Source organism: Lemur catta, chromosome 21 (genome assembly GCF_020740605.2).
Source record: "Lemur catta isolate mLemCat1 chromosome 21, mLemCat1.pri, whole genome shotgun sequence".
Lineage (NCBI taxonomy): Eukaryota > Metazoa > Chordata > Mammalia > Primates > Lemuridae > Lemur > Lemur catta.
Window position 1 is genome coordinate 16,643,175 of NC_059148.1, and position 137,820 is coordinate 16,780,994.

Here is a 137,820-nt window from a genome sequence, read left to right on the forward strand (position 1 = left end):
AAAGAGTAGTAGGACAACTGAGCCTCCATGTATCAATCACCCAACCCCAATAACTATCAACTGAGGTCCAGTCCTGTTGTGTCACCCACCTCACACTGCTCTGCTCTCCCTGCCTGTACTATTCTGAAGCAAATACTAGTCACATGTTAAGTATTAACAATATGCATCTCAGAGATAAGGATTTTTAAAACAAATAAAATACCATTTATATACCTTAAAAAATAATTTCTTAATGTCATCATATATCCAATCGTTCAAATTTCCCTAGTTATCTTAACTTTTTTTTTTGTTTGTTTTTGTTTTTGGTGAGACAGGATCTCACTCTGTTGCCCAGGCTGGAGTACAGTGATGGGATCATAGCTTACCACAGCCTCAAACTCCTGGGCTCAAGCAATCCTCCTGCTTCAGCCTCCTGAGTAGCTGGGACTACAGGCACATGATACCATACCTGGCTAACTGTATTATTTTTTGTAGAGCTGAGGTCTCACTGTACTGCCCAGGCCTCAAGTGCTCCTCCCACTTTGGCCTCCCAAAGTGCTGGGGATACAGGTGTGAGCCACCACACTCAGCCTCAACTTCTCGGTATAGCTTGTTTGAATTGAGATCCATATCGGATCCATGTGTTACTATTGTTTCTTAAGTCTCTTTCACTTTGCAGTTTATCTGTTAAGAAACAAGTTATTTGTCCTGTTGAGTTTCCGACAGCCTCAGTTTTGCTATTTGCATCACTGTAGTGTTATTTAACAAACTCCTCTTACCCCTGTAGTTCCTATAAATCGATTGTTAGATCTAGAGGCTTGACCAGATTCAAGTTTAATTTTTTTTTTTTTTTTTTTTGGTAAGACTATGTTGTTGGTCAGCAGTCCCCAACCTTTTTGGCACCAGGGACTGGTTTCAGGACAATTTTTCCATGGACCAGGAGTGGGGGAATGGTTTGGGGATGATGCAAGTGCATTACATTTACTGTGCAGTGAAACCACTGTGCTAATGATAATCTGTATTTGCAACCGCTCCCCAGTGCTAGCATCACTGCCTCAGCTCCACCTCAGATCATCAAGCATTAGATTCTCATAAGGAGTGTGCAACCTAGATCCCTCACATGCACAGTTTACAATAGGGTTCGAGCTCCTATGAGAACCTAATGGCCCTGCAGATCTGACAGGAGGCGGCGCTATCGATGGGGAGCAGCTGTAAATACAGATGAAGCTTCATTCACTCACCGGCCACTCACCTTCTGCTGTGTGGCTCAGTTCCTAACAGGCCATGGACCATTACTGGTCTGTGGCCCCGGGGGTTGGAGAGTGCAATTGTAGGTGCTAATATATACTTGTTGCATCTTACCAGGAAGCGCATAATGTCTTGTAGTCCTTCTTTGTGATGTTAAAAGCCATTATGGATCATTGTCTAGAACAGCACTACCCAATAGAACTTTCTGCAGTGATGGAAATGTTCCATATCTGCACTGTCCAACACAGTAGCCACTAGCCATATGTGGCTATCAAGCACATGAAATGTGGCTACTGAACTGAGGAACTGAATTTTTAGTTCCTTTTTGTCTTAATTGAAATAGCCACATGTGGCTATTATATTGGACAGTACAGATTTTGATTAATTCATAGGGGTTGCAAAATGATATGATTGAAAATAACAGTGTTTTTAGAGTTGAGAAGACCACTTCTAGGCAGAGTGAGGTACAAAATTACAGAGAACATGGGGAGTTGGTGGTTGTAGGGATGGCAGGGGGTGCAAGGGCAGAATGTGCTCAGGAAAAAGCAAGAGTCATGGAGTAGGAGGGAGTAGGGAGTCAAGGCTGCAGGGTGAGATATAGTCAGCTCATGAGGGCCTGGTTTGGCCTTTATTTTGTAGGCAATGGGGAGCTTTTGAAGGTTTTTGAACAGAGAGTTGATAGGATCAGAAACATACTTTTGGAAGATTAATCAGTCTGTCTTAGGTGGGATGATTCAAGGAGAGGAGAGACTAGAGGCCAGCGACTAGCTCAGTTTGAAGCAAGTGAAAGTGACACTGGGAGGGTCTGGGTAGCAATAGACCAGTACCCTTAGGATGGCAGAACCTTAAGGTGGTTTTCAAGGTCCAGATTTTCAGGGTCCTAGGCTCCGAGAGTTGGTTGTGAGGCAGCCAGCAGGATCTGGCCTCAGATACTGACCAAGTCATGGTCAGCTAAACAACAGTGGATAGGCGAGTTGGGGTACTAGAAACCCAGTAGGTCATCTCCCTGCTGAGGCCTTTTCTACCCTCCAGAAGTCCCCTTTGAGTTCACAAGTGATTTTGGAGTGTTCTTTGGGTCCATATTAGAAAGATATTTCTTGGCCAGGGGCAGTGGCTCACGCCTGTAATCTTAGCAGGGAGGCTAGTTGTAGCAGGGAGGCCAAGGCAGGAGGGTCGATTGAGCTCAGGAGTTCAAGACCAGCCTGAGCAAGAGTGAGACCCTGTCTCTTACAAAAAAGAAAAAGGAAAAGAAAGAAAAGAAAAGAAAAGATATCTCTTGATTATAGCATCTGGCATTTCTCAGAGTCACCTGAACTTCCCTGGGAGGAACTTGGGGGAGCTGGCTATCCCCCCACTCCCTGCTGGTGAAGATCATAACGCTGGAGGTAGGAAAGTGGAATGTGAGAGAGAGTGAGGAGGGAGAAGAGATTGACCTGGGTGCCTTGCTGCGGGGCAGAGGGAGAGGGAAGACACCAGGAGGTCTTGGTTCCAAGGCTGCTAGTGTCTTGGTGCCTGGGCAAATACAGTGTAACCCCTTTCTATATGCAGGATGAATAAAGTCCCCTGTCCCCTTTTTGCTAGCCATGACGTGGCTTGTCAGGAGAGTCCCCTGGATTCTTGTTACTTTAATTCAATACACAATCTTGTATTTACTATAATCAATGATTTCCTCAGAAACTTTAAAACTGACTACTGAAAAGCGTTCCCAGGAATTAACAGAAGTCAGGCACAGCCCTCCTCCCCAGCACTTTGTGCACACTCAGGACATCAGGGGCCACCTGCCACATCCAGAGGAGAAGAATCTGACCGGCATCTGGTTTGAATTAGATGGTCAGGGCAGGAAGAAAGAGAACTGTACTCGCCTTTGCTTACTCCAACTCCTGGGACCAGAGGCAGCTGGATTGAACTTTGTCCTTGGTTGGGGGAGGACAGGATCCATTTCCCTGGGCCCCCTCCCCGCCTCTTCCTGGTCATTTGGACTTTTTTTCCCCAAGATCTAAATATGATCTAGGGAAATGACAGTTGCCAAAGACTCAGCATGAGAGAATCAGATGGGAGGGTCATCGGGGACTAGCTCACATGGCGACCCTTCATCACACAGAGGACCCCAGTCTCCTTTCAAACCCAGTGAGGGGAAGTGGTTCTCAAAGCCACTCAGCGATCTAGCAACTGCCACAACCCAGCCTGCTGTCCTAAATCCTCATCTGGTGATCTCTCCTCATAAAAGATTCTAAACTGGCAACCTGCCAGGCAAATCTAGTTCACAGATGTGTTTCAATTGACCTTCATGGCACTTAAAAATTTTTTTGAATGTTACCAACACTTTAAAAAGTGGGAAATTTCACCTAAATACCTGGATTTGGGGCTTGTTTTGAAAAATTGGAAGACCCGGAAATAGCAAGCAGGTCAGTATTCCAGCAAGGGGCTGCTCCTCTTCCAATGGGGAATACTAGCTCCAGCGGGGGGGATGCCTTCATTTACATACCTACTTGTCCTAGATAAGGATCTGCCCCTGGGATGCCGGTTGCGCCATCTCAGTAACGTGTTTGACCTAAAGGTTATCTACTGTCAGCTTAGTCATACTGAGTACAGAGAAATGGTTTCTCTGTGCTGGAAGCTTCTAAGAAAAATCCATCCTCAATTCCCCAACTCTTTGTGCGGTAGTCCCAGCTTCTCCACATTCACATTCCTGATTCCAAACACTACTGGAAAGAGCTTTCGAGTGGGAGTCAGGAGGCCTGGGTTCCCATCCCAGCTCTGCTCCTAATAAGCTGAGCCATTTCGAGGTAGTCGATCTTGTCCTCTCCGGTCTTCAGCTTTCCCCATGAGTAAAATGAGGACTGGTCTTGCTGAGTTCTAAGAGTGCGCGGTACCGGGACTTCCGGCCTGCGCAGAATCGCCCTTATCAGCTCCAGCGAGAGAGGGAACGCCCCTCGCGCTAGGGGGCGCCAGGGCCGCCGCGGAGCTGGAGCCGGGGGGCGGGGCCGAATCGGGGGCGGGGCCGAGCCCGGGGGCGGAGCCTGGCGTCGCGGGACAGAGCGTCGGCCGGCAGAGGCAGGCCCGGGTGCCAGGTGCGGTTTGATCCTCCCCGGGCGCCGTAGGCTGTGCATCCCGCTCGCGCCTGGGGCTGAAGTCCTCCCCAGCCCGAGGCGGTGGCGGGAGCTGAGGGGAGCTGTCGCGGCACCCGCCTCCTGCTCCCCATTTTCGCGCTCCCGGGGCCATGTCCGCGCTGGCGGGTAAGGAAGGGCTTCGCCGCCGGGTCCCGCCGTTATCTCCGAAGCCCGGGCCCTTGGAGCCTGAGGGGAACCGGTGGCCTCTCGGGGATTTCTTGCTGACTGGATCCTCGAGGGTCCGGGTTCTTCAGAAGGAGGACTTGGCGGGGACATGGGCACAGCGCTCCGGGGTTGGGGCTCTGAGAACTGGGAGGGCGAGGCATCCGGGAGCCGCAGGGCTCCGAGGGGCGGGCAGGTTGGGCGGCTTCCCGCGAGTTGAGCTCCCCGGGAGGAAGGACTTCTGGCTCTGCTAGGAGTCTAGTTTTTTGGGGGGGGGGATCTGGTGGCTGAAGGCTCCTAAATTAAAGCCCTTTTAAAGGTAGTTGAGGGGCTTGTGGTTCCCTGAGGGTGAAGGCTCCATGGAATATGGGAAGTACAGGACCCTCTAGGGTTCAGGGCAATTAGGAGATAGGTGGAGAGGTAGCCTGGGTTCTGGGTTTTCTGTGGAAAACGGAGGAGGATATGACTTACCCACCAGTCCTAAGGTTTCTCGCGGGTATCTTGGTGCCTGAGATCACCTGGGTCTTGGAGCTCTGTGCAGGAAATATGGGAATGTGGACTCCCTTGGGGTTTAGGACAGGACTAGGGGTAAGGAGAGATTGGACCCTTCTTCCTGGGGCTCAAAGATCTGTGCTACAGGTGGGAAAGTAGGCCCCGTGGGTTTCTGAGTCTTCCCGTGGAAGCTGAGACTAGAGGGATGTGGCCAAACCCCTCCTGGAAGGAAGAGCTTGCTAAGGGTGAAGGGTGCTTCAGAGTTGAGTTAGCCATGCCTGCAGTCCCCTCCCTGTCACCTCACACACCACCCTGCAGCTTCCTGCCCTCCCCGCCTGTTCCCCCAGCATCAGGAACTTTCGGTCTCCTATGTTTTCCAGCCACCTTTGTGGGTGGCCTGGCCTCTGCGTCCACCAGGGTCAGTGTCCAGAAGTTTTCTAGAGGTAGCAGGGAGAATGGGGGGGAGGGCGGCAAGGCTGGATATCTGCCCCCGCTTCCTGGCTTTCGGCCTGTGGATAGTCACTTCCTCCATCCTGAATAGAAGGACCAGGCCACCAGTGGGTCACTTCCTCATCATGGGAGCATGGGATTTTCTCCTCATTGGTTATAATAGGTTTCTAGAGAAAGAAAGCTAGGGATGGAAATGCCTTCTGTCCCTTCCTTTTAAACAACTTTTTTTTTTTAGCTTCCAGAGTTCTTCAACTAAAAGGATTTCTAACAGCCGTGTGAACCTTGATTCTTAGAAACTTGTACAAGATTTTAGAGTGCAATAGTTTTTATCAGATTTTCCAAGTGAACAAAAAAGCTATCTAGAGGCATAAAGCCTCTAGATACATTAGTTTATGCAGTCTTCCATTCATTCAAAGAATATTTATTGGGTACTTCTATGCCATGCACTTAGCCAAATGCTGAGCAGTATAGTGGTAAACAAAACAGACATAGTCTTTGCCTTTGTGGTAGTTACAGTTTTAGAGATGGATTGTAAGTAATTGAGATATATGCTGTAAGGGTTGAGACAAACAGTTGAAATAAGTGCTGTAAGAGTGTACCCTAAAAAAGCACGTTCATGCTGACCCCTGAGAATAAGTAAAAGTCTGCCAAAGAAAGGGCAAAGAATACTCCATGCAGAGAGAGGGAACAACATAAAAAGGCCCTGAGGAACAGTATGGTGGCTCACACTTGTAATCCCAGCGAATTTGGGAGGCCAAGGTGGGAGGATTGCTTGAGACCAGGAAATCAAGACCAGCCTGGGCAGCATAGTGAGACCCTATCTCAATCAGTCAAGGAAAAAAGGAAAAAATAAAGATAAAAAAATACATATAAAAAATGCCTTTGGACTCTAGGATGAGGGGAAAATAAAAGGCCCTGCCCTAGGAAGGCATGTGGTACTTTTAAGGAGCTAGGAGAAGATCAGTATGGCTTTTTTATGGGTGAGGAGACTAGGACCCAGAAATGAGTTAAGGTTCCGTAGCCAAATAAGTCATGGTGGTCAAGTTCATATTTTCCAACTTAAAAGTTTAGTGCTTCTCTGTATCATAAACAGTAAGAACAAGGTTGCCTGTGGAGCCAGAGAAGGAAGCAGGACTTCAATTTTTACTTGTTATTCTGTCCAAACTGTGTTCTAAGACACCTCAGATTCCTATTGTGTAACAGGAGAATCAATAACAAAGAAATCAAATATTTACTGAGTGTCTATGATGTTTACAGCACTGGGCCGGGCCAAGTTTTACCTCTTACAAATTTTAACAGGTGCTAGAGCCAGGAGAGACTTGAGATAGTGTACAGTCTTCTCATTTTACATATAAAGAAACTGAGGCTAAGCGAAGAAAATGGAGTTGTCCAGGGTTACTCAACTAGTGGTAGAACCAGGACCAATGTAGGACTCCTCCTCCAGTGCTCTTTATAATATTCCAGGCTATTTGAGACATACAGGGTCTGGTACATAGTAAGCCCATAACAAGTATTTATGGAAATGAATAATATGTGGTTTGTGCCTTTGAGAAATTCACTGTCCAGGGTGATTAAGAAAAACCAGAGCCAAGCTCAGTGGCTCACACCTGTAATTCCAGCACTTTGGGAGGCAGAGGCAGGAGAATCGCTTGAGGCCAGGAGTCTGAGACCAGCCTGGGCAACATAGTGAGACCCCTGTCTCTATAAAAAAAAAATTTAAAGTTAGCTGGGCATGGTGTTATGCGGCTATAGTCCTGCACCACTGTACTTCAGCCTAGGCAATAGAGCGAGACCATATCTCTAAAAAAAAGAAAGAAAAAAAACCAGACAAATCAAGATAAGCTATAATGAAGCCTATAAGTGATAACATTATAAAATTTTAAAGGTGGGGGAGAATTCTGTTCATGCATTCATTCCACAAATATATATTGAGTTCCTACTATGTGTCATCCATGTGCCAAGCACTTTCAGCCATGAAACAAGATAGACCCAATCCCTTACCTCATGGAGTATATGTGCTGGTGGGGAGAGATAGTAAGTATATAAATATCATAATCAGAAATAAATGCTTTGAAGGGAAATAAAGTAGGATGGGGGGTAGGAGCAGTGGGTAGTCAGGGAATGTGCTTGGCATGGTCAAAGAATAGCAGGGTATCCAGAGTGGCTGTCAGTTTTGGTTAGGGAATACTTTTTTTTTTTTTTGAGACAGAATCTTGTTCTGTCTCATGGTGTCATCATAGGTCATTGCAACCTCCAACTCCTGAGCTCAAGTGATCCTCCTACCTCAGCCTCCCGAGTAGTTGGGACTACAGGTGTGCTCCACCATGCCCAGCTGATTTTTTCTATTTTTATTAGAGATGAGGTCTTGCTCTTGCTCAGGGTGGTCTTGAACTCCTGACCTCAAGCGATCCTCCTACCTCAGTCTCCCAGAGTGCTAGGATTATAGGTATGAGCCACCACGTCCAGCCAGGGAATACTTCTAGATGGAGATAAGTTTTGAGAAATCTTAAATAGCTTTAAAAAAGGTAGGAGGTGACCAAGCACAGTGGCTCACACCTGTAATCCCAGCACTTTGAGAGGCCAAGGCAAGAGGATCACTTGAGGCCAGGAGTTTGAGACCAGCCTAGGCAACATAGTAAGACTAGGCTGAGTTGGATGGCCCTGGATATGGGATGGAGGGAGCAGAGTAGGGTCTAAGAGGACCAGAAGGTTTCAAAGCCGAATAAAAACCCATCATGTTCAAGAGGCTATATTAGGCTTTTTCCACATTCACGATGGGTTTTCTGCATCTTCTGGAGGCTGAGCAGATTCCCAACCTAGGGCTGGCTTCTGGTCAGTGTGAATTTGAGGGACCTAGGGTTCGGGGCATACTAGGGAGTGGTGGGGCACACCTGCATGCATCACTTTAACATTTCAGTGAGAGCACTTAAAACTGTACCAGTCTCTTACAAGTCTATCTTTTTTCTCATCCTTGATCTTTCTTTATACAGTAGCAAGAATTAGACTTTTTACCTATTAACTTACATCAAATAGTAGCTAGAACAGGGATTCCTTTAATCGCTTGAGCCCAAGAGTTCGAGGCTACAGTGTGCTATGATGTCACTACTGTACTCTGGCTTGGGCAACAGAGCGAGACTCTGTCTCTTAAAAAAAAAAAAAAAAAATTCCTTGAGCATTCACCATGGGATTCTATTTTGTCAAGTCTTTCTGCCTATAATTTGTCTAGCAAAGAAACCCTAAAATGTAGTTAAAGAAAGGCTTTGGAGACTAGCAGACCTGTGGTTTAATTCTACCTCTAACACTTATTAGGTAAGTAGTTCAGTTTCCTCTTCAGTAAAATAAGAACAATAATAGTCCTTCAATACTAGTCCTTATCTCATGAGATCTTTGTATTTAATTAGTTCATACTTGCATAGTGCCTGGGACACTGCCTGGCACATAGGAAGAACTCAAAGATGCCCCCCGCCCCCATTGACAGTGAGTAGAGAACTACTTTATGAGATCATATGCATTGGCTAACCAGTTCTCTGATAAAGAGATTCTTTGCAGGCTTTCTCCCAGATAAAAAAATGCCTACTCATTCACAGCTAAGTAAACTGGTTGGAAGTGAGAGCCTGGGTGGACTGAAAGCCACAGGAACCATCTGTCTCATTTGTCTCTCTGCAATGTATCTTATTACTGTACTGAGCCTGCCCTGCCCCCAGCACCTGGTTTGTCCCTCTCTGACATGTTATTTCTGTACATGTCCTTGTCCCCCACACCCAATGAGTACTTACCAGGGGCCTCAGTAGTTCCTGGCCTCATCTGTGCCTTGCACATAGGCACCTAGAAAAAGTTTGCTGAATTTGGTTTGGGAACATTCCTTTCTGATTTTAGAGGTTAGTGTATTCAACTCAACCTTTTCGCTGGCCAACATCCTAGATATACATGTAAGAAGGAAGAGAAGTAACTCACAAACTGGTCCAATTAAGTGCCAGGCACTGCGGGAGGTATTTTCACATCTATTACATTATTTCTTTTAATCCACTTGGTAATCCTGTATGGTAAGTGGTATTAACCTCTTTTTAAAGATTAGGAGACAAGCCCAGAGAGGTTAAATAATTTGCCCAAGGACACAGAGGCAAACAGTAACAGAGCCAGCTTTCAAATTAAAGTCTTAACTGCAATTCTTTTGCTTAACCTTCACACATTTTCCCTAATAAACTAAAGAAGGGAAGAATAGAACGGCAGCAAGAACGAGACTTTCTGAGATACCTGTGTCTGTGCCTCAACGTGAAAAATGAGAGGCCCTGGCTTGGTGTCACAGACTTTCAGAGCTGGAATAAATCATTTGATCTCTCCTTCTATGAAAGAAGAATCTAAGTTTCAGGGAAGTTCAGAAGCTCCTTTAAAAATCATCTGATCTGTTTTCCTGAGACACTCACACTCCCTTTGGTAATATTTGGTAAATTAGTGAAGAAGAAAACCCTTTGGGATACAGGAGAGAGTATCTAGAGAAAGGTTCATCATTACTGTTAGTCTTGTTGGTAGTCATTTCCTTAAAATGTGATATTTTTCTCTTGGCTGTTCCCCACCAGTTGCTGCCCTGCCCTGCTTCTTGCTTTGTCCCGGAACAAGTGGGATTTATATACCAGACCTGCCAATTCCCAGGGGGCCCCGTGATTACCATACTTGTTGTTTTATACTGCATTGAATTGGCTGGGTTTTGTTCCTGGTTCTCATTGTCTGGTGGAACATGAGAAGCTTCAAAGATTTTTTTCAAATGAAAGGATAGGATCTGTACATGGCGTTAGGGTCTTGAACTCTCAGTGCTTAGGTATTTCTCACCACTTTGAGGCCCGAAAAAGACTAGTTTGCAGAAACTCACCTCTTAGACCAAGTCTAAGATGAGTGTTGTAGGAAATGCACTGGCTCTGAGCTGGGGTAGCAGATCAAGCCCTTCTACTGTGTAACTGTGGTCTTGAGCAAGTCTCAACTTGTCTGAAGCTGCATAGGGTAATAAAAATGCAACTGGCCTGGTAGTCTCAGAGCATGTGTTTGAGTCCCCGCTGGACTAGCGTTCACTAGCTTTGTGATGGTTAGGCAACTCTATTCTCCTTCTCCAAGCCCGTTTTTTCTTTTAGAAAAATGAAATGGTTAGATTAGATTAGATGACTTTAAAGACTCTTCCAGCCTTATCATCCTGTTATCCTAGTGCCTGCCCGGTGGATTCACAGATTGAGGGGTGCATCATAGTTGTCACAACATTATTAAGTTGGGAGAGAAGCATGTATGAAATGAATATATTTTATAACAAGATTCAAAAGATCCTGAAGGTGAGAACCTTTGTAACAAGCCATTTGTTGGCAGTTCTCACCTTGTTTGCATTGTACTTTTACTACTTCTTAAAAGTAACAAATTCCAATAATAACAGAAGGCACAGTTTTCTGTCTATTAAACACCTAATAGGGGCCCCTTATTGTTTGAGGCTGGTGTGAACATTTACTTAATCAAACTCCCTTTCTGGACTCTTAATAATCACTAGCCACTGTTGATAAGTCTGCAAATGTGAGAGGTAAACACTGTAGAGGGAGAAGGCGAACAGCCTGGTACAGTGAGATACTTTCCTGCAGGAAGAACTTCACAGGCATACTGGACTCTGGATTGGTCTTCCACTGGGCTTTGTAGAAATCCCCGAGACTTTGCACTCCAGTATTATATTTCTCTTTTTTTTTTTTTTTTTTTTGAGACAGAGTCTCACTCTGTTGCCCGGGCTAGAGTGCCGTGGCGTCAGCCTAGCTCACAGCAACCTCAAACTCCTGGGCTTAAGTGATCCTACTGCCTCAGCCTCCCGAGTAGCTGGGATGACAGGCATGCGCCACCATGCCTGGCTAATTTTTTCTATATATATTTTTAGTTGTCCAGCTAATTTCTTTCTATTTTTAGTAGAGAGGGGGGGTCTCACTCTTGCTCAGGCTGGTCTAGAACTCCTGACCTTGTGCGATCTTCCCACCTCGGCCTCCCAGAGTGCTAGGATTACAGGCGTGAGCCACCGAGCCCGGCCTGTATTTCTCTTATATTTCCTAGAAGAGAGGTTGTGAGAGAATCAGGATCATTGGCTTTCAAGATTGTTAAGGGAGCTAAATATCCTTGCTCAAGTACTTTCTAACAGAAAAGCAGCGTGAATGCATAACAGATAAACTAAGGCCAGGTTTATCTACACAAGACTTTACCCATAGCTAGTCTGGGAGCCAGAATACTTATTCTCGTGGAATCATCCCTGCTGACCTTTGGAGCTTATCTTTGGAAATTACCTTTATTGCTGGCAGTTGGATCCAGCTTTTCAGTTGGATTCGCCACACAAAGGAGTGTCTGTTCTGCATCAGGCCCTGTGCTAGGCCCTGGCAGTATGGAGATGACTAAGATGCAATTCTTGCTGGACACAGTGACGTATGCCTGTAGTCCCAGCTACTTGGGAGGCTGAGGCGGGAGCATCACTTGAGTGCAGGAGTTCTGGGCTGTAGTGCACTATGCCAATTGGGTGTCCGCACTAAGTTAGGCATCAGTGTGCCGACCTCCCAGGAGCAGGGGACCACCAGGTTGCCTAAGGAGGGGTGAACCGGCCCAGCTCAGAAACGGAGCAGGTCAAAACTCCCGTGCTGATCAGTAGTGGGATCATGCCCGTGAATAGCCACTGCACTCCAGCCTGGGCAACAAAGTGAGACCCCATCTCTTACAAAAAAAAAAAGATACAATTCTTGCCCTCTAGAGCTGGGATGGGGTGGGGGGAGGAGAATGGAGAGAGAGGGACTGAAGGAGACAGAAACATGCAAATTGAACTTTAATTAAAGAACAAATGTTATAAAACAAGTATAGACACAATCAAACAAATACTACCTGCCTTTAGATGACCATCAAGAGAGGATAGAAGTTTGATTAAGGGAAAAGATGGGGAAAGTATCTTATACTTAAAGGAATAGCTTGAGGTGTGAATGTCAGTCTACAAGAACATGAATGTGTATGGCAGGAATAGAAACAGATCAAATTGTAGCGAGAGGCCAGGAGCAGTGGCTCACGCCTGTAATCCCACCTCTTTGGGAGGCCAAGGCAGGAGCATCACTTGACGCGAGGAGTTTAAAACCAGCCTGGGCAACATAGCAAAACCCCATCTCTACAAAATATTTAAAAAGTTAGCCAGGTGCGGTGGTGAGCACCTGTACTTCTAGCTCCTAGGGAGCCTGAAGTGCGGGGATCACTTGTACCCAGGAGTTTGGGGCTGTAGTGAGCTATGATCACACCACTGTACTCTAGCCTGGGGGATTGAGGGAGACACTATCTCAAAAAAAAAAAAAAAGATGTTAGTAGAGCATCCCTTTGTAAGGAGTGATGAGAGATAAATGTTCTTTGGGGCCATATTGTGAGGGCCATTTACTCTTTCAATAAATGTTTACTGAAGGACTGTAGCAGGCCAGGGGCCAGACTTGCAGACTTGGTTCCCCTAGTCCTTTGAAGGTAACAATAGCCAACTTTAAAGATGTGCAAGTTTTGTTCCTACCTCAGGACTTTTGCACATGTCCCACCTTCAACTCCCATCTCCAATGTTATCCTTCCCTCCCCGTTTTTTGCCTAAATTTATTTAATTTATTTTTTTAGATGGTCTTGCTCTGTCACCTGGGCTAGAGTGCAGTGGCATCATCATAGCCCACTGCAACCTCAAACTCCTGGCCTGAAGCCATCCCCCTGCCTCAGCCTCCTGAGTAGCTGGGACTACAGGCATGCTCTACCATGCCTGGCTAATTTCTCTATTTTTTCTAGAGTCGGGGTCTCACTCTTGCTCAGACTGATCTCAATCTCCTGGCCTCAAGCAGTCCTTCCACCTCAACCTCCCAAAGTGCTAGGATTACAGGCGTGAGCACCACACCTGGCCTGCCTGGTTAATTTGAGTGCAGTGGCATCATCATAGCTCAAACTTCTGGGCTCAAGTGATCCTCCTGCCTCAGCCTCCCAAGTAGGTGGGACTACAGGTGCATGCTACCATGCCTAGCTAATTTTTCTATTTTAAATAGAGATGGGGTCTTGTTCTTGCTCATGCTGATCTTGAACTCCTGACCTTAAGAAATGTTGCCCCTGGGCCTCCCAGAATGCTAGGATTAGGCATGAGCCACCGCACCCATATATTCATCCTTTAGAACTCAGCATGGAAATTACTTCCTCAAGGAATACGCCTTTGCCCTGCCCTGTTTTCCTAGTTGATATCTCCTTCATACCACTTGCCCCAATTATGAATAATTATATTATTGTTTAATATTTGCTCTATAATCTCTCTCTTGCTTACAGCTCTCTCCCCAACACAGTGTTAGATGCATAGTTGGCATGCAATAAATACTTGCTGAAAGACTGATTGAAGTGTGTCCATTGAATTTAGCAATAAATGATCACTGTTGACCTTAGTGAGACAGTTTCAGAGAAATGGTGGGGGTGGAAGCCAGATTGCAGTGTGTTATGCAGTAAGTGGGAAGTGAGGAAATGAGAGCAGTGATGTGTAGGCACCCTTTTTTTTTTTTTTTTTTTGAGACAGAGTCTCGCTCTGTTGCCCTGGCTGGAGTGCAGTGGCGTCATCATAGCTCACTGCAACCTCAAACTCCTGGGCTCAAGCGACCCTCCTACCTTAGCCTCCCAAGTGGCTGGGACTACCGGTGCACACCCCCATGCCCAGCTAATTTTTCTATTTTATGTAGAGACAGGGTCTTGTTCTTACTCAGGCTGGTCTTGAACTCCTGACATCCTCAAGCAATCCTCCCGCCATGGCCTCCCAGAGTGCTAGGATTACGGGCATGAGCCACTGCACCTGGCCTAGGCAACTTCTTCATACATGTAACTCTGAAGTGGAGAAGCAAGGGTGGTAGCTATAGGAGAAAATGGGGTCCAGAGGTTTTTTTGATGGGAATGACTTGCACTTATTTAAATGATAATGAGAAGGAGCCGATGCAGAAGAGGGGCACACAGAGATAACTGAAAGTGCACATCTTCCAGGAGGTTAGGCAGGGTGGAATGCAGAGCAGGAGTGCCATGCTGAATAGTCCAGCCTTTGTTCTGTAGACATTGGGTAGTCTGACCTGGAGCAGAGAGAGCTTGGAGTCTGGGTGAGCCAGCTCAGATTGTGCAGTAGACAGGGAAGAGAAGCCAAAGACCTGAACTAGGGCTGGGGTAGAGGACGGGGAAGGACGAGAGAGACATTTGGAAGGTTGGGCCAGGAAGATATGAGAGGAAGGAGTAGAGGGTCTTGATTTTGGGTCCTTCATGTGTAACACGGAGCAGGTGCTAAAATAAGTGATGATTGCATGGCTGTGAGTTTCTCAAGACTGGAGAAAGCCGCACAGGCTCTGGAGGGTGTGGCAATAACAGATTGTCTCAGATATCTTCATAGTAGAAAGTCCTGATCCTCTTTGCATTTTGGAAACAGCCAGAAGTCATTCAGAGCCAAGATGTTGAATTGTTGAGTAAGTGGGTGGTCAGGTTAGAGACTGTTCCTTTTGGGTTAAAAAGTAAAAACAAGAAACAAGGTGCGGCTCTAAAATAATGAGATTTGCTGGGAATGGGGCCTGGGAGTTCATAAACTGACCCTGAAAGCTCTCCAATGTAAGAGTTTTGAAAACATTTCAAGCAGGTACTCCAGAACTTGGAAGATCCGTTTGGATGTCTGTGTTTATTAAAAACCCTGTCAGTAATTCATTGTCTGGCCCAGTGTCTGTAACCCAACCTGGGCCTGGTTTGAATGAGTCTCTGACTTTCTACTTTGGAGTTCAGAATGAGACAGACCTGAGTTTGAGAGCCTGCTCTGCCCCTTGCCCAGGCACCCCTCCGCCCAGCCCTGAGTTTTAATTCTCTCATCTGTTAAATGAGAATGATGGTGCACTCTCTGCCCCCTGCCACCTCCCCCCCCCCCAAAAAAAGGCTCCTCTTGAGAGTCTGAGAATTTAGATCCAGGGGCAATGGGCAATGGGCGTATTTCTGTCCTGTCACTGAGGAACCAGAGGCGAGCGGGTGGGTTGAGGTGGTGTTTTAAAGCCTTCTGCTAGCTTAATTCTCCCTTGGGGTACCAGAAGGACAGCTGTGTGCACTGGCTGCCCCAGAATGTTGCTGAGCAATCTTGAAGTGCCGGGAGCCATGCTTTGTCTATTCATGGCCCCTGTGCCTGCGAAACAGGGTTCGGTGACAGTCACTGTGCCCATGGCAGTCTGGAGTTACCCAGAGAGAACAAAGCTGCATACACAGGGCACACAAGGGAGTCTTGTAACAACCTTGTCCTGCTTTCTAGGGCTCAGTCAGGTACCACAGCTTGATCTCAGCTGCCCTCTCTAGTTCAAGAATTTGACATCTGAGCCATACCAGGAGTATTGTGTTTTATTCAGGGCACCTCCCTTTTGGAGGAACATGTACTGACTCTGTGCTTCCATCCATGCTGATCTCTCAGCCTGCACAATCCTTCCCCATCTTTTCTCAGCCTTTGGTACATCCTCCCCATCTTTCAAGGCTCAGCTGTAGTGTCAGCTTCCTGTCCAAAGACTTTCCTGGCTCCCTCATTGGAGTGAACAGGTGCTCACATGGTGGAATGGACAGAGCAGAGACTTTAAAATGAGGCAGGCCGGGCACAGTGGCTCACGCCTGTAATCCTAGCACTCTGGGAGGCCGAGGCGGGTGGATCATTTGAGCTCAGGAGTTCGAGACCAGCCTGAGGAAGAGCGAGACCCCGTCTCTACTAAAAATAGAAAGAAATTAGCTGGACAACTAAAAATATATAGAAAAAGTTAGCTGGGCATGGTGGCGCATGCCTGTAGTCCCAGCTACTTGGGAGGCTGAGGCAGAAGAATTGCTTGAGCCCAGGAGTTTGAGGTTGTTCTGAGCTAGGCTGATGCCATGGCACTCTAGTCCAGGCAACAGAGCGAGACTTTGTCTCAAAAAATAAAAAATAAAATAAAATGAGGCAGACCTGAGTTTGAGTGCTAGCTCTATCACGTGGCCAGTCATCCCTGCTCCCAGCCCCGAATTTCCGTTTTCTCATCTGTTAAATGGGTATAATAATACCTGTCTCACAGGATTGTTTTGAGAATTAAATGATAGTGGGTCTGTGAAGGCACCTGGCACAGTTCTTGGCATATTGGAGGCATTCATTAAATGTTTGTTCTTTCCCTTTTATAACCATTAACTTTTGTTTCTCTGAACTAAAGTAGTACTTTACTTCTACCTCTGAAATAACATCTAAGTGACAAATCACAATATGAAATATTGAAGAGTGTTTATTTTCCTGTGGATTTATTTTTAATTTTTCTTATAGACAGGGTCTTGTTCTATCACCCAGAGTGGGGTGCAGTGGCCTGATCATAGCTCACTGTAACCTCAAATTCCTGGGTTTGAGGGATCCTCCCACCTCAGCCTCCCAAGTCACTGGGATTACAAAGCTTGAGCCACTGCTGAATTTCCTCCTTAAGGAGCAGAGATAATATTATCCAACAGCCTCCAGTGTAGAGCTTTTTTTTTTTAATCTTATTTCAGCATATCGTGGGGGTACAATGTAGAGCTTTGTATCAAGAGGACCAAGGATATTGGTTGAATGAATGAGCTCCTCGATAAGGTGATGGAAAATTTGAAAAAAACAGGGCTTGTAAGGAATAGGAAAAGGCAATAACATGTTTAACCCAGAGAAGTTTCTGGGTGCTGGCTGTGAACAGTCATAGGAAGGGCTGACATTGAAAAGAGGAGGACCTGTTCATTTCTTCTACTCAGAGCTATAAGCAACAGCTGAAAGTTCTAGGAAAAGGCAAGTTTTGTTTCAGTAGAAAAAGGAACATCTGGGCACGGTGGCTCACGCCTGTAGTCCCAGCTACTCGGGAGGCTGAGGAAGGAGGATGACTTGAGCCCAGAAGTTTCAGGTTGCTGTGAGCTAAGCCAATGCCACGGTACTCTAGCCTGGCAACAGAGTGAGACTCTGTCTCCAAAAAAAAATCAGAACCATTTTTAAAGGTGGAATGAGACTCCTTTTGGGGCCATGAGTTCCTTGTACTTGGAGAAATGAGCAGAGGTTGTACAAGTGCTTACCAGAGATCTTGTGGGGGGCCGGGGAAACTGCATGTTAACTCAATCTCATTCTACATGGTAGGAGTCCTGTTCCTTTGCCTCCTGCTACTTTAGGTCTCTGAACCTCTCGGTTTTGTGTGCAGGTGAAGATGCTTGGAGGTGTCGGGGCTGTGGGGACCACGTTGCTCCAAGTCAGAGGTTGTACAGGACTGTCAATGAAGCCTGGCACAGCTCCTGCTTCCGGTGAGTCTGTCCTCCTGTCTTTACCATTGTATTTCCAGGCACTATTTCATTTTTTGGAAAATAGAGAAAAAAATTTCAATCTCAGTGTGATGGTGGGAATAGGAGCGTGCCAAAGAAGAGTTCATGACCAAACCTCAAGTGTGGCCCTCTTGAAGCCAGGTTAAATTGGAAGAGCCACAAATGCTGGAGGCAGGGTAGGGGGACGGTTGGAGCCCTTTCCAGAGTTTCTCCCAGCACAATCATTTTATGGGTGAGGACACCGAGGCCTAGAAAGAGTGACTTTCTCGTGGCTGCACTTCTGGTTATGCAGATGCCTCAAGGATCGTTTTTAGTGTGGTTAGCAGAGCTGGCTCTTCTTCAGTGTGGGATGCCTCCCTAGCTTCCTTCTTTTTTTTTTTTTTGAGACAGAGTCTCGCTCTGTTGCCCAGGCTAGAGTGCCGTGGCGTCAGCCTAGCTCACAGCAACCTCAAACTCCTGGGCTCAAGTGATCCTTCTGCCTCAGCCTCCCGAGTAGCTGGGACTACAGGCATGTGCCACCATGCCTGGCTAATTTTTTTTCTATATATATTTTTAGCTGTCCAGATCATTTCTTTCTACTTCTTTTAGTAGAGACAGGGTCTCGCTCTTGTTCAGGCTGGTCTCAAACTCCTGACCTTGAGCGATCCTCCCGCCTCGGCCTTCCAAAGTGCTAGGATTACAGGCGTGAGCCGCCGCGCCCGGTCACGCTTCCTTCTTTTTGATATTAACTGTATTATAGCTCTTAGGTTATTTTTGGAAGCAACTCAGTTTCTTGAAAATTATACAGACTTTAAAGTCAGATTTGTTCCTCTTTGTTCCTGCTGCCTGAGGCTCAGTTTCCTCATTTGGAAAACAGGGATGTTAAATAATCTATCTTATAGATTTGTGGAGATTGAATGAAGTGATAGATGCTAAGCACCCAGTACATGGTCATGGTAGGCACCCACTGAATGGTGGTTCCTTCTCCCATCAGATTGGGATCCTCAGGGGTGAGAGGAGCTTGTCCTTGTATTCTCCAGGACATAAACCAGTGCTTGGCCCATAGTCATTCCACATGGGTGGAATGAGGAACTGTCCACTCCGGAGGAAGGCTGGGTGGGCATTTCTGGCCCTGAAGGTCTGAAGTGGTCAGGCTGTGCTCATGTCTTGAGAATAAGACTGACTGTAGACAGGCACCATGTGCTGTGAATTCCAGCTCCCACACACAGCTCTTGGTGTAAAGCATCCCCTGTGCTGATATCAAGTGATTTAATTGACCTTTAAACACTTGCCTTCCCCTAGGAACTATGTGGGGGGTTGGCACAGAGATATCTGGCCTCTAGAAGAGTTGGAGAGGAACCAACATTTTCCTGCCCTTTCAGTTGTAACTCAGAGCTCTCAAATCCTCTCTGTGGATCTTATGCTTTGGTTCCTCCTCCCTTTACTCCCAGAAAGGGAGTTCCATTTGCCTTTTCTGTTCCATTTAGTATGACAGAAGCAGCGAGTATCAGAGCTATAAGGGACCTTGTAGCCCTTTCATATTACAGCTGAGACTAACAAGCAGCATCAGAACCCAGTGAGTTCACAGACCCGGTCTTGCCTTGGCATCTAACCCGTATGGTCATATTTGTTCTTGCTGTTTTTCTATTTGTATGAATATTTTCTATCCAAAATGAGTGAGACAGAGTATAGCAAGCTAATCTTAAGAATTTCTGTATTCTCTTAGAGCTAAAGAACTTCAGAACTAGCAGGGACCAACTACTGTATGGTATAACCCCTTCACATCACAGATGAGAGGCCTGAAACCAAAAGGACTTGTTCAAGATCACTTAGACCATGAGTGACAAGAGCTGACCTTAAAATTGAGGCCTTGGGTCATTTGTAGAACTGGTCAGATGCTAGCTGGTTAGCTCTGTGTGTGTGAGAGAGAGAGAGAGAGAAAGAACATACACAAATACATATATATATAAGGAAGAAGTAAGGCACATTAGCCTGGTGGATAAGAGTACAAGCCATAGAATAAGACTGTGGTTTTAAACCCTGGCTTTGAAATTTATTAACTGACTTCTCTGAGCTTCAGTCACCTCCTCTGTAAAATGAAGATAAGGGTATTACTCATCCCACTTGGTTGCTAGGGAGGATTAAATGTGATAACCTTTATAAAATGACTAGCATAGGACTTGACACATAGAAAACCCTTAATAATCGGTAGCTATCACTTCATATTATTTTGTGAGTGTGTGTCTACATATACCTGCAATTGTACATTTATTCCTTTATTACACGTTCATTGGTCATGTGGAGCACCTGGGTTCAGCCTCCTGGTTGCAGCTTCACCTCAAGGACAGAGACTCTCTAATCCAGCTCTTTCCCGTGGTAAATTTAAACTGGATGCCATGGCACCCTCAGGTGGAGCCTGGTCATTTGCCCTGGAGAGAGTAGCCATCTTTTGGATCAATTTGATTTTTGCCCAAATTGGAGGAAGATCTTCGGGGCTGGGAAGACTATCTGTCTGACCCCAGAGATAACTTGGGTTATGAGAAGCATGGGGCATCAGCCTGCATGGTCGTTTGAGATCTCTTCCACTCCAGCTTGCCAGTGATTCTCTGATGAATTTCGAGTGCATGGGTGTAGGCCTGCTAGAAGCAGGACCCTCCCTCTGTGCTACTCAGAGAAAGTCATTCTTCATGGCCCCTTTCCACCCTTGCTCTTACCCAGCAGGGCTACAGTTACAATAAAGGAAATGACTTTTCTTCTCCCCTTCCCCTGACACCTTTGTTTTCCTAGTCACAGGGTGGGGCTGGATATTGAATGGAGAAATTGCTGGGGTCCGGTCCAAACTCCTCCCCTCCCCTCGCCTCCCCCTTACACTACCCCATCCCCCTGTCTGTAGTCACATCCGTAATCCTGCCTCTCACAGCCTTCTAACAGATTCTCAGGTGCACAGGACAATAGGAAGCCACTTAAAAGTGGAACCTGGGGTTGTGCAGTGGAGGCCAGCTGACAAACTTCTGGAAGTAGCCCAGTCTCTAAGTGTACTGGTGTAGTTAGGCACCTGGCCAGGATCCTTCTGATCTCCTGGATGCATGGCTGACCAGCCCTGCTGCTGCTTCTCCCCAGCCTTCCCAACAGGCCTTTTTAAACTCTGTGTACCTCTGGCTTTCCCTTGAGCAGTGCCGTTGATTCTAGATCTGGGGATATTCTCTCTGAAGCTCTCTGGAACTGACTCCCTCTCCTTGGGAGAGACCAGGAGAGCGGCCAGGGTACATGTTGTTTGTAGCTTGGTAAGTTAAATTGTGGAGCTATGAATGGTGCCCTGGCCTCTTGGCAAGCCAAAGGACGTTGACAACTTTTCTGACGATTGTCCCTTCACCCTTGTCAGAGGTATTTGGCCTAGAAGGAGGTAAAAGCTGCACCTGTCACTCTTTATGGGCCTGACCTGGATCTCTGTGGCTTGACCTTACAGCATTATCACAGAGAAAATCCACCACTCTTAAGGCTCCTGGGAACTCTCGGGGTCTCCTTTCCCAGGATCACAAACCTAGACTATTTGAGCTTTCGCTTTTGAGAAGTGATTACTAATGACTATACTCTGGAAAAGAGCCAGTGCAGATAGAAGACTGGTCATTTCATCAGGCAACAGACTGTTTCCGCTAAATTTGTGACTCCAGGAAGGCGAGTGAAGAAATGACACACGTAGCAACCAGAGACTATGTTGTAATGTGCTGGGTGACAACAAGGTACTTTCTGCCATGCTGAAAGCTGTATTCGTTTTCTCACGTTCACTCCCCTCTAAACAAGTGTGGTAGAATCACAACTGCAGTAATAGGTACCCTTTATTGAGTGCTCCATGCCAGACACTGTCCTAAGCATTTCACATGCCTTATCCTGTTTAATCCTTACAACAACCCAATAAATGTAGAACTGGTCTTATCTACTTTAAAAATAAGGAAATGGAGGTTATTTGCCTAAAGTCACAGAGCTAGTAAGTAGCATAGCTGGGATTTGAACCCAGGCATTCTGACTCCTCTCCTATAAGAGTCCCTTGGCCTTCCCACATAGAGGCATGTCATTTAACCTCACTGAGGCTCAGTTTCCTCTTCTATAATAGGAAGGTTAAAAACCGTTACCCTGCCTGCCCCACACTTGTGATGTGAGAAAACGTTGAAAGGTATTGGTTCAAAGGCTTCATGAACTCTGTAAAGTGTCAACAAAAGTGCTGTTAACTCTTGGGTCTCGGACTCCTAATGTGGGCATCAGTGGAGCAACCCTGCCATCTGCTGTTGTGCTACTGATGTTGCTGCCACATTTATTGGACCAGGCCTTTGATTCTGGCTGTGGCCTTCTCCGAAAGGTGTTTCCTTGTTTGTCCGGTTTATCTCTAAGGAAACAGCCAGCCAGCAGGTCATTAAGGCTGGCTGGTGGGCAGGGGCTGGGGCCTGCCTGACAGAGGAAGGAAGGACAGACACCTAGGCCCTCTGCCCCACGGGAGACTCCAGCCTGAACACACAGTGGGACTCATAGGATGTAGCAGCAACACGTGACCTTCAATGTGCCTTAATCCTGCTCTTTTCTTTGGGAAGGGAGAACTAAGGCCCCACAGAAGCCCCATAGCTGCTATCCAGGACAGAGGTGCAGAGATGGGGAGGGGTGGGGCCAGGGATGAACGACTGATATTTATTAAGCATTGTACTGAGCGCTTCACTTAGATTATGTGATTTGATCCTTAAAACAACCCTGCAACCCCTGTTTTATACTAAAACAGGAAGGCCCAGAAAGGTGGAGTAACTTGTCCAACATCACACAGCTGACATTTGAACTCTGGTCTCCCTGGCTCCCAAGATGGTTGGTTTTCCACTGGAACTCCCAGGAAAGAACAGTAGACTTGGAGACAAAAACCTGATTTGAGTCTTAGCAGAGCCAGGCTAGCTGTGTAACCACAGCAAATTCCTTAGCCCCCACGCACCTCAGCTTCTTATCTGTCAAATGTAAAAGTAAGCCACCTCATGGAGTAGTTGTGAGGACCAAGGAGGTAATGGACAAGAAAGGACTGTGAAAACATTAGAATGATGTATTGTGAAGAGTTAGCAGCAGCACGTGGCAGCATTATGCATCTTGTGTTAACCATCCTCATATAATTTGGAGCATCATCTGCTATATTAAAGACATTGAATTGGGCGCTGTTGGGGAGACAGAGTTGATATACTGGCCTGTTCTCTTAACTGGCTCCCCGAGACAGCTAGAAACAGGCAATAACATGGAGTGTTCCTAACAGCGGGCTCCTGTCTGGCTTGCATTCTGTCTCTCATCTGAAACAACATTCCCTTAGAAATGTTCCAGAGGACAGTCTCCTCAGTCCATCCACTGGCCACTTTTCAGTCTTCATCTTATTTGACCTCCCAAAGTGCAGTAGAGGTAGCAGTAGAGAAAAATGAATCAGAGTTTGGAGTCAGGTTGCTTGGGCTTACCTCCCGGCTTCATTCCCCAGCCACCTGGCCTTGAGTCAGCTGCTTGACCTCTCTTTGTCACAGTTTCCTCATCTATGAAAGGGCGAAATTGTTCTCACCTCAAAAGATTGTAATGCAAATTCAATTCTGTCATATGTTCAAAGTCCTTAGCACAGTGCCTGGCCATGGTTAGGACTTAATAGATGTTAGCGTTTATTATTAGTGTCTGTCACTCTTGAAATGTTCTATTTCCTTGGCCTCCATGACATTCCACACTCTCCTGGTTTCCGCCCCCTCTCTGGCAATTCCAGTTTGCTTATCCTCCTCTGTCCAGCTCTGAGTTTGTTTGTTTGTTTGTTTGTTTGTTTTTTTAAGACAAGTCTTGCTCTATTGCCCGGGCTAGATGCCGTGGCGTCAGCCTAGCTCACAGCAACCTCAAACTCCTGGCCTCAAGCAATCCTTCTGCCTCAGCCTCCCAAGCAGCTGGGATTACAGGCATGCACCACCATGCCCAGATAATTTTATATATATATATTTTTTTTAGTTGTCCATATAATTTCTTTCTATTTTTAGTAGAGATGGGGTCTTGCTCTTGCTCAGGCTGGTCTCAAACTCCTGAGCTCAAATAATCCTCCCGCCTCGGCCTCCCAGAGTGCTAGGATTCACAGGTGTGAGCCACCGCGCCCGGCCGAGCTCTGAGTTTTTGCCATTCCTCCAGGTGCGCTGTTTTCTTCCTAGGCAGTCTTGTGCACCTGTGGCTTCCATTGTCCTCCACACACTGATGGCCCCTAAACCTTCCCACTGAGCCCTAGACCCATATATTCTCCTATCAACCTGACATGTCCACTTGAATATCTTCCAGGCATCTCAGACTCACCTGAACTTTTCAACCTCCCCCACAAAACTGGGTTCTCTTCATTGTAACTTATCTCATTGAGAGGCACCACTATCCATCCACTACTTAAACCAGAAACCTGGGAGTCCTTGATACCTCTTCTCTCACATCCTCAATACCCAAGCCTATCAGTTTTATCTCTAGATTATGTTTTGAATGGGTTCACTTCTTTCCATTTGTCATACCACCACCCTATTCCAAGCTACCCTCATCTCTCACCTGTGTCTCCCCACAATCTTCCAGTCACTCTGTACCCCCCAATCCATTCTCTACAGAGCAGTTGGAGCAGTGATTTGAAACAAACAAACAAAAAAGCTGGACAACGTCACACTCTGTTGTCTCTCTTATACATTTCCATAACTTTCCGGTGTTCTTGGATAAAGACCAAAATCCTTAACGTGGCCTATAGACACACCCCTGCCCCCCAGTCTGGCCTGTCTCCACAGCCTCCTGCTCACTTTGACAAGGGCTTTGTTCATGCTGCTCTCTCTGACTGGAATGCCCCCCCACCCTCTTTTTGCCTAGCTAACTCATGCTCATCATTCACATCTTTACCTGGATGGCTCAGGGAAGTACAGTAGTTTTTTTATTTAGAAAAATGCTCCAGAATTAGAAGATAGTAGAATGTTCTAGACTATCTCTGCTTTAGAAAATAAGTACTGTGACTTCATTCACCCCAACCATATATTTTTAGGAGCTAATCACGTGCTAGGCGTGAAGAATAGGTCAGGTCCCCCATTTTATGCTTTTATAGACCTTTCCTTTGAAGGTTTTTTTTTTGTCATTTTAATCTCACATTTGTTCATGTGATCATCTCCTTTTAAAAAAATTTCTCACAGAGACGGGATCGCACTATGTTGCCCAGGCTGGTCTTGAACTCCTGGCCCCAAGTGATCCTCTGACTTTGGCCTCCCAAAGTTCTGGGATTACAGGTACAAGTTACTACACTTGGCCCACATTGGTCATCTCCTTAGTGATATCTTAAGACCTAATAGTAAGCATAACGTGGTCACGGCCATGGGGCTTTTTGCCCCTCATTGTGTCACCACTGAGCAGCATATCCTTGGCATAGAGAGATTTAGTGAATGAATTTGCCAGAGGTGGCCAGGAGGTATGATGTAAGTGAGGCCTTTCCCTGCCCTTCCTCTTCCCCACATCCTTCCCTTAGCAGCCACTGTGGCTGCAGTTACTGTAAATGGCAAGGAGGAATCAGTGCCGGACATTGCGTTATTTTGGAAAATTGCCTGCACGTGTCAACGTGAGAAATTAAAGCTTTATCTTCTGTCCTCAGAGGAACCATCCCCTAGTGAGGAGAAGCCAGAGAGGCTGACCCAGGAGTCCTCTCCAGCAGCAGGCCTTGGGCTGCATTCTTTATAGGTTCCAAACAGGAACAAGACCTGGGTCCCTCCAGAGAGCGAGGCCATAGAGGAAGAGTGAGTTCAGCTAGCTCTAGCCCAAACTAATTATGAATTGTCCTGAGATCTGAAAAATTTCAATTCCAATCTTAAATTTCTTTTTTATTTGTTTTTAAAATTTTACCACTGAAGGATGACATTAACTAAAGATACCCATTAAGTATAGAGTGGGGAAAATGGAATACTTGCATAGTATCTTTTAATTTATAGGTGATTTATGTTGGGGAGGGGGATGAATAGGTTGGCAGTTCTCCAAGAACTTGGAAATTTAGTTTGTCCCCTGTGAGTTAAACTAATTATGTCTGTATGTAACAAGAGCAGTATTGTGTGGTAGTTAAGAGCACAGATTCTAGAACCAGATTGCTTGGGTTCAAATCCTAGTTATGCCATTTATTAGCTGTGCACCCTTTGTGTGCTTCATTTCCCCATCTACAAAATGGGGACAGTGACTCACTACCTACCTCCTTAGTGCCTACCCTCTCAGTGTTACTGTGAGTGAAGTCATGCGTGGCACTGGGAACAGGGCCTCACACAGCACTCGTGAGTGTAAGCCGTTTGTTGTTATTATAGCTACTAGAGAAGCAAATGTCTCCCATGGCTGAATTACATGTGAATTGGTGATGATTATTCCACATATCTAAAGATTTTTTTCAATTAATATTTAGTTTAAAAACCATAATAAGTGGCCAGTAGTGAAACAGAAAGTAAAAAGTCAGTGAAGCAAAACTAGTAATGTGGCCAGACAGACACTGAGTCTCCATTTGGTCACAAGAAGAGGGTTCTTTGTGACAGGCAGGGCTAGTTTGGCTGACTTACCTCTGCCAGGATGAAATTTCTCTCCATGGCTGTTCATTTCCCTTTATTTTAATTCCATGCTCACAGAATAATCTTCCGGTGCCTACTTCAGCTGTCGGGGATTCTTGATGACAGGAAGGGTTTGGAAGCAGTCCCTGCATAGGGGATATGGGTATTCTGATTCCAATGATCAATTCATAAATGGACAGTGGGGTTGATAAATGGTTAGGACAGAACCATCACAGAATGTCTGAATCCCTCTGGGCATTATGAAATCCTGTTTCTGGACCTCAAAGGCCGAAAACCAGGCCCAGATTAGGGTCATTCACCAAGAGGACACCAGCCTTGGAGAGTTCTCTGGGTGGTCAGCCAGGCAACCTTCCTCTGACCACACCCCCTTCCTCAATACTTCTTTCAGCATTGACCTACTGGGTATGGAATTTTTTGCTCACCTAACTCCTTCCTTTTCCGGAGGAAGAAATTGAAGCCCAGAGAGCTTTAGTGGCTTGCCTAATATCACACAGCATATTTGTTGTTTTTTGTTAAAGATCTAATAAGTTGGAACTGTGCCATAAAATATGCAACTTATCCACAACTTCAGGACCATCTAGATATCAAATCGACTAATTACTATTTGAATTCTGAATGGATTATTTACCATTATGAAACAGTTCTTATTTTTTTATATTTTATTTTATTATTGTCTTATTTCAATAGATTTAGGGGGTACAAGTAGTTTTTTATAAGATGGATGAATTGTGTAGTGGTAAGCAAGTTCGTTGTTAACCAGGGCAAGTTTTCAGATCTTCTCTGCCAGGCAAGGGCTCTTATCCTGGCATTGCCTAGAGATGTGTTGAGGTATCCAGAGCATTTTTTTCCTGGTGCAGCCAGGAGAAGGATGTCCATGTGAACACAGCATTTAACACTGAATGTTAGACAATCAGTTTTCTAATATTAGTATCACGAAACAACAGGAACCTACAAGGGGTTTCAGTCCCCTTCTTATGTGCTTACAGCCCATACAGACAAATCTCAGCGCTTCAAATGACCGCAGTAGTAGAGACGCAGCCCCAGACAAAGGCATAGTCTGCTGTTAGTAAACACTAGTTGGCCAGCAGACTTCATGTGGATATATACATAGCCAGCCTCAGTAGATGTGAGGCATAAATACCTACTTGAGGAGACAAACTGGCAACTATAGACCAGTATTCTCTTTGGTGTTTCAGGCTTTATATATTATTTATTAGGAACCTCTGCTTGCTTAAATACCTCTGATAATTCTTCATTGCCTATGGGCAACTCTTTAGCCGAGCAGACGTGGCCTTTAGTGATCTGCCCCTGCTCTCTCCCACCATGCCAGCCTTCTCTCTAACCACTGCCCACATGTGCCCTGCACTGGAGCTTATGGACCTGCTCAGTGCTATGTGAACATACCACACTTTCTTATGCTTCAGTGCATTTGCACATGTTGTTCCTTCAGGCCAGAATGCCTCTTGTCTGTCTGGGGATCAGCCTGAGTTAGCTGATACATCCCATCCTCTGTGGAGGAGTCCCCCAAATCCACCCACACCCCTCCCCACTAATCAGAAGAGACTTTTTCTCCCTCTTTGTTATCCTCCTTATAACTCAGTTATATCCCTGTCATTATTTGTTTACACATGTAGCGTCACTCTTAGAGTATGAAATTCTCCAAGTGTGGAGCCATATCTAGTTTGTCTTTGTATCCTAGAGCTTAGCAGAATACCTAGAATGTAGTGGGCGCTCAGAGTGTTTGCTAGGCGAATGATATACTTGTCGAATGACTGACTCTTTGAACACTTGAATAACGCCCTTCCAGTAAGCACCATCGCTGTTTCTTTGCTCTGCAGTATTCTCCCAGGCAAGAGCTTTTCTTGTGAGGTGAGGGATAGACTGAGACTTCAGTCTGTAAATATCATCTCTAAGTCTTAAACCATCAAAGCCAAGGCTTCTGGCCAGGTGTGGCAGCTCGTGCCTGTAATCCCAGTACTTTGGGAGACCTAGGCGGGAGGATTGCTTGAAGCCAGGAGTTTGAGACCAGCCTGGGCAACATAGCAAGACCCTGTCTCTATGAAAAATTTAAAATGTATTTAGGTGTGGTGGTGCATGCCTGTAGTCCCAGCTACTTGAGAGGCTGAGGCAGGAGGATTCCTTGAGCCCAGGAGTTTGAGGTTGCAGTGACCTATGATTGTGCCACTGCACTCCAGCAGCCTGGACAACAGCAAGCTCTTATCTCAAAAAAAAGAAAGGATGAACAACCTATCTGTGCATTGTAACAAGGGAATAATAGTGACCTATCCTGCCTGCTTCTCAGGGTTTGTGTGAGAGTAAAATGAAATCAAGTGGAAGAGCACTTAGGAAAAAGTAAAGCAGTGGTTTTCAATCTTCACTGTGCGTCAGAAACACCGGAGCTGATTTAAAATGCAGATTCTTAGTGATTCTGATTCTGTATGCCTGGGTGGGGCCCAGGAATCTTCATTTTCAACAAGCTAACCAGGGATATCCACTGCTGCTATTTGTTCAGTCACACTTTCAGAAATACCATTGTAAATATATAAGTAAATACCACTGTAAATATATAAGCAAGTATAAAATTGTTATTCGAGGCAGCTTTAATATGTTGGGCCTGGAGTCCAAAGACTTAGGTTAAATTCCACCTCTGCCAATTCCTAGACCTGTGACCTTGAACAACATCCTTTTTTGTGAACCTTAGTTCCGTCATATGTAGAGAGGAGTTGATGTCCTCAACTTCACAGGGTTGTGAGAATTAAATGGGAGCCTATGTGAGCAAGCCCACCTCAGTGCTTGGCTCATGGAACTCAGTGTTTTCTAGAGTGACAGCTAAATGTCTACTACTTCTAGAATGTGATGTCATATTAACAAACACCAGGCAAAAGACAATACTTGTTATCCATCTTAATCAAGTAGCAAGGAAAGAGAAAAGAATAGACTTTGGCATCTGGATAAAACCTTAGAGATTTAGTCTGATCCCTTGTTTTACAGCTCATGAGTTTGAAACTAGGAATGGAGAACAAGAAGCACAAGATATATGAAGGTACCCAATCATATGAAATGTGTTCAGATTTTCAGACCAGCGAAATTATTTCCCAATGTACCGAAAAAAAGAAAAAATATATTGGCATAGTAATGGAACCACTGCTAATAACTCTGGAGACACTTTGACTCCTTCACAAAATTCTGGGCAGATGATAGACTAGGTGGACAATAAGCACTTAGAAAAAGAGCTGATCACTAGGACTCAGCATTAGCGAATCAGTAGTGACTAGTTAGACTTGACTTCATGTTTTCACTGGGTTACTAGTCACGAGAATCTCTCTTGGATTTCTACAAGGCATTTGATAAGCTCTTTCATGATATCCTGGCAGTAAGAGTATGGGCAGGAAATCTAGAAAAATCAAATATAAGAACTCAACATACCCAGCAGTTTGGGGCCATGTTAATATTATAGAAGATGGATTCCTGAACACCTTGCTAGATAGAGCTCATGTTGAGGAAAGGGGATGTTTTTTATTTTTTTCTTTTAGACAGGGTCTCGCTATATTGCCCAGACTGGTCTCAAACTCCTGGGTTCAAGCAGTCCTCCTGCCTCAGCCTCCCAACTATCTGGGATTATGGGTGTGCACCACCATGCCCAGCAGGGCATGGGATATGAAGCCAGCAAACCTTGCTTTTAACCTCAGTCCTTTCCTTCCTAGCAGTGTAACACTTGGATAAATTACCTAACATCTCTGGGTTTCCCTTGCCTTGCCTGTGCTGTAGGTATTCCTCGAGAGGTTGTTGCAAGGACTAGATGATGAGTATAAAACCCTTTGTAAACTGAAAGTGCTTTATAAACATTAGTTATCCTCACTATTCTAGTGCTGCAGTTGCACTTAATGGGAGTCCTGAATCATGTTTATTTCTTAGGCATCTGTGGACACCTGGTGAGAGCCAGGCCTGTGCTGGGCCCTAGGAGTACCCAGTGCCTGCGCTCGCGTAGTTTGATCTGGTGGGAGACAGATACGGGCATAGAGCTCTGCTTGTGTGTGATGTGCCTGGAGACATGTTGAGGGAACCTTCCTTTTCCAGAGGAGAATAAGTGCTGTGTTGGAGTTGGGCCTGAAAAAAGGAGAAGACAGCTGCCAGCGGAAGGATCTGAGAGAGCAGAGGTTTGGGGAGCTCCCAGGGCGAGCCTTAGGTAGCCGGGTCAGGAAATGGAGTGGGGCAGAAGGTGACCAGAGCAGCAGCCCTGGTGGGGAAGCTGAAATGACAGCCCTGGGGTTCTGAGTGCAGTGCGCCCGGCAGGCTTTGCTGTTGGGCAAGAGCACTAAGGAAAAAGTGTAAGGAGAAGTTTGCTCCAAGTCATAGGACTTTTTGTTGTCCATTTCATTACTTCAAGGTAAGAACAAATGTAGATAATATCCAAATGGTAGAAAATGAATGCCGTTTCATCCCTGCTGCTTGTCTCTAAAGGAGAAACTGATAACCATGTGACGGAATCTTCCAGATGGTCTCTAAGGGTTGTAGGCATGGAATTTTTAAACATACTGTATGCTGTCTCTGGAGCTTGGAATTTTCACTTAACATCTTACCCAGGACAATTTCTGTTTCAATACCGAGAATCTACCTCAATATTGTTAACAGCTGCATAATATTCTATGGTATGGATGTGGTGTCATATTCAGCCCACCCCCATTGATGGACACATAGAATGTTCCTAATCTTTTAGTATTAAACAGTACTGTACTGTTTGACCACATACCTGCACATTTGTAGGAATATTTCTCTAGGCAAGATTTCTATCAAGTCCACTGGAAGTAGTTAAAGAAATATAAAAGATAAGAGATTTCTAGCAGTGGAATCACTGGGACCCCTGTTATAGATGGAGGACTGCTGCTGTAGTGATTTGGAAGAGGGAAGGAGCAAAAGCAGGAAAGCTGGTTGGTAAATGGGTGTGGTAATGCTTACCTGTCAGGAAGCAGAGGCTCCGTCCCCTGGAGCTCCGTTCCCTGGTTAGAGTCCTCCCAGCCAATAGAGGGCCTCACACGAACACAGTTCCATGGGTTTTGGATTATTTGACCAGAGCCTTCTTCCGAGGAGAGGTTGGGGTGATTCATTCATCCACCACTCCTTGCCAGAGCATTCACTTGGGGTGGCCAGTGTTGAAGGCTATTGTTCTCTATCCTGTTGCAGATGCCTGAAGCCCCGTGTCTCAGCTGGTTCTGAGGAGTCAGTTTGTTCGGCTCCCTGCCAGGTTTCCAACTTGTGAAATGTGCAGGAGATTAACACCTCTTCTGCCATTTTATCCTGACCGTAACTGCCAGTCCAGGGATCCCTGCAGTCGCCTCTGGCAGCCGTAACTGCTGAATCCTTTGCCAGCTGCCCAGGGGGATGTAGCAGAGCAGCTTTCCATCCAGGACCAGTGTCCAACGGCAGGAGGGGGAAATATCCTCCAGTGTGGATATATTCTGGGAGGTTTGGGCCCTTTGAAGTTGGCCCTGAGGAACCACACACTTGGGTCTGAGCAGCCAGCAGCTTATCACGTCTGGTGATCAATCCTTCAAAGGTTCTTCCTGAAGTCTGGATTTATGGGGGTCAAATGGATTCCACCTGGGAGGGGCTTCCCATCTTCCAGAGGGAGGCAGTTGTAGCATTGAGAAGTCCTCTCACTCGTTCCCCGTCCGCCCACCAAGTGCTTTGTAAAAAGGAGTGGGGGGAGAGGAGACCGCCTGCAGCCTCCTGCTCGCATTCCTAGACACCGACTCACCCGCCGCCGCTGGAACAGCAGAGCTGTGTGAAATGTCAAGAGGAGTTATGCTCATGGGCTCCCTGGCCCCAGTCTCTTTGTGGCTTGCATTTTCTCCATCCATACTGTGTTCATCAGATGGAAATCAGAGGGTGCAATTAGAAGATAATTTGCTAGTTCCAGACTTAATTTAGGGCCCCCTCCTTGCCTGATGGAATTACAGGGAACATAATAGATTTTTGGCGAAAAATAGTTGGCTCTGTGTCTGGGAGAAAGAGAGCTCCCAGCTCTCCAGCTGGGCAGCCCTTTCAGTATCCTGTATGTCATTCTGCTTCCACCCCACCTCCTCTGTGGCTCTTGTGTGGCCCCCAGGCCAGGATCCTGATCCCCTCAGAGCTGGCTCAAGAAGTTTAAAATCACCCTTGGACCCAAGGGAACAGGGAGCCCTCTCCAACCTGATAGGGCTGAAAAATGTTGAAGCTGGAAGCTATTTAAAGACCTAAGCAAGGCCCAGACAGTGACAACGACTTGCTGAAGGCCACATAGCTAGCCCATAGTAGTTGTAACAATAGTCTTAATGATATTAACAGCTAACATTTATCAACTCTTAATGTGTTCCAGACTCTGTGCCAAGGGCTTACGTGCAGTGTATTGTCACATTGAAACCCAGACATTCTGGCTCTGGGCCCAGGCTGAGCTCCAGTATAACATGGTAGAGCGTAGTCTATACTGTCTAGTCTGGGTTCGAATTCTGGCTTTGCTTCTCACTTATACAGCCGGGTAACCTCAAGCAAGTTATTAATATTTAACCTCTTTGTACCTCATTTCCTTCATCTGTAAAGAGAGGAAAATCACAGCACTATGGAATGGTGTGGGTTAAAATTCATTCATATTCGTAATGCTGCGACCAGTGCTTCGTGCAAGATGAATGCCCGTCCAGTGCTCACTCCCCCCGGCTGCCTCTGGGGCCAGCGTGTGGTGTCTGTGTGGCAGTAGATAGATATGGCTGAGTTCTACACAAATGCCAAGAGCCATTCTTCTCTGTTAGAGTCAGTAAACAGAGTGGTTGAGCTCTGTGGCTCCAGAACAAGGGGCAGCAAACTATTGTCCACTGCCTGTTTTTATTGTCACCTGTGATTTTTTACATTTTCTAATTGTTGGGTATAAAAAGGAAAAGAATATTTTGTAACACATGAAAATTACATGAAATTCAAATATCAGTATTCATAAATAAGGTTTTGTTGGAACACAGCCACATCCCTTTGTTTATATTTTATATATGGCTGCATTTGTACTATAATGGCACAGCTGAGTAGCTGTGACAGTCTGTGTGGCCCACAGAGTCTAAGATGTTCGCCTTCCGGCCTTTTACAGAAAAAGTGTCCTGACCCCTGCTATCGAGTCATGCATAGTGGGTTTGAAACCCAGCCTCACTGCTTACCAGCTGTTTGTCTTCAGGCTGGTGACAGAACCCTTCAGAACCGGTTTCCTCGTCTGTTAAATGGGGTTGATAGCATTTACCCCATACCCTGGCAGTTTAAATATGATAGACAATAGGTGCTAAACACTTCTAACTGGGCCTGGAACATGCTGAGTGCTCAATAAATGGTAGCTTATTACAGTATGCAAACCCGTTCTCTCTTAACACATTCATTTTGCCCTTATGCCCAGTTGAAGGAATGGGAAAAGGCTCCCTTATAACCCAGCCACCACCTTTGTCACAAACTTTCCCACCATGGTTCACGATGGGAAGTAGCAGGATGACTTCCGACTCTTTACAGTGGAAGGGTGTGTGCCTGGTGAGGGAGAGCTGGTATCACTGCCCCAAGTCCAATAGTGAGGTCAGTTAATAACTCTGGGCCTTGTTTCCTCATCTGCAGCACAGCCCTCCCCTGGAATGAAAGTGGCAGCCCCATTGGCCAGCTCTTGGGGCTGTCCCCAGGCCAGGCAGAGGCAGTGGATGAATGGGGGCCCTAGCGCCAGGACAGAGCAGATGCCAGCCTGCCCCTGGACTTGATTCTCCTGCCAGAGATTCCCCCCTCCTAGGGGCGTGGCTCTGCCTGGAGCTGGCATCATGTGCTTTTTCTTCATCTCCAAGCAGAGTTACCGTCCTTTAGGCAGCTCCTCCATCTGGGGACATTTAGGGTCAGATGTGCTTGCCCTCTCTTCTGCCCTGCCCTTCCCTTCCCTGAGCTCAGGGATGGACGCTCAGCCAGTCCCAGTTATTGTCTGCAGCGCCTGCCTGCAGCCTCGCTCCAGCCTGGCTCCACCCCTTGCCTGCAAGGTCTGTTTCCTAACAGCCGCTCCAACCACACACCTCGGTTCCGCGGGAGCCCCTCCTCTTCCTCCCTCCCTCCCTCATTCAGGGGTGGAACTGAAGAAGAAGGCTAACTTGACAGCAGCGCTTCTTTCTTAGCTAGTCACCGGCCCCTGCCCAAGAATGCCTGTGTGTGTGTAGCCTCCGCAGAGAGGTCATTCTCCCGGAGTCCAGAGGGGCCGCCTAATCTTCCGAGAACTCGGGAGGAGCCGTCCCAGCCATGAGCCCCTGTGGGAATCTGCTGGGGGGCAAGTGGCCTGGAGTCCTCACTGTCCTCCAGCTGCTCCGGAGGGAGAGGTGAGCCTGCGCAGCCTGCCTGCAGCCAGAGGTGCCGGGAGCCCCGGGCCCCGGGCCTGTCATGGTGGTCGTCTGCAGCCAGCCTGAGGCACTCCCAGACGGGTTTGCAGCTGAGCCTGTTTGTCTGGTGTGGGAAGAAGATGGGGAGTTACTTGTCAGTCCCGGCTTACTTCACGTCCAGAGACCCCTTCCGGTGAGTTGGTCTCCAAGTCCCTCTCTCCATCTCCTCCCCTGGCCCCAGGTCCTGAGGGGAGGGTGGAGGCCTTCACTTATCCTTTAACCATTGGTTCTGCCAGGCAGAAGCCAGTAGAGTTATACTCAAGCAGAACCAGCCTGGTAAGGCACCCCCGCTGTGTCCTAGAAATGGTGAGGTGAGGGATGTACCCAGAAGGAAGTTCTTGGGGAGCCCCAGCTCCCCTTCCTTCCCAGACACACCTGGAAGAGCCTCTGAAAGATGCCACTGACCTGCCCTCTCTTGGTGTTACTGCTTCTGGGAGGAAAGCACAAATAGGGTGCTGTTCTTCTAGCGCTCACATGTCTTACCTGCGGGCCATGCTGCCTGCCCAGGAATTTGTCCCAACAAGCAGGACGGGCAGGTTTTGCCAAACTATGGAAGCTGGCAAGGCCTGGGTGTGGATAGCCTGGTACACAGTAGGTGCCCTATAAATGTTTGTTCTCTTAATGGCAGGCACATTTGCCTCTGGACTTGAAGGGCTTCTGAGCTCCCAGGTGAGTATAGTTGTTGCAGGAAAGGCTTAGGCAGGTGCTTCTGAGAGTTGAGCAACTGGCTTTGGAGTATACCTGAGCTGCTAGGCCGGCCCCCACATCTCCTGAGAACCTCCAGGGCCCTCTGTGTGGGGCTTCTCAGAAGTAGGTGTGGAAACTTTCTACCTCTGACCTGCCTTTCTTTGCTCACTGCCCCACCCCACCTCTGATAGAAACTCCCCAGGGGGTTTCTGGCCCTCTGGGTCCCTTCTGAATGGAGCCATTCCTGGCTGGGGTGGAGCTTGTTTTCTTTTTTGGGAGCAGCCTGTTGTTCCAAGGACTGCCTCCCCCTCACCAGTGGTCCTGGTCGACTTTTCCCTTCTGGCTTCCCCAGCCTAGCTCCATGCCCAGATCTTGCTGCTGGGATACTAGTCAGGTGGCCTGGCCATGGGCAGAAAAGCACAGAACCATGTGGTTTCACTGAATTACTGGACCCTGGTAGAGTGGTGGGAAGCGTCTGGGCTGGGGGGGAGGGGACAGGGAACTGGTCCTCAATGCCGACTCAATCAGGCGATGCTGACTCTACCAGGCATCCTGCGAGGCACTTTATCCTTTAATCTCTCAACAGCCTAAAGAGATTATGTGTCCCCATTTTACAGATGAGGCAACCAGTTTCAACAAAGTTAAAATGTGGGGTTTCCCTGGACAGCTTTTCCTGTCTTCCCGAGTTTCTTTCATCCTTCATGGGGCTGCAGCTCCCCCAGGGACATTGTCAGGTTTGGTTTTCTCTCCCAGCAGAGAGCAGAAAAGGGAATCATTTGCCTGATATGTTGAGGGTGTGGCCAAGGTTCTTTTCTGAAGAGCCAATGGGAATTGGTCTTGAGTTTAGGAGGAAGGTTTTACCATGTGGAATCAAGATGCCAAGGGTTAAAGTAGCCACTAGTTCAGGTCCTCATTAATTCCTCTTAATCCTGGAAAGGCAGGTTGGAGGAAGGCTTGTTCCTTTAGGAGCTGGGAACGCTGCGCCTCTTTTAATCTTTGAGGGGCAGGACACAGCTTCTCAGGAGCTGGAGCTAGAGCAGATAATGAACTCTCAACCTGCATCTTTGAGGGTCAGGCCACCCGTGCCACCCAGGTCTGGCTGTCCTTTGTCTTTTGCCCCAGCCTTTCTGGGGAACCTGACAGCCTTGCTCCCACCCCCCAAGCTCTGTTTGCCCAGCTGGAGTCAGGGGGTGCTGACTGACTGATTTTCTATAGACTCTCTCCCCTCCCCCAAGTAAGAGGCCACATTCCTGAAGCCACTTCTGAAGAAATTGCCGCCACACAGGGCTCTGTGCCCCAGGGGAGGGACCACCCAGATCCTCTGCTCTCCCAGGTATCAGTCTAATCAGTCACCACATCACTACCTGGTCAGAAAGCTACGTCTGCCATTAGCTCCCTCTTTCATTATAGGATGTCCTCAAGGGCTCCTGTCTGACCAGGTGCCTGTCCCCTCCCTGGGCCTCCATTTCCTCAGCAGAACACAGGAGCTGGGCTTCCTGGGCTCTTGAAGAGGGCCCCAGCCAGATTCTGTGGAACAGATCAAGTCCTTGACCCCAGGCCTCTGGGGGAGTATAAAGTCGACAGGCGTTCTGGGGCTGTGGTTGCAAGGAAAGTGATGCAACCAGATTCCACGGGGACATGATCAGGCGGGGACATGATCAGGCGTGACTGTGTGAGGGAGGGAAGAGGGAGCAGGGAAAGAAGAATATAATTTCTGTGCCCTACACCCCGCCTGACAGGCCATACTCAGCAGAGAGTGCACTGTCTTCCCTGCCCAGGCCACTAGCATGAGGGGTGAGATGTAATTACAGGTGTGCTTCCAGGTAGGAAAACACCTCAAATGGAGATTTACAAAAGACGTAAATTAGGGAGTGACTTTTGTCTGACATCTTTAAAGGATTTTTCTTTTTATAAAATTTTGCCTAATGTCCAACTTGGGTTTACATATTATCTCTTGCAGAAAACAAGTGCATCTTTGTATTCTAAAGCAGTCTGTGTTTAAAGGGAAAAATTATCCTTAACCCTGCCCAGCTTAACAGTAACCTTAAACAGCTGCCTTAGGTCCTCTAAGACTCTTACTCTCTTCATCTGAAAAATGAAGGACTTGCATCAGGTGAATGGTTCCCAACTCCTCAGAGACACACAAGCTCTTTTCCATTATTTTCCAAATAATGGAGCCCCTATCTTTAACTGCAGTACAACTGCACAAATCACTTGAAACTATAGGCTTTTGGTTGGAACTGAATCAACACGCTCCGCTAACACTTAATTCTTGCTGATCAGAGGCTCGATAAGTGTTTGGTTAATTTTTTAAAACAGAATAACAACATATTTTGTAATAATTGCAGCTTAATGGGCAGACCGTTTCAATTTTATAGGGTCTGCAGGAAGAAGTAATAAAGGGATCTCTGGTGGTAAAAGACTGGGCTCTGATAGACTAGAGTCTCTAGGCCCCTGTCATATCTGCCCTTCTGAGCCCTGGGGGATAGCTGGCATCCCCATTGCTCTCAGGGTGCCCTCGGGCTATGGTGGAGGGAGCTTCCCTTTCTCCTGGCCCATTCAGAGTTCAGAGGCAAGGGGTTGGAAGAATCTTCTCTGCAACTGGCTGCTCACTCAGGGAGGTTAAGGATGAGCATCCAGCTAGGCCTTTACCAGGATTTGGGAGGGCTTGTTCTTTAACATGTATAACTCCACTGTAATAATGATTGCTTCGTTCCCTTACCCCATAAGGTGGAGAGTTTACCTATAAACATTTGGTCTGAAGAATTTGTGATGTGGGCTCCGCGCGGTGGCTCACGCCTGTAATCCTAGCACCCTGGGAGGCTGAGGTGGGCGAATCGTTTGAGCTCAGTTTGAGACCAGCCTGAGCAAGAGCGAGACCCAGTCTCTACTAAAAATAGAAAGAAATTAGCTGGACAGCTAAAAATATATATATAGAGAGAAAATTAGCTGGGCATGGTGGCGCATGCCTGTAGTCCCAGCTACTTGGGAGGCTGAGGCAGTAGGATCGCTTGAGCCCAGGAGTTTGAGGTTGCTGTGAGCTAGGCTGATGTCACGGCACTCTAGCCCGGGCAACAGAGTGAGACTCTGTCTCAAAAAAAAAAAAAAAAAAAAGAATTTGTGATGTGAGTGAGGGCTGGGCCTGTATCTTATCTCACTTGGCTTCTCTCCAGCACAGCACCTTGCCTGCTTGTTCTTACACATCCTAGATATACAGTAACTATTTCCTAATTGGTAGAAGTTGATAAGAATCAATTGGTTTCTAAGTGATTAGATACATAATTTGTTTTAGGACCTTCTCTACTTAAAGAAATCTATTTGGATCTGGGCTAATAAGCAGGTCCGTATTGCCTGGGCATGGGGAGGGAAAGAGGTCTGTCTACATTTGCCCTTGGTGTTCTCAGAGTGGAGATGGAAAGAAATGAACATTTATTGGGTGCCTGCTGTGAGCCAGGCATCATGCAAGGCATTTGTACACAATTTCATTCTCTCACGAGATTTTATCATCACCAATGTACAAATGAGGAAACTGAGGCTCAGAGTCATGAAGTAACTGGCCTTAGGTGACACAGATGGTAAATAGCAGAGAAGAAATATGGACCCCTGTCTGGATACAATTATTTGTGAAAATCTCTACTGATTTTCTTTTTTTTTTTTTAACCCTTTTGTTCTCTGCTAACTCAAAAGGCCTCTGTTTGGATCTGAGCTGACCCACTGAACTGACCACTGAGGTTCCTTCCACTTTGTATCCATCCAGACCCTCTGTAATGTTTTGGAAGATGAGTTTTGGAGGTTGCCCTCATGTGCAGCTTCAGTGTACCTGGGCTTCTAGTTATCTGCCCTGACTTGCAGATTTCATCTCCGTTCGCTCTGGCTCCTCAGCAGAGTCTGATGACTGGTACCTCAGCCCTGGGTTCAAACCTAGCGTCACCACTTCCCAGCTGGGTGCCCTTGGGCCTACAATCAGGGCAGATTTTGACTTTAAGTTGAAGCTTTCAAAAACTGAAAACTGGAAAACAAAAAAAACAAAAACAAAAACCTGGGCTTTGGGAGGAGCAGGTGGTGACCGTGGCTTCCAAGAGTCTGAGGTGGGACATTGTTGAATAGCACCTTACATTTCCAGAATATGTTTTGGATTCCCTCTTGAAAGGACAGAGACTGCTAGGGAAGAGAAGACTATGGGATAAATGAAGGAGAATTAAATGTGCCATTTAACATTCAGAACTTGGGCTTAAGGAGAGGCATCACGAAGTGTTAGCACTTAAAGGGTCTTGAGCTGTCAGGGCTCCAGCCTCCTTGTTTTCACAGGTGATAATCCCGAGGCTCAGCCGTTGGGATGTGCTGTATCACTCTGGTGATGTAGTCGCTCCCCTGGTGTGGTACAGCGGAGGTGGCTTCGTAGCTAACCACACATGGGTTCGCATGCCAGCTCCGTCACTTACATATTGGGCATCTTTGCAGAATGACTTGACTTAAACTCTGCTTTTCAGTCTTCTAGTCTATAAAGCAGAGGTAATCCTACTACCTTGTAGGGTTGTAGTCAGGATTAGAGATAATATAAGTAAGGTGCCTCGTATAGGGTCTGGAATATGGTTGGCAGTCAAGTAACAATAGCTGTTAATAGCTAAGTTAGAACTCTAAAATCTACCATGGTAACTTCTCTACTACCCTAAGAACCCAGTTGTGTCCTGTGGCAAAACAGACCTTAGGGAACCATAGCCGGCCCTCCTATGAGCTACTGGCCTTCCTGTTCTTCAAAGGCACCTCTGGCAGTGACTTAGGCCATGTGGCTGGCTGTGCCCTTCAACACATTCCTTAACACAGATGTGTTTATTGGTGATGTCCCTCTCAGCCAGGTGTTCTTCCCAGCAGGCTGGTGTGGCTGTCTCCTGCTTGCCTGTACTTGTCTCTCTCTGCTCCCTCTCCTGGGCATGGCCAGGGCTACTTGCAGCAAACAAAAGCAGGATATCGGCAGTGGAAGGGAGGGTGTGTTCTGGTGCTCCCAGGCCCTGCGGCGCACATACCATTGCAAGGGCGTAACAGCGCCCAGGCCTGCAGTTGGGTGCAAATATGTCTGCACCAGCTTTTCTCCATGGCAGACAGGAGACAGAAAGGACCTGGTGACCGTGAGCCATGGAACCCTTGTGCTCCTACCTGAGCTACTGGTTCTTGCCACTCCTACCATTTTCAGTTTGGAAATATTTGCTAAGAGCCTGCTCTGCCAGACCCTATGCTAGGTGCTGAGTCTACCAAGAGTAAACGAGATACTTGTTTCTATCCTCAGGGAGCTCACAGTCTAGTGAGGGAGAAAGATCGTTACTCAGGAGCTTTTAAGTTACAAGACAGGAGGCAGGAAAGAAGCCCCTGCTTCCACTGCTGGCCCTCTGCTAGGCACCTCGTAGTCACCCAGAACCACGTTTAATCCTCACTGCTACCCTGAAAGTAGGTGCTCATGTTGCCATTTCACAAATGAGAAGCGAAGAGGCTGGCCCAAGATCACTTTAGGTGGTAAATGGTGGTGCTGGGATTTGAACCTCAGAACATCTAGGGAAAAATGTAAATATGCACAGAGTTGAGGGCACCTGGGCTATAGTCTGTCCTCTTATTTCACAGGTGGGGAAACTGAACCAGAGGGGAAAGGGGCTTATCCAAGGGTATGTATCGCCTAAGAACTTGAACCCAGGTCTCTCTCCCAATTCAGAGCTCATCCAATAAGCATCTTACATTGAAAGAAGTTTGAGCCCAGAACAGGGTCTTCCCCTCCGCCTCCCTCCTCACTGCTCAGTTCTGGACACGTGACATCCATACTCTTCCTGCCATACCCAGCTCTCAAGGCCCTGAAGTTCAGCTTCCATAGGACAAGTAGGAAAAGCAACAGGTTGGCAATAGCCATCAGTGTTTGTTGAGCACCTAGGGGAAACTGGGCACTCCAAAAGGATAAAGAGATCCTCAGGGGCCTGCTTCTCAGCTCAGCTGCTATCCACAGCTGCCTCAACTCAGCTCATTCCTATCCCTTCTCTCCCTCCCGCAGTGCTCAGAGCTAGTAGAACTCTTTGTGTCCTCTCATCTTGCATTGTGAAATTTTGTTTAGACTTTCTCTTCTCCAACTCTTTATAAGCCTGGAAGGTGGAGTAGGGCGCCTTGTATATCTGTCTTTTATATCTGCAGTCCCTAGCAAGTTGTTATAATAATGCACTTGCCTTGCAAAAGGCTTTCCCATGCATTACCTTATTTAGTCCTCACATTGGCTCTTTGTATTAATAGTAGGATGCTATTAGTTACATTTTGTCAATGAGGGGAAGCTACTAAGAGAAGTTGTCCAAAGCTACGCAGCTAGTGGTACTACGTGGCCAATAATGTGAGCTGCCATTCGTTACATTATCATTATCATCTTTAATAGCAGTTAACATTTATTGAGTTCCTACTGTACTCGGTCTTTTATATAAGCTACCTATACTCTTAATACACATTATTGCATTTAATTTTCACACCAATTCATTTTATAGATGAGGAAACTGGGTCAGAGAAGTGAAGTATCTCGCCCAAGATGACATAACTAGTGTGTGCAGAGTCGGGCTTCAAATCAAGAGAGCCTCTCACAAGCAAGGCTGTGGCCCACGGGGGTTGTGCAAGTCCTTGACAATGAGAATAGGAAGTCTGTTGACTAGAAGGAAAGAGATGGCATGGGCTCAGCAGGCCAGGGAGCTCTTAGCTGTGTGTGCTGGGAGGCTCAGAGGGAGGAGGAGGTTGTCTGTGCAGGTAGGGCCTGAGAATACACCTGACCTGACTGAGAGGCGAAGCGTCACAGCCAGGTGACGGGGGGGGGGGACAAGAGAGCTGTGGACCTGACATTTATATCTTGCACAGTGCTAATGGAGTTTTGGGTTTCTCCCCCAGTATTCTGTTTTGAAAACCTTCAAATATATAGAAAAGTTCAAAAAGTAGTTCAAAGAACACCCACATACCCTTCATCTAAGTTCATCATTTGTTAACTTTATGCAACTTTCTCTTGTCTCTCTCTCTGTATCTGTCTATATAATTTTATGTATGTATTTATTTTTGCTAAACTGTTTCAAAGTAAGTTGCAGGCATCTTGACTTTCACCCTTAAATATTTTCATATGTTTCTCCTAAGAATTCTCCTATATAACCCAAGTATCATTATCACATCTAAGAAAATTGACAGTAATTTCACAATGTAATCTAATAAATAGATCAAATTCAAATTTCCTCAGTTGTTCCCAAAAAATGTCACTCATAGCTGGTTGTTATTTCAATCCAAAATTGGATCCAAGGTTGAGACATTGCATTTGATGGCTGCATCTCTAGGCTGTTTTTAATCTCTGTGCCTTTGTTTCCCCCGATGACATTGACTTTTTGGAAGAGTCCAGAGCATTTATCTTATAGAATGACCCATATTCTGGATTTGCCCAATTACTTTCTTTATGCATAACTTTATTTGTTTATTTAGTTAGTTAATTATTTGAGTCAGGGTCTCACTCCGTTGCCCAGACTGGAGTGCATTGGCATTATCATTGCTCACTACAACCCCACCCACACTCCTGGGCTGAAGTGATCCTCCTGCCTCAGCCTCCTGAGTAGCTGGGATTACAGGTGTGCACCACTGCACCCAGCCAATTTTTTTTTTTTTTTCCTAATTTTTTGTAGAGATGAGGTCTTGCTATGTTGCTCAGGCTGGAGCTTAACATTTTTTTAGGCAAGAATGTTAGTAATGCTTTTGGTGATGGTTAGGTTTTGATGACTGGAGATAATTGAGCTTCTTTGGTTAGTTGAAATATCTGTCTAAACCAGATGTTCTTAGCTGGGGGCCATAAATAGGTTTCAGGGAATCCTTGGCACATAACCCCCCACACCTAAATTATATACACATTTTCTTTTTTTTTTTTTTTTTTTTGAGACAGTGTCTCACTCTGTTGCCTGGGGTGAGTGCTGTGGTGTCAGCCTAGCTCATAGCAACCTCAAATTCCTGGGCTCAAGCGATCCTCCTGCCTCAGCCTCCCGAGTAGCTGGGACTACAGGCGAGAGCCACCATACCTGGCTAATTTTTTGTTTCTATTTTTAGTTGTCTGGCTAATTCTTTTCTATTTTTAGTGGAGACAGGGTCTCACTCTTGCTCAGGCTGGTCTCGAACTCCTGAGCGCAAGCAATCCACCTGCCTCAGCTTCCTAGAGAGTGCTAGGATTATAGGCGTGAGCCACTGCACCCAGCTCACATTTTCCTTATATGTGCATATTTCTGGGGGAAGCTTCTTGGATCTTATCAGATTCTCAGAGGCCTCTAAGACCCAAAGAAGTTAAGAAACACTCATCTACCCACTGAGGCAGGCAGCACAGAGCTGGTTTCTGGGGCCTTGTTCACCGAACTAGCTTCCCTTGGGGAGATAGCACTGAGCTGTCACTTTCCCCCATCCTGGCTTTGGATCGAAGAGACTGTCTATTTTGTTGTTAGACCTGGGAGCTAGAGACGACCTATGTGGCCTGGTTCCAGTGATCCAGGAGAGTTTCTGTTCTTCTCTTGCCTTTTAGGTGTTCAGAATGCCAGGATTCCCTCACCAACTGGTACTACGAGAAGGAGGGGAAGCTCTACTGCCACAAGGACTACTGGGGGAAGTTTGGGGAGTTCTGCCACGGTTGCTCCCTGCTGATGACAGGGCCCGTTATGGTGAGTGAGTCCCTTCATATCTGCCCCTCTTGGTCATCAGAGTCTGTTGATAGCACTTATGGTCTCTGTGGCCATTCATCTTTTGGTCTTTCCATCAGCCAGGGCATGTCCCTTTATTTATTCATTCATTCAACCCATCAGGTGTCTGTTAAGTACCTATCAAGTGACAGATAAGATTCTTCCCTCAAGGACTTCACAGTTGGGAGTGGGTGGGTAGGCAGGGAGGAGACGCAGTGCAGTGGGATAAGGACCTTAAGGGAGAGTTGTCACAGATTGAGAGGAGGATGCACCTAGGTTGTGTTCAGGGAGTCAGAAAGGGTGATTCTGGAACAAGCTGGCAGAGAGAGGTTCTGCCTTCCATACCTGCTCTAGACAACGGGCTTTAAGCATAGTCACAGACTTGCCAACCCTGTGTTGGAGGAACTAGGAGCCTTTTTAATGGGGATGATTGTTTCTGGAGACTCACTCTCATGACTGAGACCAAAATGGTTTTTTACAATCTCAGAAATGTCAGGAGGTACAATCTGGCACTTCTTTGGAAGCTCTAGGGCAGGAAATGAAAGGGTGGCTTTTGGCTGGGATCTGCAGATCCTTGATTGGTGGCCACTAACCCCTGTCCTCACTCCGGCAACAGTGATAACTCACTTCCTCCCTCTGTGCACCCTTCTCCCCACCTGCGCACAGGTGGCTGGGGAGTTCAAGTACCATCCAGAATGCTTTGCCTGTATGAGCTGCAAGGTGATCATCGAGGATGGGGATGCTTATGCCCTGGTACAGCACGCTACCCTCTACTGGTAAGATGTTGGTCCTCTGTCTGTCCTCCCTTACAAGAGTGGCCAGGAGAGAGGGACAGGTGGCAGGGTGAGTTGGGCAGGAAGACAACTGGGGTAGTCAGAGCACTGGATTCCTATCACAGCAATGTTTTAACTAGCTCTGTAAGCCATAAGAAAATGATTTACATGTCTCTGCCCTCTGTTCTTACCTATCATGAGAATAACCTCACCCTGCTCTGCAGTCCTCTCAGAGGGAGTAAATGGCAGGGAAGGTGTTCTCCGAGGAGGATCGCAGATCGTTAAAGTCAAAGACCCCTTAGGGCTCACCCAGCTTACCCTGTTTAACTGCCTTGGTTGACAAATGAAGTCAGCCTGGGACCCAAGGAGTGGAAGGGAGCAAGGGCAAGGTTCTCGCTGTGAGTCAAAGGCAGAGTGAAGAGAACCCAGGCCAGCGTTCTCCCCAGTACACCACTTGCTGCAGATCTGGCTCGCCACCCCAGTCCCAGCCTGCCCTGAGAGCCCAAGCTCTTCATTCTGAGCAGCCAGCTAGAGTCATGATACAGAAGGTAGTAGTGAGACTGTGGTTACTATTGCTTGAAGCCACATGGTGCAGTGGTTCCTGGGGGATTTCCAGGTGGGATTCCAGAATCTTAGCACCCTTTGTGCCCTCTCCCCAGTGGGAAGTGCCACAACGAGGTGGTGCTGGCACCCATGTTTGAGAGGCTATCCACGGAGTCTGTTCAGGACCAGCTGCCCTACTCCGTCACACTCATCTCCATGCCGGCCACCACTGAAGGCAGGCGGGGCTTCTCCGTGTCCGTGGAAAGTGCCTGCTCCAACTATGCCACCACTGTGCAAGTAAAAGAGTGAGTATTTTAAGAACCTTGCAGCAGGGCTTCTTGAGCAGAGTCCACAGATGGGCCTCAAAGGGCTCAGAACTCCAAAGTCTTTTTTTTTTTTTTTTTTTGAGACAGAGTCTCGCTTTGTTGCCCGGGCTGGAGTGAGTGCCGTGGTGTCATCTAGCTCACAGCAACCTCAAACTCCTGGGCTTCAGCGATCCTACTGCCTCAGCCTCCCGAGTAGCTGGGACTACGGGCATGCGCCACCATGCCCGGCTAATTTTTGCTATATATATTTTAGTTGGCCAGATAATTTCTTTCAATTTTTTTAGTAGAGACGGGGTCTCACTCTTGCTCAGGCTGGTCTCGAACTCCTGACCTTGAGCAATCCACCCGCCTCGGCCTCCCAGAGTGCTAGGATTACAGGCGTGAGCCACCGCGCCCGGCCTAGAACTCCAAAGTCTTATGCAGAGCTCCCTTCATCCTCATCTTGTATTTTTTTCCTGGAACCCACTATGCTGTAACCATACCTCGGCCTTGGCACTTACTGTTCCCTCTGCTTAGGCTGCTTCCTTCCAGATACTTAGGGCCAGAATCGCTCACCTTTCAAGCGTCAGGTTTCAGATCATGTTTCTTTTTGAAATTATCTGGCTTGATTATGCGTATTAGTTTGTTTATCATCTGTCCTCATTAGAATGTAAATTCCAGAAGAAACTTGCTTTGTCTTACTCAATATTGCATGCCCTGGGCCTGGAACAGTGCCTGGCAGATAGTAGGATTTCGTTGATTATTGTTTTGTTGGTTGAGTGAATGAATGGAAGAAGAAGGAGAAAATGGGGTTCATGGCCAAAACAGGTTGGGACCCCATCCTAGGTTCAGGCCAGAGACTAGATGGGGAAAGAATCTGTGTCCCTCTAATACCAGGAATGACATACTCATAGCTGCTTACCCTGTTAATATTGATTGTGCTCCTACTATGGGCTGGACAGTAGGCCTGTGCTTGTACTGTATGTGAGAGGTACTAGGGTTGGGGAAGTCAGGAGGAGGTGAGGTCTACTCCACAGCCTCATTAGATGAAGAGAAGAGGGAATTGTGTTTAGGGCAGGGAAAGAAGCATATCTCCAGAGGTGGGAGCCTGTAGTTGTGTCTGGTGTAGACTGAGTGGTTGGGAGTAGCCAGAGAAGGGGCTGTTAAGCATGGATGGGATTACGAAGATCCAGCAGATCCATTGAGGGGCTTAAGCAGCAAGGTGATGTGACCAGGTTAGCACTTTAGAAGGATGACTGGTGTGAAGGTGCAATGGGAGAGAGGAAAGCCTAGTGGTATACAGACCAGTTAGAAAGGTGTTGCAGTGATCCCCATGAGAGATGTTGGTAACTACAGTGATGGAGAGAAGGCAGGATTCTCAGGGATGGGGGGTGGGCTTAGGGGAATGGATGAGGGAACTCCAGGTGGAGAAGATGATGTCCAAGTTTCTAGCTTAGGGCACTGGGTGAGTGGTGACGCCCTGGGGCATCCTGGGAAGGGTGTTGCCTTTCTATGTAGGGGGCCTGGGGCCTAGTGAGCTTTCCCCACACAAGCAAAATTGGTCAAGTGGGTTTTTAGGATGCCTTCACCCTGCCTCAATTCTTGTCTGGCCCAGGGTCAACAGGTTGCACATCAGCCCCAACAACCGCAATGCCATCCACCCTGGGGACCGCATCCTAGAGATCAATGGGACTCCCGTCCGTACACTCCGAGTGGAGGAGGTAGAGTGTGTGTCCGGTCTGTTTTGTGGGGGTGGGACATGGAACAGGCCCTCTGGGAGATCAGGTTATGGCCTTTACCTTTTCCCACCCCTAGCCCATCTCTTTGTCTTGCCATTGAGCCTGTGACCACTGATGACCTCCTGTGTCAGCCTAGCGGGTTCCCAGGGCACCAGGGATGGCCTGACAGATGGGAGAGCTGACAGAATGCCAGGCAGAGGGCACTGTGAGGCCACTGGCAGCTGGAGGCCACCATTAGCCAAGTTGAGCACTGGCCACACTGTGCTTGGATCATCTGAGTTGGCCATGGGTGGCCTGGGATGGGGCAGCCTGCGGGAGGCTTATACTACCCTTGGCCACAGGTGGAAGATGCCATTAACCAGACGAGCCAGACACTTCAGCTGTTGATTGAACATGACCCCGTCTCTCAGCGCCTGGACCAGCTGCGGCTGGATGCCCGGCTGTCTCCCCACATGCAGAATGCTGGACACTCCCACACCCTCAGCACCCTGGACACCAAGGAGAATCTGGAGGGGACGCTGAGGAGACGCTCCCTGAGGTGCTTCCTCCCACACCAGCTCTGTTTTGTCCCATGTCTGTCCCTCAGATGAGGCCAAGTTGGCTTTCAGGGACCAGCAGAGTTAGGAAGGGACCTGGCCAGGGACAGGCTATGAGGATTGTGCTGACCCAGCTGCCTCTGTGGAGGATCACAGTTCATAGCCAGAGCCTGTGCACACCCAGCTGTCTGCCAGGTTTCCTTAGAAACCGGAGGGTCAGGCTCTGTCCACTGAGCTCCTCAGCTGGACAGGAGGTGGTGACGGTGGACCTTGAAGGGCAGTTTAGCCTGTGGAGGAAGCGTGGGACTCAGGCCCTGGAGTTGGGGCACAGATAGGATTGAATAAGTGTGCGTAAGGACTCTGAAAAGGATAAAGCAAGAGGTGAACAAAAGTTGTTTTCAACCTAAGGGACCAACAACCCCAGACCTTAGACTCTGCCAGGTCCATGGGGAGGGAGCAGTCGCCTCGAGTGCAAGTCTCAAGTAGGGAGACTTACAGGAGTCAGGAGCATGGGCTCGCAGGCAGAAATACCCACACCGGGGCTTCAGGCTGCACCCCCTCCCTTCACAGATCACTTCATCCCTTCGAGCCTCTGTTTCTGCATCTGCGGAGTTGTAAGATAAAGGTGGCTGTCTCACCAATTATGTAAGGATTGAATATGGGAAAGGACACAGAGTTGTACGGTGCTGGCATAGGGTCAGCATTCAGTAAATGGGAGGTGTTGTTAGGATCACTAGGAATCAGGTTCCCTGTCCACCCTCCTGACCAAACAGACTGAATCAGGCAGGGCCCTCCCCACGCGTTGCTCCCATGGCTCCTGGCAGCCTCCTGGTCTTGGTCAGCATGATTGAGTTGGTGGAGGCAGGGCGCCGGAGGGCAGAGAAGGGCTGGAAATGCATGGCCTGGAACAGGGGATGTGGGGTGGCCAGAGTGCTGCTGAGAGATCTGTAGGGCCATCATGCAGAAGAGGCCAACCTTTTGTGCTCTGGTGGGCACAGTCAGCTGGGCCAGAGCAAAAGGGCAATTGCAAGCAAGCCTGTGGGGCAGGACAGGCTGAGAGCCCCCAGCCCTCTCTGGGTAGCCCGTATAAAACAGGAGCATGCACGCCACGGAGTGTGTGGTTACAGCTCACCGCAGTGCTGTGGACTTCAACCTTCTTGTCGTTTTTCAAGAAACCAAAGTAACAGTCATCAACTATTACCATTACTGGCTGCATTTGAAAACAAATGTAGTGGCTTTATTGCTATAAAAATCAGATAATGCTTATATCTTAAAATTTAGGAAATATGGACAGGTACAAAGATGTGCAATATATAATCCAAAATTCCATCTGCTCATTTTTTTTTTGATGGCAGTATGCTATCATTCTAACCCAGTTAGTACCTTAAATTGTGCAGATGTGGGAGATGGTGGATTACCGTCTACAGTGCTATCATACTGAGCATTATAAGCTAGTAGAATCTAGTGAATTATTCCAGGTGGAAAGTACTCAGAGTCCCCACTTTGAATGTTCCCACTATGCTTAAATAATTCTCTGATGCCTGCAGCCCAAAAATAGCACGTCTGTCTGATGTGTAAGAGCCTCTGTGCCCCAGTAATAGCATCTGAACTGCAGGCATTGGAGTGGGTGCCCCTGAGGGTCCTGCCTCCAGGGTTTCCCGGCCGGTCTCTGAGGACTACCTGTTCCTACCCCCATCTTTCCTCATCCTCAGGCGCAGTAACAGCATCTCCAAGTCCCCTGGCCCCAGCTCCCCAAAGGAGCCCCTGCTGCTCAGCCGTGACATCAGCCGCTCGGAATCCCTCCGTTGTTCCAGCAGCTACTCACAGCAGATCTTCCGGCCCTGTGACCTGATCCACGGAGAGGTCCTTGGGAAGGGCTTCTTTGGGCAGGCCATCAAGGTGAGCACAGGCAGCACCCCCTCCTCTCTCTTACCTTCTTTCTGGGAGTTGTCACATGGCCTCACCCCACACCCTGCAGGATACCAGGCCTCCTTCCTGGCTGCAGGTGATGGTGTGAGGGGTGCCCCCCACCCCCCACCTAGCCCACTAGGGCAGCATTACTGTGACAGTGAACGTGGACCTGGAGACCCAGGTTGGGGTGAGCTGTACCATGGCCTTCCTGTCCCCAGTCAGTGAGTGTTTGTTAGGTGCCCACAGGACTTAGTGCTGGGCATGGGGCAAGGAACACACGGGGGAATGGCTCCTGCCTCCCTGGTCAACCTACTGGGGACTAACCTCTCTCTCTTTCTCTCCTCCTCCTCCTCTGCTGAGAGCTGGGAGGGGGGGTCAGGTAAGCCGTGTGTCTCAGCTTGCGGGGCAGTGGGGCTGGAGAGCTCACCGCCGACCCACCCAGCTCCCTGGTGCATGTCTGTGGCACTGACCATCCTGCACCCAGACTTCTGTTCACCCAAGGGACTCACTCCTGTGCCACATGACCAGAGCCCCTGCTTGGCTTGGCAGTGTCCCCTCCTGCCTCCTTCCCCACTTCCCTTTTCTGGATTCTCACCTCTCCTCTGCGCATGCCCAGCTGTCCAGGGAAGAGGGTGTGCCTCCCTCTGAGTACCCTTTTGCTCATGCTGCGTCTTCCACACACAAACTCTGTCGGTCTGATCTGGCTCAGTGTGTCCTCCAAGGGGTAGGATGGCCAGTTGCATAGATTCTCACAAACAGTTCTCCAGAACTGCCTCTGATCTCAGCACCATTAACGGTCACCCTTCCTGTAGGTGACACACAAAGCCACAGGCAAGGTGATGGTCATGAAGGAGTTAATTCGATGTGATGAGGAGACTCAGAAGACTTTCCTGACAGAGGTAAGACAGTGGAGGAGGGGAGTTTGGTGACACTGTTGCAAGAAGGAAGACCTTACAAATGATGGTTTCAAGAGGAAACTTAGTTTGGAATCATTGTCTCAGAGACTAAGCAGAGAGTGCTAGAGGAATATCCCCACCTCCTCTAATAAATGACAGCATAATTATTTGTTCGATGAACACTTATTAAAGACAGCACACACTGGGTACAAGGGCTACAATAACAAACAAGATGTGGTTCATAGGAGCTCTCAGATTATGGGGATGGTGGACATGAAAAGAGACCTATTTAGTACAATTCTGTGTTATAACCACCTGAACACCCTGCTAAGGGAGGCTGGTATCGGGGCTCCCAGAGCACTGACACCCTTCAGCATTTACCCAGTTTTCCCCACCCCCCCTCCAAATTACTCTCTGGAGCAACTTCAGTTGGCTACACCTATGGTCCAGGTGCTGCCCCTCCCGACCTCTGGGGCCCTCCCGCCCCCGTTTGCACAGCGCATTCCTAGAAAGGCAGGATCCCGAGGGTGAGGCCTCGGAGCCCCCCCTATCCGTATGATGGTGTTCTTCCCTTATCCTGATCTTAATGCCTTGCCCTGTCACATCGGATAGGAGGTAGGAGATGCAAGTAATGCTTGTCAAGCTGACTCCCTGGGGGGAAGTTAACCACCCACCCTCCTTGGCTGCCCCCACCCCCAGGTGAAAGTGATGCGCAGCCTGGACCATCCCAATGTGCTCAAGTTCATTGGTGTGCTGTACAAGGACAAGAAGCTGAACCTGCTGACGGAGTACATTGAGGGGGGCACACTGAAGGACTTTCTGCGCAGTGTGGTAAGCACACCACCCCATAGTCACCACGTGGGTTGTCAGTGAGACACCCTGGAACCCTGAAGGCCAGAGGGGCCCTGCTTTGCACCCAGAGGACCATTCTGTGCAGAACTGGGCACAGACAGGCTTGACTGGAAGGCCAAGCTGACCCATGGGTTGTGGACCACAAGTGGGACAGGGCCCAGCAGCCTCTGACAGGCATTCCCCCATCCCGCAGGACCCGTTCCCCTGGCAACAGAAGGTCACATTTGCTAAAGGCATCGCCTCTGGAATGGTGAGTCCTGCCAACAACCCTACTACCAGTAGGGTGAGAGTGGGGAGAGCTGCAAGGATTGTGGGCTGCGCTGGAAGGCAGAGACCCCATCCTCAGCATCTTGTGTGGGCCGGGTCACTGAGCTGTTCACTGAGTTTCTCTCTGTGCCAATGAAATTGCCTCCAACTGACTGTTTTGTGACCAGGCCTGTGCTTTTTCAAAAATGAGTCTGGTGTGGTCAGTAGGCTGGTGTAGAGTGGGGCGTCTCAGGGCAGGGTGATCTGGGCAGGGGGCTAACAACATTTCATGTTTCTGAATTAAGGTAGGGGCTGTGGGAACAGGAGAGTGGGAGGCAGGGGAGAAGCAGAGTAGAGAGACTGGTTGGCAATGAAGGGAACAGGAGTTGGGGAAGGAGGTGTTGGGGTGGCTTGAGATCCCTTGAAGAATGGTGGTGTAACATACCAGACATTTTGGGGGTGACAGTGATGGTTGGGAAATAGGTGTGGGAAAGGCTAGCATTGGTGCCTGCTGGGACCGATGTGTTAGCAGAACCTCCCAGCATCTCCTGGGCAGGAAACTGGCTCCTTGAGGCTGGAGCTAGGGGAGAGGCTGCCAGTCACCTAGTTTTGCAGATAAGGGACAGCTGGAGCTGTGGGGCAGAAGAGGCATCCATGTGTTTGGTGGGGTTCTGCATGTAAAAAGGAGATGGCTTTGAGAAGGGCCAACACTGAGGAAGCTGGAAGGAAAACCCAGGCACTCAGGAGTCTCCGAGCAGGTAGCACGAGAGAGGCATGGGCAACCTTTGGGGAGAGGATCTGCAGGCGGGCAGGTCATGAGCTATAGCGATTCAGGAAGAGCTCCCTGGGTGTGTGAGCAGCTCCAGGAGCCTAAGTGATGGAAGCAGTATTGCAGAGGCTGGAGAGCAGGGAGTGGCTTCTTTCACATTTGCAAGGGAAGGGAAGGAGAAAGGAAGTAGCTCCCAAGAGTGACAAGAGCCAGAGTTGGAGGCCTGGAGAAGGGGAATAGCAAACAGAAACCTGTTTAGAAACATTTGGGTAGGAAGAGGGAGAGGTTAGAGTTCTGACAGTGAGGAGGATGGAGTTTGGGAGGCGAATGTCAGGAAAACAGAGCTGGCTGGACCAGGAGGGAAGTCACTTCCGCCCTATCACAGGCAGGAAGGATCCAAGGTGGCCTAAGCTGAGACTAGGGGAGAGAAATGAGGTGCACCCAGACACAATTCCACCTCCTCTTAGTAGCAGCCTTTGAAATCATTGTTTGAACAAAATCCTTTGGTGAACAAATGGATGGGCAGGAGGTGGCAGCAGGGAGGGAGCAGAAGCCCCGGCAGCCTTTAGCTTGCTGCTGGCGTTGGGAAAGGGAGTGGCTGCGGGAGGGCCCAGGTCCCGTTGTCCAGGTTGGGTTCTGAAGCTGGTGGGCATGGCCTGGGAGAAGAGCAGGTTCTGTGGCCCCCACTTCCCCAGTCAGGGTCCGTTTGATTTACTGGCCCTTTAGCCTCAGCTCGTGCTTCTGTTCCAGGCCTATTTACACTCCATGTGCATCATCCACCGGGACCTGAACTCGCACAACTGCCTCATCAAGTTGGTATGTCCCACTGCTCTGGCCTGGCCTCCCCAGTGCCAGCCCTTCTGGCCTTCTTGTCACAAAGGAGGCTGACTGTCCCTTCTGGCTTCAGGACTGAGGTGTCACCTAGAGATTCTTATCTTGCCCTTCCTGCTACCTCCGATGCCCTCCTCTGTCTTCTGGAAGCTCCCAGACACACCCAGACACAATTCCACCTCCTCTCAGTAGCAACCTTTGAAAACATTTGTTTATAAGGGACTTCAGAAGTTCCTTAACTGTGTGTAGAGCCCTGTTGCTTTACCTGGTTTTGCCCCGTAATAGTCATGTAAAGCAGCCCATTGCTGACCCCACTTTACAGCGGTGGCATCTGAAGCCTCAGCCTGAGGCCACAGAGCTAATAAACTTACAGGAACCAGTTTGAGGCATTCCTCCCGCTGCCCCTCAGCTGTGGTCGTTACAGTGTTGTTTCCCTGCTGACTTGCAATCTGGCTTCCTGGGTATCCACCAGCTGGCCCTGGCCTTGTCCTCTAGACCCGCAGTCCCCAACCCCCAGGCCGAGGACTGGTACCAGTCTGTGGCCTGTTAGGAACTGGGCCACACAGCAGCAGGTGAGCGGCGGTGAGCTTCATCTGTATTTATAGCTGCTCCCCATCACTCACATCATCACCTGAGCTCCGCCTCCTGTCAGATCAGCAGCGGCATTAGATTCTCATAGTACAAACTGTGCACATGCGGGGTCTAGGCTGCATGCTCCTTATTGTCTGATGATCTGAGGTGGAGATGCTAGCACTGGGGTGCGGCTGCAAATACAGATTATCATTAGCAGAGAGGTTTGACAGCACAGAGACCATAATAAATCAATTCTTGCAGACTCATCTAAACCCTATCAGTGAGTGGCAAGTGACAAGCTGCATCTGGTGGCGAGCTTTATAGTGGCAAGTGAGTTAATGTACTTCAATTGTAAAGCTGTATCTACTGGCAGACTTTACAGTGGCAAGTGAGTTGATTTAATCCAATTGTACAGAATCCGACACTTACTTTAGTCCACGCGTGACCTGGCCTTTATTTTATTTACCACTTCTGTCCATGCTTCTTTCCTGCACTGCACACTTGTCTCAGTCACAGTGTTGGTAAGCCCACAAGCTAGCCCTAGCAAAAATGAGTAAAAAAGAAAAAAACATGGCTGGAGAGCTGCTTTGAAAAGGAGGAAAGACCCAATGGTGAGACAGCAGAAGACTCTGAGACTGCCAACAAAATGAAAGCTGCATTTAAAAGAAAATATCAAGAGTCCTACTTAAATTATGGGTTCATTGCAACAGGTGATTCACATTCTCCAAGACCGCTTTGTATAAGATGTGGCGACCAGCTATCCAACAAAGCTATGAAACTTTCAAAACTGCTTCGCCACATGGAGACCAAGCACCCTGCATTAAAAGACAAACCTTTGGAGTTTTTCAAAAGAAAAAAACATGAACACGACGAACGGAAACACTTATTGAAGGCCACCACTTCATCAAATGTGTCTGCACTGAGAGCAACATTCTTAGTGGCTAACTGCATTGCTAAAGCTAAGAAGCCCTTTACTACTGGTGAAGAGTTGATCCTGCCTGCTGCTAAGGACATTTGCCATGAACTTTTAGGAGAGGCTGTGGTTCAAAAGGTGGCACATGTTCCTCTTTCGGCTAGCACCACGACGAGACAAACTGATGAAATAGCAGAGGATATTGAGGCACAATTGTTAGGATTAATGAGTCACCATGATACTCAATCCCGGTTGACAAGTCTACCAAAGTTGACAACAAGGCAATAATGCTTGTTTTTGTGCAATATATTTTTCAGGAGGATGTGTGTGAGGGTGTGTTTTGTGCACTTTTGTTGCCAACCACACCTCAGCTGCAGAACTATTCAAGTCTTTGATCACATGTCAGGAAAACTGAATTGGTCGTTTTATGTCACTATATGCATGGACAGAGCAGCTGCCATGACTGGATGGCTTTCTGGTTTCACTACTCAGGTCAAGGCAGTCGCTTCTGAATGTGAGTCTACGCACTATGTCATCCATAGAGAAATGCTGGCTAGCGGAAAAATGTCACCTGAACTAAACATATTTTGTAGGATGTGATTAAAATCATCAGCCACATTAAAGTACATGCCCTTAATTCATGTCTGATTGTGCAGCTCTGTGAGGAGCCAGACGCAGCACACACGTCTTCTCTTATACACAGAAGTGAGGTGGCTTTCTAAAGGCAGATCACTGCCCAGAGTTTTCGAGTTATGAGAGCTGCTCCAGAGATTTCTTTTAGAAAAGCAGTAACCACTGGCAGCACATTTCAGTGACACAGAATGGGTCACAAAACGTGCTTACTTGCATGGCATATTCAACCTGCTCAACAAACTCAATCTGTCACTTCAGGGGAGAATGACGACTGTGTTCAAGTCAGCAGACAAAGTGGCTGCATTCAAAGCCAAACTGGAATTATGGGGGTGACAAGTGAACTTTGACATGTTTCAAACATTAGTAGAGATTTTGAAAGAGACTGAGTCAGGGCCTTCTGTCTCCCAGCTGGTACATGACCACCCACCTCAGCTTTCAAAAGAGTTTGAGTGTAACTGGGAAGGAATGGATCTGTGACCCATTTATGAAAAAGCCAGGTGAATCAACTTTGTGCTAGAAGAGGATCAACTGCTTAAGATCAAAAATGACTAGTGGCCTTAAAAGTATGTTTGAGACGACTTCAAATCTCCATATGTTCTGGATTAAAGTCAAGGTGGAATATCCTGAGATTGCCACAAAAGCACTGAAGAGCCTGCTTCCATTTCCAACATCTTATCTTTGTGAAGCAGGGTTTTCTGTAGTGACAGCAACCAAAACGAGATTATGGAGTAGACCAGATATAAACAACACACATCAGGTGTCACTGTCTCCCATCACCCCCAGATGGGACCATCTAGTTGCAGGAAAACAAGCTCAGGGCTCCCACTGAATCTGCATTATGGTGAGTTGTATAATTATTTCGTTATGTATTACAATGCAACAATAATAGAAATAAAGTACACAATAAATGTAATGTGCTTGAATCATCCTGAAGCCATCCCCCTGCCCCCTGTCCGTGGAAAAATTGCCTTCCATGAAACTGGTCCCTGGTGCCAAAAAGGTTAGGGATCGCTGCTCTAGACCAACACCAGGCAAACTTAATCCCTTTCCCACATGACTGCCCTGCAGCTATTCAAAGAGCTTGTCTCCTCCAAGTTCCCCACTGGCTGCCTCCACCTTGTCTTTTTCTGTCTTATCCTGCTTCTAGCCACTGCCTCATATCTTTTTAGGAGAAAGACAGGACAGGGAAAAAACAAAACAAAAGAAATCCCCCGTCCCACCTCTGAGTTCCCTCTCTGGATCCTGGAACCTCACCCCTCCAGGGCTCCAGTGGCTCTGCCATGGCACCCTTGTGGGCTGGGGAATCTGTCGTGTGCGGATACCGGACTGTTAGAAACACAAACGCCAGGCACGTCTACCAGGTAGAACTTTCTGCTGTGACTCTCCTTTGCTCTGTGCCCCTTTCCTTCCCTTCTCAACGGCTTCTCTTGCCTATGCCTGCACCCCAGGGCCAGGTTGGAGAACATCCCCACCAGGTCCTGACCTGGCCCTTGTCCCACCAGGACAAGACTGTGGTGGTGGCAGACTTTGGGCTGTCTCGGCTCATAGTGGAAGAGAGGAAAAGGCCCCCACTGGAGAAGGCCACCACCAAGAAACGTACCTTGCGCAAGAATGACCGCAAGAAGCGCTACACAGTCGTTGGGAACCCCTACTGGATGGCCCCTGAGATGCTGAACGGTGAGTCCTGAAGCCCTGGAGGGGACACCCCCGGAGAGGGGACAGGCTACATCTGACTGCAGAGCCCTGAGAGCTCCAGGGGAGGCCTGTGAAGAGTAAGGGCCAGAGACCCAGAGCTGAGGACTGGGTGAATTTTTATAAACTCCTTCCTGTCTGAGTTCAGGGCTTGGAACTGATCAGTGTCCCATCCTGGACATAGGGTGAGGCCTCACTGTGGCTTTTGTGCCCCAAGAGTAGCTGAGCGCTCAGGCTGTTTAACTTTAGCCTTTTCTTCTGTCTCCTTGCTGAGAGCTGAAGTGTGGTGCCCCCTGGTGGGTAATGCTCAAACCAGCCAGAAACGCCGGCTGGGATTCTTGAAACATGCTGCACTCTGAGGCCTCAGAAATGGTCTGATAATCTAAGGCCCAGAGAAGTTCAGTGGTTTGCCTAGGAGCACACATCTGGCTAATGGCAGAGCCTAGATGAACCCTGGTCCAGTTCTCTTCGTCTATACCATGAGCTTCATCCTGGGCAGTGTTGTGTTCTCTCTCCAAGGGAGGCCACCCAGGGCAGAACGAAGATGATTTTCAGGGGGTACCTGTTCTGGGCAGCCTTCGGGACATCTCCACAGAACTGATTCTAGCCCTGGTTCTTGGCTATGGCTTGGGTTGTCCCCAGACCCAGTGCAGAGCAGGTGAGGGATGTAAATCTAACAGCCTGCTCTCCTGTGTTCCCCAAGGAAAGAGCTACGATGAGACGGTGGATGTCTTCTCTTTTGGGATCGTCCTCTGTGAGGTGAGCTCTGGCACGGAGCCCTTGCAGAATGGGGGCCTCTGCTCCTGGGGATGAACAGCTTGCCATAAAATCAACACGGGTGCAGGGTTTATAGTTCATAACGCATCTTCACATCTTTGCCACGTTTGCGTCTCACTGGTTGCATGAGAAAGACTGAGCAGACTTTTTTAGGTGAGGCAGCTGAGGCTCAGAAAGGGGCAGTGGCTTGCTCTTGGTCCCACAGTCAGTGAGGGACAGGTAAGACTTAGAATCCCAGTAGGAAAGGCAGGATAATGTTCCTGTGGCTGTCTGTCTAGCTCTTAGACCAAATGTAACCCTTCCCAGGTCCCCTCTTCCCCAGGCCCTGGTGGTGTCTCCATCTTAAGGCCAAGAAGTAGAAGTAGCCACTCCAGAAAGTGCCAGCCCTGTGCTAGGCACCGCATGGTACAGAGTGAGTCTTGGAAAGTTTCCTACCTTTAGGAGCTTAGCGGTTAGACAGCAGCATAGCTCACTATATCTCGAAGACTCAAACACACATGTATTTAAAGCATTCTGTAGTTTTTACAAAGTTGTGAGTAGGAGAGGAGAGATGAGGAATGGTTAGACTAACGAAGGAAGCTTTTTTAAAAATTGTTTTCTTTAATAGATATCAATTGAACATCTACTGTATACAAAGCACTAGGCCAGTACCAAAGGGTTTCAGACATGAATCAGACCCAGCCCCTTGCCTTACAGAGCCTTAACTCTGGCAGAGGACACAGCTCCAAGGGGACACAGGCAGGCAGGGCAGGGTGGGCTGAGTGGAAGCTGCCAGCCTCCAGATGCCAATTTGGAGCTGCTGCAGTTAGGCCCCTTCTAAACCCTGCTCAGTAACCAGACTCTCATCTGAGAGACAGGTCTGAATTACCAAGATTTAGAGATGCGGGTGAGGGACAGCTCTCTAACCTAGGTTTTCACCACTCCTTCCTCTGCCCATCCTTCCTGTCCATACACCAGCATCCCTTTCCCCTGCCATGTGTCTGTGGCCTCCGTGTCCTTCCTAAACACCTGTCTTCTCACCCTGCAGATCATTGGGCAGGTGTATGCAGATCCTGATTGCCTGCCCCGAACACTGGACTTTGGCCTCAACGTGAAGCTTTTCTGGGAGAAGTTTGTCCCCACAGACTGCCCCCCGGCCTTCTTCCCCCTGGCCACCATCTGCTGCAAACTGGAGCCTGAGAGCAGGTTGGTATCCCGGCCCTTTCTCCAGCTCTCAGGATGGCTTGCTCCAGCCTTAGGCCAACCTGGAGCCCTTCCCAAGCACAGGGGTGGTAGAAGCCGGAAGTTTAAGAATGTGGCTGTCCACCCTTGAAGCCACCTAACAACTCTGACATGCCTGGTTGGAGGGGAGGGAGACAAAGGCATAGTAGCAAGTGAGCTGGATAGGACACAGAGACACAGCCATTAAAAATCAGTCTAATAGAAGAAAATTCACCCAGACCATTCTAACACAATAAATGTCTTCATTTTTCCATATACACATCCATGTCCACGCTTATACGTTTTTTTCATAGTAGATAGATAAAAGTTTTGTGTTTTGCCCTGATTTCCCATGTTACTACCCATTCTTCCTGTTTATCGTTGTTGACAGCATGAAATTCTATCAAGAGACTATCTGAACTTATTATATACATACTGTAGATATTCAGGTTTTTCCAGTTCCTGTTTACAATAGGTATTAACTACAGTGAGCAACTTTATACATTTAGCTTATTTCTCCTTTAAAGAAGTGTTTTTAAAAATTACCTTTATTCTTCTCAAGCGCTAACTTTCATTATTACCAGAGTTACCCTAGGTCTTTTCAAGTTTGCACATTCAAAAATTAGAATCTTTGTGTTTCTGTCTGCTGTCAAAAGTCACGTTTCTTTTAAAAAAACAAGTTCAAACATTACCAAAATATATAGCATAGGAAGCATGAGTCTTCTGTAATCTCTAACCAATATGCCCCTCAATATTTTCCTCACCCCAAATCTCCCCTCCCAGGATAACCAGTTGGCACATAATCTTTATTTAAAAATGATTTCCAAAGGTCCACTTTAGAGTTGAAATTTTCTAGTGGGAGAATCTATATAGGCCAAAGGACCGTCATCCTTCAGTAACCAATGTAAGAGCTCGAGGAAAAATTAGGAAGCCACACAATATTCATTTGCCAATATCTCATCTCAATCATTCTCAATCTCTGTCTTTAATTCATTCAAAAAAAAGAACATACGGTATTGAGCGCCTATTGTGTGCCTAGGTACTGTTCTAAGTGCTTGAGTTACAGCCGTGAACAAAACAAAAGTGCTTGCTCTTATGGAGCCTACGTTGTAGGAGAGAGAATACACAATAGATATAATAAGCTACATTGAATATTACAAGGGGACAAATGCTATGGAAAAACAAGAGTCAAGCCTAGTAAAGAGGATTGTTTAGAGTACAAGTTGCAATTTTAAGTGTGGTGGTCAGAGCAGGCCTTACTAAGATGACATGACATTTAAGCATAAACATGAAGGAGGAGGAGAGGAGTAAGCCTGGGCTATCTTAGGATTCCAGGATGGCCAAGCCATTTCCATGGTGTTCTCGTTCTCTTCGGGAAGAACTGCTGAGTCTAGGAAATGCCCTTTCCTACGGAGATGCACTGGTGTGGAGACTGCAAGTCTGAGGATTGGAAAGGATCTTCAAAAAGGCACTTAGTCCAATCCTACCTTTGATAATTGCATTTTGCCTAAGACATGGGAGGGGCCTCTTTTCTCTGGACTTGTTTTTTTTTTTAAGCTACCACTTCCAGCCAGGCCATCCTTCTCCCAGTGTTATTTTTAATCTTTATAGCAACTCTGTGAGGTAGCAGTAACATATTATGCCTGTTTCTCACAAAGGCACAACTAGGTTATGGGGTTTGCCTGAGGTCATACAACCAGGAAGTGGCTGAACCTGGATTCCTTCCATGCTACCCTGTGGCCCTGCTCATATTCCACCTGCCTCTGATTCACCCTTTCTTTCTAGACCGGCATTCTCAAAACTGGAGGACTCCTTTGAGGCACTCTCCCTGTACCTGGGGGAGCTGGGCATCCCGCTGCCTGCAGAGCTGGAGGAGCTGGACCACACTGTGAGCATGCAGTACGGCCTCACCCGGGACTCGCCCCCCTAGCCCTGGCCCAGCCCCCTGCAGGGGGGCGTTCCGCAGCCAACATTGCCCCCTCTGCGCCCCATCCCTGCCGTGAGCTGGGCCATCGGGCTTCCTGTGGATTGACGGCTTGTTTAGAAGGGGAACAAGCCATCCCTACTACCTCTCCAGGAGGCGAGCGGGCGCAGCACCAGGGAAACATATCTCCACAGTTTTGGGGGTCTGGTTACTGTCTGTAAATCTAACACTCGCCTGAAAGCTGTGAAGAAGATTTAAAAAAAAAAAGCCTGCCCTTAGGGCCAGGAAGAGTCTGTTACTTGGATCCACCTGGGAACTCCCTGGCAGTGGGATTCCGGGTGGCTTTTTCTTACACTAATCAGCGTGACCTGGACCTGCTGGGCAGGATGCCAGGGTGACCTTGCCTGTGAGCTCTGAAGTCTCTAGGCCAGCTGGGTGCACAAGGACGCCAAGTGGGAGTGTGGACGAGAGAAAAACTGGTGACCAGGTGGCACTCAAGGGTGTGAAATGAGAGCGATGCTCCCCCGTCCACTCCAGATCCTGCCCTCCCTGGAGGAGAGGTTGAGGGAGTAGGTTTTGAAGAGTCCCTTAGTCTATATTGGTGGAACTGGCCAGGAGTCAGGAAAAGGGCTGGCTTCTCTTCACCTGCCAGGGTGTGGCTGCTCTAGCCGGCCCAGAGACCACATCAGCGTGAGGGGAGCTTCCGCCTCGTGTTCTCAAACTTACTACTGGAGACTGGCTGAGAACTTCTGGGTGACATCCTTTCTTTCTACAACAAGCAGTCACCCACAAGCACAGGAAGATGCTGGGGGCTGGAAAGAAAGAGGCCCTGCCCTCTAGAAACCCCATATCCCAGCTGCTGTTACTCATACTCTAGTGGGCTCCTAAGACATTTGCCTAAAGATAGATGACTTCTGGAGGACAGTGTGGCTTGTCACAGACCTAGGGTCTGAGGCCAGGGGAGTTGGAGTCTCAGCAACCTCTTGGCCTTGTCCTTGGGGCAGCCACTGCTCACCCTTCAACGTACCTGTTCCAGGCAGCAACTTGGGCTGGGAAGAGGAGGTGGCAGAGCTTGAGATGCTGAGAGAGACAGCTCCCTGAGCAGGGCCATCTAGCTTCTACCTCCCTTGTTGGCTGGCCCAGCTCACTAGCTCCTGGCCGCAGCCTCCTGAGCCATAGCCTTGGGCACTGGAAAGCCCTGGGGGCACCTCCACCTTGGCTCTGAGAGCACCAGGGATTCTTCAGCACAACTAGATTTGCCTCCTCCTAAGTGTGTGAGCTTGCACCATATTTAACAAATTGGGAATGGGTTTGGGGTATTAATGCAATGTGTGGTGGTTGTATTGGGGGAGGGGGGAGTGATCCAGGAGAGTGGTTGCTGTTGATATTATCTTGTTATATCTATTGGGTGAGATGTGAAATATTGTACATAGATCTGATGAATTGTGGGATCAGATGTCATCTCTGGCCAGAGTTTACTTGCTGTATAGACTGTACTTCCACGTGACGTTTGCAAGCTTGCTGTAGGGTTAAGCCCTGGACTCCGAGCAGCAGCACAGTTCAGCATCCTGTGGCTGGTTGTACCTCGGCTGTCCTCAGCAAGTGTGGGAGTGGTGGGCCTGAACTGGGCCATTGAGCAGACTAAATAAATTAAGCAGTTAACATAACTGGTGATACTGAGAGTGAAGAAGTGATGTGGGGCCTGGCTCAGGAAGGTAATTGTGGAGGATCTGCTGGCCACCTTCAGGCCCAGGCCACACGACTCCCCACAGCAGAGCGTTTTCATGCTCCCAAGTCTAATCCCCTCTCCTTAAGCAGATACCACCCTGCTCCAGAGACCATGTACGTCCCAGCTGAGGCAGCCCCTTCCTTGGAGAGGTTTGACTATGACCTCATCTTGGCACCCCACAAAGCTGCTCTGCCTGGCTTCCCCTGCCAGGTGAGTGGTTCCTTAGGAGCTCTATGCTCCCACCCTCTAATGTACAAACGCTTCTACTGTCTGGGGGTCCTGGCTGTCCCTCCTCAGGGCTGGGTGCCACTTTTGTAATGAGAAATGAATGCAAGTCACCCTTGCGCTTGTTTCTATATAAGTGCTTGAAAGAAGACCCTTTTCTTGCTTCTGCACATGGGGGATGTTGTGGAAGAGTGACCATTGGGCAGGATGATACTATCTGGTCAGTGGGGTCTTGGGCACAATGTAAATCCATAAACCCAAAGGTGATTTCTCCCAAGCACTCCCAAAGTTTGAGGAGTCCAACTTAAGGGCAGCATCTGGTCTCTGGAAAAACTGATGATCTGGGGTGTGCATTGCTGGCAGAACTGCAGAGCAGTGTCTGGGCATGGGCGGAGGTCACCTGCCCTGAGTATTCCTGGAGGCTGAGAACTGCTGAAACCCCCTGCTAAAAGTCCAGACAACACTCCCATTGGTATCTTGCCTTCTGGAGGCCTAGGAGTCACCTCACGGGGACCTTCAGCCCAGGGCTGTTGCAGGCAGCCCAACGACCCGATGCTGTCTGCACAGTCATCCCTCTTGGGCTGCTGCAGCCCCACTGCCCAGCCCACCTCGTCTCCAGCCCCTAATGGGCTGCCTGGATATTCATTTTAACTACCCCCATCTCAGAAAGAATACAGAAGGGGAAAGGATTTGCAGTGACCAGTGGCCCTCCAGGGACACCTGCACACCTGTCCTTCCTGCAGCTTCAACCTGAAAGATTCCTGGTGATGACAGTCAGAATACGGAGGCTGCGGCTGCCAACCATTCGGCTGTCGCCATCTTCGGGTTACAGGGCCAGGGCGAATGAAGAAAAGGCCAGAGCTTGCCACACAGGTTGACAAGGTAACCCAAAGCTTCCCAACTTATGTGGGAGTATCACCCCACAAAAACCTAGCAACATGGGTCTTTTTTTTTTTTAATAAGTCAAATACAGAGCAATTTCCCACACTTTATATGCAGGTGTCAGAATGAGGTATATAAAACACGTATACAGAGAAATGCTTTTATAGAAAAGTAGAAACCAGTAATGTTCTCTTCTCTAGCATCACCAAGGGACCGCCTGAGGTGTAGGCCCCCACAGCAAATGACTCCAGGGAACAGCCTGCTGAAGGGAATGGGCTCCACTAACCCCCTCTCCACGTCAGGCAGTGGAAGGGCCCCGGGAAGGAAGCTCTGTGGCTCGGGAGTGCTGCCAAGGCCTGAGTGTGGCATCAGGGCTTGGAGGCCCTGCTGAGCCTCCAGCACAGTGCAGTGGAGAAATGCGCTCAGTCAGGAAGCCGGGCTCTCCTCTTGGCCATGCCAGTAGCTTGCTCTGTGACCTTGGGCAAGTCACTTTTCCCTCTATGGGCCTATGTCCAAAAGGCTTAAAGAACCGTAAGGTCCTTTCCAATGGTTCTGTGGTTATTGTTTTGCAAGTTAAGGTTATAACCCTAGCCTCATTCTTACAGGAAGGTGCTGGCCTGGAGGCCACAGGACCACCTGCCACCTCGGGCCCACTGCAGGGATAAGCCCTGAAGTGCTTTTATTACCTTGCCTCTGAGCTTAGTTTCCAGGTTACCCTCCCAGAAGCAGCTCACAGGCCCCACAGCGTAATTCCCATGGGTTAGCTGACTGCTGTCTGACCCGTGCAGAATGAACCTCAGGTCCACCTCTGCCCCTGGGAACTAAAGCTAGAGCGGATCCTTCTCTATCCTCTTCCTAAGTGGAATGTTCAGTGCAATTCTTCCCTTCCTTTCCTTACGAAACAGGAAGAGTCCCTGGGCCCAGGCCTGGCCCACGGTTATCAAGGCACATCGCTGCCAGCAAGCTGGAGCACACCCAGCGGCCCACAGCCTAGATCTCATTCTCAGCCCACAGTTCTGACTTCTGTACAAACTCATTTCTGGTTCTCAGAGGTCAGTAGGGAGTTCCGTCCCAAATACTTTTTAAAACTAAATATATTTTTTCAATGCTGCCACTTGACCTGCTTGACCTTAACTATGAATAACAGTGTACGCCATTCAAGCCCACCACGGAGACTGAGGCCATCTTAGATAGTACAGCGCAGAGGAGCCTGGGGAGCTCCCGGTCTGTCCCTGATTCAGCTCCAAGGAAACGGGCAACGTTTGGAAGCCCTTGCCAGCAGCACCACAGGGGGAGCTGCTGCTGTCTCCATCCACCAGCAAAATCCTGCTCCAGGGGATGGAAGAGCATTGTTAGGAGCCTACCCAGCCTTGCCCTTAGCCCACAGCGCCACCTGCTTCTCTCAGTTATTAGGATTCACCAAGGAAAAAAAAAAGTCGGGGTAGGGTTTTAACCACAACACAAAGTGTAGATCCTCCCAGCTGTCGGAGGGTGGGCTGTCCTGCACCAGTGTCTGCATGGGCTCCTGCCCACCGGCGGGGCTCAGGCCCCGGGAGTGCCGGCCTGGTCCATAAGGGGGATGTTGCCCTCCTGAGGGTCGACTGGAGTCTGGCTGGCATGGACCACGACAGTCTTCTCATCCACAATCTCACAGCTGGGGTTCGAGAAGGCCGACAATGGCAGGGTGATCCGCTGCATCTCCCTCTCACATACTTTCTGCTCATGCTGCTCTTTCAAATCCTTCCCCCTGGCAGGAAAAAACGGAAACATTCAGGCTATGCCTACTGCATGACTTTGCTCATTAAATAGCATCCCTGAGGCCCAGACAGGAGCAGCAGCTCACCATGGCCACAGCAAATCAGTGAGCTAGGACTCGAACTCAGGTGCAAGATACTAGATACCCATTCTACCACGCTGCTTTAAACTCAACAGGAGCTCCTATAGCTCTGGTCTCTGCTTCCCCATCTGTGAATTGGGGGCAACAGCAGTATGGACCTCACACACTGCAGGTGGGGCTCAATGGAAATAAGCAGGGGACAGAGAATCTTAAAGCAAGTCACAGTTTTGTTCTTTTAGCCCAGGGCTCCAGGAGACTCAGAACTATCCAAGCTTCGGTCCCAACCCATAAAGTCCAGAAAACTGACCTGACCATCCTGTTCTGAGACAGCCTTCTTATCCTGAAGTCCTAGAATGTGTGACCCCAGGCTGAAAACGGACCAGCCCTAACCCATGCAGGGGGCAAAAAGGACTATGAGGCAGTTCAATGGGAAACAATTAGACAATGATCATCAGACCTCTTAATTTTCACAGACCTTTGAGTTATGGTGCTCAGGGACCCAATCAGGCCATGGTGTACCTCTGTTTTACTCACATGGAGCGCTCACTCCATGAGAAGGACATCACGTCATCCTCAGCACAGCCCTAAGAATTAGGTCTTACTCTTTGTTTTATTTTGAAACAAGGTCTCCCTCTGTTGCCCTGGCCAGAATGCAGTGGCATCATCATAGCTCACTGCAACCTCAGACTCCTAGGCTCAAGTGATCCTTCCTGTCTAAGCCTCCTGAGTAGCTGGAACTACAGACATGTACCACCATGCCTACCTAATTTTTTTTTAGAGACAGGGTCTTGCTATGTTGCCCAGGCTGGTCTCAAATTCCTAGCCTCAACCGATCCTCCCACTTCAGCCTCCCAAAGTGCTGGGATTGCAAGTGTGAGCCACTGCAGCCAGCTTAGGTCCTACTCATTTTATAGATGAAGAAATGGCCCAGCAAAGTTAAGGAATTCTCTAAGGATGCAGTGGACTCAAACCCAAGTCTGTTGGACTCTGGCTAATGCTCAGAGTTCTGACAAAAAATGGTAAGTCAGGGACTCAAACCCAAGTGTTCTGTCCACACATACAGTGTCCTTCCCAGTGAACTGGGCCACCCCAGTGCTGACCAGAGGGCTTGGTGAGTGCCCAGCACACTCCACACCAGAACCTGTACCCAGGACCCAGGTTAGCATCCTCCAAAGCCAGCAACTGGCCGTGGGCTCAGCTGTCAGAGGAAACCTTCCCAGAAGGAGCATTGAAATGAGCAGCTGGTAGATGAAACAACACAGGGACCTACTTCAGATCTCCTCAGGCACAGGGCTAAGATAAGATGGATTATACATCTATCATGATGTTCAGTGCAATGACAGAAGCTTCCAGAGCCTGGTGAAGAATACTGGGCAAATACAGGGGTTGGGGGGTTGTTAGAGGAGGAAAAGTTTGCACTGGTGCCTTAGAACTGTCTTTAAATCATCCAGTTCCCTTCACTTGTGTTCGTACCAGCTCAGCCATAGCTGTGTGACAGTTGGCAAAACAGCCTCTCTGCACTTTGACTTCCTCATCTGTGAAATGGGGATAGTATCTGCCTCAACATAATGCATGTGAAAGCACTTTGAAACAGTGAAACTGCTATAAAAAGTCCTAAGAGGTTATTATGATTTGCCCTGAATATGACTTCACTCACCAAGCAACGTTATCTTAATTTGGTTTCCCAAGGAAACTGTCCTGGCTCACCAGCCAAGTCAAGCATTGTTTATGTGACCTCAGCATTCCCCTCCTCTCTGGCCCTTAATTTTATCGTGAGGAGTTGGACTTGATAATCTCCAAGGCCCTTGACATTCTATAAAATCCCTCACATGACATATGTTCTGATTCCCTATTTCTCACTACAAGGTCACAGGAGGCAAATTTGTGAGCTCATCCTCCTGAGTCACCCTGGGTGACCAAGTTTGTTTAGATGCAAGCCTGAGGCTCCTGCTCCATCCTCATTAGCTTCTATACTGGACACCACCAACTCCCACAGCAGAAAAACCCCCAGAGCACTCAGAGGGGAAATGGAAGGACGCTATTCATGGGGAGAAGGTCATCTGGACCAAGTGCTCCCCACTCACGTCCTGAGATTCACTACCCTTGGGCAACGTTGATCAGTTACTGCTGCCATCACATAGAAGCAAATACCTACCTCTGTAATAAAATGAAAAGCCAGATTCTTTAAGGTTGTCCATGTAGGGAGAAATCTGGAAGGTCTTGGTTTAATTAAGGGAGCCCCCAAGCCAGTGGAAGACCAAAAGGGAATTTGCAAAAGAAAGAGAGAATGCAAGTATCTTTCTCCAAGGCCTGAACTGCAAAACCTAAGGAGCTGGAAGAAGAGAGAAAGCCTGGAATTCGCACTTCCTGAGTACCTACTAAGGTACCAGGAAATGGCCTTCCCATCATCCAGGATGAAAACAGCTACCTGTGCACTTACTGGATGTTATGCACCATCTTTGAATTTCCAACCTTTCAAGATAATGTTATCCCCATTTTATAGATGAAGAAACTAAGGCTTTGGAGTCTGACTCCAGAGCCTGCCTTCCACAGCTACCTTCTTTACCCGGCATCTGGCTGTGGCCGGCTGAGCTGCTGTAATGGTCAGGTTGCATCATACACAAGTCTTCAGGGGAAACAAATCAATGTGTATTAATGGGGCAGAGCAGGGCTGGAAGAGCAGCCAAGGGTAAAGGAAGCAGATGCTGGGACTAGTCCGGATTAGTCTCATCCATTTAGAAGCCTGGAAGCACACCCCGTCCCACATGCCTGCTGCTAATGGTGCCTGTGAGTCCTGGAGGTGCAGTGGCTGCACCCAGCTCCCTCCAGAGACCTGAAAGAGGCCACCACAGGCCCGCTGCACTGACCATCAGGAAGCTCAGCTCCCTCTCCCGGCTTTGGGGTGGGGGAGGCGAAGGAGGGTTAGCTGGGCTGTTGTCTGCCAGCCAAGAAAGAACAAAAGGCTTATTCACTGACTCAGCTCCTCTCCTAAGGGGGTGGGGTGGTGTTGACTTAAAGTTTTTCCCTCCCCTTTTTATCAGAAAGTAAGAGCTCCTTCCAGAGCTAGTGCAGACAACTACACTTGGAGCAGGGACAGGGAGCTGCCCAGTCACAGACAGGCCATTCGAACCTCTTGGCCTGGACTACCAGGACAAAGCCCCAGCCAGGCTGAGCCACCACCCGTCCCCTCTTGCTGCCGTTCCTCCCCTAAGAGGAAGCCTGGTGCATGCCCACCCTTCCCAGCCAGGAGACAGCCAAGCCTGGTGGCCTTGGGCAGAGTTCAAGGTTTAAAGTAATTACCCTGACTGCTCCAGGGCAGGAAGAGGGTCAGGAGCTGGGCTGGCCAGAGAGCAGGTGTGGCTGGAACTGCCAACTGCCCTCTAACTTCCTCTCTCAGGGTGATGGAAGCACCACTGGCCTCTCCTTCGGGCAACACAGGTTTCTTCAACGATTACTGAGCCACTGCCATTTTCCCAGTCTCAAGTAGTACTGTGCCACACTGCTGCTCAGGAAAAGTTCCCCAAGGCAGCTACAGTTTATAAACACCACTTGTATGCCCAAATTACACACTACATTGTCTGATTTCATCCTCCCAACAACATACATGTTTTTTTTTTTTTTTTTGAGACAGAGTCTCGCTCTGTTGCTGGGGCTAGAGTTGCGGTGGCATCATCATAGCTCACAGCAACCTCAAACTCCTGGGCTCAAGTGATCCTCCTGCCTCAGCCTCCCGAGTAGCTGGGACTACAGGCATGCGCCACCATGCCCGGCTAATTTTTTCTATTTTTTGTAGAGATGGGGTCTCGTTCTTGCTCAGGCTGGTCTTGAATGCCTGAGCTCAAGCGATCCTCCCACCTCGGCCTCCCAAAGTGCTAGGATCACAGGCGTGAGCCACCATGCCCAGCCTCCCTATGTGGTTTAAGATCTTTGTTTCAGAGATGGGAAAGCACATGCAGAGAAGTTACGTCATTTGTTCAAGCAAACAGCAGAGCTGGGATTTTAACCCAGTACTGCCTGTAGCTACCACCAGGCAATATTATCTTTTTAGGAATATTAGAGCTGGGAGATCATCATATCTAACCTCCTGCCCCTACACTATTTACAGATGAAGAAACTGAGGCCCAGAGAAGGTAAATAACTTGTCCAGTGTCACATCCAGAATTGGTGGCAATTCCAGAACTTGATCTTGGTTCTTTTGACTTTAAACCCACCCATTTTTTTTTAAGTTTATATTTTTCCTACTGCCTTCTGCAATTCAAAGCAAATTTACGTGAGGCTACTGGGTCTCACTGCACTTACTGGAGATACTAATAATCCTTAGACATACCCTACCAGCTGTGTAGCTTGGACATAGTACTTAACTCTTCCAGGTCTCAGCTCCTCACTGTAAAATGCTCCTCGTGTGGTAATGAGAATTAGGCAAAATTATCAAGAAAGAGTACCCAGTAGGGCCTTACTTATTAAAAAAGCACAAAATAGGGCCAGGCGCAGTGGCTCACACCTGTATTCCTAGCACTCTGGGAGGCCACGGCAGGAATATCTCTTGAGCTCAGGAGTGTAAGACCAGTCTGAGCTCTGAGCAAGAGCGAGACCCCATTTCTACTAAAAATAGAAAAAATTAGCTGGACATGGTGGCATGCGCCTGTAGTCCCAGCTACTTGGGAGGTTGAGACAAGAGGATCACTTGAGCCTAGGAGTTTGAGGTTGCTGTGAGCTGGGCTTACCCCATGGCACCCTGGCCCAGGCAACAGAGCAAGATTCTGTCTCCAAAAAAAAAAAAAAATAGAAAGCCCAAAATGAATGCTGGCTGCTATTATGCTACTGTGCTATTGTGATTATTACCTGATTGGCATTCTACTGTTTCTGTTTACATTTAATACTTATGATAATCTTGGGTGGGTGGGTGTGGAGAGGGGATATATTCAAGGTTCAGAGGACACCTAAACCTGCACTCAACCTACAGCTCTTTCCTGGATACAGTTCTCTGACTTGAGGGAGAACTGTGAGCTGAGAACTTGTCTGTAGCTCACATGTGGTTTCCTGTTGTACAGTCTGTTCTCAGAGCAGTTTGCCGAGGAAAGGGGTGGTCCGGTGGTTAGTGACGGGGTGTCTGGTGACTGGTGCCTTGCCCTAAGTTTACAGGAAAGTAAATTCTAGGTCTCAGGGCAGTCCCATGACAGCCTAAAGGAAGAAACGTACAAGAAAAAGACTTGGCTTCCACTGGGCTCCAGAACTGAGCTCAGAATTAAGAACATTTAGTCAGTTCAAGCACCTGGAAGGCCTGGAAACTGTCACAGGATTGGAGGAGAGCCAAATGCTGTCTAGTGGCTGAGGAAAGGAAATATTTCAAGGGCTATACTTAGCCAACATGGTTTGGGTCTAAGTATGAATTGTAAGGCTAGGGCCACTACCTCATCATCTCTTTGCAATGAATAAGCAGGTGTTCCTAGACCTGCTGTGTCAACCATCCCGCTGAGGGCAACCATTGCAGACTGGGAGTCAGAAGGCCCTCTCAGGTCAATATTCTCCCTCTCTGGAGCTCTGCTTCCTGAATCACAGAAGATCAGAGAAGGAATGGAGCTTGGGGAGCACTAGTCCAATACCCACATTTTATAGAAAAGAAAAACAGCTCTCATTACTGACCACTTACTGTATGCCACACTCTGAGCTAAGCAGTCACATGCCTTAGCACCACAGCAATGCTCTGGAGTAGGAAATAGAAGGAACTTTCCCTAAGTCACAAAGATGGCTAGTTAGTGGCAAGGCTAGGACTTCTCTCCACCAAATGCTGGGTGTGTAACCTCAGGCAAGGAACATATCCTCTCTTGCCTCAGTTTCCTCATCTGTAAACTGGAGATAATAGCAGCATTTACCTCATAAGGGTGATTGTGAGAATTGAGTTAAAGCATGCAAAGTACTTGAAGCAGTGTCTGGCATACGGTAAACATTCGCTACTGCCATTATTATTATGCAACACTTCCCCTTTTTCATCTGTAATGAGGAGGTTGACTGAAATACCTCTGAGGACACTCGAGGTTTATACTATACAATGCTGGTGGATCCGCTGGGGCTGTGGGCTCAAACATGGCCCTTACTCCTGGAAAATGTAGGCCACTGTGTCACTTCCCTTACAGGAAGACTTCTTAGAGTGCAGAGGAGAAATATCACAGACACTCAGGGCTAGAAGTCGAATCCTCTGATTTTGTCCAAGAATGGCAAGTAATTTTCCAGAGTCAGCCAGTGCTGTAAAAACGAATGGGACTCTGGCTTATCATCATGCACCCATCACTGACTTTGAGAATCTTCTCCACATGACATCTCATGGGACATTTCAAAATAAACATTCCTCCTCCCGCTGTCCCAGCCCCCGGTCCTCTCTCTTGAGTTTCACAGGTAGCCTCTTTGGCTTTCTCACACATAGTGAGGAGTGGCAAACAGACTTTCTGTGCTCCAACTCACTTTCTTCTTCCTATCAGAGGAGATCCCACTGCTCACAGCTCAAGAAATTTAAGCCCCAACTGCCAAAACAGTGGCTGTGAACCTTTTCTAATAGCAACATGTTATAACCCACAGAAATAACTGTCTCCCAGTTCCTACAATGACCGTCCAGCCTGATTTCTGCAGTGCCGCTCCCTTCCATGCCAGGGGCGTTGGATTACACAGCAATGAATCTGGTATCAAAAGAGCCGAGTATGAATCCAGATTCTGCCATTCCCAGGCAGTGTGACCTCGGGCAAGTCACTTCACCACTGACAGAGGCTTCCTCATCTGTAAAATGGGGAACAAGAACCCCTACCTCACAGGTTTTTGGGTGAGGAGTAAAGGCAACAAAGCAAAGGGTTTGTCCAAGGTCACCTGGTAAAGAATAGAACCAAGTCTTCACTACGTGCGTTGATTTTCCTTCTTTCAACACCTTGCTTCCTTTGGGGTAAGAAGGCCACAAAGTTTGATTTGACTTTGTGTACCTTCCTCCCCTCCTCTCAAGAGGGCCCAGAAGAGAAGCTACTGACCTCTTGTAGGTGTAGCCCAAGATGATGCCAGCTCCGATGGCAATGATGATCACCATCATGGTAATGCCCAGCACATAGCCTGCCAAGGACAGGACACAAGGTCCCATTAGCCACACCCCAGACAATCAGCAAACGGTCTCTTGAATCCCAACAAGGGCGGGGGTGAAGCCATCATACCCAGAGTTCCCAGGTCCTTTTTCTCCTTGGCATTCATCCGTACCCGCTGGCTGATCCCAATCACTGGCTGCACAGCTGCCGCCTCACTCCGGGCGGGCAGGGCGTTGGCTGGGGCGAACACCTGCACCTCATCTTCACCTGGCACTTCAGGTCCCTCCTCAGTTTCTACTGTGGAGGCTGGCGGGGCCTGGGAAGTGGTCTCTAGAGGTGAAGTGGAAAACAGCTCTCGTAAGAGACTGCCCTGAGTGAATTCCACAGCTGGCCCTGGCCCCACCAGTAGGGGAGGCAGAGGCGGGTCATCTTAGACATCAAACCCTACCTGAGGGGCAAGATCCGGCCTGAGAGGTCTGCACCATCGCTGGGACAAGGCAAATATGAGGGGAAGGCCGTAGGAAAGGGCATCTCCCCTGCCTCCCACCTCTTCATCTCTTCAAATCCTTGCTAGCTGGTTGCCATCTTCTCCAGGGGGTCCCCCACCTCCACGCCAGGAGACAGTCCGTGGCTGCTCTGCGCAGCTCACGTTTACTGAGTGCACGCTTTGCGCCAATCTCTGTGTGACGTGCTTTACCCTGATTATCCCCTTGAAGCCAGAACTGTCTGGCGACCTCGGGAACAAGCCTGCGCTCTGGAGTCTACGAAACTTGGACTCCAATCTGGACCCTACCACTGCCTCTGGTAAACTGCTGAACTTTTCTGAGGCTCAGATCCTCCAAAGAGCTGCTTCCCGGGGTAGCTGTGCGCAGTGTGTCCAGCACAGCGCAGACGCTCCCCAAAAGGGTCAATAAACGCTGAGGAGCTCAACAAGAGCCACGCCTGGGGCGCGCGGCGGAGCGATCCCGCCTCGCCCACCACAGTTGTTTACAAGCGCTCGCCGAGGATGAGCTCACTCCGCGCGGCCGCGGCGGCCAATGGGCTTTGGGCCCCGCGGCCTGGAGACAGCCCTGGCCAATCGGACGGCGTGGGGGCGGGGCGGGGCCGGCCCGCGTCGCGCGGCCGCACGTGCGCAGCGGGTGGAGCGGCCGCTCCCAGTCAGCCCCTGGCCGCGGGGTTCCCGGGGTCCCGGGCCGGTACCTGGGCAGCGCAGGTCCTCGCAAGGCCGCTTCTCGGGGACGCCATCCTCGCTACTGACGTAGCACCAGGGCCCGCGCGGGTCCCGGTCGGGGTTTCGGCAATAGTTGTGGTTGCCGGCGCCTGAGAGGGGAGAGAGGGGGCCATGGGCCGGCGCCGGGACCGCGGCCGCCGCCCTCCAGCCCCGCCGCTGTTCCCGGCGGACACTCACCCGACTCGGGGGCCGACGCCGGGCCGCTCGGCGCGTCCGGCCAGTTGAGGCAGCGGAGGCCCGGCGCAGGCGAGGGCTGGTCCGCCCGGTACAGGTGGCCGTTGTCCCAGAAGCAGCCTGTGAAGGAGAGGAGCCTCCGACACTGAGTGGCGGGCAGGGGAGCCGAGCCCACCGCCGCCGTGCCCCTGCCAGGCTGGAGGACCCTGGGCCCTGTTGGGCTTCCCTGCCCCGCGTGGAAACACCCCCACCCACCTACCCCCGATGTTGTGAGGCCCGAAAGAGAAGGAAAAGAAAGTGCCCGTAAAGCCTCTAGCCAGTGCCTGGCCCTCAGTCAGCGCCCGGAGCGTTAGCTGTTTTTCTTGAAAGCCGGAAAGCGCTGTAGAAGTGTAGAGGGTTGTTACTGTTGAACTTGTGGGCACATTGGAGGGAGAGTTGGAGGGACCGAGGCCTGGCTTAGGGTCCTTTTGTGGAGATGTTGGAAGTTTGGGGTCAGTGGGTGGCCAGACCTGAAATTTATCCCTGTGTTGTAATGCCCATGTTATATAAACTGTGGTGTTCCCTCCTCCGCAGATACAGCTACCTTCTGTCGGTTTAACAGGCAACACCCCCAAGAGAATTCTACAAAAGCCTTGATTCAGTCGGGCAAAAGATTCAAGAGAGCCTCAAAAGGAGGAACCTGCCTCCCCGCTCCCTGGATGTGACTGCAAACTCCCACTACCCTCAGCAGGAGAGCCACAGGAGGAGGCCGGGGAAGGAGGGCCTGGGCGCCAAGGTCTTGAAAAGAACAAGATTTGGGAAGTAGAGAAGATGAACCCTCAAGTTCTGTCCACTCAAGAGCAAGAAAAGGGAAAGAGAAAGTGGCTTCTTGCCTTTGTTCTTAATGGCAAAGATGGAGCTGCAAGCCCCTGGCAAGGAAAGGAGGGGAGAAAAAGGCTTTTAAAGGACCAAAAAACCAGCTAAGAGCTTTGTCTCCTGTCATCCTGGTCATGTTTGGGAAATAGGGGGCTTAACTATTCTGCTTCATTAAGTTGCTGCAGAAAGGAAAGATCGTAATCTCACCTCCAGATCCATAGGCTTCTGCTAGAAGCATGTTGCTGAAGAGCAGTGTTTGTACCCAGGCCAACAGCATCCTCGCCTCCTTCCTCCTGCAGGCGATCGAACAACCAGTGTCCAACCAGGGTCCCCTTGGCGGCGGCTCTGCCTCCCAGCCCCAGCTTCGCAGTCAGACCTGCCCTTGTTATGCTCTTCTGGTAAACAGCCTCTCTTTAGAACTGGGAGCTTCCCAGCTAGCTTGCTGCAGCGAGAGGTGTTTTTCAGCTGAAAGGCGCCCCCTGGGTCCTAAGCCTCCTATGCCATGCAAGATCACTAACCCTGAGCCAAGAGAGGAACTCAGCCAAGTGAAGAGAAGCAGAGAGGTTCAGGTCGTTCTTAGCAGCGGATTTAGTTTGACACCTGCACAGCTGCATCCCGAGGGCTTTTCATCTCTTCTATTTTCGTTTATGTGAGTAGAGAAAGAATAATTTTGTCAAGAGGCATGGTGGGGGAAATTATAAGTGCTAAGGCACAGAACAGTTAAGGGAGAAGCAGCTAGCTGCACAACCAGGAGGAATTCAGGACCACATAGGGGGCACAAATAAGAGTATCTGGGTGGAAGTGACACTTTATACCCATCCTTGAAAGAGAAAAAGGGCCTTTGGGGTTATACATGTTTGTGAACACTGATGCTTTTAAAAAAAAAAACAAAAAAAAAACTAACTTTCCCGGGGTCAGTTCAGTTACATTTCTTATATTTGAGGTTTGGGGTGTCATTCATATACAGTAGGAATACAGAAGGGGTATCTTTAGTTGAAAATACTTTTATTCAAACATTGGAAAATTTCCTCAGCTATATTGTAATAGTCTGCCCTTTCTACCAGCCCTGAATTTGTATAGAGGAAGTTAAGTAAAATGTTTGCTTTTTCCCCCCACCCTGAGGGAAATCCATTTGCTGTGATTTATTTCCATCATTAAATCTCACCACATCCATATGACTTAGGCCTTTTGGAGTTAGGCAGAAGGGCCCTTCCTGTTTGGCTGACAATTCAAGTTCCCAGGCAGCCTCAGTAAACTGAGAGATAGAGCACAGTGATTCGCCAATACTACCTTGTGACTCAGGCAAATCTCAAAATAGAAATGGGAGACTCTTTCAATCCTGCAGGCAGTAATTTAGGGAGGAAAAAGAAAACAACTTAACAAATTTTAAAAGCTTTATCAGGGAAGAAAGCTAGTAAATACAACTAATCTGAAGTGAATTTGAATTCACTGCAGTCAGATATCAGAGATGGAAAGAACAGAGAGGTACATTTAGTTCACTCTTTAAAGCAGTTTGCTGATAGTGTTTGATCCCTTCAGTTCATTTAATAAGATATATTGCTTTGTTTTTGCAATCATTCTCTTATCTCCCCATACAAACTTTTCATCTTCTGACTGCTGACTTGGTCTACACTGGGAATTACATACACCACAGAGTCTATAAATTTACTCACATATACACACATACACAAATATGCCACATTTTTAGAATTTAATAATTCTAACATAATAGGAATGTTTTTATTTTATTTTTATAAATATTTTTGATAACCTAGTACATGCTAGATATGGTTCTAGATACTGGGAATACATCCATGAACAAAATGTTTGAAATCTCTGCTCATGGAAGCCTCTCTAGTTGGGAGAGACAGATGATAAATATGTAAAATATCAGGTAGTCAAAAGTATTATGAAAAAAAATGAAACAGGGTAAAGGAAGAGTAACAGGGTGATAATTCAACTTGCTAAAGAAAGCTTATACTATTTTCAGGGAACCAGTTGGATATTTCTACAAGCAAAAGGCTGAAGGAAACGGGCTCTTTGTGCACTTTTTCTCATGAGTCCTGTGTTTAACACTGCTGCAAGAGATAATATATGCATTTTGTCACATTGCATATAATATGTAGACTTGAGGAAATGAGAGTACAGTTATTTTATTTTATTTATTTATTTATTTATTTATTTTTGAGACAGAGTCTCTTGCCTGGGCAAGAGTGCTATGGTGTCAGCCTAGCTCACAGCAACCTCAAACTCCTAGCCTCAAGCAATTCTCCTGCCTCAGCCTCCCAAGTAGCTGGGACGACAGGCATGCACCACCATGACTGGCTAATTTTTTCTGTATATATATTTTAGCTGTCCGTATAATTTCTTTCTATTTTTAGTAGAGACAGGTTCTCGCTCTTGCTCAGGCTGATCTTGAACTCCTGAGCTCAAACGATCCACCCGCCTTGGCCTGCCAGAGTGCTAGGATTACAGGCATGAGCCACCACACCTGGCTGAGAGTACAGTTTTTAAATTTCAGAGTAGTGAAGAGTTCTTTGAGGTTGATCCCTTAGCACCTAATCTATTGCCTTTGTATGCAGTGAGTGTTCAGTTATCAATGTCTCATAAAACGCTCCTCCTTAGACTCTGAAGCACTACTTCTGCTGGATTATAATACTTTTCCCTCTGATTACAACAGAGACAGGCTATGATAGGCCAGTACTTGTACCATTTTCAGATTATATGCTGTGCCCACGTAGGCATGCCAGTATTCCTTTCTCAGAAGCTCAAGGCTTCCCTGTGGCTGTTATCACCTAATGCTTCTATTTAAAAACTGCTGTATTCCCTAACTTACATACCTTGCTATAGAGCAAAACCATATTTTGTGCCATGTGCCTTATCAGGAACAGGACTGCCTAGAAAAGATATAAGACAGACCAGAAAGAGATTTTTTTCAGGTTAGTCATCTCTGTTTTTTCCTCCCCTGTAAGTAACTAAGGCATGTATCAGCATGATTTGATTTTTTTTCGGGAATGAAGGATTTGTTTCTCAGTCCTCCAAAAACATCTTCTAATATGTCTAGTACCTTCCTTCCTCAAGGAAATCAATTTAGTTCAGAGATATGCCTGTCATCTTTTTCTGATGATCCAGATTTGAACTTTGCTTCATGTATTGATTAGTTCAGTATGGCCATATTTTGTGGCCCATAGTTACTCTAAACTTCAGATTTCTTCTGAAAATATTACTGCAATAATTATGTGATACAGTACTACTCAAATACTTATTTTGGATTATTTATATTCCCAAAGATGACGTTAGGAAATATAATACTCATATTTTACTAAATATTCTAGGGATATTTGACTCTCAGTTTCATATTAAATGAGTACTAATCTAGAGACAAAGCCAAGCATAAAATCAGGAAATAGCCTCCAGAGCGTTTCCCAAGAAGGTTGGGCAGTTCATTTGATAACAGGATATGTTTGTGGGGGAGCTCTAATAAGGAAGTCAGAGAGCTGTTAAAAGGCTTAAGAATCTTTTTTTGTAAGCAAAAGAGGGCCAAGGTGTTGGTTAAAATCCTTAGAGTAAGTCCTAATGAGTTGGCTCTAGCTGTTTTTCATATGATGTGCTGTAGAAGTAGCCATTGAGATTGCGCTGAAGGATATTTTGGTGTATAATTGCAAACTGAGCAGGGGATGGATGGTTTTAAGAAGCTTGTTAAGGAAATAATTATCTAAACCCCAAGGCCATTTCTTGAAAGTCTGGGCTTCAGTGAGTTAGGTTACATCCATTTTGTGTGTGCTTGGTACATAGTTAAGTTTTTAATAAATGTTTGAAAGGAGAAAATCAGAGTACCATGTAAGGAAAAAGAGAACAAAAATTTCTTAAGGATATATGAAAATACAGCCAAGAAGTTTTGTTGAGCACAGGTTACTTTCAGAAATGAGGCATTCCACATTGGAAACTGAGGAACCACAAATCAGAGAACTTGGAAACAGCACATCACTGGTTTTGAGAAATAAAACGAAGAATAAATTCCTGAATGGGAGTATATTTTGATTTAGAGGCCAGCCTCAGAGAATATGGCTTCCCCACTGAGGAAAACAGTCTTCAGTGTCGCAGGGAGAACACTAAAGACTATAAACTTAATTGGTTAGTAAGACTAGACTGATGATATATTATAAAAGGTAAATTAACCCAATAAGCTACAATTATGCCTCTCTTGGAAGGGGATCTGGTATTCTCCAATTTCAGTAAACCAGATTTTCAGTTTTTAAAATTTATCAACACCCAGTATGAGTATAGCACTGCCTTTTTTTTTTTTTTTTTTTTTTGAGACGGAGTCTCACTTTGTTGCCCGGGCTAGAGTGAGTGCCGTGGCGTCAGCCTAGCTCACAGCAACCTCAAACTCCTGGGCTTCAGCGATCCTACTGCCTCAGCCTCCCAAGTAACTGGGACTACAGGCACGTGCCACCATGCCCAGCTAATTTTTTCTATATAGATTTTTAGGTGTCCAAATCATTTCTTTCTATTTTTGGTAGAGATGGGGGTCTCACTCTTGCTCAGGCTGGTCTCGAACTCCTGACCTCGAGCGATCCACCTGCCTCGGCCTCCCAGAGTGCTAGGATTACAGGCATGAGCCACCACGCCCAGCCAGCACTGCCTTTTAAAGTAGGGGAAACAGTATATCAAATAATTTATGAGTGTAGGCTTTGGAAAGACCTGGGTTCTAGTCTCAGCACTGCACAGTTATCTTAGGTAAGTTACTTACCATCTGTAATTCTAAGTTTCTTAGCCTTTTATAGTGGTAAAAAGTACAGGCTCCAATATCAGGATTCAAATCCCACCTCTCTTGGTTACTAGCTATGTTATCTTAGGCACACTACTAAACTCTCTCTGACTCAGTTTCCTCATATGGAGTGAGAGAGAAAAGTATTACCAACATAATTGGATTTTTGACATTCATTGAGCCCTGAATAAATGTTAGCTGTTATTATTAGGAATTTGTGTGAGTAACCCCTAACTTAGAAGTACTGAGCATATTTACCATCTTCAAGAAACTTACAATCTGGTTAGAAAGATCAGGCTAACACATAGGAAAATAAAAACAATATAGGGCATTATATAAGTAGTACTGGGTGCTGTGAGAGCTCATAGAAGATGCACATGGCTTAGTCTTAGGAGGTCAGAAAAGGCATATTAGAGGAAGTAAAATCTGAAGGTGGGAAGGAGCTAGTGTTCTTGGCACATCAAACAATGTGCAAAAGCCTGGTGTCTCAGGGTTGTGGTTAAAGTGAAGCCAAAAAATTTATGAGCATATTGAGGATGTGTGAACTCAGGGTGGGAAATGGGTCTCAAAGTAGAGGTAAGAAACCAGGCCTCAAGTCCAGACTTCATAGCTTACAAAGAACATTTTATAAAGAACCAAAAACTTGAGCCAAAGAGATAACCGCTTGCCTGCCAGGTTATGGAGGTTCCTGAATGCCATGTTGAGGGTAGACTTTATCCTGAAGGTACTAAGAAGCCAGTAAAGAGTTTTACACAGAAGAGTGACAAGAGTCAGACTGATGTTTTAGCAAAGATCACTCTGGCCACAGGGTGGAGGATTAGAGGAAGCTATGACAAAAGGCCAGAAGGCCAACAAGAAGGCTGTTGCAGTGACCTATTGCGAGAGAATAGTGACCTAGACCCAGATTTGAGTGAGGCCACCTGAGTTTGAATCCTTCTCTGCCGCTTAGCAACTGCGTGACCTTATGCAAGTTATTTAACCACTCTTTCCCTCTGTTTCCTAATCTAAAAATAAGAAATGATAATAAAATTTACCTTATAGGCTTGTTGTGAGGATTAAATCACATAGAACACACCTGCCTGGCACACAGTTAAGTGCTCTAAAAATGTGGGCAATGAAGCTGGAGAGAGGCAAGCTAGAAAGAAGAATAAGATAACTAAAGGGATGTTAGGAGCCAATAGGAGGAACTAAGGCATTTGATTTCTGCTTTGGGAGCTTAGGAGATGGTGGTGCCATTCACTGAGATAAGAAACAGCAGGAAAAGCAGGCTTGGGGAATGCTGAGAAGGTGTAGCCAGAGGTGGCTGGATTGCAACCAGAAGAGTTCAGTGTCAGAGAAGCTAAGGAGTGTGTTCCAGGGATGAGGGAGTGGTCAGCATTGTTAAATGCTGCCTGGATGGTCAAGTAAAATCAAAGCTAAAAAGAATCCATTGGTTTTAGTAACAAGAAGGCCATTGGTGTCCTTGTCAGGAGGAATTTTGGTGGGGGGGAAGGGACTAAAAATACATGGATTGTGGAAGGAAAAGGAGATGTTGAAGGGTTACTATAGGAACAGACAACTCCTTCAAGTTTAGCTGCCTGGGATTATGGACAGGGCAGACACTGGACCCAATACACTGATTTGGCCTACTGCCTGTGGCATTCTGAGTGGCTGCACATCCATTCTAATTGCTCAGTAGCCAGGCCAGGGAGGTTAAGAAGAGAAGCAGATACAGGGACATATAATGGGTTTGGTCTTCGTGATTTTGAACTTGACATAAGGACAGGTACACATGTAGAAATGCCCAGCAAGCAATTTGATATGGGACTAGTGGTGTGATCACTGGACAGAAAAATTAGAGTAAGACTCGGGTTAAGTGGGGATGGGATAGGAGGTACTAAAACAAAGGCGGAGCCAGCAGTGGTGGTGTGTACCTGTAATCCTAGCTACTCAGGAGGCTGAGACAGGAGGATGGCTTGAGCCCAGGAGTTTGAGTCCAGCCTGGGCAACATAGCAAGACTCTGTCTCTCTCTCTCTCTTTTTTTTTTTTAAAAAAGGCAGGCTGGCAAGAAAGCACAAACAAGCTTTGGGTCTAGTCTTAGAATTTATGAGCATATGGAGGTTGTGTGAACTCAGGGTGGGAAATGGGTCTCAAAGTAGAGGTAAGAAACCAGGCCTCCAGTCCAGACTTCAAGCTTATAAAGAACATTTGAAATAAACAGGGATGTTCAGGGATGGAGTCCAGTGGTTCTAAGCTGTCAGAGAGAGGGGTCAGGAAAAGAAATTCCTGGGTTTGGAGCTGGAGCTGTTGACCCTGGCCAGATGCTAGGCCTAGTCTATGCAGTCACATGGCATAATGAGCTCTGTGGGTTAACTTTAGGAATGTAGCACTTTTGCCCCAGTCTTTGCTGTGTCTTTAGAATGTAAAAATACTCATTTGTGTATTTCAGGTGCACCAAGCCCTGATCGTTGTGTTTGGCATGAATTCCTTTAAATTTACCATATATGATTATAGTTAGCATTTGTATTTATGTAAATACATAAATTAGATGTTAATCTATTAAATATATTCTGGGTAGGGGAACAGCAAGGTAGCTGGGAAAATATCTTTGTTCCCCCTGTGTAATCCTGGTATTTCATTCTACTATTACTATGTATCTTTCAGTCAACAAACAGCTATTGAATACCTTCTCTGTCAGGGACTAGTCTTCCTTTTATCATCTAGTTTCCTTCTGGCCACCTCTCCCATTCTGCTGTCATGTGGACTGTTCTGGAAACTTTCTTCACCTATTTTTTTTCCCACAGTTGTCTCCATCTCATCTCTTCTTAGGAGTTGTCCTATAAAGATTTTTATGTCAGGAAATACTGATAGATGTTATATATTCTTCATATATATGCCTCACATATATTGAGAGCTTCTGCTGTTATTCCATTACAGTCAGTAAAACAGAGAAAAAAGGAATCCAAAACGAGATCGGAGAGTGATTGTAGCTGGAAGGAAATGCAAAGACAAGAGAAACCAACATCTTATTACTATGAGGCCCAACCGTATCTGATTGCTGCCCTTCTCGCCCTCTGTGAGACCCAGTTGACAGAAGTGAGCAGTGTTATGGGGCTGTGTCATAAGTGCACTCAAACTGCCCCCAGAATGGCAAACCCTGAGATGAATAATAGATTAAGTGCCAGCTTCAAACACTCAGTGCGTTCTGAGTTCCCAAGGACATTTCTACCTGGAGCTTTCTTCTACATTTACCTTAATGGCTCAGTTGGAAGTCGGCCATCACTGCTAAGTGTTCTTGAATTTTATGCAGCAGTGGCAGCAGTTTCCCTATTACCCTGACATTGGAAATAGAAATTCTGCCCAGCTTCAGCCAAGCTGTTGTCACCAAGGCAATGGTGGAGCATGTCTACTTTCTAAGATCTTGTCTGGCACTGAGTGGCCTAACCTTTTGTCACCTTCCTGAGTCATCAGATGTATGAGAAAGGCTGCCCATCCCTGGAGTGGCTCTGCCATCAGCCAGCAATCTGCTTTTTGTTCTGAGTTTCTGCTCTTGGATACAGTAGGAGAATCTGTTCTAATGAACATTAAAGTGTTAATGTATGTAAAGTATTTAGAAGAGTGCCTCACACATACTAAGAGCTTCTGCTAGTATTATTAACACTATTGTTTTTACTGCCACCATCTAGGATCAGAAGCTAGAGCTTAGCTGAACCTTTAATTTTGCTCTCATTATGCTAGGTGGCTTAGCAAATCCAATTTATCTGGAAATACAATTGAAAATATTTTGTTTCCACTCAATTTTTGGTATTGCCAGCTCAAAGAGTCTTTAATTTTTTATTTTATTAATTTATTTTTTTCTTTTGAAACAGGGTCTCGCTCTGTCACCTGGGCTAGTGTGCAGTGGTGTCATCAAAGCTCATAGCAACCTCAAAACTCCTAGACTCAAACAACCCTCCTGCCTCAGCATCCTCAGTAGCTGGGACTACAGCTGTGCACCACCATGCACAGCTAATTTTTCTATATTTTGTAGAGATGGGGTCTCGCTCTTGCTCAGGCTGGTCTCGAACTCTTGGCCTCAAGCAAAACTCCTCCCATCTCGGCCTCCCAAAGTGGTAGGATTACAGGTGTGAGCCACTTCGCTGGGCCTCAGAGAGTCTTTAAAAGGTCAGTGTTATCACCTAAGTGTTTCTATTAATACTTGTTAGGGCTTTCACATCCCCTCTCTGGATTCCAAAGAGACTCTAGTCCTGACTTGACAGTGGGATGGATAATTCAGCAGTCTCTGCATAGAATGGTGTATATTTTGTCCACCCATCCAGTGTTTACCAAATACTAGCTCAACGTGGGACAGTAATAAATGTTATAGCTAACATTTATTGATCACTTAGTATGTGCCAGGTACTGTTCTAAGTGCTTTATGTATATTATTTCATCCGTTCTTCATAAAAACTCTACATGAAGACACTGTTATTATCATCCTTTTACAAATGAAGAAACAATCATAAAAAGGTTAAGCAATTTACCTAAAGTCACAAAGAAAGTGGAAGATCCAGGATATTACTATATACCTAGGCAGTGTGATTTCACAGCCTGTGTAGTCACTACCTCTCTGTACTGCCTAGGAGGACCCTGGATTTGAGAGGCAGAAATCCAATTCTGGTTTCAACTTCTCCACTTCACTGAACACTTAACAAGTTGAATGACCTTGGGAAAGTAACTTCACCTTTCTAAACTTCAGTCTCCTTATCTGTAAATTGGAATTGGTAAGATACACATCACAGGATCGTTGTGAAGATTAATTTTTATATGCCCTGCACTTCTTAGGCACTTAGTAAATGTTAGTTTCTTCTCTTACTATATTCTAAGCACTACACTGGTGCTTAAGGTGGAATAAGAAAGTTGTACCTTCTTAGGGTCCTAGTCTGGGGTGAAGAGGGAAGAAGAGGACAAACATGGGACCAAGTCATGACAGTATAGTATAAGAAATACCGCTGTAGAGGAACATACAAGAGACAGGTATAGAGAAAGTAACATTTTCTGAGAGAATGGAGCAGGGGGAGTTGAAGAAGCTTCAAGGCACCTGTGACATTTGTGTTGGGTATTGAAAGACAAGATAGGCTAGGCGCGGTGGCTCACGCCTGTAATCCCAGCACTCTGGGAGGTTGAGGCAGGAGGATCCCTTGACCTCAGGAGTTCGAGACCAGCCTGAGCAAGAGCAAGACCCCGTCTCTATAAAAAACAGAAAAATTAGCCCGGTGTGGTGACACATGTCTGTAGTCCCAGCTACTCGGGAAGCTGAGCCAGGATCATCACTTGAGGCCAGAAATTTGAGGTTGCAGTGAGCTCTGATGATGCCACTGCACTCTAGCCCAGGCTACAGAGCGAGACCCTGTCTCAGAAAAAAGAAAAAAATATTAAGACACAGGTACGTTTTAAAACAAAATGTACTGAGTTTAAGCAAATTTAGCAAGAAAAACCTTGCAAATGCTCTTTTTTTTTTTTTTTTTTTTTTTTTTGAGATAGAGTCTTGCTCTGTAGCCCGAGCTAGAGTGCTGTGGCATCAGCTTAGCTCACAGCAACCACAAACTCCTGGGCTCAAGCAATCCTCCTGCCTCAGCCTCCCGAGTAGCTGGGACTACAGGCATGTGCCACCATGCCCAGCTAATTTTTCTATATATATTTTTAGCTGCCCATATAATTTGTTTCTATTTTTAGTAGAGATGGGGTCTTGCTCTTGCTCAGGCTGGTCTTGAACTCCTGAGCTCAAACAGTCCGCCCGCCTCGGCCTCCCAGAGTGCTACGATTATAGGTGTAAGCCACAAGCCTGGCCTCCTGATAGTCCTTTCATGCACAAAAGTTGTAAATTTTGATGAACTCCAGTTTATCTGTTTTTTCTTTGATTGCTTATGCTTCTGGTGTCATATTTTGCATGTCGATATCCAGCACTATTTGTTGAAAGGCTAAACTTTCCCTATTGAGTAGTCTTAATACCCTTGTGAAACATCAATTGACCACACATGTGCATTTATTTCTGTACTCTCAATTCTATTCCATTGATATATATATGTCTATTGTATGCCAGTATCATACTGTTTTGATTATTTAGCTTTGTGAATACTCTGTTACTCCAAATGTGCTTCTGATTTTTAGTACTTTTGTGTACTGTGATCAGTATTTTGTGTTCTTCTTTTCGGTTTTTTTGGAACATATACTTTGGTATGGCTCATTTGCATAATCAGCATACTTATCATTTAAAATAATTAAGTGTTTGTTTTACTGCCACAGCCTTACTGTGCTGTGGTTGGATTTTCCAGGTTCTTATTTCACCCTGTTTTCTGAGTTCATTTTTACTGTTCTAGACAGCTTTGTTTGTACTTACTGTTTTTTCTGGACCCAGACTCATTAGCTATCAGGTCCCACCCCTTTGATGTCAGGGAATGATGACTGCTATTTTTAGTTCATCCTCACAGAAACTCGGACTACTCCCATCTGCCTCAGCCCAGAGCCAATCCTTCCTGCCAGTCGTAGATTGAACTTCTGGGATAGAAGAGCTGCTAAGAAAACCTCTTCCTGAAACCAGAGCTCTCCAGAGGTCAGGAATGGCACCAGCCTTATGATCTGTTATGTGCTTTGTTGTAAATTACTATTCCTGAGGTGTCATACTCATGAGGAGACATGTGGGAAAGAACCTCTCCTTTGAACTTCTCTCATGCTGCCAGTACAAGCATTTATAAATGCTGTTTACATATGTACTTCCCTGTCTTTAGAAAGGAGGAGCTCCCAGACATTATGGGCCTTGTTCAAGGTCACCTAGTGACCTCAGAGTGCTACTGGGAGCAGAATACATCCCCCACCCTCATGGATTCCTTTCTCCTCGTTACTAACCATTTTTTCCCTATTGGGCAACAGAAAGTAGAATGTATATCTCAGCATTTTCCCCAAGGGAAGTTTTGAGTTTCATCTTCTCTTTTGGGAAATCAAATTGATTTTCCTCTTCTCCACTTTAGGTTCTATGCCTATTTCACTAAAGTCCTTGGTAGATTTTTTTTTTTTAATAAAAAAGCTCTTTAGTCTTTGTGCCTACTGAAAATTATTATATACTAAGTGAATTTACATTTGTACAAGGTGAAACTAAATTCTATAGTTTAAGTGATAAATGGGGTTTGAAAGCAGATGGTTTCAGATTGATTTCATTAACCCACATTTACGATCCCCATTTCTATAGCTTTTTGTCACTACCACATCACATGCAGCTAAGGAAAATTAGTATGTACATCCTGTGAAAAAAATGGAGAGGCAAGTGGCCGTAGGTATTTGAAGCTAGGAGGCTCGTTAGTATTGCAGTGAATATTTTTCAATTGTGGTAAAATATACATAACATAAAATTTACCATCTTAACCATTTTTAAGTGTACAGTTCAGTAGTGTTAAGAACATTCATATTGTTATGCCATCTCCAGAACTCTTTTCATCTTGCAAAACGGAAACTCAATTAAACAACTATTCCCCATTTCCCCTTCCCCGGGGCCCTGGCAACCACCATTCTACTTTCTGACCCTACGGTGTGAATTTGACTACTCTAAGTACCTTGTATAAGTAGAATCATAACTGTAGTGTTTGTTTTTTGTGACTAGCTTGTTTCACTTAGCATAATGTCCTCAAGGTTTAACCGTGTCATAATGTTAGGGATCAGCGCAGGTTGGCAGTGCTAACCACAGGAAAAGAGGAGAGGGGTGAATGTGAGGAGGCCAAAGAGCATCTAGAACCAAACCTGCAACAGCAAGAACTTAAGGTTAGGGACTTTTCCCAGCCAGGAGGATGTGCAGAAACTAGGAGCTCATGACTAAAGGTAACCTGTGGGTATATATCAGTTTACTGTGGGTTTATATCAGAAGTAGAATTACTGGATCATATGATAATTCTCTTTTTAGTTTTTTGAGAAGCCACCATACCATTTTTCCACCATACCATTTTTCCACCATTTGGAAAGTGGTTGCACCATTTTATATTGCCACCAGCAGCACACAAGGGTTCCAACCTCTCCACATCCTTGCCAACATTTTTCTTTTTCTTTTTTGGTAAGAAATGGGTATGTAGTGGTGCAGTGAATATATTTTTAAGCAGCCATGAGTGATAACCCAACACACATCATATTTTGTATACACATCCTTTAAAAAATTACAACGTATTTGGTGGGGCACAGTGGCTCATGCCTGTAATCCTAGTACTCTGGGAGGCCAAGGCAGGCAGATCACTTGAAAGCCAGGGGTTCAAGACCAGCCTGAGCAAAAGCGAGATCCCATCTCTACTAAAAATAGAAAAATTAGCCAGGTATGGTGGTGTACACCTGTAGTCCCAGCTACTTGGGAGACTGAGGCACAGGATTGCTCGAGCCCAGGAATTGGAGGTTGCAATGAGCTATGATGATGCCACTACACTCTATCCAGGGTGACAGAGCGAGACTCAGTCTCAAAAAAAAGAAAATTAGAACATATTTGATATGCATTTAACAAACTTTTATTGAATCATGGCTACATTCCAGGCACTGTGTCTGGGCGTTCAAATATGAAACAGGCACTCTCTCCCTTCATGAATAACACAGATAAGGAGCCCCAATGAAATAACTTATACACATTGTGCCACTCTCTGAAGGACCAGGACTATAGGCTCTAGCAACAGATCTGCGAGAGAAGGGGACAGGAGAGAGAAAAGTCCAAAGCTTCTGTGTGTTCTGAACTCTTTAGGAATTTTGGATGAGCAGAGATGCTCAGTTTCCTCCTATAACAAATACAATGTCCTCTGTGAAATGTGAACATTGACCAAGTTGTTGAGAAAGATATATATATTAGCTTTTCCTATGGGAATTTAAAAACATATGCAAAAGTAGACAAAAGAATGATGAATCACCAAGTACCTGTCACCAGTTTGTGGAATCATCAACACATGTTCAGTCTTGTTTCATCTTGACCCCCTATTCACTCCGTCTCTTTTTTTTTCAAGTAAACACTACCAAGTTTTTACTAAGCAATAAATAACCCACATAAGCCTATTCTCATACCAAATTTCACATGGCCATCAAGAAAGAGATTTATGGAGGTAGCTCCTCTCACCTTCATGCCTGTTGAAATACACAAAATCGCTGAGACACGCCATGAAAGGACCTCCTTTAGTATCTTTGAATGTCAGACCTACATGGAAGGATTTCTCCATCTTTCCTGTCAGTAGGGTCATTCTAAGCACTGAAGACAAACCATTTAACAATACAACTTAACAATCAGAAAGAAACCTTCTGTGGGAGCCCAGAGGAATGAAAAGATCAGCAAAAATGAGAACTTTCCTCTCAAGTCCACACCTTTGGTGTTGTCACAGGCCCTCTCCCAAGGCAGCCTCAGAGTCGCGTGTACTGTGGGGACAGACCTGAAAGCCATCTCCTGGCATCTTCTGTAGGACAAGGTTCAAAGCAGATGGATACGGAGTGCCCTTTCTCTTCCTAAGAAGGAATTCTGGACCCCAACTTTATGTGTGATCATTAAAAAACACAACTTTTGGCTGGGCATGGTGGCTCCCGCCTGTCATCCCAGCACTTTGGGAGGCTGAGGCTAGAGGCTAGAGGCAGGAGGATCACTTGCAGTCAGGAGTTAGAGACTAGCCTTTTAATATACAGCTGGATTTGGTTTGTTAGCACCAGCAGGAAGAAGTTGGAGACAGGGTACCCAGGGACCCGTTTCTAAAGACGAGCTCGCAAGCCCTTTACAGACATTATCCACATCATTACATACTGGCCCAGAACATTAAGCAGTACCTAGAAATGGTGAAAACTGGCCAAGTCGAATTCTCCTAATGACAAAACAGGCAAACAAAAGTAATCTCTCTCCCAGAGGCCTTTTCCTTTTGTGTCAGGGACCTTGCACGTCACCCCCTGAAGTCTGCATCTCCAATGCCCAGACAAGAGCCACAGGCTTTCCCGACTCCTGGCCTTATGCCGAGCAACTGCTGCTATGACTGTTCCAAGATTTGGACCAAAGTTTTTTTTAAAGCTGAGACCCACATCATTGATACTCCCTAAAAGGGCAAATAATGTGCCCCTTCATGGTGATGTGGTTCAGAGCCTCAGAAGAGCTTCTGGTTTAAGGCAGCCAAACAGAACCCTGTTGAGTTTTGCTCTTGACATGCTCACATTTTGGGGGCACGCCTCAAAGTGGAGCACACTGAGATACTTTCCCCAGACAATGCACGGTGTGGCATAGACAGGAAACAGTCTGCAGGCTCCAAAATGCCAACAGCATCAACAGGCACTACCATTCACAAGCCACTGCAAGTAATTACACAGTCCTCAGGATTTCAAGGCTCACAACCCAATATTACACATTTAGCCCTTCTAGCCCTGTTTCTGTATGCACTATCAAGATCCAGGCTGATCCTTAAATCGGCTGGCAGCTCTTAATGCAAATAAAGAAATCTAAGGCTTGCATGGCCAGGGCTCCATTGGAAACTCTGAAAGTAGGACACTTCCAAGGCCAGAGAATGAGCTTGAAAATTGCCAAGTGCCAAAAAAAAAAAAAATCATGTGGCATTTGGTACAAACTTTTTTCCCCCTGAAATCACACTAGAAAACTGTTTTGCAAAGCAGCAGTTCTCTCTGGCCTGGTGAAGAACATACTAGCACCATGCCCAGCAAATTAGGACTATGCCCAACGACCGTTTCTCAGCACAACTTGGGACCCCCAAGCCCAGGCATCCCCAACACACAGATTTAAACAGTAGCCAAGCTCCCCTTCCTTAGCACTGGGCAACCTTTGGAGAATTCAACACAGCTGCTTAGTCTGAACAGGCAGCACCCACTACCCACATGCAATTTTATTACTACTGTTTTCCTGCGACCCAGCCTGTGTCACTGATTGCCGACAAGCTGGTTTGCAAAGCAGAAACCTCTCACTGAGGTACTCCCAGAGCTGCTGGGAGAGGAGTAAATGAATGAAATGCATGTGGGCTGGGGCCAGTGACCTTAGCCTAGAACTGCGGGGGATGGTCCAAGAATGTGGAATCTGGGGACCCAGGAACCACAACCCCCGCCCCACGGCCGGGCCGATACTCACTGACATAGAGGCAAGGCCACGAGCTAGGCGGCCTCCTCGGGCACCGGGCAGGTGGGGAAGAGCGGCTTGAGCTGGTAGGTGGCGAAGACGAGCAACAGGATTTACTGCTAGGAGAGCCGGATGCTGAGCAGCTCCACGCAGAGCTTGAGTGAGGAGCGCGGGCAGCGAGCCCATAGACCTCGAGCATGTAGGCGTAGTCGCCGCCGATTTGGAGATGGTGGTGCCCAGCGCGGCGTAGCAGCGCGCGCCCATGGTGGAGAAGCCGAAGATGGTGCCCACGATGGTCGCCACGCCGCTGAGCAGCGCGATGTTGCGCTGCAGGGTCGCTCCGCCCGCACCAAGCCGCCAGCATCCTTTCCCCCGCCGGCCGCGCCGCCCGCGCTGCTACCCGCTGCTATTCCCTCTCTCTCACCACTGGATTACTTGGAAGCAAAATCAGTACACTGATCAAATTTTCAGTTTCCACTAGCTCTTGATGCTATTTTCCTTAAATACTGGGATATGTGCTCTTGTTTGGATTCCTTTTAGCAGTCTTACTGTGCTGAATATTCTTTCTCTGATGGTTTTCTTTTTAATTGATAGAATCACGGTGTTTTCTGGCCTCAAACTCTATTCGTATGTGTCTTCTGCTCCAGAGTCCCATGAACCTGCCGCACATGTTCCCTGTGACCCAAGTGCCCCGACTTCCACTCACCAGTTCTCCCAGCTCATCACTGTAGTGTATGAAGTTAGGGACTTGAACAGTCTTAGTTACTCTATATACAGTGTCTTGCCTGGTGCGGTAGGTGCTTAATAAACAGTCGATGAATAGATGAACTCCATTTGGCTTCCCAGTCTCCTGAACCTCACCGTTTCAGCAATACACTTGGTTCTGTTTATCTTAAATGAGAAAACTCCTGGGGTTTCTTGAGAAATACTTTTTATCTTCGTCTCCTGAAGAATCTGAATTTTTGTGGCTCCCTCTGCTGGTTTCTCCTGGGCAGTTGCACACAGGTGCCCCTGATGGCAGAGGATTGGCGCCAGAGCCAAGTTCTGGGAAGGTAAAGTAGGACACTGTTGTAGAGTGGCCTACCCAGTCCAGACATGTTTGGGGAGGAAGGGAGCAGCTTGTTGAAAACAGCTGTGGGAAGTGCAGCTTTCTGTGTAGAGTTGGGGAAGGTGTCCCACAGTCAGCTAAAGTTAGGAGGGCTGGGATGGGGACTGCAGTCCCCTGGTCTGCAGCACTCTAAGACCATGAGAATCATGACCACATGAGCCCATAAGTGAGCTGGTCTTTGTGGGGATCAGATCTTACGCTGAGAATGGAGATGGGCTCCTTTTTCCTTTAAGACAATGCAGCCTGGAGTCAGACACAGTCGCCATGCAGGCAGCGTGCCTACGGTGTTTTATTTGAGGACCCTGTGAAAACTGAGGTAGGAATGCTGGTGATGGCCAGGCGCAGTGGCTCACATCTGTAATCCTAGCACCCTGGGAGGCTGAGGTGGGAGGATCGCTTGAGGCCAGGAGTTTGAGACCAGCCTGAGTAACATAGATCCTATCTCTACAAAAAATAGAAAAATTAGCCAGGCGTGGTGGCGCACGCCTGTAGTCCCACCTACTCAGGAGGCTGAGGCAGGAGAATCACTTGAGCCCAGGAGTTTGAGGTTGCAGTGAGCTATGATGACTATATCTAGCCTGAGCAAAAAAGTAAGAGACCCTATCTCAAAAAAATAAATAAATAAATAGTGGAGGTGAATGTGGATGGGAATGTCTCCAGAGTTCAGGGTCCCGCGTTGGATACATGACCCCATCCCCCAAGTCCATTAACAATGCTGTGGAGAGTAAATTTCCCATACTTACCTGCCCTCTGGATCACATTTCTCAGTTGTTTACACTTACTTGTCTTTTCTACAACATGGCTTCCCAGAAAGTGGGCCATGGCAGAATGAATCTCTCCAGACCCCAGCCAGGCATAGGCATCAGGAAGAGGGTTCAAGTGGTCAGACACTAAAGACAGATCCCCTCCTCTTCTCTCCAACCCCAAACCCCAAGTGCCAGAATAATTCCACTTAAATTTGAACATGGAAAATAGGCTTTTGTTTCCCTTCAAGACATAGGGATAAGGGAACTGAACCCTGAAGAACCCCAGGGCATAAATAATACCACTGGACTTGGGCTATGAACTATGAAATGGTCATTATAAAGAAATATTTGTCCAATGCCAACTTATGATAAAAACTCTCAACAGAGGGAAACTTCCTCAACTTGATAAAGAACAAAAACCTACAGTTAACATTATACTTAATGGTGAGGAACTAAAAGCTTTCTCATTAAGGTCAAGAAGAAGGCAATGATGTGCCCTCTCATCACTCCTTTTCAACATCTTACTGGAAGTCCTAGCTAATGCAATAAGAGAAGAAAAGGAAATAAAAATTATATAGATTGGGAAAGAAAAAAATCAAACTGCCTTTGTTTACAGATGACATGACCATCTCTGTAGAAAATCAGAAAGAACCAACAGAAAAACTCCTGAAACTAATAAGTGATTATAGCAAGGTTGCAGGATACAAGGCCAATATACAAAACTCAATTGCTTTCCTATATACCAGCAATGAATGAGTAGAATTTGAAATTAAAAATACTGTTTACATTAGCATCCCCCCAAATTTTGTATAAACCTAACAAAATATGTACAAGATCTGTATGAGGAAAACTACAAAACTCTGATGAATGAAATCATCATAGGTAAATAAATGGAGATATATTCCATGTTCATGGATAGGAAAACTCGTTGTTATCAAGATGGCAGTTCTTCCCAACTTGATCTATAGATTGAAAGCAATCTCAATGAAAAAATCCAAGTAAGTTATTTTGTGGATATCAACAAACTGATTCTAAAGAGGCAAAAGACCCAGAATAGCCAACACAATATTGAAGGAGAATGAATAATAAAGATCAGTGGTCGCCAGAGATGGAGAGATGACTAGGAGGAACATGGAGAATTTTTAGGGCAGTGAAAATACTCTGTATGATACTATAATGATGGATACATATCATCATACATGTGTCCAAACCCATGGAATGTACAACACCAAGACTGAACCTAATGTAAACTACGGATTTTAGATGATGTCAGTGTAGGTTCATCAATTATAAGAAATGTATCAGGGAATGTTGATAATGGGAGAGGCTGGTATATGTGGAAGCAGGGGCTGCAAGGGAAATCTCTGCACCATCCTCTCAATTTTGCTATGAACCTAAAACTGCTCTAAAAAAAAATAAAGACTTAAAAAAGAGAAATGTTTGGAAGGAATTCATTTCTATGCTGGGTGCTGGGGATGCAGTAGGGGGCAAAGTCCTGCATGCACATGGGGGAAAGCAGACTGCAAACAAATGAATAGTATGCCAGGGGTACTAAGTGCTAAGAGAAACAGTAAACCAAGGAAAAAGGATAGGGCAGAAATTTTTGTTTTAAATTTGGTGGTCAGGGGAACCTTCTCTCTTGAGGTGAAGGAATAACCCATGTGGCTATCTGGAGAAAGACTATTTCAGGCAGAGGGACTAGAGTGTGCAAAGGCCCTGGGAAGGGAGCATGCTTGGCTTGTGGGAGGGACAGTGAGGAGACCAATGTGGCTGAAGCTGGTTCAGTGAAGGAGAGAGTAGTAGGAGCAAGGTCAGAGAGGGAGCAAAGGGCCAGATTGTATGGAGTTTTGTATACCTTGGCAAAGACTTTGGATGTCACTTTGAATGAAATGGAAAGCCATTAGAGGATTTTGAGCCAAAAGTCATTTACAGTTGAAAAGGTTCCCTCTGGCTGCCAGTGGAGACTGGTCACAAGAGGCCACAGGGAGAAGGGAGACCAGCCGGAGAGTGGCTGCAAGAGAGAGGGGAGGTGGGTTGGATGGGATGGTAGTGAAAGTAGGAAGACGTGGTTGACTTGCGGATATGATTTAAAGGTCCAGCCAACAGAGTCTGCTGATGAATTGGATGTTGAGTGAGAGAGGAAGAGGCCAAGGTTACCCCCAAAGCTTTTGGCTTATGTCACTGGAGGAATGGAGTTGCCCTTTGCTGAGACAAGCAAGACTGGACGAACAGCAGATGTGATGGAAAAAAATCATCAGTTCTGTTTTGGACCTAATTAGTGAAGAAATATCTATTTGATCTCTAAGTGGAGGTATCCACTTCAAATAATAGTAGGTATTTCACATAATAGGCTTCTCAAAGGAATAATAATAATAACAAAAATTTGCATAGTGCTTTGCAGGTGATAATATTTCCACGTTATCTTATTCTGTTTTCACCATCACCCACATAAAGTAGTTTGTGTTCTTTCCATTACACAGATAAGGAAACTGAGATTCAGGAAGGTTCTGTGCAAGAGAACCAGTTTTTGGACACTGCTACACAGAGGAAGACAACAGCTAGTTAGTCTCGAAGAGCAGCCATCAACCAAGAGGGATGTCCCCAAGGCTGTCAGGCAGGAAGACCTCCACTTGCCCATCCCTGTCCCTGCCAGCAGAGAGGAACAGGTGGGGCAGTGGTGCAGGACAGATCACCTTCCCTCACCCTCTATGCAAGCCACCAGGGCCATGGCCTAGCTTCCCTGGGAGGGGCAGCTCAAGAGTGTTGAGGGGGAGCTTGAGATGAACATTTGTAAATGAATATTTTGAGTGTAAACATTGAAAATGAATCTTAAATACCAGATGGAGACTGTTCTAATTCTTGCAAGCAGCTGAGTCTATGGCACCCGTCATTAAGCTACCCGGTGGGAGAGGGGTTTGGCATGGTGTCACTGAGGGTGGCTACTGAAAATGAAAAACTGCTTCATGTTTACACAGGATGATACACCCCAAGAAACCGATTGCAACTGCATTTTATTCTAGCCTTTTTTTCATGCATCTTTTTAACATTGTTCAGATCTTACCACCTAGGCAATTTTGTTTTCTCACAACCTGCCGTTTTCTCATAACCACTTTTTTTTTTTTTTTTAGAAATGGGGTCTCGCTATCTTGCCCAGGCTAGCCTCAAACTCCTGGGCTTATTCAATCTTCTCGCCTCAGCCTCTCAAGTACCTGGGACCCTCAGACACCACCACGCCTGGCTCATAGTCATTTTTATTATAAGCGTTCGCTCTCCCCTCCACCCAAGGGCATTAAACATTTTCTGTAATCATCATTTTTAAATGACTGCATATTAGCCAGGCATTTAGGCTGCTTCCACATCTTACATACATCTTTGTACATTAAGCTTTTTAGCATTATTTTGTGGAATACCTCCCAACTTGTACAATTACTACTGGTTTAAAGGATATGAAGATTGTTAAGACTCTTGATAAATTCTAACAAATTATTTCCCAAACAGTTGTATTGTAAGTATATGACAGTAAGAGTGAGCCTTGGAACCAAGACCTTCTGACTAAATTTTAGGCTTTTTTGTTTTGTGCTAAATCTCCAAGCCTCAGTTTTCTTATCTGTGACATGGAGGTGACTGCACCTGTCATGGTCTTGAGGCTCAGAACTGTCTTTTTTCTTATAATGAGAGAAGAGAAGGATTGTTATCTAAAAGGCTGGCTGCATAATTTCTCTTAAGACATTGTCTTTGTTCAGGAAATACCTTGATAATCCATTATGACATGAAAAGAAAGGTGAATTCCTGTTCCTCCTATCCCTGCTCTGGAAAGTGCAGAGTTAGAAAAAGAGAGAGCTACATACTCCGCAAAATACAGGGAGGGGAATTTTGAGTCTTGAGTGGTGTCTGGGCTGATGCCAGTGGAGAGAAGGGACCGTCTTTAAGTGACAGAGGAAATTCCACTAAGGTGAGAAATCAGAGAAAAGGAGCCCCATAGCCTCCTGGGAGATGCTGGAGGGGATGCCTCCCACCCTGCATGGCGTGAGGCCAAAGCCATTCTGATTTCGGTATCCATGAGAAGGATGATCCCATAAAGCAGGAGGCCTGCAGGGCAGATGCTTAGGCTACTGGCGTCAAACAAGGGCTGGAGGAGATGTGAAAGCTGCAGGAACCTGGCTTCCATGGGCAAGGCCCATTTGGAGTTCTCAGGTGCCTCTTGTTTATTTACACAGTTGAAAGCATTTAAAAATGTTCTCATAACACGGGGCAGGGTGAGCCCTGGGAAGGGGCCCCAGGGAGTGGGGATGTCTACTCCTGCTGGGTTTCTGCCTTTACCCAGTGACCCAGCTTGGCCTTTCCTCCTGAGCGTGGCCCTGGTTTTGCAAGGGGATTCTGAGGTACGGGGTTGTGTTTTTGTGAAATGCGGCCTTGAATGTGGGCAGGAAACATCATCGTGGCATCTGGCCTCAGTAGGCTCCCTCCACACTGGAGCATGGTCTGTCCTGCCCAGCTCTTCTTCATCACAGCCTGATGGCTGGCCAGCTTTTTCCAGCAGCTTTTACACAGTCTGAAATGGCTCTTTTCTCCCTTACTGACATGAAGGGATTCATCACTTTGAACATTAGCTGGCATTTGGACTTCAAAGGCAAGTTTGCCCATGTCCTCCTTTGCCTGTGACCCTCCCTTCTGCTCCCCCCACCAAGCCCTACACGTCCAAGTCCTGAGCATGCTCCAGGGTCCTACTGTAACACCACCCCCTTCTCAGACCTGGCTGGCATCTTATCTTTCTCCAAATCCCTAGAGCACGTATTGTCCCTCCCTTCTCCTGTCACATTTTCTCTTGTATTGTAGACATTTATGTATGTATGTGTCCCGTGACCTGTACTACTCTGTATGCTGAAGCTCTTTGAGAGAGGGAATTAAGTCTTTCTTAGCACACAGCAGCCACTCGGAAAGAATATCTGTTGAATGACATAGTGGCTGGGAGAAGTACAGAGCTGAATTATCTTTGCGTGAAACCCATTAGCAAAGAAACCTGGTCTCACGTGGGGAGACAGATCCACAAACAGATCAGGCAAAAGCGGGGACATGTGCAGAGCAGGGAGGTGGCACAGCGGAAGACACAGTGGTGGAGTCCTGTGCTCCGGAGTCAGTTCAGAATTCAAGTCGTGGCTCTGCCACATCACAGCTGTGTGACACAGGCCGTTACTTCTTCTGTGGTCTCAGTGAGAACAAAATAGTACCAGGTCCGTAGGGTTGTGGATGTATATAAGGCCTGGCACAGTACCTGGCATGTAGTAGTGATATAGTGCGTGTAAGCTGTCTCGTGCAGGGGCCAGGGACAGCCTTGCACACGAGGGCAATCTGATCTGAGCTTCTGAATAACAGTTCCCCAGAGAGACAAGAGATAAGGACTTCAGAGGCAGAGGAAACTGCATAAATAAGCAAATAGTTTATCACCATCCAAAGAAAAGCTTTAAAAAATTACACACAGGCTCCAGGCTCCGCTGCTCCAGGAGTTTGTACTTATTAACATGGGTGCCAAGACACGCGGCAGGCTCAGGGCACAGATTTTGACTCGGAAGGGAAGAAAATCGGAAGAGAATGCCCTGAAAGGAGGGAGGAAAACGTCAATAATTATTCAGTCCCCACTTCCTCATTGACGCAGGCTTTGACCTCTGCCTGGTATAGACTGGCCACGGGGGGTAGGGCACCAGATTTTAGAGGGCGGCAGATTCTTCCAGGAAGGAAAACTAAGTTATTTTGCTAGTGTGCCCATTCGCAGCGATACAAAGAAGCTTTATTCGGGGGTTCCTACCTCTGCACTGCCCTGTCCTCAAAGGAAACTTGTTTTGTGAGGACGGATTAGTCTCTTAGATAAATATTTGGTATTTCCTTTCACAGCAGTTTAGCAAGAGACACAGATCCAAACATTAATCATTCTGCCCTCCCCCTCCCCTTTCTCCAATGAAAACCATTTCATATCATCTCATCGTCACTCTCCATTCTTGAGGAGGGGGGATGGCCACGGGAGAGACAGGGGAGAGGTGGGGTTTGTAAGGAATTCTGGTGACACTGCAGCCAGGTGCTCAGGGGCCAGGCACGATTATGTAAACTGGACGGAATCCTGCCAGCCTGCTTCCTCCTGGGGCTGGGAGGGATTTGTGAGACTCTGGTGGTAACTTTAGGGTGAGTTTGAGGTCCCTTTAGAGTGAGTACTGGCCATTGTCACTCAAGGTAGGAGAGGGCATGGCTGTGGAATGTCCTCCTGCAAGGGGCACTCAAGAGAACTTTGAAATTCTGAATTTACTGCCCAAACTGGCAGCCCCCACTTGTCTCTGGTGCCTCAGAGAACAAGCTTCTCAGGAAAGCGAGAAAGCAGAGGCAGATAGTAACAGGATCTAGTTAACGGCTTCCTTCACCACTTCCTCCAGCCCTTCCTTCTGCCTGCGCCCTTCCTCCCCTCTCACTTCTGTCCTTCCTCCTCCTCTGCCCCCACCCCCAAAAGGAGACAGGAATGAAAACAAAATGACGAGAAAACAGGGTTAGAGAGTGGATTGAGGAGGCAGCTCTTGTTCTGAGTACATCGGACCCTTCTTTCTGTGGGTTTGGAGTTCCTTAGAATGACCTTGGCTGGGGGGTGTGGCCTTGCATCCGCCTGGATCGATGGATTGATTGGGAGACTAAGAAATCACAAGCTCTGGGTGTCAGATCAATCTAACTCACACGAACCATGAGCCTGCGGGAGGCTGGGACCTGAACCAGAGTGACATCCAAGATCCCAAACCAGGGGAGGGCGTAGACGAGCAGGGAGAGAAGCTGGTCTTGCGCAGTGGTTGGCAAACAACAGCCTGTGGGCTGAACCCAGCCCTCCTATGTTTGTACAGCCTGCAAGCTAAGAATGGTTTTATTTTTACATGGTTGAGAAAAATCAAAAGAAGAAGAATATTTTGTAACACGTAAAAATTGTACGGCCATCAATGGAATTTTATCAGAACACAGCCATGCCCACTTGTTTCTGTGTTATCTACATCTGGCTGTTCTTGTGCTACAACTACAGAGTTGAGTAGCTGTGACAAAGACCAAAAATGTTTACCCTCTCGCCCTTTCCAGGAAGTTTGCTGAGCCCTGCTCTTGTTCATTCAGTCCATACGAATGACGATGTAGTCCGGCCAGAGAGATAACGCAGGGTAACTTCAGGGACCTTCCTATGTGTTTCCTAACGTACTTTCACAGGTATCAGCTTGTTTAATCCTCACAGCAGCCCTGAGAATAAGAACTGTTACCCTCATTTTCCACGTGAGGAAACAGAGACACCTGCCAAAGGTCGCCCAGTTAGAAAGTGGTGGCACCAGGGTCTGCACCAGGCTGGCTGTCTCCAGAGACCACCAGGGCACACTGAAGGGGCAGATTCAGTGCTGTGGAAGGTCCGAGGACAGCCGTAGCATTAAGGACAGCCGTGAAAAGGGTGAGAATCAGACGTCAGAGCTGCACCGGAAGAGCCTTCCAGGGAGAAGGTGTTCTGTGGGTAAAGAAAGGCACAGGAGCTGGGAATAGGATGATATGTGTTAATAATGGGAATCTTGGTGGATTCTTTGGGGAAAGATTAAAAAATAAATGGGAGGATGTGAGTGTGGGAGCTCTGGTTGGACAGGACAGTTGTGGGCAAGCCATGGCGGTCCCCAGTGCAGGGTGGCAGTGAAGAAACAGACCCTGGGCTTGGGCTGCTGGGCTCAGAGTCTCATCGCGTTGCTTACAGCTGTCTGTGGGATAAGTCGCTTAATTGTAAAAATAGTGCCTTCCTCTGGGCAAATGTGAGGGCAAACAGAATTAATATGGGTAAAGTGTGTGGACGGGTGCCTGGCACTTAGTAAACACAGCATGTGTCGTTATTATTATGGCTATTGTTAGGGACAGGATGTGACCAAAGGTTGGCATTAAGGCCTGATACATGCAAAATAAAAGTACACATTCGGGGGGAGTTTTGTGCTTGGAGAATACCAAGTAGGAAGCATGGGGTTGTACCCTGGGTCATCCAGGGCAGACAAGCTGCTGCAGACAGTTTTTGGGGTCCTCCAAGGCTGCTGAAGGAGAAAAGCAGAAAGGAACAGAGGGGACCGGGGTAAGGGCTAAAGTTTACTCCTGCCCATGGGCAGCCTGGCTGTGCACCCAGGCAGATGTGTATTAATTATCACTCTAACCCCCTGGCAGTCCTGTCACCTCACTTTACAGATAAGGAAGCCCAGCCTTGGAGAATTTCCAGAACTGGCCACACCCCCAACCAGCTGGGCCTCCAGGTCCCACCTACTCTTGGCTATCAGTGGTCAAATTTCTCTGTGGCCATATTCGCCAGGATCCCTTAGTAACATGGGGTCTCCCTCATCTCTGCAGGAGCAGAGATGGGTAATCGCTGCCATGGGGAGGTCACAGTGCCCCAGTCTTGGCCTGTTCTTGGCCCAGGCTCTTGGGCTGTGGCTGGGCTGGCTCCCTGGTGTGGCACCTCTGTCTGGGGCAAATCCACCTCCATTTCAGTGGGGCCAGTCTAGGGATGCTTGGGGCGGTGTGCAGATCACCCCAGAGGGTCAGTCTCAGTGTGAAATGCATGCTTACTCACACAGGGTCTCTGGGCCCTTCCTCTGGCACTGACTCTGACCCTTGGTGGCTCTTTTTCTGCCGTGCTATTCAGGTCCTCATCCCGGGGACCTGGCAGGGTAAGTCTTCTCTGTGCCAAGCATGGTACTGGGTATTCACATGTGCATAAAGAAACTGGGAGCTTGGGAATAAAGACTCAGTTGCGGACAGACCTGAGTTTGAATCCTGACTCTGCCACTTACTGTGTGACCCAGGGGGATGCCTCCACCTCTCTGAGCCTTTTTCCTCATCTGCAGGAGGGGGATAGGAATGAAATCAACATCACAGGTTGTGCTGATGGCTATCTCAGGATGCTGGTCTCTTGAGGGCTTCACAAAAGACCTGATGAAGAAACAAGGCTCAGAGGTTTGCCCAGGGTTAGCAGTGGGCAGACGGTGGAGCTCAACAATCTAAGCTCAGGTTCTTTACCCTGGACCATGTGCAAGGAAAGTCCCCACACCTTTGTGCACCCACGTTCTGCACAGCTTTGCTCCCTGTGGCCCGAAGGGCATGGGGTTATGGAGGAGATGGGGAGTCAGGGGGAGTCAGGGGCAGACAGGGCACCTCCACTTGCTGCTCAGGCCTCCAGGCCTTTGGAAGCAGCAGCAGCCTGCTTGCTTTGTTGCTCGCCCCCTAATTACGCTCTCCACCTGGCTATGGACAGACCCAGGTGCCTCCAAGCAAGCAGGTCAAAAATGTCCTCAGGAGCTCAGGCCAGCCCAGCCAAGTCCTTGGTTCAAGGCCAGGTTCTCTACTTTAACAGCTGGCAGGTGTGACCAGCTGGCAGGTTCTGTGGTGGTCCCAAAGCCACATGTCCACAGGGCCTCAGCATTCTAGGGTCACCCTTTCCTTTGATACTCACATCAAATGGCCCAAGCCTCCATTCCACACACTCCATAAAGCCCAGCAGCTTACCCAAGATTTTGTGTAAATGGCTGAGAGATGTTTCGTAAAATATCCAGAAAGCCTTTGCCTTCAAACCAGAACAATGTAATTATTGATACTAATATGAGTCTAGATAACTTTGTGCTTTGTTTGTTCCTCCTGGTCTGTTTATTTTTCTCTCCTTTATCATTGTTTTGTTTGGAGGTTAAATGCTGTTTCTATTCATTTAGGGGTTTCCTTCCCTGAGATTTCTCAAGATGCCGTAAGTCTGCTGTCCTCTCTCGTTCTTGCTTCTTGCTCCCATTCATTCTCCATCACGCTTACTTCTTGCATCTTGCTCGCTGTTCTCTTTGCCCCTTTTCTTCATACATTCACCACTCATGGTGCAACAAGCTTTCACTTAACACCAGGCAGACAACATGGCACCAGGAGATTCAAATTGCTCAGTTTCTTAAAGCCTCTTGGGCCATGAGGATTCCCTGCCCATGTCCCTCCTTAGGTCCTAACCAGTTGCTATGTTGGATCCCCTTCAACCCAGGTCTTCTCTCCTTGGGTCCCAACCCCACCTCAGACTTTCCTGGGCCACCCTACCTACCCTCCTGCTGTCACTATCCCCTTAACCTTGCCCAGTTATCCTTCTTTGTACTCTTGAACTCATTTTTTTTTTTTTTTTTTTTGAGACAGGGTCTTGCTGTCACCTGGCTACAGTACAGTGGCGTCTTCAGAGCTCACTGCAACCTCCAACTCCTGGGATCAAGCCATCCTTCTGCTTCAGCCTCCTAAGTAGCTGGGACTACAGGTAGGTGCCACCATGTCTGGCTAATTTTTCCATTTTTTGTACAGACAGGGTCTTGTTCTTGCTCAGGCTGGTCTCAAACTCCTAAGCTCAAGTAATCCTCCCACCTCGGCCTCCCAGAGTGCTAGGATAATAGGTGTGAACCACCATACCCAGCCATGCAGTGAATATTTCTGAACAAATGGGCGAATCGCAGCACCTAAGCATTCAGTGGGAACATCCACCTGTCAATCCCAGTGAAACTGGTACAAAGAAGAGGAAGGGGGTCTCCTGGGCCCCCACTCCAACCCCAGGTGCTGGGGTTTATAGACTACCCACCTCTAGGTCCCAAAGACCCCCCACAGCTGAAAGAGCGGACTCAGAGGAGCAGGTAGAGTAACGTACTAACGTTTTTAATACAGTCTGATCAGATCAATTCACATCACAAGGTCAACCTGGGCTTGCTCACGTGTGACACAACCGAGGTACACAATGTCCCTACCTGCTGGTTCTTCTGCCTTCCTGGCTCCAAACAGCACTGAAACCCCCCTACCTCCCTGACCAGACTGGCATTTTTTAAAATTTTGCATAAAACTATTTCATCCATAGACTTCAAACAATCAACTAGCCAAGTTAATTATGGTACATCTAAACAAAGTTTAATACTAACCCTAACGTGTGACTGCGGTTTACAAAGAGCTCTGTATCACCTGGGATAGCTTTCAGTAGCAATTCACTACAACTGGTCCTAAAAAATAATAACAATAATAATAATAATTAGAGAATTAAAACCCAACAGCAAGTTGAATGGTTAAAATCACGTAAGAACTGGAATTTGGGGTGGGGGTGTCCTCAATAGCTGAGCTTGTCCTAGCAGCGAAGTGCTAGCCTCCCTCCACACAGGGCTCAGGAAGGTCTGGAGCCCTCCAGGCTGAGGGCTGAGCTCAGGGGGGCTCTTGGAGGACGCTCACCCCATGGTCCGTGGGATGCTGTAGGCTTCTGGCTTCCTTAAAATCAGCTGGGCATCAGCGTTGTATAAGTGGGTGGAGACCCTACTGAGTGTTTTTTTTTTTTTAAGGGATATGGAAAGGGGGGAATGAGGAATCAGAGAAGTGGGAGGAGACCAAAATCACTGAGGTCCCAGAATGCCATGGAGTTTGGGTTTGGGTTTGGGATGGGAGTCACTAAGAATCGAGCACCAGGAATTCCAGCTTCCACCCATTAGGGGAACTGGGACTGGTGTTGCCTGGGAGGCCTATGTAGTGTTTTCTGCCCTCGTCCCATTCTGGGTCTCGCTGATATTTCTGCAGAATAGCAGGAGAAAATCTATTTCTAAAGACCACTGGGGGAACAGTTGGTGGAGAGGGAGTTGGGTCGGGGTTGGGGGGGAAGGAGTTAAAAACGAATAAAAATCTCTCAGCTACAGAACCCAAAGACATCACTTCCCTCCGCATTCACAGCATTTCTCAGCAGTCCCCGTGTGGCTGTGTCCGTGGGGACGCAGCATCTGCCTCACTTCCCCTCAGGCCCCAGGGGCTGCTGGTCAACCTCAGGATCCACTAAAGATGATGCAAAGGCCGACTGAACGATCTGGAACCCAAAGGACTCGAGGAGAGACATGTTCTGCTGGGGAGAGAAAGGTGAGCCGAGGGCAGGGCCCAGGTCCCCCAGGGGGCCCCCGAGGGCCCGGACATGCACCTTCTGGATGTGTTTGTTCAAGTAGGACTTAGAGCGGAAGAAGCTCCCACATTCGGGGCACGGGTACTTCTTCTCCCCATCCGATTCCATTTTGTTTTTGGGGACTGCCATGTCGCAGGAGAAAGAGCCGTTGGCACTCTGCTTCTCTGGTGTCTTCAGGTCACTGGCGTCTGAGAGGTCACCGTAGGAGTCAGAGCTCTCAATCGGATCCTGATGTGAGCATTTCTGGCCTTCTATGGAAAAACAAAACACAGGGGAGGGATGAGGCCGGGCCTTGGAGATTCCCCCTCCTGGAGGGGTCATGGGGTGCCAGCTCATGGCCTGTGGGAGGCAGCTGACGGCCAGCCGTGGCCCTGGCTGAACACACGGAGGTTTGGCTGGTAAGTCTGGGAGCCTGGAGTTCCTACAAGGGTGAGGCAGCCTCCCTTGGTGTGGACGCTTCATGCAGCTGCACGTGGACTGCTCACCATCATCTCAGCCTGCTTCAAGGAAGGGGTGAGGAGAGGGGACCTCTACTGCTTCTGCCCCAAACAACTCAGAGACCCCAACTCCTGGGCGCTCTCTTGGGTGCCTCTGGGGTTAAACAGCTAAGTTGATGATGCCGAGCAGGTGTATCAATGGCTTCATCTCCGACACCACTGTAGCTGCACCCTAGCCAGCCAGGCAGGACCAGAGCCATGAGGTCCTCAACCCCGGCAGACCCTATCGATGGCTCAGACAGAAGCCAATTCTTTTCCTAATGCTGCCAATGTAAGCGTTGCCCTTTACCGCCTTCCTTCTGCCAAAACTATTCCAGGGCCAAGCAGCCAAAGCACAGAGATTAAAAGCAACTCTGAACAACTCAGGCGGCTGGGTGTCCCCACCCAGGGCCCAGGACAAGCTGGGATAAGAGACAACCCTGACTGCTCTGCCTTGCCCCGTCCACACTGGAGTCCTCTACCAATCACAGCTTCCTTCCTGGGTCCAGAGAGCCATGCCGGGAAGGGAGGTCTGTGATGGAAGCATGGAGCATGCCATCTCTGCCATCTCTACCATCTGCCAAGCTCCTGGCCTCATCCCCAAGGCAACAACAATGTGACATACCACAGAACAACCTGACCAACAAGTGAAGGTGGGCCTGGGGACCTCTCCACAAACCAGCTCTGAGTCAGAGGAGTCAGGTAGCTCATTTCTTGCCATGCAGCTCACAACCACAGCCAGAGGCCCTCCAGAAAGGGCTGTTCACAGCAACCGACCACCCCTATCACGGGAGAAGCCAGCAATTGGCTCCCGCCGGCCCACAGGGTCAAAGGAGGAGAAAGCATTCAGCCGCAGCTCCACACCATCCTACAAGGCTACAGGCAATGGACAGGCCCAAGTGACTTGTCATGCAGGGCTCCTCTTCCGCCCTGGGCCCAGGGCATCCTGCAGGGCTCCAGACGGTGGGGGCTGGCCAGGAAGGGAGGAGGGCTGGGGAAGAGGAGGCGGGGGCAGGATCTCGGCAGTGCCCTAAAGCCTCACTGCCCTGGAGTGAGATACCCACTGTGACTTTTGTCCTGGAGGCCACTGCCACTCAGATCTCTGAGCCTCCTCAAGGCAGCCAGAAAGCTGGCCGCCTTCCCGCCTCCCCACACCCGGCCCAGCGCCCCCACAACACAGTCTGCGCAGAGAAGCAAAGTGCAGAGCAAGGGGTCGCTTGCCTTTGTTGCCATAGGTCCTGGCGCAGTGGAACGCTGCTCCCCCATTCGGGATGGGCTCCTGGTGCCTGGAGACCTGGGGAAGGGGAACACCGTGGTGGGTTTTAACATGGACCTTTAAGTAGGAGGCAGAGGAGAAACCTAAACAAGACAAAAGGAGATGAGATCCCGCGGCCAGCAAGAGATACCTCTCTCCTTCCCCCATGCCTCTCCTCTGGCCGCGCTGGCTAGCAGTCTCAGGTCAGCTGCACCTAGAAGGGGCCCCCACCTTGGCTCAAAAACAGCTGTATCCAAGATCAATGCACCAGCAGAAAAAAAAAAAACCAAAAAAAACCATACAAAAAAACGGCTGTAATCACATGAGCTACGTGGCTTGGGACAGAGGGTGGCACTGTCCACAAATCAGCTTCTCTGCAAAGCCCACTCTGCAAGGCTGTGGTGAGGGGCCTAGGCCGGCTGCCTGGTGGGACGGCCTGAGATCCTGCTCCTGCTGGAGCCAGAGGCCAGCTGTCTCCAGACTTGTTTGATGCCTTAGTAACAGGTGGTTTGAGTGGATGTCCCGTAGCCCCAGGTCAGCGGCAGGGACCATGGCTAGAAATGTGGTTAGACAAGTGCGCGAGGCCTTAGGGCAGCCACGGGATTCCAGCCAGCAGAATGCCTGCTCAACATTAAACTGGCTGACAAACCAGGGATCCCAAAGGCATGCCTCCAGAGATCCCCCTTCTACCTGTTAGGATATGTTCTATTTTGCTAACTTTCCCACCTTCAGCATAACTGGATTTAGTGACTGTTTAGACCTTTTGAAGAACAACAGCAAAAACAGGATGTCAAAGAGGCACGGTCATCTCTTATTCACGGTGGTCTTTTTGGTTCAATTTTGGAGCATCCACCAGGTTCACGTCCAGAAGAAGAAAACAGGGATGATGTGTTTGTCTTTATTTGGGGGGAGGGGCAATCTAGCCCATCCCCACCTGCTTCAGTCAGTTTGAGCCACGAAATGTCTCAGGCTGGGAAGAGCAGATGTTGGGCCACTTCCACAGCAGCCACAGGTCCAGGGATACAGAATCAGGTGGGCCAGTAAAAGGCTGTTGGCTTGGGTTTCACAGGAAGGAGGTTTGCCGTTGAACCTCACTGCGGTCCAGGATCCGAAAGCAGGAACCAAAGCCTTTTTAGTATAAGGCCCCCTGGAGGCTCCTGTGCCCTGATGGTGTCCCTTTAATCCACTCCAGATCTGGCTGACACGTTATCAGGTATTTTCACTTCCTTTAAAATTACATAGCCATAGGGTAACACTGAGATCCACTGCTAAGGGTCAGAGGCTAGCGAGTACTGTGTGATGTGTGCACAAGACTTGTTTTAAAAAAGCCTGAATTGGCAGGCATTTTGAATGCTGCTGGATCTGTAATAAAAGTTCACTTTTAGCAGGTGCTGATGGTGTGCCAGGGCCCAGCACACTGCACACACTACTTGGTAGAATTCCCCCAACACCCTATACGGGTGCTGTGAATTACTATTATACCGATTTGACAGATAAAGAAATAGGAGGCTTGATGAGGTGAAGTAACACATGTACAGCTACTAAGTGATAGAGCCTGGACTCCAACCCCAGGACCACGTGCCACCAGAACTCAGCCCTTAACCACTGGGCTAATTCTTTAATGGTTCCTGTGTATTGGCCCTGGGCCCTAGAAACATCCTTCTGACTTTTGCAATAGGCTTCACTATCCTCATTGACACGTGTTTCTCTGCCACGTCGGTGGGTTAGAATGGAAGCTGCCGATCCAGAGAGGGGTGGCTTTGGGGAAGCTTATTTGACAAATACTCCCCTGCCAGCAGCACTTGGTGGTTCTGGAGGGAAACGAGCCATCAGGCAAATTTTCCTTCCTTTCCCAACACAGCTACTTCAAAGTTCTACCCGGACCAGATGCTGGTGTCCTGTCCTGCCTGGCAGAGTGAACTGTCCTGCACTGTGACCGCAGTGGTCTGCCTAGGGCCAATGACTGGGGGACAGGCCGCCTTAAGAGAGTCACATGCAAATGGTCCTCAGAGGAAGGCTGAAGTCAGGAATGAGTAGACAAGGCTGGTGGGAAAGAGGCTCTCAGCCCTGCCCCTTGGGTGGGCACCGTGGAACCAAGCTGAACCAGGAGACATTGGTCCCTGGAAACCCGCACAAGATAGCAGAACTTTCTGATACTATGATGATGGCACTTTAGAAGGGAGTTTTTTTCTTTTGGCTTTTAATCCCTTTGGGACCTCTAAAGTAGTATGAAGCCCTCCCCGTGGTGTACCAGAGCAGGTCCACTGCAATCAAAGGGGACAGGAAAGGCAGGAACACCAGGAATTACTATAGTCACTCTCACGGGAGAGCTCTGCCAGGGGAATACAGCAGATGCTCAATACAAACTTGCTGCGTTTTCCTGAAAAACAGTCTGAGAAACTGTTGCGTCCCCTTGACTCTACCCCAGCTGCAGACTGTACTATCTATAGCAAAACCACATGGCAGGGTGGTGGGAGTGGATCCACAGCTGCCACTTAAAGCCCAGAATTTAAACACAGAGCAACTCAGCAGCCAAGTGTTGGGATGAAACAGAAGCTGAGCTTCTGAGCAGAACACATCTTTGAAGCCAGACATATTTAGCAGGAATTCTAAACTTACCCACCATTCACCACTGATTAACCAAGTGCCAAAGAGGCAGCTTGATCCAGGCGTCCACGCAAGGGAGACGCTGGGCGCACACATAACTGCCACTACAACCAACAAGCCACCCGCCCTCCCACTCCAGAGGCGAAGAGTTTATTAGCAAAAGGCCACTGCTCCTCAGTTGCGTTTTCTAGCCTGCTGTACCTGCCTTCTGTATTCCAGAAGCAAATCATCCTCTGACAGGTTCCATATCCATGCAAGGGCTGGGGACTACTTTCTCGATGTTCAAACCCTGGAGGGGCCGTTCCCAGCTGCCCTGTGTTGGAGGGGGCCTTCCAAGTAGGTTTATGTCAGTCCAGCAGGCTGTCTGCATTTCCCCACTTGTGCGCTCACCTCTGACTGGGGAGAAGGCTTCCTCTACCTTTTAAGCAATGATGTTTGAGTCCAGCTGTCTCTGTCAAAGGCAGATTCTTGATGAGCTATCATATGCATATATATACAAAGACCCTGCTAGAGAAAGTTTAAAAGAAAGGAAGAAAATCATGGTGATCCTGTCTCTCTTTTCCACTGCTCAACTCCACTGATCCCCTCAACTCAAAAATGAGAGAACAAACTTTTCTAGCCATAACACTCCCCCCACTGCAAATGATCTTCCTCTACAAATGGCATCATATACTCCCTATATGTTTCTAGAACAAAAACAGGGTCATCTGTCTCATTAATTTGCATTTGACTCAAGTGTTGGGCTAGGGCAGTCAAGCTACCTCCCCTCACCGCCAGGAGTCATTTTTGTGTCAAAGACTGAAAAAGGCAGCTCCATAGGTAGGTAGTTAAGTTGACTGTTTAAGAATTGTTGGGACTGAAGGATCTCAGAGGACACCTGGAAGTTCACCGGATTCAACTTTAACCATTCTGCCCAGTGGGCTAACACTGAGCCTCTGCTCAACCGTTGCAAGGATAAGAACATTCATTTATTCATTCAACTCCGGTACGCATAGCCTTGGTGGCAGCAGGGCAAACGATGACACAGAGCTCTCTGCATTCTGATTCCAATGTCTCAATGTCTTTGGTGCCCAAAAGGAACTTTACCCTCTTCCTCATTTTTGTTCTTTTTTGACCTCTTCCTATTTCTGCCCAAGGAATGAGTCCAGAGGCAGAATCCTGCTTCTCTTCTGATAAAAACTGCAATCATTTCCTCTTCCTTCTGAGTACCCAGCGTGGGTTGGACCAGCACCTTCTTTTGTCTTCCTGGAGGAATGGCACTTCCTGCTGTGACTCTGGGACACGAAGATGTTTGGCCTGTGATCCAGATCTGGTCTTGGCTTTTCTGAGAAAAGGTGGACTCTGGTTTTACTCTTCTGGCTCTGCCAGCCCAGTCATGTAGTCTGTGCCTGTTGCCCAAGTCCTCTTACCAGCCGTTGGAAAAGAAATCGTGATGTACAATAGTTGTTGGCTTTGCCACATCAGCCACCTCCTAACTGGGCCAACTTTCCCACTGTCCCTGCTGCTCTCAGTTCTTTCCATCTGAGCTGGGCTCCCCAGGCCTGTAGCCCAGGGTCTCCTGTCCCGTTCTTGTGCTACTCCGCTATCTCAGCTGGGCTTTCTGAGTTTTGTCATTAGTGTCCTCCACTCTCACTGGTGTTCAGCCTCTGTTTTCTGACCCCAGTTCTCAAACTGGGAATTTCAACATTGAAAACTTGACAAGATGCCTGCTGACAGCATGTTACAGCAGGGTTAGGGCTATTTGGGGGTGCTGTCAGGAAGCCAGGTTGGGAAGAAGCAAGACAAGAAACCATCTTCTTCTAGGGCTGGGGCAGCCCTAGTCAAGATGGTCAGCCACAGCCTGATGGCTCTCCCGGCACGCACAAACCTGCTTGCTATCTGGGGGATGCTCCTGCCAGAAATGGGCTCTACTGACATGTCAGAAAATAGCACAGATGGCTTAAGAGGCTTGAATACTACTTCCCTGCTTTCAAAGGTGTCCTAGTGGTACAAACATCCAGTTGCTTTCAAGGCAAATCGCGGGTGTGAATTCCCAGGATAGGATAGGATCACCAAGAACACCCAGCTACTCAGCAATCTCCCTCCACCAGGCGCCTCAGGGCACATGGACACAGCACAGGCACCCAGCGATTCCAGCCAAGGCCTGCAGGGGTGTTGTGCCTGGTCCAAATCAGAGTGTCAGCAAGTGGTGTCCTTAACATTGTTGCAAAGTGTAAGGATTGGCCTCTCAAGTGTGCAGCTCCTTGTGGGTTCAGAGAACTTTCACCTACCTTGTGTCTTGGGATCCTTACAACAACCCTGTGAGGTATGAGACGGGGAGGGGGGCGTTCTTAACCCCATTTGAGAGACGAAGAAACTGAAGCTTAAGAGAGGGGAAGGGAGAACTCAAGGCCATAGTGAGAGGCTGGGGCTACACCCTGGGTCCCCTGACTCCTGGTTCAGCGACTGACCCGTTAAGCCATACCCCAGACTTCCAAAAGCGTTGAGACAAGAGTGCCCCAGGAGATAAAGACGTCCCGACAATATCCCCAGCCGGCCAGAGCAGGCGCACCATGCAGAAGCATCCTCACGCTCACACGGACAGCTGCCCCGACCGCCTGCAGCACAGATTCAGAGCGAGCCTCCTCCCTGACACTGTGCTTACAAAATACCAACCTCCAGCACTTGCAACAGCCAGCAGAACCTCAGAGACTGGCCTGCTTTCACCTAACACGACACCACTGCCACAGAGGGAGACACCACCTAGGCCCACCTTGTCCTCAAGCACGCCGCCCTGCTCAGAGCACGTTCCATGTTCCTCTGTCCTCAAGGTCACAATCCATCTGAGTTTGGGCTCTCTCCTGACCATTTGTGCTAGAAAGTTTCTGCCCTTTGTTTATCTCCATCACTCGACCTCCTTCCCTGGCTGCTGAATTTCATATGCCAACAAATCAGCTAGCAAAAGCTCTTCAACAGGACACTTTTTTCCTCCCACTTTGGGACCTACGGACTCCTCCACCAACCTCAGTAGTTCAGTGGTATCTGCAAAATGCATCCATCCTCCCACCTGAGCAGCAGGTGAGCTACGGGCCCAAGCTTGGGAATAACCTGTCTCCTTCTGTTCCCACCTGCTGGTCTCCTGGGACCTCCCATTCCAAGCACCCCAAGTTCCTTGGGAAGGAGGGGGCAATGAACAGCTAGCTGGGCAATGGAGGTGCTCACTGTTCAGTGGGAAGGGAAAGCCGTGCAAAGAGTGGAGTCTGAGGCAGGGGGTTCTGGACACACCATCCTCTGGAAATGAGGAAACAGCGAGCAGATTACCTCGGTTACAGATACTGCAGAAGTTGCTGGGCCCCTCGCTGTGCTTCTTCAGGTGGTCTGCCATGTACGCTGCCCGCAAGTACTTCCCACACACCTGGCAGGGCACCTTGTCTTCATGACAGGCCAGGTGGGAGCGCAGACGGTCTCGGGTGGCAAAAGAAGCGTTGCAGGTCTGGGGGCAGAAAGGAAAACGGGATGAGGTGAAATCCGGCATTCCACGCCTGACTCCCCACCAAACACACTGCGAAGCAAGAACGGTTTCTGGCCATCACATGGACTCTCCTTTGCAAAGAGAGCTTCAGGGCGTGGCTCAGGCTCTCTACCCTGAATGCCAAGCAGCTGCTCTGATTTCCCATGATACCTCCTCACAGGACACCTGAGCTGGAACCACTGGTTCTAAACGGCTACACGCCCAGGACACGGCAGAAGAGTTCTATACTCCTCTACAAAACGAAGAGTGAGACATTTGTTCATTCGTCAACAGTAAGAACCGACTTTAGGCACATTGGCTGTAAGTGGATTTACAGATGGGTTATTGGCAAATAAACCAGCCTTCCTGTTCTCCATCCCTGGGTTTCCCCAAGTTGCTTTAAACAAAGAATTCAATTTATTCATTTTATTTAAAAGTGACATTATTCCTTGGCCACAGGGAAATGGAAAGAAAAGGCAGGACAAAGCACAGAGACAATGCTTCATAATGTTTTTGTGAGTTTGAATTGCAAAAGCAGCCCCTAAATGACAGTGTCAATTCTGCTAATGTGAGAATTAGCAGAGATAACAAGGGCCGGAAGCTTCGAGAGAATTTGTGAAATGTTAAGTTGGGGAAACGCCAGTAACAAGGATGACGATATCACCCTGCATTAATGAGCACTCATTCTGGCCAGGCAGGTGGCAGGCTTAGTGTTTTAGGGGCATTTATCTCATGCAACCCATCCTTACAACAGCCCTCTGACGCGGGCTGCGTTATCACCCTCCAAGACAACGTGGCCACAGTGGGCTATGGTGTGAGCTGAGCACCACTTCACACCCAGGTCACAAGGTTGGACAACTGGGGAGCCAAAGGTCAGCACCAGCCCCCTGGGAAGGAGGCCCTGGGTCACTGGGCATTTCCTATACCTGAGAACCTGACTGATACTCTATCAGTCACTGGCCTCCCCTCAACATCCCTTCCTCAGTTGGGGCTTGCAAGGCAGGTTAGCCTTGGGGGTCACGGAATGTCGGGAAGCTCTGAGAAGAGTTGAATCTGTTGGCTTTCAAGCTATTTTGGTTCTGTGTTTCAATTGACTAGGGGTTCCAGTCAATTCTGACTCATTTCTTTTCTCTCTGTGTGTTTACTGTTTCAGAACTGCAAGAGACAGCAACGTTCACCTTTAAGTGCATTACCTACCAAACGTTAACTTGTGCTAGCTTGGAGGGGCCCCTGCCGTCTCTCTTTAACAGAAGTGCATCCTGAGACCCTGAGATCTTAAGGTAAGTGTCTGAACACTGACATCACATACAAATATCTATCTCCTTACTGTACAAAGAAGAGACAAGTGCGTGCAATGCTTGGTGGTGGAAAACGCCACTGTTTGCTACTGCAATCCCAAATATCCGTGTGCGTCAGCATAGCCTCCCCTTGCTCTTCTCAGTCATTGTCTTTTTAAGTAAACATTACAAACTTGAACAGAACAATGTATGCTAATGAAACACTGCTTTTGTCTCTTTTATATATTCAGCTGATTCATATGACAAATGAGGAAGCTAACTTTAGAAAGCGAACTTGGCTAAAGCACAAGACTCAGCTACTAGAGAAAGCCCAGTACACCCCTGCCACAGCCAGGCCACAACTCTACCAATCCTCCCAGCCACCCTGAGCTATCTTATCTTTCCCAATTTATAGCTGGGCCAGCAGAGGACCTGAGAGGACAAGGGACAGCTGCAACAGGAACCAGCACAGATGCCTACGCTCTTATCATCTCCAGATTGGCAGAGGTAGCTTCCGGTGAGTGAAAGGTGCTGATCCTTTTTAACACAGTGTACTGTACTTGGCAGCCAGGACTCCTCTGATGGGGAAAGGTGAAAGGATTTGTGCAGGGAAATTCCACCACTTAGGTGACTCAGAAAGCATCCTGGACGCTTGCTCTCATGGCCACAAATGAGCGCCACCTCAGTCAGGGATCTTGTGACCCAATGATAGGCCACAGTGGGAGAAAAAGATCAGAATCTTCCACCGAACCCACCAACCTGTCAATCTGAGCGAAGGCTGCCACAAACACTCTTGGGGAAGAAAGGTGGCACCTGTCAGTTTATCCAGGGACAAGAGCTGGCTTTCCTAGGCAGTGACCTGAGGACCACCCCTCCAAAGATGAGAGTGTTCTAAGCCTCAAAACTCAAAGGAACCAACATGAACCAGGTGTAAGAAAATGGGGCTGAAAACACACATTTAGGATTCTGTCTTTTTTGGTCCCTGGGAGAGGGAGCCACTGGGGGGATATGAAAGAGATGCCTTGTTTCTCTTGCCAACCTTCGTTTGGGATCTGTCCTCTAAAGGCTTTGCCTGTCATGCTTTGCTACCTAAAGATGACAGACAGCCAAACCTCAATTATCCACAAGTGGATTATCCATCTGAGGATTAGCTAAGCAAAATTAAAATCCCAGACTGGGCAGGCTTCCCCCACCCCATCCTCCATTGATTATCTCTCAAGGAATGAAAGCTAACTTTAGCCTGAGCAAACATAATTAGGAATGTAAATCTGCTGCTGGGGGAAAAAAATACAAACACAACAAAAGCTTTCACTGTGTTAAAAAAAAAAAAAAAAAAAGCCAAGCTGAAGTGATTGTTGGCTTCTCTGTGTCAGGACTGACCCTCTGTGGCTGGAGTCCCCAAGTTTTCTGGGAAAACTGTGAAAGCGTACACGTCCGAGTCTAGGCCTGCCAGAAGTTTAGACAACACAGAACGTGAAAGAGGCTGGCCACACCACCCAGGAGAGATGTGGCTGAGGAGAGACAGATCTCAGAGAAGGGGAGACATTCAGAACCTCCGTGCTGAGGCCCCTCAGGAGCAAAGCACTCCCCGTCCTGGGGACAGGGAGAAGACAGAGGAACTGTGACGAGAAGAGAGCGTTCCAGCGGCAGTATGCTCAGAATGGCTGTCCTGCCCGCAGCCCTATGCTCAGGCAGCCTGCTGTTGTCAGGAGGCACATCTGCCAGGTCCTGGCCCAGCCACCCTCACCTCTGGTCACCACCACTCAACACTGAGCCCCAGTCACGCTCCCTTCCCTCCCTGGCCAATTTTCGCCCTCCCAGAATTCCTAAAGCTTTTCTTCCCAAGGGTTGAGCAGCTTGCAAATGGTGCCCACATGGTACCAAGGGCGCTAGTGCACACCCCCACCCTTGATGGACTTTGAACTCTGGCAGCCTCAGGGGTGTCTTGAGCAGCCTTCTCCCACAGCCCTGGAAGAGTCTAAGGGCAGTGCACGAAGGTCTGGCTCCATGGGCTTTTTTGGCCCCCTTCTTCTTGACCGTATGCCCTTCTCATTTCATTCCTTCTCTAACCGGCCCCAGAGAAGTGGGGCCACTGGAATCAAGGGGAGAGGTCCACCTGCTCCAGCCTCTCAGCTTCAGGCCGAACTTCACAGGAGGGCAATGTCCCAGCGCACTGAGCTCATAAATCCAGCAGTGCTTGGGGCATCTGGGCCAGTTAAGGACACTCAGGCCAAGCTTCAAGGAGACTTGTGGGTCACTGCCCAGCCTGAAACTTCCTGCCCCTACCTTCAGACAGCCTTTCAACTCACGCTGTGGCACCGGTCTCTGTAACTGGCCCTTTTCATCCTCTGCAGCATCAGTGGGGGACGAGAGGTATGGACTATGCCCAGCCAGACAAAGACCAAGGGAACCAACTCCCAGAGAGCCATCCCTTCACCTCTGATGCTTTCAGCATACCACACTATGCCGGAGAGGCCCCTGCTGTTTAACCAAGCCCGGGCACAGCTGGCTGGCCAGCCCAGAGCACACAGCCAGCACATTTTCACCTGCTGGGTCCTCATTAGGGGAGTTCTGGCTACGGGGCAGAGGTGGGGCCAGCAGGTCTGTGAGAGTGTGTATTGCAGGGGCAGGGTGGGAGCCGGCTCTTACACCAAGGGACAATGATGTCAGTGTTATGACACAGACCAAGGACAAAACACACAAAGCCTCAAATGTTAGAATGAAAACTTTTATCATCACTCCTGTTCTCCCCGCATAGCCTGCGGGGGCTAAAGGGCACACCAATGGGATCCAAGGGGGGTCTACATCTGCTTTATCAGCCCCCAAAAGCCATATACTGGGGTGACCCAATATAAAGCTACTGATTAGTTCCTGAGCACACCTGCTAATAAACCTCAAAAACACCAAAGTCTACTGCACTAGCCAGAGATGAAAGCAGGACCTGTCTGAGTGGGAAGGGAAGAGGGCAGCGCGGGTTGACACTAGCTGGAGTTGTGCCAGAGCCTTCTCTGGAGGCAGATTCACTCCCAGAGTCGGGGGAGGGGTAGCCAGGCCCCATTCTCGAAACCCCATGCCTTATGGGAAGTGATGCCAGGGGAGGGGAAACAGATAAGCTGGTAGCTTAGTTCCTAGGGAAAGCACCAACCTCCAGAGTTACCCAGGCAAGGACAGATGCCCAGGGGTACCATCTGTTAAAGGGCGGGGGGGAAAGGCGAGAGAGCCCAGAAAGAAACTTGGAGGCTGTGGTGGGGTACCAAGAAAAGTGCTCCTTGCTACCCCCATTTGGGGGTCCTGAGCTGGGAAAGACCCCAAGTCACCCAGGGAGGAGCTGGGCGTGGTGGGCAGGAACCACCTTGCTGGCCTCTCCCAAAAGCAGGGGTCTCAGGCCAACTGCCACTCCTGTTGCCCTCCGTGGTGAACCCTGTCCAGGGAGGCCCAGGCTAGCCCACAGGCCACTGGGTAAAGGCCCTGCTGCTCTCTGGGGCGGTCCAGCCCTGCCTCAGATATCCCGGCGGGGCTGGGCAGAAGAGAGCGTTGCTGGAGTGTGCTGGGCTCAGGTTTTCAAGGGCTGGGAATGATTTTTTTAGAGAAAGGGAAAAGGCGGTGTCAGGAACCGAATGGGACGACCTCCACAAAGCAGGCTGGGCAAAGTCCCATGATGGCAGGTCGCTAGGAAGAGGTTCCAGGGGCGGCAGGCCGCTGCTGCTCCCAACCCACACCTGGAAAAAGGGCAGAGAGTGCAGGTTACCCACCCAGGCCACCGGGCACGCCCCCACTGCCCTCTGGGCTCCTCCTACTCTGCCCGGGCTGCTCAGCACACTACCTGAGAGAGTCAGAATGTGCTCTGTGATGAGAGAATCAGAGACAGAGAGAAGGCAGCAAGGCAAAGACAGATCCCAGCAAGCCCACCCTGGGTCACCCTCCTCGAGTGAGGCCGCCTAACACAGGTCTGTGAACACCTTCCACGCCTGGCCCCTGGGGGCTCTGGGCCCTACCTACAGCACATCCATCCCTCCCTGCAGGTCGCCCTGAACCCGCCCCCCTTGCCACCAACAGGATAAGCAGAAGCAGGTTATCCTACCAGAGGTGGTAGCAAATGCCCCACAACCATGTCTTGCCGCACTTGGCGGGCTCTTGGTACAGGAGAGGGGAGATAACCAAGGAGAAGACAGAAACATGTTTTCTGTCCACACAGGAACACTCAGTGGCCAGGAGAGGACACTCAATTTTCTGGGGCCCAGCAGGGCCCCCGGACATTGTTCAAGCAGAGAAACCAAGGGTAAGAATCTGGTCCAGGCCTCCCTCCCTGCTACTCTGCAGAGAGCTCAAGAGAAGAGGAGACCACCTTGCTCTACAGTTCTCCGGAAACCCTGGCTCAGGACGGGTTAAACAGGTACCAGTGTCAGGAGATGAGACCACCCACTCCCTACCTCCTGCCCCCACCCCACTGCCTTGTGTCCTAAGCTGAGGGGACCCAGGGGGAACTTCTACTTGGGTCAGACAAGGGGAAGAGTTGTTGGCTAGACCACCAGGAGCCCTTTTAAAAACCCTGCAGTCCCTACAAACTGCTGGAAACCAGCAGCCAGGCCCAGCAAGGTGCCAGGTCCCCTAGCACAACATCTGTGCGATGCAGGCCACCATCCAAGGAGCCGGCACACACCAGGAGAGGAAAAAAGCCAAGCAACAGAGTGAAGATGAAGACAGGGTGGGAACCAGGACCAAGCAACCAGGAAGGAGGGAACATCAGCTGTGAGGGGAGGGGGGCCGGGGTGAAGAACAAAGGAGAGCAGAGGGAGGGTGGAGGGACAGTGGGGAGGTGTGCAAAGCGGTGGTCAGTCAGCCGGCCCCCGGCACACACATCAGCTTGCTCACGGCCGCAGCCGTGGGAACATCAGCGTCCTCCTTCAGCCCCTCTGTGCCCTGCCCACCCCTACCTGACACTTGTGAGGCCGCTCAGAAGTGTGCACCTGCTTGATATGTCCGTTCAAGTGATCGGGCCTGGAAAAGAGAGAACCAAGCAGGACTTCAGAATAAGACACGGAGAGATGGGGTATAAACTTGGCCAGACCCACCCCCCAGCACACACACTGCTGGAGAGGACTCCCTCTCCCTCACCCCAACGTGACAAAGACAAAGTCACCACCCAGCTCTGGCTCCACAGGCCCAGCCTTTCTGCCCTGGTTTTTTCTAGAGGGGGAAGGGAAGTGAGCATTTGTCTCTGATCTTGCCTACCACCCCCCTAAATCCCCCAACCAGAAACTCAATGATTCCTAGGACCAGCGGCAGTGGCTTTTGAATGAGACAGGGCTGCCTTACTGCAGCCTTTCCGGGAGGGGGTATGTGTGATTCATTGTCCAGACTAAAGCCCCTTAGAAACTCAGCCTTCCCCTCCCCCAGCCTCTCCCGCCACGGCAGCCAATGAATGCCACCCGGATGGAATTCAGTCCCCAGAGGCCAGCCATGGAGCCTTAAGTCCCCAGCTGGGCTGGTAAGCCAGATGCCCGCCAGAGCAGGTGGGCAGGGGCTGCCTGACCGGTAAGACTGGTTCCTGGTTGGGGCCCCTCTAAGGGAGTTCTCCATCCCAGGGTCCTCCACACAGGGTCCAAGTGAGAACCAGCCTTTTATTCTGAATGTTCTCTAAGAGAAAAACAAAACAGCCCTCTGCTCCCAGACAAGTCCTCAGTTCCCCATCAGGCTCACTAGAAAGTGAACCTAAAAAGAGATCCTGCCTCCTCTTTTCCTTTCTGTCCTAAGAACATAAAGGGGCTCTGTGGGTTCCGTTAGGCTCTGGAGCCACCAGGTCGGAGCAGATCAAAGATTTGGGTGTTAAGCAGCAGCTCTGGGTGCCCAGCTCTGCGTCCCGTGATCCCAGGTTCATGTGGAAGGCAAAGCTGGAGTCTACTGACCCAAGATCGCCCAAGCCCTGAGTTGGGGGATCTGGTGGCGCAGGAGTGTAAAGAGTCCCAGATGCACTTGTTCCAGTCCCTCCCTCGGCAGCCATTCCATTCAAGCGGGGAAAGTTGCTGGAGGAGACCAGTCTCCCGCCCCCAGAGGGGGCCCCACGCCTGGTGCCGGAAACACAAAGGGAGCCCAGGGAGAAGAATGGCGAGGCCTGGTGGCTCTGGCCTGAGGAATCCAGCCCCTTCCCACGGGCCCCAAGGAGGAGAGACAGTAGGGCACACCTAGTGTCAGAGAACTTCCCTAAGGGAAGAGAAAGCAGCTCTTGGGCACACCATCCCAAAATCAGGACCCTTAAAACACTCTCCCCAAACCTGGCATGGCCCTGTAAGGGCAAGTGACCCCCCACAAGTCCCACACCCCCAGATCTTGGCAAGGGGCTGTCTCAGGAGCCAGGACTAAGATAGGTTGTGGTGGGGGAGTAGGGGAGGAGGAGGGTGTCTTTCCTCACCTGGAGAAGCCTTTCCCACAGCTCTGGCAGATGTAGGGCTTGCCCACAGACCCATCATGGGACCGCACATGGTAGGACATGCGGTCTTTCCTCTTGAACCGCAGCCCACACACAGGGCAGGAGTAGGGCTTCTCCCCGGAGTGAGACAGCTTGTGCCGGTTGAGATGGTACACATCACGAAAGATCTTGCCGCAGATCTCACAGGCCACCTGCTTCCTGGTCCGGCTCCTCTTGCGGGGGCCATCGGGGTCTTCAGAGATGGGTAGCCCATTCTCACCCAGCCTCGGAGGAGGGAGATCGATGTAGCCCAGCTGGAGGCTGGTGACACCGTGCTGGGCCTCGTGCTGCCGCAGCCGGTTGGCATCAGTGAACACCTTCCCACATAAGCCACATGGAAGGATGCCTGCCTCCCTCAGGCCCCCTGGGGACCCAAACATTGAGTCCAGCAGGTTGGCCTTCCTTGGGCGGCCCCGGCCTCGCTTGCCAGTCAGGGGAGGGGCACTGGATGCCACGTTGGGGAACGGGGAAGTCAGCAGTTGGGGGGACAGGGGTCCAGCCACCATGGGCAAGCGGTCCACCCCAGGTAACACAGGCAGGGAGGCTTGGCCCGCAATGGCTGCACCAGCAGCCCGGGCTGCCTCATCCTCGGGCTGCATGCTGCCTGCGATGCCATTGCTGTTGGCTGCCAAGGCTGCCCCGTTGGTCATGTCCAAAGGGAAGCCCAAGTCTGAGGTCCCAGGGGGGCGAAAAAGCATGATGTCGGCCCTGGCAGGGGGCACCAGGATCTGTACATTGGACTGTTTGATGACTTCTTGGCAGATCTCAATGACCGACCTCATCAGCAGGAACTTGGCCGCCGTCATGAGTTCGGGGAAGCTCTCCAGGCGCACCACGATTCGGGAAGTGTAGGCGAAGTCCAGAATGTCCCCGAACACCTTGGAGCTGATAGTGTGCATCTCTAGCTCCCGGCTGCCCCCGGCCCCGCCGCCCGGGGCTGCCGTCGCACCCCCCACATCAGCAGGACCCCCGTCTGCAGCTCCGCCGTCGCCCAACTGGGCGCTGAACACCGACTCAAAGTACTCGCTGCAGGCGGCCAGCACGGCGCGGTGCGCGGGGAAGCTCTCATCGCCCACGCGCAGGAGCACGTCGCAGAAGCGCCCGCCGTTTTTGCGCTGCTGGTTCAGGTTGTGCAGCATCTCCGTGCTGTGTCTGCTCACCTGGTAGGTGTAGCAGCCCGACGGGCCGCAGGAAGCGTCGTTCACCCGCTCCATGGCCGCCGCCCCCTCCCAATGGCCGGGCCGCCGCACCTGCCCGCCCCCTCCCTTCCCCTAGGCAGTGAGAAGCGGGGCGCAGCAGACGTGTCCACACTCCCCACACGTGCCCCCCCCGGGGCTCTTTAGTCTCGCAGGTGCGCCGAGCGCACACGCCCCCAGCCCGTATCGGACAGTCTAGACGGCGGGGTGCGCCACCCCCCACATAGCCACCCCCACCCCCGCTGGATCGCGCGCTCGTCTCTTCTCTCCGCCCGCCCGCCTCCCCTTCGCGGTCTACCTTCCGGGGGGTAAGCGAGCGAAGAGGTGAGCCCCTCCTGCAAACGCGCCTGCCGCCTCCCCTCCCGCCCGCCAGGCGGCGCCGGCGCGCAGCCAAGAGGGGCGCGCACACGCGGGAAGGAGGAGGAGGAGGGGTCCGCCGCGCAGGCGCGCGCGCGCGCCGCGGCTTTTCCCGGGCCCGCTGGGGGCGCGCGCTGCGTCCCCTGCAAAGCGCGAGCCGGGGCGGGGGCGCCGGAGCGGAGGAAACAAAAGGCGAAGGCGGCGGCGGAGGGGCGCGCACGGGGGTGGCGGCGCGGGCCGGGTCCGGGAGCTTGGCTGGTGGTGGCGGCGGCGGCGGCTGGAGCGGGCGGGCGGCGACGGCGGCAGGGTGGGCCCTTCCCCAGGCCAGGCGAAGGCAGCGACGAAGCGGCGGCGCTGCGGCCCCGGGCTCCGTGTGTTCGGAGCGGAGGAAAGATGGCAGCGGCTGCACTTCCTCTTGCACTTTCACCCCTGGGGGGAGGAGAAGGAGGGGGCGATACCAACAACACCCCCCCCTCGCTTGCAGAAAAAAAAAAGAAACGGCGAGCTCGGCGTGGGGGCTCCCAGCGCCCCCGGCCCTGCACGTGCGCGCCTGGATCCCTAGCCCCGGCCGCCCCGCGCTGCAAACTTTCCACTTTCTTTGTGCCGAGCGCCCCCCCCCTCACCCAGCCGAGGATGCACGTCCCCCCTTCCCTATTTATACACCCCCCCCCCGCGCGCAGCTCCGCTCCCCCCGCTTCCTGCCCCCCCTCCCCATTCCCCAGCTCCGCCAATGCTAGAGCAGCCTGAGCCCCCGTCCGGCCCCCGCCTCCCCACCCCGCCCGCGGGGCCGGGGGCTGCAGTCTCAGCCCCCCCCGGACCAATGCAAACGAAGCGCCGAGCCAGCAAACCAGCAGCCACTGTCCCTCCCCTCCCCGGCGAGAGTGGCGGCGATTGGGGGTGTGGGTAGGAACCGAGGGGTGCAGCTCCCGGCCCCCCAGCCTGCGATGCGCACCCGCAGGTCGAACGGGCGTCGGCCACCCTTCGGAGTCCCGCTTTGATGCGCGAAATCCCCAGAAGTCGCCTGCGACTGCCTCTGCCTCCAACCCCAGAGAGGGCCCGGGGTCCTGGCCGGGGAGAGGCCGAACCTCCCGAGCTGCCTCTGCACCCCAAACACTGACTGAACCGAATGGGCTGCGCGCCCGGAAGAGCTGGGGAGATGAGGCCAGCGTCCAGCCGCCCCCAAACCACAGCACGCCGAGCTTTGTGCCCCGGGGACAACATGAGGGGGATGGACAGGATCGAGGCCCCCCCCCACACCCCGGGCGCCCTAGCAGTCCCCAGGGAAGAGGGAGTACCAGAGGGGTCGGGGAACATCCTCGGGCCTCCCCAAGCCGGGAGCATCCCCAGCGCCCGCAGCCCCACGAGACGCCGGGCGCTCTGGCTACGGGTCCCGCCGCCAGGCCTGGGCGCTTTGTCCCCGGCCGGCCCGGGGATGCTGCGGCGGCGCGAAGGTTGGACACTGAGGTTTCCCTGCCGAGGAAGCGCTGGCAGCCGCCGGCGAGTCGCCTGGCTCAGAGCCCCAGACTCCAGGCACCGCGTGTGCGGGCGGGAAGTTCCCACAGTTGCAAAGAAGGAGCAAAGTACGCGTTCCAAACTTTCCACGGTTCCAAACTGAGCGCTTCCATTAGGAGAAGCGGTGTGCGGGGGGGAAAAGCATTCTGGGTATTAGCATGCAAATGAACGGGCCCGGCTTCCAACTCCGCTCGGGATTCCCACCGCCGCGCGCCTTGCTCGCGCCGAGCCACGCGCACCCTGGGGCTTCCGGGCGTCGGGCCGCAGGAGTGGCCGAGTTCGAATCCGAGACGTCTGCCCTCTGGTCTGGGGGCCTGGTGCCACTCACTTGGCCTCTCTGAGTCTCAGTTAAACTGTGTCAGTTTCTTAACCTGCACTCCGGGACAGCAGCACCTGTCTCACGAGGTGATGAGGACTCGGAAGATCATGTCTGCACAGACCTTAATTCTGGGCTGGATCTCTTGTCTTGCACACCTCCACCCAAGGGCGCAGTGTATGCCAAACTCCTGTCGTGGAGAATGAATGAGCCTTAGAGGCTTGAGGAAAGTTCCCAGGACCTGGAGCCAGGAGATCTGTGTTCTAAACCCAAACTCACTGTGTCACCTCGGGCTAATGCCTTAACCTCTCTGACCCACAGCTTTCTTGGGCAGATTCTGGAAATGCACATTTTGAGTTTGAGAGTGCGGCTGGGAGTAGCCACAAAGAAAGAGGAAAGGGATCTGATTATTAGATGTCTACTGTATACACACAGCCTCTCTCCAAGGTAGGTATGGATAGTCCCAGATTATCGCTGGAGCAGGGGAAAATGAGTGACTTGTCCCCAAAGGCTCCACATGAACCAGCGACTGGCTCTCAGTCTGCCGTGATTAGAAAACGGGGCGCCATGACTGGCTTCATTCCAGAGGGTTCACCCTGTGAAGGTGGGTTCACAAGGTGCTTTCAAGACCCTCATCCATAGTGCTCTGAGGAAAACACGGAAGGTGCATCAGCCCCATTTTGCAAATTGGGAGCCTAAGTAGCCCTCTCAACTTCACCCATAACTCTACCCTCAGCTTTGCCCATCTTTCAGGCTCCCAGGAATTCATTATGTAACTTCAGACTTCAAGGCATGCTTGGAGAACTCGTGTGTTTTTTTTAATTACGGTAAAATTCACATAACATAAAATTAACCATTTTAAAGTATATACTTCATTAGCACTTACTACATTCACAATGTTTTGCAATCACCACCTCTATCAAGTTCCAAAACATTTTTGTCACCCCAAAAGAAAATTCCTTACCCGTTAAGAAGTCACTCCCCATTCCTCTCTCCCGCTGGCCCCCCCCCGGCAACCACCAATCTGCATTCTGTCTCTATGGATTTATCTATTCTGGATATTTTATATAAATGGAATTATACACATCTGTATGTGATCTTTAGGGTCTGGCTTCTTTCACTTAACATAATGTTTTTGAGGTTCATCTGTGCTGTAGCACGTATAAGTATTTCATTCCGTTTTATGGCTGAATGATATTCCATTGTGTCGATATAGCACCTTTATCCATTCATTTATTGATGGCCTTTTGGCTGTTATGAATAGTGCTACTATGGATGTTGTGCACAAGTATTTAAGTACCTATTTTCAGTTCCCTTGGGTACATACCTAGGAGTGGGATTGTCATATAGTAATTCTATGTATCATTTTTAAGGAACCACCAAACTCTTTTACGTAGCGGCTGCACCATTTTACATTTCTACCACACACATCTTTATAAGTAATTTTAGAGCTGGTCAAACTTCCCATTTTATGAATGAGCATGCTAAGGCCCAGAGAGGTTAAGTAACTTGTCCAAGGTCACACAGCAGAGTCCAGACTAAAAGCAAACATTCCAGAGTTCCTGGCCTTCCAACCACTAAGAGCTTCCCACCTCCCCTTTAAAGACTTGGGCTACCTTCCTGAGTATTCATTGGTTGATTTGACAAACCTGTCCAGTGAACAACTGAGTTAACCGTATTTATGAAGTTCTTTTTCCTCAACATCTATTGAAAGAGCCCACTGCCATGGCCCCAATTTCTAGGCCACACCTTGAAAAGATGCAGAGCTTGTAATCCCTGCATCTGCCTCATGCTGCTGGCCTGTCGGGCCCTCTTCTGTTGCCATGGAAACCATGCACCTCAGTTTTGGCAGCACACCAGCTAAACAGCGAACTGAGAGCATCTTTGTCTCCTAGGCTAAGCAGAGCAGTCAAGGTCATTTATTCATTCACTAGATTGGTATTTATTGAGCACCTACTAAGCATCAGCCTTTTTTTTTTTTTTTTAAGATGATAGGGATACAGCAGTGAACAAGCTAGACCACAGCCCCTGCCCTCAAGGAACCCAAAGTGTAGAGGAGGAGACAGAGAAAAAACAAGGAAACAAAAAAGCTTCCTTCCCCAGTTCAAATTCTCCCATCCTTCCAGGCTCTGCTCAAATTCACTTCCCCTGGACAATTGTCTCCAAGAGCCCAGTTCCAAGTGACAGCTTCTCTCAGCTTTCATGGTGCTTCCCCCCCCAAATTGTAAAAGGGGTGTGTGCATTGTGAAAACTGTTGAGAATACATAAAAGCACAAAGAAAAAAAATTAGAGATCTGTAATTTCGTCACCAAGAGTTAAGTGCTGCGAACATTTTCTTCTGGTCTTTTTCTCTTTCTAAATATGCATAATATTTCTCTTGTTTAAGAACATTATTGGGTCATATTTTGTATACTGCTTTATAATCTTATCTCATAAAAATGTATTTTCTTCCTCTCACGTTTTAAAGTTCCCCAAGGGCAGGGACAGGGCATGGGTAATAATACCAAACATTTGTCAAGCACTACCTGTGCCAGCCGTGGTGCTGAGAGCACTCCTTAGTTTACCATCTGTAATCCTCACAGCAACCCTATGGGGCACCTGCTCTGATGATTCCCATTTTACAGATCAGGAAACTGAGGCATGACCAAATGAGGAAGGGAAAGGGAAGCCCAAAGCGTGCTGCAGGGCAGGACTGTGTAGGGACCTCTGTTTGCTCCTGGGGCTTTCCCCACAAATCCAGGCTACCAGGCTTTGTTGAGGACTTCATGGGAGGAGGTGACGGAAGCGCAGGAGTGAGGCTCCCTAGTTTCTGCCAGACAAGAAACCAGCCTTCTCCTTGCAATTCCATCAGTTGAGGGGAAAAAAAAAAAGCCAACCCACTTGGCGTTTATCAGACTTGCTTAGTAGAAAGCACATGAAGCCAGCCCCTTCCTTTGCTGTCTTCAATGCTGGGCTGTGTTTGGCTCCCTAATAAAAATAATAACAAGACCATTTGTTGAGCAATCACAGCACCTTAAGCAAGAATAGGGTTCAGGGCTTGGAGCCAGACAGACACAAGTTCAAGTTCCAGCTCTGCCCCTTGCTGCCAGTGAGTGTAGCTTTGGGTGAACAGCGCCCGTTCATTTAGCCCCCACGGCCTTACTCTGAGAGTAGGATCAGTGCCCACTTTTTATAGGTGAGGTAACTGGGATGTCAGGTGGTTCGTCCAAGCCTTCACCAGTGGATGGCAGGGTCCAAATTGAGCACAGGTCTCCCTGACACCAACAGCCAGGCTCTTTCCCCTGCACCCTGGACCTCTTTTCTTTCTTAACAATTGAGTGTCCTTTGGGACTGGGAAGAGTGTGCAAATCCTCCACCTGACATGGAGGCCCAGCTCCTGGAGCTCTATCGGGGATCCTGCCCCAGGCAGAGGCGCAGGGGTTCCTGCCTCCCACCCCCACCCGGGTTATCTCGGTCCCTCTGTGCTGTGGTCTTCAGGGCCTGACCAGGACTCGGGGGGGCGTGGTTTATCATCAGCCATGTTTCCTGCCTCTGTCACCAGCAGAGACCTTCACTCTCTCTCTGTTAGTTCGTAAAGCACAAAAAAGAAAAATCTGCATGTGCATTTGTTTTATATTTCCTGTACTTTTTTTGTTTTTTGAGACAGAGTCTCACTTTGTTGCCTGAGCTAGAGTACAGTGGTATCAGCCTAGCTTACAGCAACCTCAAACTGGGCTCAAGCAATCCTTGTGCCTCAGCCTCCCGAGCAGCTGGGACTACAGGCGTGCACCACCATGCCCAGCTAATGTTTTCTATTTTTTGTAGAGACGGGGTCTTACTATTACTCAGGCCAGTCTGGAACTCCTAAACTCAAGTGATCCTCTCACCTGAGCCTCCCAGAGTGCTAGAATTACAGGCGTGAGCCACCGTGCCAGGCCAGGAGCACTGTTTTTTTTTTTTTTTGAGACAGTGTCTCGCCTTGTTGGCCGGGCTAGAGTGAGTGCCGTGGCATCAGCCTAGCTCACAGCAACCTCAAACTCCTGGGCTTAAGTGATCCTACTGCCTCAGCCTCCTGAGTAGCTGGGACTACAGGCATGAGCCACCATGCCCGGCTAATTTTTGCTATATATATTTTAGTTGGCCAGATAATTTCTTTCTATTTTTTTCTAGAGACGGGGTCTCGCTCTTGCTCAGGCTGGTCTCGAACTCCTGACCTTGAGCATTCCACCCGCCTTGGCCTCCCAGAGTGCTAGGATTACAGGCGTGAGCCACCGTGCAAGGCCAGGAGCACTGTTTTTAATAATGAAAACTAGAAACCACCTGAATGCCCAGCAATAAGGGTTGGTTGCATGAACAAAGGTGATGATGCTTGGGTGAGTTAAGCTTTGTAGGTGAGATTCCTGGGTGATGTGTGGTTCAACAACCAGTTCCCTTTGAACACTTTGTGTCAGCACGACCAGACTAGGAGAAGGCGGAGTGATCCCTAGGTCACTCCTGTTCTCCCAGCCCTTGGCACAGGACACAGAGCCTGGCATGCTGTAGGTATTCAGTACATTTCATGCTTGTTGAACTGAACTGACCTCAATGGAGAGACTACAAGACATGGGCAAGAGTGACCTCCCTTGAGTGTCCCTGCTGGGTCTCTATCTCAGACATTTCCCAGAGCACTGCACTTCTCTGAGCCTCAGCATCGTTATCAATAAGCTGGCTCGAAATGCTAGCTGTCATTATTATGGCCTCACCACGAAAGTGATCGGCCTGACTTGGATGCAGCCAAATTCCATCCAAACTAATCTTGACCTAGCACTGGTCCCCAAGCTAAGTAAGATGACAGTGATCGTAGCTCACTGCAAAATCAAACTCCTGAACTCAAGCAATCCTCCCACCTCAGCCTCCTGAGTAGCTGGCACTACAGGCACATGCCACCATGCCAAGCTAATTTTTTATTTTAAAATTTTTTTTGTAGAGACGAGGGTCTTGGTATGTTGCCCAGGCTAGTCTCAAACTCTTGGCCGCAAGCAGTCTTCCCGCCGCAGCCTCCCAAAATGCTGGGATTACAGGTGTGAAACGCTGCACCTGGCCAAAAGATTCTATTCATCAATTTTATTTCTAATGTTTATTTTTTCTATAAAGGATAATGGGGGAAATGAGGAAAAGCAGAAGGAAAAAAATAATAAAGTAAATTTCCCAGAGCCCCACCACCCAAAGAGAAGTACTAAAATGTCGGTGTATTTTCATCTAGACTTTTTCTTTTCAATGAATAGGTTTTTAAAAACAATAATACTAATGAATACATACAACTTTATCCTGCTTTTTTTTTTCTTTAATTAGATATGGAGTTCTCTCTATGTTGCCTAGACTGGATTCAAACTCCTGGGCTCAAGTGATCCTTCTGCCTCACCCTCCCAAGTAGCTGGGACTACGGGCACGTGCCACTGCACCTGGCTATCCTGCTTCTTAAATGAGCCAGTATATCATGAATACATTGCACGTTAACACTGAGACTCGAGGTAGGGTGTGTTTGTAGAGCATTTTTGCTTTTTACCTTAAACACTTCTAGAGTGTTTTATTTTAGTTTTACAACGTAAATGGATTCCTTTTGTCCTTTGAAAAGCAATAGCGAACCCATAACATCATGAGTATCTTTCAAGTCATTGTTGTTGCAAAAACCCAAACTCTTGTCAAATAATTTAAAGAGGTTTATTCTGAGCCAAATACATGCAACCATGGCCTGAAGAAGAACATGGGTGGTCTCAAGACGTCTTGAGAAAAATGCACCCAAGTCAGCCAGCTTACAGTTTGGTTTTTATACATTCATGGAGACAGAAATTACAGATAAAACCATAAATCAATACATGGAAGGTATACATTGGTTTGGTCTGAAAAGGCGGGGCATCTCAAAGTGGGGCTTACAGGTTCTAGGTGGGTTTTCGGGATTCTTTAGTTGGGAATTGGTCGGAAGAGTTAAGCTTTGTCTAAAGACCCGGAGTCAGCAGAAAGGAATGCTTGAGTTAAGATAAGAGGTCTGCTGGAATGCTCACGTTAAGATAAGGGGGTCTTCTGTGTCCTGTGATACTATCCTGGAGTCAGCTTGGAAAGTAAGTCACATTACACCTGGTTACTAAAAGCCTGTTTAATGAGATTTGTTGCTTTTAGGTGTAACTCGACCGGACTCTCAGGAATTTGGGCAAGAGCAAAAAAAAAAGGTCAGAGTTCAGGCCTCACATTATATGAACATTAATAACAAAATAAGTAAATGTTAAATAAACATTATTTTCATTGGCTGCAGAGCTTTCCAACTGGGTGATTGATCATACCTTGATCTTAATTCTTTAACCAGTTTTCTGCTGTTGGGCGTTTAGGTTGTGTCCTTTCCTTGCTGTGATAGCACTGAGATGACATCTTTGCACACCGAACAGAGCAGGAGTTTTAAAATGAGCATCTGAACCCATGTGTTGCGCTAGAAATGGACTAAGACAGCTTGTAGGAGCCGTGGTGCTTTTACAAGCAGTTTTCTGCCGGAGGTGGGAGGGAAATAGATTTTTGGGGGGAAAGGGGAGATTAAAACAACAGAAATTTATTCAGAAGTCCAAAACTTAGGTTTTAAAATAAGAATGATGAGCTAAAGGAGCGTCAGGTCCATTCTAGCTCAGGAATTTGGAGTGTTAGTCCAAGCTGGTTTATGGTCATTCAGCTCAGGCCCCGGCTAGGGGCAGAGACAAGCAGGAGCCGGCAATCCACAGTCCACGTTTACGAAAACCCTGCCAAGTCCCTTCAGCTTCCTTCCTAGGTAGACTCCCCAGCTCCCACCTGGGCGGACGTGACACTGCAAAATTCATGTAAAGAACCTAGAAAGTCAAGGTATAGAGGAAACCCACATCCTCAGGGCTTGGTGTCTCACTGGTTTCTGGAAATGCATTTCTCACAACCAAAGTGCAGAAAATAGGAAGAGCATCAGGTTGGGTCTATGCTACTTCCAGCTTTGTGATTTGGGACAAATTTACTTAGCATCCCAGAGCCTAAGGGGTTCTTACAGAGATTAGTGAGAATATTATTGTGCACATTGTAAATGCTTAATCAGTGGCAGCTATTTTGTTGTTATTATTATTATTTGCAATACAGTGTTAAATGCTATGATGGGGGAAGCACAGGGATTATAGAAGTCATGTTAAAGGTGATAGGACACAGCCTGTGGGATCAGGGCAGGCTTCCTACAGAAAGCTACAGCCAAATTCTGAGTGGTAAAGAAGAAAGGCCCCAGGATGTTTCTTTTCTGGCAGCAGGGACCTTTCTGGGTGAGCATGTAGTGTGTTCCAAAGCCAAGTGATTCTCAAACCTGGTGATGCATTAGAACCCCCTGGGTTGAGGGGCCTGGAGCTTATAGGAGATTCTGGAAGCACCAGCCCATTGGGAACTGCTATTTTATTCTATGTGAGGCACTTGCAAACAATAGGCTCTGGACCTTCACATCAGGCATAAGGATTCCTCGTTTCTGGTTCATGGCTTGTGCTCTGAAAGAAACACAGGACCGAGCGTGTAGACTTGGGACACAGCTAGAGTCTGCAGTCACTGTGATGCTGGTCAAGTCCCTTCCTCTCTGTAGGATTCAGTTTCCTCATCTGTAGAACAAGGGAGTTGACATAGATCAGGGGTCTCAAACTCACTCATGTGCCTCCAGGGACCAGGGTAGGTGGTGCAGTGCATGGGCCATGTGGGAGCCAGGGCTAAGGCATCACAGCAAATGGGCAGCAAGAGTCCAGCCAGTCGTGGGAATGTGGGCCCAGTGTTGTCAGGTTTCTGATTTTTCATGAGAATCTAGAAATCTGGAAATCTCCTGTCTTTAAATGTTTGGCAACTAGTCCAAAATTTTTAATAAACGTTGTGCTGGCCAAATGAAACAGGCCAATGGGCTGGAGTAAGCCTCCAGCCCCTAAAAGTTGGTATGAAAACTTTTTTATTAAACGTATAAAAAGTGTATCATCCCTGGAATGGCTATTCTCAGAGTTTGCCATTTTATGTACCTGGAAATTGCTCCCAGGATTCCTGGTTGGGCCCTTCTCTGCCCATGGCAAAGTCAAATGCTTTGAGCCTGCTGTCCATACCCCCATTACAGGCGAGCTCTGAGATGGGGCTTGGGCCTCAGCACAAGTCCCTGGTAGTCTCCAGAAACTCAGAGCTTTCTTAGAAATTCCTAGAAACCCCAGCAGAGTCTCCCACCCTTGGCAGGCTCATCTGATCCACCTGCCCCAGGTTGGCTGACAGATGAATAGCAGTGAATCAGAACTTGGATTCACAGGAAGTAATCCTGGACCAAACCTTAGGTATCATCTAGTACAATTCCTCCATTTTACAGACCCAGAGTGGGACGTGACCTGCCCCAAATCTAGGAGAACCCAGATCCCAGTAAAAAGGACAGTGATTACCAGTGAGCACTTAGCAGCCGGACAGGCCTGGGTTCAAACCCTGGCTTTGTTACTTGCCAAGTCCTGACTTTAAGCCTTTTTCTAGACAAATAAATCTGTTCCATAATTCTCACCATGACACCTTTGCTTGTACTGTCCTCTATTGGGAATTCCTGTTCCCTACATTTTTCTCTTTTGAAAAATAACTGCTAGCTGAGTGCCATGGTGGGTGCCTGTACTCCCAGCTACTCTGGAGGCTGAGGCGGGAGGATCCCTTGAGCCCAGGAATTCCAGGCCAGTGTGGGCAACACAGCATGATCCCATCTCTCTCGTTTTTTTTTTTTTAAGACAGAGTCTCTCTCTGTCGCCCTGGGTAGAGTGCAGTGGCATCATCGTAGCTCACTGCAACCTCCAACTCCTGCGCTCAAGCCATCCTCCCACCTCGGCCTCCCAGAGTGCTGCGATTACAGGTATGAGCCACCACGCCCAGCCAGATCCCATCTCTTTAAAAAAAGTCCTGCCTATTTTTTCAACGGTTGGCTCAGATTTCAATTCCTCTCTGGACTTTCATCCATCTATTCATTTTAATAGATAATACATTTACAAACACATTCAAGTGGTATAAAGTCTTTCTTGATCTGTAGTCTTTATCGCAGTATCTTTGGCCCCTCCCAACATTAAACTGCCACTGTGTCCAAATAAGTTCTGGCAACAAAGGGGGAATGGCTATGGAAATTAAGATTCATCTCTAGGATGAAATACAATGCAATGCAGCCATTAAAAATGAAAATAAGTAGCTGGGGCTAGGCGTCATGGCTCATTCCTATAATCCTAACACCCTGGGAGGCTGAGAGGCAAGGATTGCTTGAGGTGAGGAGTTCAAGACCAGCCTGAGCAAGAGTGAGACCCTGTCTCTACTAAAAACAGAAAAAATTAGCTGGGCATGGTGTTGTGAGCCTATAGTCCCAGCTACTTGAGGCTGAGGCAGGAGGATCCCTTGAGCCCAGGAGTTGGAGGTTGGAGTGAGCTATGATGACACCCTGCACTCTAACAAGGGTGACAAAACAAGACTCTGTAAAAAAGAAAGGAAGGAAGGGAGGGAGGGAGAAAGAGAAAGAAAAAAAGAAAATATTCACAAATTGTTGTTGAGTTAAAAGAGTGGATTACCACTTCATAAAAATAATAGGATTCCCCTTGAGTCAGGAAAAAAGAAGGTAGGCATAGAAAAAATATTTGAGGAGATGTAGCAAAATATTACCAGTGACACTTAGTGGGGGACAGAATTACAGGTGAGTTTTTTTTTCCTCTTCCCTTTTCATGTTATTCTTTATTTTCAGAATTTTCTACATAATCATATATTCATTCACCTTGTAGTCATTTTACAATAACAGTTCTTTATACAGTTGAATCTCTTCCACCCTTTTACCACCCAACAACTCTGTGGTCTGGGTGATCAGGAAAGTAAGGATTTTTTTTTAAAGGAGATCTGACAAACGAGCAGGATTATTAATCCTATTTTAGAGATGTGCAGACTGAGGTTGGCGGGGTGGGTCTGGGATTTGTGGAGTCTAAAGCTAAGGCGGGCAGCCAAGGCTGAATGGCAGATCCTCCCAAATACTGTTCCTTGCTTCCCTGGGGAAACCCCCCAGTGACTTCCTCCGTCCTTCCAGCCATACACATGTGGTTTCTAAAGATTGTGCAAGAGCACAGAGAAGGCCAATGGAAACACAGAGTGACATTTTGAATGGGACTGACATTCAAAGTGACATCTTGTGGGGCTTTGTCCCACATTTACTTCCACCTGAATACAGGCAAGTCTATGCCTTCACTGATAACAAACGTGTTGTTTTCATCAAAGCGCTTTTGGACTCAAATAGCAAAGACCCATTCAAATTAGCTTAAGTGAACAGAAAATCAATTTACCAGAAGGGCACTGTCACACCTACTGAATCCAAAAGTAATAGAGCCTCAGGTGGCTTAGAAGGAGACATGGGAAGGTGTCAGAAGCCCCAGGAATCAGATAGAGCTCTTTTGGTTGCAGGCAACAGTCAACTCAGGCTCTTCCAAAAGAAAAAAAAAAGACTTTTTTTTGAGGCAGAGTCTTGCTCTGTCTTCCAGGCTGGAGTGCAGTGATACAATCATAGCTCACTGCAACCTCAAAGTCCTCTGCTCAAGTGACCTTCCTGCCTCAGCCTCCCCAGTAGCTGGGACTATAAGCATGCACTACCACACCTGGCTAATTTTTAATTTATTTGTGTGGTAATGGGGTTTTGCTAAGTTGCCCTGGTCTTGAACTTCTGGCTTCAAGCAATCCTCCCACCTCAGCCTCCCAAGGTGCTGGGATTATAGGTGTGAGCCACTGCGCCCGGACAAAAGGACTATTTGAAAGACACAAGGTGTCTCCTGGAACCCACAAGCAGGAATGCCATCCGGCCTAGAAGGAGGGGGAAGAGCACTTTGGGGACCAAGGAAGTCCTTTCTCTCCATCATTTGTCTCTGACATGCTCTTCTCAGGGTGCAGACCAGCTTCTCTGCTTCTCTGGTCTGGATAGGGGTGAAGAACATGCCTGCTCTCCAGCTGCCCAGTTGCGTGTATGTAGTTCTAGCCACACAGAAAGACTGGATCTCTCACCAAATTCCTGGAGGAAGGACGAGATGACAAGGCTTGGCCCAGCTGCAGGACCTCATGGTACAAAGATGCCTTCCAGGAGCCAGCCCTTGTTTCTTCTTTCCCTTGGACCCTGGGTCCAAGGTGGCTGCACCATGGACCCCAAGTTTTGTCACGTTCCTCATCTCAGACACACTAGAAACTGACTGGAACTGTTGAGCCCCAATGCTGAATCCCTTGGCAAGAGAATTGGATAAGTCTAACTCAGGTTACTTGTCCACCCTGGTGCCATGCCCTATGGCCAGAAGAAGGGAAGGGGTCCTGTCCTACCACATGGCTGCCCTGGCTTACCTCGTGGGGAGAGGGCTGGTCTCAGAAAATGTGGGGCAGGCACGGTGGCTCATGCCTGTCATCTCAGCACTTTGGGAGGCCAAGGTGGGAGGATTGCTTGAGGCTAGGAGTTCACGACCAGCATGGGCAATGCAGCAAGACCCTACTTCTAAGAAAAAATTTAAAATGAGTTGGGTATGAACCTGTAGTCCCAGCTACTTGGGAGGCTAAGGCAGGAAGATCACTTGAGCCCAGGAGTTCGAGGTTACAGTGACCTATGGTCGCACCACTGCACTCCAGCCTGGGCAACAGAGCAAGACCCTGTCTCTAAAAAAAGAAAAAAGAAAATGTGGATTGTTATGAAGGGGCCAGATACCTCACAAAATTAGGGCTCTTCCTGGTGCAATTATATCATGTCATGGCTGCTAAGCTTGAAAGCATCTTCATAAATGGGGCTAGCTTCACTGTCTTCCACTGAAGCCCCAGAAAAACTGCAGCATCTTTTCTTTTTAAGGACATCAGGATTAGAAACCTTTGTGTACACTGACTAATTCAATCTGGCCAATATAACGAGCACTCACCTTGATGGAGACACTGTGCCAGGTCCAGAAGGTCCAAAGATGATCTGATATCATCCTGCCTGGCCCTTTCCCCACTCGTGTGTTTATATCAGTCAAGTTCATTTAGAAATCTGTTATTTCTGACACAGCCTGCTTTGGAATTTCCATTCGAGTGCATCAGGAGGCACTAAATTGCATGAATTCATCTGAGAGTTGAGATCACAGGAACTAATAATGTACTTGATCTCTTTGCTCAGAAGCATCATTTTTTTTAAAAAAACAAAAGTATTATGAAGGCCGTTGACAGTGGTGAAATTAGTATCGAGTTGGGATTTCCCGTGCAGCCTTGGAGGCCTGTCATTACAGAGTTGAGTCTGGGCCAGACACACTCATGATACCCGTCGTGTTATTAACGGTTTTGCTGAAGGCATGGGAGAGCTCGCTCAATACAGGAGGCAGACCCGTCCTATCCCAGCGCAAATCCCAACACTTTTATTTACTTGTTAGAGTCACTGTGGAGGTCTCACCTCCCTTCTCTGAGCCTCAGTTCTTACCTCCCTAGAAAAGGGCACAGAACCACAGACCAAATGCTGTTACTTCTGGGAGGAGCGGGGAATTTCACTGAGCAGCAAAAGGACAATGTCACTTATTACTTCATTAGGTTTTGTTTGAATTAACAGCAGAGAGCTTGTATTTCTCTGATGATTTTTAAAACCCAGAGGAGAACGGGCAAAGAGCATGGGCTTTTGACATGTCTGGGTACATGTTGCTGTTCATATCATCTTGCACTAAAGCTAAATAAATGGTGCAGTTGTCTCTGCTGTTTTTTTGTTTTGTTTTCTTTTGTTTTTTTCTTCTTTTACCTCACTCAGAAGCAGAGAACCTAGGATTTTTCAGGATTCCTCTTTTGGGGGTGGTCCCCAGGGCTGCCTATATAATTTTGGGGACCCGGTGCAAACTGAAAACGCAAGGCCCCGTGCACAAAAGGCAGGAAAATAATGTGCTGTTGAAAGTAATGACATAGGCCGGGCGCGGTGGCTCACGCCTGTAATCCTAGCTCTGGGAGGCCGAGGCGGGTGGATCGCTCGAGGTCAGGAGTTCGAGACCAGCCTGAGCAAGAGTGAGACCCCGTCTCTACTAAAAATAGAAAGAAATTATCTGGCCAACTAAAAATATATATACAAAAAAAAAATTAGCCAGGCATGGTGGCTCATGCCTGTAGTCCCAGCTACTCGGGAGGCTGAGGCAGTAGGATCGCTTAAGCCCAGGAGTCTGAGGTTGCTGTGAGCTAGGCTGATGCCACGGCACTCACTCTAGCCCGGGCAAGAAAGTGAGACTCTGTCTCAAAAAAAAAAAAAAAAAAAAAAAGAAAGTAATGACATAGAAAACTTTTTCCTTTCTTCTCGGATCTCTCTTTGGATTTGTTATGGAGTTTTTTATTCACTATTTATTTGCTATTCAACATCATTCTAAGTAAAGAAAAAAATAAAAATGTGAATTATTAGCATACATTTTTACCATTCATGTTTATATTATGCAATGCCAGTGTTCAATGCAAATTTGAGAGAATTTAACTCATATGTGGAATCCCCAAATTTACACAATTTGCATCTCGTAGCTTATACATGCGTATGTATTTTGTTTTTGCTGGAGTAGGAGAAATGCTGCACAAAATAAGCTCAACTGGTTTTTTTTTTATTTCACTTCTTGGTACATGCACATTCTGCCAACGGTCTTCACCTTCCTCCTGTTGAGTGAGGAAGGACTGAAAGGAAAAGAACTATGAGTTGCCCTATCTTTTCCTTTCCTCCTGTCATCGTTGTCAGCATAAGTAGTTGGCAAGAGCAGGGAAGCCACATGAGTAAAAAAAATATGTATGATAAGGATCCTTGGTCATTTGTGTTTCTTAGAAGCCATTGCCTTCTTTCTGTGTTTAAAGCAAGTTTTTTGTTTTTTCAGACAGTCTCTCGCTCTGTCACCCCGGGTAGAGTGTAGTGGCATCAACATAGCTCATTGCAGCTTCAAACTCCTGGGCTCAAGCGATCCTCCTGCCTCAGCACCCCCACCCCGACCCCAGTAGCTGTAACTACAGGCACGTGCCACGATGCCCGGCTAATTTTTCTATTTTTC

The 137,820-nt window shown here is 48.4% G+C and overlaps 3 protein-coding genes and 1 pseudogene across 15 annotated transcripts; 2 read left to right on the forward strand and 2 right to left on the reverse strand.

Moving 5' to 3' along the window:
• Positions 1-4,255: 4,255 nt before the first annotated feature.
• On the forward strand, positions 4,256-83,212 carry LIMK2 (LIM domain kinase 2). 9 transcript variants are annotated; one of them, XR_006730672.1, is made up of 20 exons: positions 4,280-4,463; positions 17,639-17,738; positions 43,958-44,093; positions 44,778-44,887; positions 45,544-45,732; positions 47,348-47,453; positions 47,813-48,009; positions 49,720-49,906; positions 50,731-50,817; positions 51,514-51,645; positions 51,860-51,916; positions 53,432-53,497; positions 57,134-57,308; positions 58,027-58,082; positions 59,128-59,285; positions 61,086-61,188; positions 63,043-63,163; positions 63,849-64,060; positions 74,934-75,864; positions 82,904-83,212. XR_006730672.1 is itself a non-coding variant. In XM_045534505.1 (17 exons), exons 1-17 carry the CDS (start codon positions 4,448-4,450, stop codon positions 63,079-63,081), a joined length of 1,914 nt encoding a protein of 637 aa, XP_045390461.1. In that variant the 5' UTR covers positions 4,280-4,447; the 3' UTR covers positions 63,082-63,314. The 9 variants fall into 9 exon arrangements, 3 of the variants coding, with proteins under 3 accessions (XP_045390459.1, XP_045390461.1, XP_045390462.1); XR_006730671.1 differs by lacking the exon at positions 82,904-83,212 and adding an exon at positions 77,206-77,294; XR_006730670.1 differs by lacking the exon at positions 82,904-83,212 and having other exon boundaries at positions 74,934-76,390.
• Positions 64,120-75,857, reverse strand: PIK3IP1 (phosphoinositide-3-kinase interacting protein 1). Of its 2 annotated transcripts, XM_045534507.1 has the most exons (6): positions 75,423-75,857; positions 74,364-74,480; positions 74,156-74,275; positions 73,085-73,285; positions 72,908-72,986; positions 64,120-65,807 (listed from the first exon to the last, which is right to left on the reverse strand). In XM_045534507.1, the coding sequence occupies exons 1-6, from the start codon at positions 75,490-75,492 to the stop codon at positions 65,603-65,605; spliced, it is 792 nt and encodes a 263-aa protein (XP_045390463.1). In that variant the 5' UTR covers positions 75,493-75,857; the 3' UTR covers positions 64,120-65,602. The 2 variants fall into 2 exon arrangements, with proteins under 2 accessions (XP_045390463.1, XP_045390464.1); XM_045534508.1 differs by lacking the exon at positions 74,156-74,275.
• A 20,359-nt stretch (positions 83,213-103,571) lies between the features above and the next one.
• On the reverse strand, positions 103,572-122,412 carry PATZ1 (POZ/BTB and AT hook containing zinc finger 1). 4 transcript variants are annotated; one of them, XM_045534510.1, is made up of 5 exons: positions 120,374-122,412; positions 118,899-118,962; positions 112,498-112,669; positions 106,557-106,629; positions 103,572-105,110 (listed from the first exon to the last, which is right to left on the reverse strand). In XM_045534510.1, exons 1-5 carry the CDS (start codon positions 121,642-121,644, stop codon positions 105,077-105,079), a joined length of 1,614 nt encoding a protein of 537 aa, XP_045390466.1. In that variant the 5' UTR covers positions 121,645-122,412; the 3' UTR covers positions 103,572-105,076. The 4 variants fall into 4 exon arrangements, with proteins under 4 accessions (XP_045390466.1, XP_045390469.1, XP_045390465.1 ...); XM_045534513.1 differs by having other exon boundaries at positions 106,557-106,694; positions 120,374-122,035; XM_045534509.1 differs by lacking the exon at positions 106,557-106,629 and having other exon boundaries at positions 120,374-122,407.
• Positions 122,413-122,897: 485 nt separating this feature from the next.
• LOC123625865 lies at positions 122,898-123,693 on the forward strand (annotated as a pseudogene).
• The last annotated feature ends 14,127 nt before the right edge of the window (positions 123,694-137,820 follow it).

Coding starts and splice junctions, on each gene's coding strand:
- LIMK2 (XM_045534503.1), top strand. Junction 49,907..50,730: donor TCTTTGGGCAGGCCATCAAG/GTGAGCACAGGC, acceptor CCCTTCCTGTAG/GTGACACACAAAGCCACAGG. Junction 53,498..57,133: donor ACAACTGCCTCATCAAGTTG/GTATGTCCCACT, acceptor TTGTCCCACCAG/GACAAGACTGTGGTGGTGGC.
- PATZ1 (XM_045534513.1), bottom strand. CDS start 121,644: ATGGAGCGGGTGAACGACGCTTCCTGCGGCCCGTCGGGCTGCTACACC. Junction 118,963..120,373: donor TGTGGGAAAGGCTTCTCCAG/GTGAGGAAAGAC, acceptor TCTCTTTTCCAG/GCCCGATCACTTGAACGGAC. Junction 106,695..112,497: donor CTGCAGTATCTGTAACCGAG/GTAATCTGCTCG, acceptor TGTCTTGTTTAG/GTTTCTCCTCTGCCTCCTAC.
- PIK3IP1 (XM_045534507.1), bottom strand. CDS start 75,492: ATGCTGTTGGCCTGGGTACAAACACTGCTCTTCAGCAACATGCTTCTA. Junction 74,481..75,422: donor AGAAGCCTATGGATCTGGAG/GTGAGATTACGA, acceptor TCTCCTTCACAG/GCTGCTTCTGGGACAACGGC. Junction 74,276..74,363: donor GGCGTCGGCCCCCGAGTCGG/GTGAGTGTCCGC, acceptor CTCCCCTCTCAG/GCGCCGGCAACCACAACTAT.